The sequence below is a fragment of the Mesoplodon densirostris genome, chromosome 2 (assembly GCF_025265405.1).
Source record: "Mesoplodon densirostris isolate mMesDen1 chromosome 2, mMesDen1 primary haplotype, whole genome shotgun sequence".
Classification (NCBI taxonomy): Eukaryota; Metazoa; Chordata; class Mammalia; order Artiodactyla; family Ziphiidae; genus Mesoplodon; species Mesoplodon densirostris.
In genome coordinates, this window is record NC_082662.1 from 59722090 (window position 1) to 59866268 (window position 144179).

Sequence of the window (144179 nt, forward strand, 5' to 3'; positions counted from 1 at the left end):
TAGTGCCTGTTTTCTCCCAATATACTCTCCATCTCAGTGTTTTTTCAAAATTTGATTTTTGCTAATATGACAGGTAAAAAATAGCCTCATGCAAGTGAAAACCACAAAGAGATACCACTTCACACACAGTGGGATGACTATAATAAAAAGACAGATATCAAGTTTTGGTGAAGAACCTGTATACACTGATGATGGTAGGAATTTTAAATGATGCAGCCACCTTGGAAAACAGATTGAACATTTCTCAAAAACTTAAACATAGAGTTGCTATATTAGACCAAGAAATTTCACTCTTAGGAATATACCCAAGGGAAATGAAAACATATGTCCACACATAAATTTGTACATGAAAGCTTATAGCAGCATCATTCCACCAAAAGATAGAAACAACCAAAATGTCCATCAATTGATGAATGGATAAACAAAATGAAGTATATCAATAAAATGGAATAATATTATTTAACCAGAAAAAGGAATAAAGTTAGTGATACATGCTACAACACAGATGAACCTTGAAAACATGCTAAGTGAAAGAGGCCAGTTGCCAAAGACCGTATATTATATCATTTCATTAATATGAAATGTCCAGAATAGGTAAATCTACAGACACAGAAAATAGATTAGTGGTTGTCTCAGGTCAGGAGGGTTGGAAGGGTTGGAGGTGATAGCTAAAGTTTACAGTGTTTCTTTAGGAGGTGATGAAAACAGCCTGAAATTGATTATAGTGATGGTTACACAACTCTATGAATATACTAAAACCATTGACTTCTACACTTTACATGGATGAGTTATATGGTATAATAACTATATCTCAATATATCTCAAACTGTTACCAAAAATATCTCAAATTGTTACAAAAAAGTGGTTTCAGTATAGTTTTAACTTGCGTTCCTATTATTAAGAGTGAAGTTGAGCATCTCTCCATATATTTATTAACACTTCAGGTTTTTCCTTTTGTGACTTGTCTATTTATATCCATTACTCATTTTCTATTCATTTTTTTCTTATCAATTTATAAGATTTTTTGTACATTTTAGCTACAATGAGATGCTTTACAAATTGGCAAAAACTACAAAGTTGGTGTGGTAGGCAGAAAAATGCGCCCCCCTCTCTGTAAAAGATCCTGACATTTTAATCCTCAGAACCTGTGAATATATTAGGTTACAGGGCAAAAGAGAATTAAGGTTGAAGGTAGAATTAAAGTTGTTAATCAGTGGACTTTGAAAGAGGGAGATTATCCAAGCGAGCATAATGTAATCACAGGGGTCCTTAAATGTAAAAGAGGAAGGCAGGAAAGGGAGAGTTAGGGTGATATGATGTGAAAAACACTTGACTGACCATTGTTATCTTTGAAGATAAAGGGAGCCATGAATCAAGGAATGTGAGTAGATTCTAGAAGCTGAGAAAGGCAAGAAAATGGATTCTCCCTTAGGGTCTCTAGAAAAGAGTGCAATGTTGCCAACAAACTGATTTTAGCTCAATATGACCCGCTTTGGACTTCTGACCTTAAGAATGTAAAAATTTGTGTTATTTTAAGCCACCAAGCTTGTAGTAATTTATTGCAGAAGCATTAGGAAACTAATACAATTGGATAGTACAAGATTCTGAAAAAGATGAGGAAAAATGGATATCCTCACATGCCACTCATATGACTGCCAACTGGTGCAGCCAATTTTAAAGAGCAATCTTGTAGTACTTAGTTCAATTGAGTGTGTGCATCACTTATGATTCAGCACTTCTATTTCTGGGTGCACACCTTAGAGAAACATCCACATACATGCACAAGAGACACACACGAGGATGTTCAAGGTATTGTTTGTGGCAGCAAGGAGTTCGAGGCAACTGAGAAGCCCATCAATATGAGTATGAATGTGGAAATGTGGATTATGCTTTTGAAGGAATGTTATGCAACAGGCTGAAACAATGAACCAAAGCTACTTGTAACAACATGAATCGATCATAAAAACACAATGTTGAGAGGGAAACAAAAGTGAAAACAGTATTAAATTTATAAAGCAATACCATTCATTTAAATTTTTTAAAACATAACAATATTAGATATTTATCATAAATTCATAAGTATGTGAATAAACACACAGAATGCAAATTGGAAAGATACATTATATAAATGAGAGTGTCAGTGGGTTGGGAAGAAATAAGACTGGAGATAGACAATTAGAAAGGAAAAATAAAAGTAAACAAAACAAAAAGTTTAAAGGGGGTATGAACTAGACTCACCAAAAAAAAGAGATAACTCAAATAAATAAAATCAGAAATGAAAGAGGAGACATTACAACTGATACCACAGAAATACAAAGGGTCATAAGAGACTACCATGAATAATTATATGCAAAAAATTGGACAGTCTAAAAGAAATGGATAATTTCCTAGAAACATACAAAGTACCAAGACTGAATCATGAAGAAATAGAAAACCTGAACAGACTTATTACTAGTAAGGAGATTGAATCAGTAATCAAAATCTTCCCAACCAATAAAAGTCCAGGACCCGATGGCTTCACTGGTGAATTCTAACAAACACTTAAAGAAGAACTAATATCATGCCTTCTCAAAATCTTCCTAAGAAATAGAAGAGAAGGGAACCCTTCCAAACTCATTTTACAAGGCCAGCATTACCTCACTATCAAAACCAGAAAAGGCCACTACAAGAAAAGAAAATTACAGGCCTATATTCCTGAGGAACATAGATGTACAAATACTCAACAAAATATTAGCAAACCAAATCCAACAATACCTTAAAAGAATTATATACCATAATCAACTGGGATTTATTCCAGGGGTGCAAAGATGGTTCAACATCCGCAAATCAATCAAAGTGTTACACCATATTGACAAAAAGAAGGATGAAAATCATATGATCATATCAATAGACACAGAAAACTTATCTGACAAAATTCAACATCCATTTATGATAAAAACTCTCAACAAAGTGGAAACAGAGGGAATAGACCTCAACATAATAAAGGCTATACATGACAAGTCAACAGCTAACATAATACTCAGTGGAGAAAAGCTGAAAGTATTACCCCTAAGATCAGGAACTAGACAGGGATGCCTACTCTTGCCATTTTTATTCAGCCTAGTACTGGAAGTCCTAGCTAGAGCAATTAAGCAAGAAACAGAAATAAAATGCATCCAACTGGAAAGGAAGAAGTAAAACTATCATTATTTGTAGATGACATGATACTATTAGAGAAAACCCTAAGGGCTCAACCAAAAAAAAAAAAAAAAAAGCAAAGAAACTTAGAAGTAATAAACAAATTTAGTAAAGTTTCAGAATACAAAATCAATATACAAAAATCAGTGAGGTATCTATACACTAATAATAAACTATTAGAAAGAGAAAATAAGAAAGCAATCCCATTTACAGTTGCATCAAAAAGAATAAAATACTTGGGAATAAATTTAACCAAGGAGGTGAAAGACCTGTATACTGAAAACTATAAGACATTGATGAAAGAAGCTGAAGAAGTCACAAATTGAAATATAGTCCATGCTCATAGATTGGAAGAATTGATATTGTTAAAATGTCTATACTACCCAAAGAATCTACAGAGTCAATGCAATTGCTATCAAAATTCCAATGGCATTCTTTCACAAAAATAGAACATACAATACTAAAATTTGTATGGAACCACAAAAGACCCTTAATACCCAAACAATCTTGAGAAAGAATAAAAAGCTAGAGCCATCATGCATCCTGATTTCAAAGTATATTACAAAGCTATCATAATCAAAGAGTATGATATTGGCATAAAAACAGACACAGATCAACGGAACAGAATAGATAGCCCAGAAATAAGCCCACATATATGCAGGTTTATGACAAAGAAGCCGAGAATATACAAGGGGGAAAAAGCAGTCTCTCTGATAAATAGTGCAGGAAAAACTGAACAGACACAAGCAAAGAATGAAACTAGACCACTCTCTTACACCTTACACAAAAATTAACTTAAAACAGATTAAAGCTTGAACATCAGACCTGAAACCATAAAACTCCTAAAAGAAAATATAGGCAGTAAACTTTTGACATTGGTCTTGGCAATGATTTTTTGGCTTTGACACCAAAAGCAAAGGCAACAAAAGCAAAAGTAAACAGGTGGGACTATGTCAAACTAAAAAAGCTTCCGCACAGCAAAGGAAACTGCCAACAAAATGAAAAGGCAACCTACTGAATGGGAGAAAAAATGTGCAAGTCATATATCGGAAAGGGGTTAATATCCAAAATATATAAAGAACTCATACAACTCAATAGCAAAAAAGCAAACAACTCAATTAAAAAAATGGACAGAAGTTCTGAATAGGCATTTTTCCAGAGATAATATAGAGATGGCCAACAAGCACATGAAAAGGTGCTCCATATCACTAATTAACAGGGAAATGCAAATCAAAACCACAATGAGATATCACCTCACATCTGTTACAATACTATCATAACAAGTGTTGGAGAGGATGCGGAGAAAAGGGAACCCTTGTGCACTGTTGGCGAAAATGTAAATTGGTGCAGTAACTATGGAAAACAGTATGGAGCCTCCTCAAAAAAATTAAAACTAGAGCTACCATATGATCCAGCAATTCTACTTCAGGGAAGAAAACAAAGACAATGATTTGAAAAGGTATCCACACCCCCAAATTCATTTCAGCGCTATTTATAATAGCCAAGATATGGAAACACACTAAATGTCCATTGATGGACAAATGGATCAGTTGTGAGATATATATGTATATATATGATGGAATACTATTCAGCCATAAAAATGAAGGAATTACTGCCATTTGCAGCAACATGGATGGACCTTGAGGGCATTATGCTAAGTAAAATAAGTCAGATAGGGAAAAACAATGCTGTATGATCTCACTTATACATGGAATCTAAAAAGCAAGCAAACAAACACCAAACTGATGAATACAGAGAACAGATGGGTGTTTGTTGAAGGCAGAGGATGGAGAGTGGGTGAAATTGGTGAAGGTGGTCAAAAGGTACAAACTTCCAGTTATAAAATAAAATAAATAAGTCCTGGGGATGTATACAGCATGGTGACTATAGTTAATAATACTGTATTACATATTCAAAAGTTGCTAAGAAAATCTTAATAGTTCTCATCACAAGGAATAAAATCGTAACTCTGTGGAATGATGGACATTAATTAGACACTGTGATGATTATTTCACAATATACACATATATCAAATAATTATGTTGTACACCTGAAACAAATATAATGTTATATGTCAATTATATCTCAATAAAATTGTAAACATGCACTTTTTCTGATGCTTAAATTCTACCTCCAAAATTTATCCCATGAAATAGCCACAAATGTTCAGAAATGAGTATATAAACTATGTAAAGTATGTTTCTTGCAATATCATGTGTGACAATGGAAAATTACAAATAAAAATGTCCATTAAAATGAAACTAGTTCATGAATTGTGGCCTATTTGTGTTATAGATGTGATGAAGTTGTTTAAGAAAAAAGTGAGATAGGCTTACACACTTTGAAATGGAAAGAGCTCCAAGATGAACAATGATAGAAAAGACCAATATGTATACCATGGTCCCAAATGTACCCACACAAAGAAAGGCATATGTTTGTGAATACAATGAATAGAAAGTGGGTGTAGAGGTTAGAAACTGTTAACACTAGACCCAGCTAAAAGTTGTGTTTGCTTGGGACTTTGCATAAATTCAAACAACAGAAAGTGTCACTATCAAAGTATGGTGTGGATGGACTGATACATATTATAAGAGGACCAAAATCTCCCTAAACTAAATTTGATAGTTGTTGAGTTTGTGATGAGGGTGGGGAACAAAGTGCATTGTTTATTTTGCTCTCCACTCTTATTTTCTTTACTGTTGCCTAATTTTAAAAAAATGTACTGATGTATTAACTGCAAAAAAAGAAAGAAAGAAAGAAGAAAGGCAGGGGTGGGGTAGGATTTTAAAAGACAACTGCATGCTGTGTACTCCATGTACTCACAGTTATACTCAACACGATTCTATACATCTAGGGCAAGGTTAGCAAATTTATTTTCTGTATAGGACCAGGTAACAAATATTTTAGCCTCTATAGATCCTGTAACATTTACAGTATCTAGGATTCAGTAAAAAATTACTACATGGGCAAAGAAGCACAATTAATGTGACTCATAAGCAGGCAATAGAAATAAAATCAGAAATAACAAAGACGAAAGAAATAACAGACAAGGACTTTACTACAACTATTATAAATACACTCAAGGATTAAAAGGAAAAACTGATAACAAGTGAAAAGGAAACTACTAAAAAATAAGCAAATGGAACTTCTAAACATGATAAACATTTTAAAATCTTATGTAAAACTAACTGGATAGGGGGTTTCCCTAGTGGTGCAGAGGTTAAGAATCGACCTGCCAATGCAGGGGACATGGGTTCGAGACCTGACCCAGGGAGATCCCAGATGCCACAAAGCAACTAGGCCTGTGTGCCACAACTACTAAGCCTGCGCTCTACAGCCTGCGAGCCACAACTACTGAGCCCGCATGCCGCAACTATTGAAGCCTGCGTGCCTAGAGCCCATGCTCTGCAACAAGAGAAGCCACGACGATGAGAAGCCCGTGCACCGCAACAAAGAGTAGCCCCTGCTTGCCGCAACTAGAGAAAGCCTGCACGCAGCAATGAAGATCCAATGCAGCCAAAAATAAATAAATAAAACTGGATAGATTTGACACTGCAGCAGAAAGAGCAATAAACTTGAAGACACAGCAATAGAAACTATCCAAGCTGAAGCAAAAAGAGAAAAAAAAAACTGAAAAAGAAAAGATTTACAAGAACAATGTCTGAATATTTTTCCAGTTTTGGCAAAAACAAAAAAACCCCACAGATCTACCAAGTTCAACAAACACTAAGCAGAATAAACACCAAGGAAATCACACCAAAGCACATCATAATATAATATGAGTATCAGTGATAAGGAGAAAAATCTTGAAGACATCAAGGGGGAAAAACGGACATTACATATAGGAGAACAAGATAAGAAATCCACTGACTCTCATCAGAAACAATGCAACCCCAAAGACCATGGAATAATATCTTTAATATGCTATGGAGAAAAAAACCTGTCACTTTATATACAACACGAAAAATACTCCAAAATGAAGGTGAAATAGACAGTTTTAGACAAATAAAAGCTGAGAAAATTTGTCATTAGCACACCTGCACTATAGGAAATGTTAAAGGAATTTCTTTAGACAGAAGTGAAATGATACCCAGTGGAAACTTTGATCTCTACAAAGCAATAAAGGGTGCTGGCAATGAAAAATATGTGGGAAATACAGAAATTTTTGTTTTCTTTTTAAAAATTTCTTTAAAAGATAGTTAAAGCAAAAGTAGTAATAATGTATTGTGTGGCTTGTAATATGTATGAAGGTAAAATGTGCAATGGAATAGCACAGAAGATAAGAAGATAGAAGCCTACTGTTGTAAAGTTCATGCATTATACATTATTTGAAGGTAGGCTGAGATAAATTAATAATACTTATTTGTAAAAACTATCAGACATACAAAAAGATGATCGTAGTCAAGGATATATAGTTTAAAACAATGAGATACCATTTCTCACCTGTTATATTGATAAAAATTACAGAAGATGGATAGCATTCATTGTTAGTGATGATGTGGTATGCTAGTAAGAGTGTGAATTACTACAGTTTGGATAATAATCCGGCATTATACATTAAAGTGAAAAAGCTCAAACCTTTTGATTCAACAAGCTACATGTGAGATTCTACTACACACTATACATTTGTATATGTTTATGTTTAAGAATATTTTTCTTTTGGTGAGTATGTTATATTTTATAGGACAAAAACTGAAGACCTATAAGTAAGAGAAGGGTCAACTAAATCTTAGTGTATACATAGTATAGAATACTTGTAGCTATTGAAAAAATGAATTAGATCTATTTTGTATGTTGTGGAATGAAGTTTATGCCAAGTGGTAAAGAAAAACAAAAGATAGATAGATAGAATGACTCAATTTTCGTTTAAAGCAGAAAAAATAAAACCCTATCATGCTTTTATACCTCTATAAAGGCATGAAGAAAAATGTGGAAAGATTCTCACAAAACTATTACTTTAGGGGCTTCCCTGGTGGCGCAGTGGTTGAGAGTCCGCCTGCCGATGCAGGGGACATGGGTTCGTGCCCTGGTCCGGGAAGATCCCACATGCCACAGAGTGGCTAGGCCCGTGAGCCGTGGCCGCTGAGCCTGCGCATCCAGAGCCTGTGCTCCGGAACGGGAGAGGCCACAACAGTGAGAGGCCCACGTACCGCAAAACAAACAAACAAAAACTATTACTTTGGAGGGAGGGACTAGAAAGAAAGACCAAATTATTAATCTACCCTATTATTACTCTGTTGTGTTTGACTTGTAGCAAAGGATACTTAATTGAGATTCTTTCTCAGTTTTAACAGAGGTCCTGTAGACTAAAATCAAAAACACTAATACATCACCCAGCAGATAGCAGTGCTTCAGACCAATGACTTCTGGTGTCTCACATTTTTCTCCCTTCCGAAGGGGAGCATTCATTGTTCTTGTTCCACCACTTTACATCATGGGTGAGGGAGTGGGGTGCAGGTAATGTGTTTCTGGGGGTTATAGGCAGTGGACCAGAGGAGTCATAGCCCACTAGGCAGCCACTGCTGCTCACTACCCAGAAAGCTTGGCTCTAAGCTGGATACACTGACGGGACAGGATTAGAGGTTATCTCACTACAGCAATCAGAGAGTATTTTTTTTTAACATCTTTATTGGAGTATAATTGCTTTACAATGGTGTGTTAGTTTCTGCTGTATAACAAAGTGAATCAGCTGTACATATACATACATCCCCATTTCTCCTCCCTCTTGCGTCTCCCTGCCACCCTCCCTACCCCACTCCTCTAGGTGGTCACAAAGCTCCAAGCTGATCTCCCTGTGCTATGCAGCTGCTTCCCACTAGCTATCTATTTTACATTTGGTAGTCTATATATGTCCATGCCACTCTCTCACTTCGTCCCAGCTTACCCTTCCCCCTCCTCGTGTCCTCAAGTCCATTCCAGAGAATATTTTTTTATGTATGGAAAGCATGGAGCAAAGAGATATTTGGAGCCTAAAAGACCGATACATAGAAAAGAATGTTAATGCTCACCAAGCATCTATGTTCCAGAGTGCCCTTCATTAGATTTTCATTGAGCAAATCTATAACTAACTAATTAAATAAATAAATAAGAATCTACTGTGTGATTTTATGTAGGAATGTTTGTGAGAAATTTGTCTTTTATGTGAACCACTCTCTTCTTTAGAAGAACCTAAGAACTTTCTCTTGGGCCACCGCAAGTTCTGCTTCTGATGCCCAGGTTACAAGCCATTATATGATGGGATCTGTGAATCCTGTATGTCATATGTCTCTTAGATTTAGCTGTTGAGAAGAGCCAAGCCAGACTGCGAATCAAACTTATGTTGTGCAGGGCCTGTGGCTGTCAGTGTTTTAAATTTGCCTCCTGTCTCATTTTACTCTTTAAGCTTTACTTTCATTTAATAAGGCTTCTGGCAACCTAAAAACTCTTGTAAATGCATTGTTCCTATCTAAGACATGTCATTTTCCATGTGGTTTGTTCATCTATAAACAACATCTGCGCTTGCTGAATGTCAGTTGTGGAAAAGTTACAACTCTGCATTTTAAGAATCTTTGGGGATCACAAATAATCTAAGAGTCTTGCACTACAATATTTTATATTTTCAACATATGATACTACAAGTATATTTAGGAGTTACATTGGTGTCCTATCAGTGTAACACTTTGGACAGATGAGTAAAATTGATAATTAAGCAAAACCTTTCAGAAATGGAATTTTGCAAAGTGAAGCAGTAAGAATGAATAATTAATCTTAGATTCTAATCTTATTAAAGTAAAAGGTTAAAATGTATGTCAAAACTTCTTACCAAGCTTAACTGGTGCCAGCATTTGTCTGATGCACTAAATCACTATGTTGGAAACCATCTCTTAATATTTATTCTGACAAATGACACTCAGTTGTTCGTAGCACAGTATGATTAAGTATTTTCAGGACTTCTGGTATCAACAATGAACCAAAATAGACATTTAAAGGAATGGAAAAATACCAGAAATGGAAACTGAACTAGTATTTCCTAGAAAAGTCTTTGTCACTGTCACTGTGGTTATTCACTTAACTGAGCTTTTGATTTGCAAGTGCTATAGCTACACAGATGACCATCTCATATCCATAGACTTAAAAATAATCATCCTAACCATCATAGGTTGATAGTTTGGTTTGTGTGTTAGGCTCTTGCTTCACCAGCCTTTCTCAACTGTCTAGGGCTTGTTCTCAGAAAATACAGAAGCAAGATTTTTTTTCTCTAACTAGAGAGGTAACCACTGACAACCACCATGTATTTACTAGGGAAACTCCCCAGATATTCAAAGAAGAGGAGGAAGGAAAGGAAGAGAAAGGAAAAAAGAAAACAGAAAGACCTCTACAGATGGTTAAATTCCATATGGAAGGGTCATTGACATGCTAAGCAAAACTATATATAATTTTCCAACTACTCTTTTTTAACTCTGTTGAAAGTTTGAAGATTCAATACCACTTATAACTTTGGTTGACCAGAGAGAATGAGATCTCTCCAGAGCAAGTCAATTCAACTCAACAAGTATTTGTTGAGCCCCTGTTCTGTGCCACTCACTGTGCCAGGTGCTGGAGCTAAGGGGGCAAACAAGACAGGACTCCTTGCAATCCTGGAGCTTACAATAACAGGAAGGATGCAGGGAGGATGGGAGAACCCCTGTTATCAATAACTATTAGCACAAGCTTTCCCTCAATATTTAACCCTAAACTGAATGATCTACAGATGAACTTAGAAGAAGATAATTTCTCTAATAATGCTTATGGAAGATTAGTCATCTTCTGATTTATTTGCATGCAGGGAAAAGAAGAGAATAATGAAGGCTGTCATTGTTGCCTGCATCTTATAGCTTTCTCATAATTTGTTTTGCTTGCTTAACTGATTCAAGTCCTTTCTCCAATACCTCTCATCTGTTCCCCTACAGAAAATGGCTCAGGTGTACTGGAATACCATCTTGTGTCTGATTTAGCAATTTTATAACATGCTGCAGCTAGAAGTTAACAGACTAGTGGTTTTTAAACATTTTAGATTGTGCATGCCTTAAGAAAAAAGGGACTTAAGAATACATCCCCAATATGTTGTCAGCTTTTTTAAAAATTTACTTAGAATTTTTATATATACATAAATATATATTATAAATATAAATTTCCAACAAATATATTGTAAAATGTACACAAAAATAGAAATTAATTTCAAAATGAGAGTAAAATTCATTTTTTGAATAATTTATTAACAAAATAAGAAGCCTTTCTTCTCACTAAAAATTATAGAAAAATAAACTAATCTATGAATTATATAAGCTTATTATTAACATTTGGTTACATAATTTTATTACTCCTGATATTGATTAGCCGTCCTTTCAAACTGAGCAGAAGCTGCTGCATTTTCATATTTTTTAATATATGGGTTGAAAATTCACTCAATTACTCAACTGAAAGACTGAAAAAGATAGTAAATTGTTTCCAAGTTTTTTAAGCATTTTTTTGTAGGTGACAAAGTTACATATTTTAGGGGAAAAAAAAGCCCACAATAGTGGTAACATTTTGAAATATTTGTTTTCAAATGTTCTCTTTATAGCACTTTCTCACTCAGTGTTGAAATGTTATCTTTACTTGAAGGGACAAACAAGCCTTGTTTTTTATTTTTTTCCAAAAAAATCTATTAGGTAACATACTACTAAGAGACACATCATTACAGAAAAAGATCAGTGAGTTTAAAATATTTGCCTTCTTTGGTAAAAAAAAAAAAATAACTCGCTTTTAACTAAATTCTTTTAACTTTGTTGCAAATAATTTTCACAGTCACTCACCAGCTCACTAGGCATGATGTTAAGATTCTATACTTTAAGGATTTGTTTTTATCAAATTATTCACGTAGATAAATTGCTGAAGTATGTAAACTACAACATGTCACAGTCTCATAAAAGCAATCCACTGTACTTTGTCATGTCTAAGACGTACATTTTTCATATTTAACATCTTCAAAACTGGGAGATGTCTCTACATAATGATCAAGGGATCAACCCAAGAAGAAGATATAACAATTATAAGTGTTTATGCACCCAGCATAGGAGCACCTCAATACATAAGGCAAATGCTAACAACCATGAAAGGAGAAACCGACAGTAACACAATAATAGTAAGGGACTTTAACACCCCACTTACACCAATGGACAGACCATCCAAACAGAAAATAGATAAGTAAACAAAAGCTTTAAATGACACAATAGACCAGATAGATTTAATTGATATTTATAGAACATTCCACCCAAAAGTGGAAGAATACCCTTTCTTCTCAAGTGTACACAGAACATTCTCCAGGATAGATCACATCTTGCATCACAAATCAAGCCTCAGAAAATTTAAGAAAACTGAAATCATATCAAGCATCTTTTCTGACCATAACGCTATGAGATTGGAAATCAATTACAGGAAAAAAAACTGTAAAAGACACAAATACATGGAGGCTAAATAGTGTGCTACTAAATAACCAAGAGATCACTGAAGAAATCAAAAAAGAAAAAAATATATACACAGAAACAAATGACAACAAAAACACAATGACCCAAAACCTATGGGACGCAGCAAAAGCAGTTCTAAAGAGGGAAGTATAGCAATTCAATCTCACCTCAAGAAACAAGAAAAATCTCAAATAAACAATCTAACCCTACACTTAAAACAACTAGAGAAAGAAAAAGAAAGAAAACCCAAAGTCAGTAGAAGGAAAGAAATCATAAGGATCAGAGCTGCAATAAATGAAATAGAAATGAAGAAAACAATAGCAAAGATCAATAAAACTAAAAGCTGGTTCTTTGAGAAGATAAGCAAAATTGATAAACCCTTAGCCAGACTCATCAAGAAAAAAAAAGGGAGAGGACGCAAATCAATAAAATTAAAAATGAAAAAGGAGAAATCACAACTGACACCGCAGAAATACACAGGATTATAAGAGACTACTACAAACAACTATATGCCAATAAAATAGACAACCACAAAGAAATGGGCAAATTCTTGGGAAGGTACAATTTTCTAAGACTGAGCCAGGAAGAATTAGAAAATATAAACAGACCTATTAAAGTAATGAAATTGAAACTGTAATTAAAAATCTGCCAACAAACAACAGTCCAGGACCAGATGGTTTCACAGGCGAATTCTATCAAACATTTAGAGAAGAGCTAACATGGATCCACCTCAAACTCTTCCAAAAAAATTGTAGAGGGAGAAACACTTCCAAATTCATTCTATGAAGCCACCATCATCCTGATACCAAAATCAGAAAAAGATATCACAAAAAAAGAAAATTATAGAATATCACTGATAAACATAGATGCAAAAATCCTGAACAAAATACTAGCGAACAGAATCCAACAGCATATTAAAAGGATCATACACCATGATCAAGTGGGATTTATCCCAGGGATGCCAGGATTCTTCAATATATGCAAATCAATCAATGTGATACATCACATTAACAAATTAAGGAATAAAAACCATATGATCATCTCAATAGATGCAGAAAAAGCTTTTGACAAAATTCAACACCGATTTATGATAAAACCCCTCCAGAAAATGGAGTGGCATAGAGGGGACCTACCTCAACATAATAAAGGCCATATATGACAAACCAACAGCAAGCATCATACTCAATGGTGAAAAACTGAAAGCATTTCCACTAAGATCAGGAACAAGACAAGGATATCCACTCTCGCCACTCTTATTCAACATAGTTTTGGAAGTCCTAGCCATGGCAATCAGAGAAGAAAAAGAAATAGAAGGAATACAAATTGGAAAACAAGAAGTAAACCTGTCACTGTTTGCAGATGACATGATACTATACATAGAGAATCCTAAAGATGCCACCAGAAAACTACTAGAACTAATCAATGAATTTGGTAAGGTTGCAGGATACAAAATTAATGCATAGAAATCTCTGGCATTCCTATACACCAACAACAAAAAATCAGAAAGAGAAATTAAGGAAACAATCCCATTTACCATCGCAACAAAAAGAATGAAATACCTAGGAATAAACCTGCCTAAGGAGGAGAAAGGCTTGTACTCAGAAAACTATCAAACACTCATGAAAGAAATCAAAGATGTCATAAACAGATGGAGAAATACACCAGGTTCTTGGATTGGAAGAATCAATATTGTGAAAATGACTCTACTACCCAAAGCAATCTACAGATTCAATGCAATCCCTCTCAAACTACCAATGGCATTCTTCACTGAATTAGAACAAAAAATTGTGCAATTCGTTTGGAAACACAAAAGACCCGAAAGCCAAAGCAATCTTGAGAAAGAAAAATGGAGCTGGAAGAATCAGTCTCCCTGACTTCAAACTATACCACAAAGCTACAGTAATCAAGACAGTATGGTACTGGCACAAAAACAGAAATATAGATCAATGGTACAGGATAGAATGCCCAGAGATAAACCCATGCACATATGGTCACCTAATTTATGACAAAGGAGGCAAGAATATACAACAGAGAAAAGACACTTCTTCAATAAGTGGTGCTGGAAAAACTGGACAGCTACATGTAAAAGAATGAAATTAGAACACTACCTAACACCATACACAAAAATAAACTCAAAATGGATTAAAGACCTAAATTTAAGACTAGACACTGTAAAACTCTTAGAGGAAAACACAGGAAAAACATCTTTGACATAAACCACAGCAAGATCTGTTTTGACCCACCTCCTAGAGTAACAGAAATAAAAACAAAAATAAACAAATGGGACTTAAAAGCTGTTGCATGGCAAAAACCATAAACAAGATGAAAAGAGAACGCTCACAATGGGAGAAACTATTTGCAAATGAAACAACGGACAAAGGATTAATCTCCAAAATATACAAACAGCTCATGGAGCTCAATATCAAAAAACAAACAATCCAATTAAAAAATGGGCAGAAAACCTAAATAGACACTTTACCAAGGAAGACATACAGATGGCCAAGAGGCACATGAAAAGATGCTCAACATGACTAATTATTAGGGAAATGCAAATCAAAACTACAATGAGGCATCACTTCACGCCAGTCAGAATGGCCATTATAAAAAAATCTAGAATCAATAAATGTTGGAAAGGGTGTTGTGAAAAGGGAACCCTCCTGCACTGTTGGTGCGAATGTAAATTGATACAACCACTATGGAAAACAGTATGGAGGTTCCTTAAAAAACAAAAAGTAGAACTACCATATGACCCAGTAATCCCACTACTGGGTATATACCCTGAGAAAACCACAATCCAAAAAGAGGCATGTACCACAATGTTCACTGCAGCACTATTTACAGTAGCCAGGATATGGAAGCAACCTAAGTGTCCATCGACAGATGAATGGATAAAGAAGATGTGGCACATACATACAATGGAATATTACTCAGCCATAAAAAGAAACAAAATTGAGTTATTTGTAGTGAGGTGGGTGGACCTGGAGTCTGTCATGCAGAGTGAAGTAAGTCAGAAAGAGAAAAACAAATACCATTTGCTAACGCATATATATGGAATCTAAAAAAAAAATTGTACTAATGAACCTAGTTGCAGGGGAGGAATAAAGATGTAGACACAGAGAATGGACTTGAGGACATGGGGTGGGAATGGGAAGCCTTGGCGAAATGAGAGTAGCATGGACATATATACACTACCAAATGTAAAATAGTTAGCTAGTGGGAAGCGGCAGCATAGCACAGGGAGATCAGCTCGGTGCTTTGAGATGACCTAGAGGGGTGGGATAGGGAGGATGGGAGAGAGGCTCAAGAGGGAGGGGATATGGGGACATACATATAGATATGGCTGATTCACTTTGGTGTACAATAGAAACTAACACAGTATTGTGAAGCAATTATACTCCAATAACGATCTATTAAAAAAAAAATTGGGAGGTGTCTTATGCTTACTGCCCAAACAGTATGGTGATGGAGTTGGCTCTGCACATACTCAGCAAGCCTGGACTGGTTTCAGTGGGAGGGAAGAACATCCCAGAGGTAACAGTGGGACATTCTTTTAAGAAATGTGGCTTTATTAATACTCATATCACTGAAGATGATATTGAGTGAAACAAAAAAGTGATCAGGAATGTTGCAGACTGAACGCGAATGTATCTAAAGAATATTTTAACCAAATTTATTTTGCTTCTATTTTCCTTTTTCTTTTTGAATAAACAAGACTGATAGTAAACACATATGTCTAATAAATCTAAAAGGGATATTTTTAAAACATAAAAATTTTAGGGGCTTCCCTGGTGGTGCAGTGGTTAAGAATCTGCCTGCCAGCGCAGGGAACACGGGTTCGAGCCCTGGTCCGGGAAGATTCCACATGCCGTGGAGTAGCTGGGCCCATGCGCCACAACTACTGAGCCTGCGCTCTAGAGCCTGTGGGCCACAACTACTGAAGCTCACGTGCCACAACCACTGAAGCCCGCGTGCCTAGAGCCGGTGCTCCTCAACAAGAGAAGCCACCGCAATGTTAAGCCCACGCACCGCAACGAAGAGTAGCCCCCGCTCACGGCAACCAGAGAAAAGCCTTCACGCAGCTACGAATACCCAACGCAGCCAAAATAAATAAATAAAATAAAATAATAAAATAAATAAATAAATTTTAGAAAAATAAATAAAAAATTCAATTAAAAATATTCTAAGTGACAAGAAAGCATTATGTCATAAGTTTATAAGACAGTTCTTTTTATTTCTCACTAGTGTATGAAAAATAGTACGGGGCTTCCCTGGTGGTGCAGTGGTTGAGAGTCCGCCTGCCGATGCAGGGGATGCGGGTTCGTGCCCCGGTCCGGGAAGATCCCACATGCTGCGGAGTGGCTGGGCCCGTGAGCCATAGCCACTGGGCCTGTGCGTCCGGAGCCTGTGCTCTGCAACGGGAGACGCCACAACAGTGAGAGGCCCGCGTACCGCAAAAAAAAAAAAAAAAAAAAAAAAAAATAGTACGTCTTAGAGTTGAATTCCTAGCGTCAATGAAATATTGTCATAAGTAAAAGCACCGCTGTCATCCCCTCTGCATTTTGGACAGTTTTCCCTCTTCCCTCAGAATCCCACTTATAACACATGGAACATGGGACCATTTAGAGTCAGGGTCATGCCACCTATTAAATGTGAATTCTTTCTTACTTTTTAGTTACAAACACAAATGAAAGTTCTAGTATTTTCTTCTCACACCCAGTCTTACACACAGCCCGCTTTGGTGACCGCAGCACTAGGGTGTGGTAAGTGCTGGGCAAGCACAGAGGAAGAACATCTCTGAGGAAATTTCTCTACAGAGTGTCAACGAAGTGCCGCTTCCCCATGGCTGTGATAGGCGAGAACATGATTCGGCCGTGCTTTTCATACCCTGGTGCTTAATTCACCTCACCACCCTGGCTGAGGAGCGAGGCTTTCCTACCCGCCTTGTATAGAAGGGGAACCCGACGGGTGCCGCGGTAATTACCTTGCTCCGGGCGGCACGGGCACAGCCCGCCAGCGGCGGAACCGGACCCTGGCCGGCCCGCTTCGACAGCTGACAGTGCAGCTGCTTTCCCTCCGCCGACGGCCACGGCCACGACTACCTCCTCGGCCCGGGCGCCGCCCGACGCACGTCCGCGCGCGCCCCGGCGCCGCCGGAGCGCCCACCCTGGGGCCACCGGCGGGGCGGGCACGAGCACCGGGACGCCCGGAGCGCACACTGGCTGCGCGGCACGTGCGTCCCGCAGCGCCCGGGCCATTAGCTCCGCGCCGCCCCGCAGCGGGCCCGCGGGCTGGAGACGCGCGGTGAGTGGCCAGGGGATAGGTGGGGCGCGGACGCTTGGGACCCCCGGCTTTCGTGCCTCGCTTCTCCCGGGGAGGGGGGTTTGGGGGCGGCCTCTGCTCATCTGGGCCCTCACTGTGGCCGGGACGTTCGCTTGAGGCTGCCGGGTCGCGGTTGGCCAGATGGAGCGGAGGAGCGCTCAGATTGAGCTTCCAAGGCGCTCGCAGAACGGTGGGAACGTGAGGAGGGGAGGGCTGGCGTCTGGAAACGGCAGCGGGCACCCATCAGGGGCCAGCCTGGGTCCAGGCCCACGGGCGTGACTCGCGGCTCGGAAGTGGATCTTTTGTGAATAAGATATGCAGGAGTCTTACTTAGTCTTGCATGGGGGTGAATTGTCCCTTTCTCCGCAGCACTTTCCTGGGGCCTCTGTAAACGCAGAGTCCCCACCTATCTAGTCACTGGCAGAATGTTCTGGGGCGAGCCGCCTGGCCAGTCTCTTTTCTCATCTGTGGAATGTCTCTTTAGAGAGGCTCTTTTCACCTGGTTGAGGGGCAGTAAATACAAACATTGGAGGAGATTAAGTATCCCTGCGATTAGATCCAGGTTTTACGAATAGCAATCCAAATGCATACAAAAAGTTTTTTCCTGGTATCTCTAAAGAACAAGGCAAAACTCCGAATGTCTGTTACAATCCCCTACGAGTATATCCTGTGTGGATAAAAGTCTTCGTTGAGCACCTACTATGGACTTGGCCCTTGGGTATCACTGTTATCTGCTATAATTCTTTAAAAACCCAGTGAACTGGTTATAAGTATTCCCGTTTTACAGATGTGGAAACTTTCACACTTTCACAGAGATAGTGAGTTACAGGTTTTTGGCTCCAGACTCTGTGCTCCTTGCCTTTGCACCTCTGACTCAAAACATTATATCCACCTCCACTTGGGCAAACAAACATTAGATTCTGGTTCCCATTAACAAGGAATGGTACAGTGCCCTGTTTCTCTGTCCAGCATATAACTGAAAGGACCTTAGTGGCTGAGAACTGATACTCTTTCCCTCCATTTTAATGTGAAATTCTCAATTCATTACTGTCACTTTCTTGGGCACAAAAGGCTCTAAAAGAGTTTGCAGCGTTCTTTTATCATGTTTCATGTTTCTTGACTGTCATGATGTTTACATAAATTCCCTAATTTTGGCAAGCTTTGAATCTTTCTTACATTAGAATGAGTTCAGTGTGGAAAAAATTCTAAAGCAGATGTGAGATTTTTATGGGAGAAGAATCCTATAAGTACAGTAGATGTTGTACATCATTTCTTTTTTTTAAAATTTATTTTAATTAATTTATTTATTTATTGGCTGTGTTGGGTCTTCATTTCTGTGCGAGGGCTTTCTCCAGTTGCGGCGAGTGGGGCCCACTCTTCATCGCAGTGCGCGGGCCTCTCACTGTCACGGCCTCTCATGTTGTGGAGCACAGGCTCCAGATGCGCAGGCTCAGTAGTTGTGGCTCACGGGCTTAGTTGCTCCGCGGCATGTGGGATCTTCCCAGACCAGGGCTCGAACCCGTGTCCCCTGCATTGGCAGGCAGATTCTTAACCACTGCGCCACCAGGGAAGCCCCTGTACATCATTTCTTAATTGTGGACTTTTTTTTAAAATTGTACCTGCTTTGTTCTTTGGCCAATTATTTGTCATCTTTGCAATTACACTCACAGCACTGCTCTCAACTTCTGCATGTACATTTGTGCAGGCTAATCTGGAAAGAAAGCCAAATCCCAAAGAAGCTTTGTCCAATTTCCTTTGTTCTTGGAACATTGTGGTGCTCTTTGCTAATGGTAACAATGTGTTTTTAAAGTATAAATATGTATTGAACATCTGTTATATTCAAGACATTGTGCTGGTCATTGCAATATAAAGAAACGTAAGTCTCAGTTCCTGTCCTCAAAAAAGTTAAAACTGTTTAGGAAGATAATAATTATGAGAACACTTAGTATGTCATAAATTATAAGCGGCATGAAGTCACCTTTTATGAAGGAGGTATGGGATCTAGTTTTAATCAAATTAATTCTTCAATGATGAGCCAGATGAATGGGCCAAGAGAGAGGTCAAAAAGCAAGGCTGTCTAGCTTAATTCTAACAATGTCCTTGATAAGTAAATGATATTATCTTTTTTCTTTTAATAATAATAATGGATGATAGTATTTATTGAGCTCTTTCTATATACCAGGCACTTTGCTAAGAGCTTCTCATTTAACTCCCACAATAATCCTGTGAGTTTGGTGCTATTTTTATTTTTATTTTACAGTTGAGGAAACTCAAGCATGGAAGGTAGTTCTAATTTATCTAATTCTGAATTTGCTTCTGGTTTTTCTGTATTATCGTGATCAACTTGCAGATCTCTCCACCTGCAGAATAGAGATACCAATAGTTACTTTATTTAGTAGAAGATCAAATGTTAACAACTCAGTCAACATGCTCTGCATTGTGATAAATTGCTAAGTAAATGCCTATAAAAGATTATTAAGATTAGAATCTTAATTTACATCCCTTTTGCAGTAATATGCAGAAGAAAAGGAAAATATTAAGTAAAACATCAGGCAGAGGTGCTGAGACATGGGATTATTAGTGTCGAGATTTCAGTTGAATTTTTAGTTTATAGAAGAAACCTTGAGGAATATTGTAACATGGTGATCACTAGTCTTTGTCTGCCCCCCTAGACCCAGGGTGCCTCCAATTATATTAAGATAGCTGTGAAATTCTGAGAAAACTCTTAAAACAAAGTAATTGTAATGTGCTTTAATATTTTTAATGCCTTATAGCACTAAGAAAAGGCTCAGGGGTTGAAGCTACAAAACTTGCCAGGATTTTACAACACTCAAGACTCAAGGATAAACCTGCCACTCCCATGCCATTGTCCACGAATAGAGACTTCAAGGTTAAATGTGTCAAAGGAGAGACCTTTCCAATAAACTAAGGAAGAAAAGTTAGTGAAAGAGATCTAATTTTCTCAATAAATGTGAATTGCCTTTTTTTTTTTTTTTTTTTTTTTTTTTTTTGCAGTATGCAGGCCTCTCACTGTTGTGGCCTCTCCCGTTGCAGAGCACAGGCTCCGGATGCGCAGGCTCAGCGGCCATGGCTCACAGGCCCAGCCGCTCCGCGGCATGTGGGATCTTCCCAGACTGGGGCACGAACCTGTGTCCCCTGCATCAGCAGGCGGACTCTCAACCACTGTGCCACCAGGGAAGCCCTGGATTGCCATTTTTCAGAGTTACTTGTGATGATGACACAGGTAGAAGTGGAGAAACCAGGATGACACCTGGCCCCAGGATGATCCTCTGGCCCTAAATACCAGGCTCTTTCCAGTATATCATCCTTTTCAGTAAAAGATGGCTTATTTTATTTATAGCTATTGAAGGATACAGAGAGTGAAAATAGAGGAGATTGGATTGTTGAAACTTAATTGAACAAGTGCCATGAAAATTGTAGCCTTGCGAAGGTAATCGAAGAAAGAAAAAACATAGCAAATAACACCAACTGATCTGAAAGTACCTTGTTTCTTCAAGACTCCATCCACATCTTATTTCTTCTTTCTTTATTTCCTGTTTATTGCTCTATTGTAGGAATGCTTGTTCAATTTATAAGACAGTTCACAGTACACATGATTCTGGGGTTGGGGCCTGATAAGATTCCCTAATGCATTTTAAATGTAATTTGTTTACACACAACATTTCAGGAGCCCGTATATTATGTCCAGGGTGATATATCTGAATTGGAAATAGAGACGAATAGGTCTGACAGAACATTCCAGAAAAACAGGAAAGAAGGGGAAAAAGCATAAGGGGATCTTTGTTAAGAAAAATGATAAAGAAGTCATAAAGTGGGAAAGGAGAAAACACCCTAAAATTAAAAAAGAGAGAGAGAGGGACCCAAACTTCAGAAGTCTCCTGAATTCAAGCAAGAGAAGAAAGTTCCTGTAAATGGGTAAAATTAGGACTACAAATGCTAACCAGTGAGATGAGACAAGGTTCAAGAGAGCCTCAGCAGCTGCATAAGAAAGGAAAACAGGTGCGTCCAATTCAGCTTATGTAATGGGGGTTGGAACTGTTGGCTAGAAAGAAGAAAAAGCAGAAGGGGTTGATATGATTACTTTCCTTCCCCTTTAAGCCGTCTGACATGACATTATGAAGGGGGTGATTTAATGATCTGAGGCTGGCAGGCCAGGGTTTGTCCGTGTTATGGCTTGTTAGATTTTTCAACAAATGGTAGACTCAGAAGTAAAAAGGAGATGATGCTTTGGTCAGGAAACTCTTCTTTTTCATGACATAGCCCATGGAAAGGTATAGGGAAGAGAAGGTTGGCTCCAGTGGCTGAGTTGCAAGTTAGCTACTTGGTGGACTTGATTTTCCTCTCCAATCCTCAGAGTGGAATAGATCATTAGAGATGGTTACATATTGTATGTACACTGGGTTTTATTGTTTGACCTTCTTTTGAGGGAGGTGGGTGATTCAACCTTCTGAAAACTAAAGCATTAGTCATTGTAAGTGCTTTACTAGATGGGTATCATAAAGATTGTATGTAATGTACATCAAACATAATAAAAGATCAACAAACTGTAGCATTAGTATTAAGGGCGGTGTTAATATTAGCGTTATTTCTAGTTTTATGCTGCTACTGTTGCAACTGATCAGAAGCAATCCTACCTGCTAGAAGTAATCTTGGATTAGAAATTGGGACACCTCCATTCTGATCTGGATTCTGCTATTAATGTGACCTTTGGACCTTTGGCAAGTCCCTTGTTTTCTCTAGGGCTCAGTTTGCCTATAAAATGAGGAATGTAGAATACATGACCTCCAAAGTGTTGTGTCTATACTGATCTGCCACCAGTAAGATATGTCTGTCAGTAGCTTTGCTGGCAGAAGAGAATGATTTTGTACCCTGCCTCATTGAGTCAACTGGGTAATTAACAGCATGTATTTATAAGGCAGACAGCCTTAATGCACATTCAGAACAATCACTTGGTTGTTCTCTGGTGGCCCAGACTCAAATGTCAGCTTTTGGGAGGGGAAAGGAGCAATAGGGCATGGTAATTATTGGCTAACCTTTGAGGTTCCTTCCTCCTCTGAGTTATTAAATTCTTTGATAGCCAGGGTTAAGACTGCCTAACATATGACATTTTACCTAGTCTAACAAAACATACAATTCCAATATGTTGAAAGTCGTAAACGATTTAGAAAAGAGATACAAAAGCTGGACCCAGAAGGGAAAATGGGAGCTAGCCTCAGTGGAGTGCCTACCCTGTGCTAGGTATTCTCATGGGTCCATGACACTGGCATATTCATCCTCCCAGTAACTTTGTCTAGGTAGGTATTCCTGTACTCATTGCATGAATGAGGAAACGGCACCCTGACAGTTAACAGCACACAGTAGAACTGAGATTCACTAGCCTTTTTCTTTTCCACAATACCATGCTGCCCCTTGAGCTTACTATGGTGCTACAGAAGAAAAGTGATGTGGAAGTAGGAAGAGTTCTAGCCTACATGAAATTACCACCTGTGGTAAGGGTTTTTCCTAGCCTAGTCAAATATGATTTTAGCTGCTTATTTTGTGCTTCTTGGAGCAGTGGGGAAAGAGAGGCTCACTGAGGGGGGATTGTCTCTGCCCTCCTGCCAGTTGCTTTATTTCTGGCTGGTCCCCGCCCCCCTCATTGAGATGTTGTTTTCACTGTCTGGAAATTGTCACCACTTGAGTGATGAGTCAGTGACATAGCACACTCTTTGATTTTCTGATTCAAGACAGAGTTGTCGTTTTAATATTGACCCTCCAGGCAGGCTGTATGAAGGATGTTTACAGTTGATAGGAGGTTTCATTTTATTGGAAGATACCTCATTTACTTGAAGGTCTTTGGGGTTCTGAGTTTCTTATAAATGAAGCAGCTATTTTACCTGGTCATTCAGAGAAACTGAGCATGTTTGTGTTTGAATCAATGTACTATATATACTCAAATTTATCCTCTACTTTGTCTATTTCATATATAGGTGTGTGTATATATATCTATCATATATACATATTTCACATATATACATTTTTTAATTCTTATAATAACCAAGTAATGTTTTACTATTGAATATTTTACTATTTGGAGAATGTTATTGCTTCATAAGTTGCAAGGCACATTGAAAGGTACCCTGTAGATACCCTTTGCAGTTAAGAAGCAGAAACCTATTTAATCCCTATATATCTGTTCATTCAGTTATCTTCTAATTCAATCCATAATTTCCTTTATGCCAGAATATTCCAAGGCTTAATGAAAACTAACGAATTTTAAACTAAACTAAGATAGCTACAATTAAAAAAAGACTTAATAATGATGTCGAACACCATGTAGCAGAATGAGATTTAATGTACTTTTAATGTAGTGTAGTTATATTAAACTAAACCAGAAGTAAAAAACAGAAAAACCATTTAAGTTTCATTCAGATCAGCACATGCCTTTTATGTGCCACAGATTGTGGCCTCTGCCTATGAGGTACTTGCAGGCTAATGGAGGAGACAAGCAGATACCGAAAGAAATTAGTCCTATTTAATACAGCAGGTGCTAAGATAGGAGGATGCCAGGATGCTATGAAGATACTAGTAGGAGGCTTCAATCTACCTGAAGACATCAAATAGGCTAATATCTGGCTACTTCTTTCCACCTCTACTGCTATCACTGTGGTCCACATCACCATCATTTCCTACCTGGGCCTCCCCAGTTGCTTCCTAACTGGTCTGCTTGCTTCTACTCCAGCCTCCGTACACAGAACCAAGACTAGTTTTTCTGTTTGTTTGCTTTTGTATTTGTGTGTGTGTTTAATGTAATTCATATCTTGTGATACCCTAGTTAAAACCCAGTTAAATAAATAAATAAAACCTCTAATGACATACCAATGGTTTCCCATAGATTGGAGAGTAAAATCCAGGCTCCCTTCCATGGCAAACAAGCCCCATGGTAGATCTGGCTCCTACCTTCTTCTCAAATTTCATTTCATACCATTCTCCCCAGAGTCACTTTCCCCAGCTACCCTGACCTTATTTCTATGCCTCAACCACAGCAAGCTTTTTCCTTTGCCTCCAGGCTTTGCACTCAACATTTATTCTGTCAGGAAAAGTCTTTTTGAGTCTTCGTCTGGCCTGTGCCAATCTCAGCTCAAGTTTCACCTCCTAGAAACACCTTTATTGACTGGCTTCTCTCCTCCCCGGGTTCTCTCTCCCCTTAGCCTCTCTTATTCTTTCATCATTATCTGAAGGTATCTGTTTGTTATTTATTTGTCTTTTGTCTACCTTCTCCAGAATGTTGGTTCCATGAGACCTAAAACCTTGTCTGTCTTTTTCTCCACTCTCTCCCAAGTCCTTGGCACATAGCAATGGCTAAATACATACTTGTTGAATAAATGACTGAATAGAAGGTGCCTGAGCTGAGTTGGGATGGATGAGTAAGACTTAGCCAATCTGGGGCTTCCCTGGTGGCACAGTAGTTAAGAATCCACCTGCCAGTTCAGGGGACACGGGTTCAAGCCCTGGTCCGGGAAGATCCCACATGCCACGGAGCAACTAAGCCTGTGCGCCACAACTACTGAGCCTGCGCTCTAGAGACCGCGTACCTAGAGCCCATGCTCTGCAACAAGAGAAGCCACCGCAGTGAGAAGCCCGCGCACCAGAGCAGAGTAGTCCCTGCTCGCCTCAACTAGAGAAAAGCCTGGGTGCAGCACAAAGACCCAACACAGCCAAAAATAAATTAAATAAATTAAAAAAAAAAAACATTCACTTAAAAAAAAAAAAAAGACTTAGCCTGTCTAAGAACAGTGGAAAGGTAAGAGAATAGCATGAACAAAGACACAGAAGCATGTACTGACATGGGATGTGCAGCTCCGTGTTACTAGACAATAGTGTCAACAGTGGTGAATGTGGCTGGTAATGAAGACAGGAATTAGCTCACAGAAGCCATTGTGTGCCATGACCTGGGCCTTCATGATTTAGAGAGAGCGAAACTGTTGGATTTCTATTTAGATCAGTGTTTCTCAAACATTTTAAACCAAGACCCAGAGAATACATTTTACAGTATCTGTGAGCTGAGGATCATCTCCAGATTTCAGAGGCACCACTTCTCTTGGCCCATAACCCCCTCCCTCCATCTTCAAAGGCAGCAGCACAGTCCTCGCTCTACAGCTGTCTGACCGACCCTTCTGCCTCCCTCACCCACTTTTAGGGACTCGCATAATTAGATCGGGCCCATGTGGGTGTCCAGGATAATCGCCTCCCCTCAAGGTCCCTAACTTTAGTCACATCTCCAAAGTCCCTTTGTCGTGCAACATAATATATTCACAGGTTCTGGGGATTAGGGCATGGACATCTTTGGTGGGCCATCATGCTGCCTACCACAGGGACGTTTATAGGGAATTTTCTATAGCCCCTCCATCCCTCCTTCCCTTCTCTCGTTCAATAAAGACTTATTGAGTACTCTTTCCCAATGCCAAGTGCTCGCATACGGCAGTGAGCAAGACAGTCAATGTTCCTGCTCTCATGGTGGCTTAAATTCTAGCACAAAGATAGATGACAACTAAGACAATCAAATAAGTAAACAAGATAGTTACAGATTGTATCGTGAAGTAAATAACGTGATGAGTAGAAAGGAGATGGCCAAGACCACTTTGGCTGAGTGGTCAGGGAGGGGCTCTCTGAGGAAGTGACACATGATCTGAGGTCTGAAAGATGTAAGCTAGTCAGCCACTAAGAGCCGGGGGAAGAGGATTCTAGCAGAGGAAATGAAAAGCGCAGAGTCCCCGGAGCAGCAAGGGGCATGTCTTGTTCAAGGAACAGTCTGAAGACCAGTGTGAATGAAGCAGAGCTGGCAAGGCAAAAACGTAGAGCAAATGATGGTGGCAAGATAGGAGACATGAAGCCATGCAGTGGCTGAGAGATTCATGTATGGTAAGGACTTGGGATTTTTTTTCTAACAGCAATGGGGACCTGTTGATGGGTTTTAAACAGAGGTGATATGAAGCAGGTAACATAATCCGATTTATGTTTTGTTTTTGGATTTTTTTGCGGTACGCGGGCCTCTCACTGTTGTGGCCTCTCCCGTTGCAGAGCACAGGCTCCGGACGCGCAGGCTCAGTGGCCATGGCTCACGGGCCCAGCCGCTCCACAGCATGTGGGATCTTCCCAGACCAGGGCACGAACCCGTGTCCCCTGCATCAGCAGGTGGACTCTCAACCACTGCGCCACCAGGGAAGCCCTGATTTATGTTTTTAAAAGGTAGTCAGCTATGTGAAAATGACTTAGAAAGGGGCAAAGATGGATGGAGAGGCGCATTAAGGAGCTACTGCAGTCATCTAGGGGAGAGAGGACAGTGGTTTGGACTGGGGTGAGGATGGTAGAAATGGAGAGAAGGGGACTGATCTATGATGTATTCAGGAGATAAAATTGACAGGACTTAGTGATGGTTTGGCTGTGGGGCATGAGAGAGAGGGTGGAATCGAGGATGATGTCTAGGTTTTTGAGCAATTCAGGGGATAAAAATGTTATTCACGGAGGTAGAAAAGGCTGGAGGAAGAACCAGTTTGGAGAAGGGAGACCAAAAATTCAACTTGAACATGTTACTATTGAGCATCCTCTTAGATGTCCAAGAAGTGATGCCAAGGAGACATACGTAGGAGACTAGAGCTCAGAGCAATGTCTGAGTTGAAGATAAGCATCGGAGAGTCTTTAGCATACAGATGGTATCTAGAGCCAGGTGACCAGAGAAGATCCCTCGGGAGAGAGTAGAAATAGAGACAAAAATGTCTTGAGTACGCTGAGTTCCTCCAAGACTTAACAGTCAGGAGGAGGAGGAAGAGCCACCAGCAAAGACTATTGAAAAGATGCTGATATTATCTGGGGGCTTCCCTGAGTGATGATTGGGTTAGTGCAGAGGAGTCAAAAGAGCAAGTGGGGCTTCCCTGGTGGCGCAGTGGTTGAGCGTCTGCCTGCCGATGCAGGGGACACGGGTTCCTGCCCCGGTCCGGGAAGATCCCACATGCCACGGAGCGGCTGGGCCCGTGAGCCATGGCCGCTGAGCCTGCGCGTCCGGAGCCTGTGCTCCGCAACGGGAGAGGCCACAACAGTGAGAGGCCCTCGTACCGCAAAAAAAAAAAAAAAAAAAGAGCAAGTGGACACTTTCTAGAAGCCCACTAGGGCAGGACTGTTGTATCTCTAGCACTTAACACGGTACCTGGCAGATGAAAGGTAGCCATCACTGTTGAATGAATAAGTGATTTTTTCTGAGGCTCTCCAGCATGTTCTGGCCCATTTCTAGGTATGGGAATACGAGGTGAACATTTGCATTGGCTGGTTGCCAGTGGCCCAACATCACACAGCTTTTCAGCCTGCTTCATGAATTTCTGGCCCACCTTTAATAGAATTTAGGGATTTGCTAAAGCCATTCCTTAAGTTTAAACTTGGAAACAAACAGAAATCACCAGCTTGTATTTTTCAAATCATTCAAGATAAAAATACTCAGTAAAATAAATAAATAATGAATAAACAAGCAAACAAACCAAATTGAACTTCTATAGGAAACCCAAACAGCCCCCTAAGAACCCTTGGAATTCTTTTCTTACTGCCAAAGAGATCAATCTTTTACTAAATTCTTGGTGGGGGGGGGGGGCGGGGTGTGTGTGGTTATGAGCCACTTTTTAATCTCCTGTTACTTCCAGAAGCACATAACTAGATCAGAAATTCTCACTACTGGCGCCTCCCTGGCGGCCCAGTGGCTAAGACTTCGCCTTCCAAAGCAGGGGGTGTGGGTTCCATCTCTGGTCAGGGAGCTAAGATCTCACATGCCTTGCGGCCAAGAAACCAAAACATAAAACAGAAGCAATATTGTAACAAATTCAGTAAAAGACTTTAAATTTTAAAAATTAAAAAGAAAGAAAGAAATTCTCACTACTCGTGGAATTTCATACGACTGCGTTTGACTATGATGATGCAGCCCTGTTTGGAAGAAAAAAGTTTTGTGTGAGACTGAAGCTCAGAAGGTTAAATAACTTGCCCAATAGTCTCAAAGTATTTAAACCAGTTCTAAAGGACTCCAGAGGCCAGATCTCTTCCCCCACCCTTTGCTGACCCCAAGAAGCTTAAATGACACGGGGGTTAGAGGTGGCTAAGATTTTCAGTTTACTAGTTTTAAAGGTAAACTTCATTAAAAAAAAAAATCTTAACAATGTGAAGAAAATTAAAAGGGCATTTTAAGCCCTCTGAATAGTATTGGTTCTGGTATTTTCTGAATGTATTTAACATGAATGAATTTGTCTTCTTTTACAAGGAAAAATACAGAGGTGTATTCCAGAGTTGACTGTTCATGGCACATACAGTTAACGGGTGCTCATTGGCACTTATTTTTATCATCATGTGGCTGTTAGTTAAAGCAAAAATAGGTAAGATATTTCTGCAATCTAATCTGTGGAGGGATGTTTGGTTTAAATTCTCAGTTATAGATGAAATATGCCTTTGTGGTAAATGTTCTGGTAGTTGGTCTTTTGTAGTCAATCTTCTGTCAAGTTTAAGTGGATAAGTCTGGTTCTATGTCTGTTACTAATATGTATTTTATTTCATTAATACTAATGATTAAGAGTCCAATGATATCTTTTCCTCTTAACAAAATGACTAGGTATCAAGCTAGGCATCATGAATGAATGTTTTACATTATAGTGCATTTTAACAGAGGGTATTCATGGATGGATTCAGCTCTGCTAAAAAAATAATGGCTGGCATTTTCTTCGCTGTTCTTATTGGCATCTTATTTTTTACTTTCTGGCCCATTAGGATCAAAGAAACAGAAAACAAAAATATAAGTAAGATAAGAGAGAGAAAGAGACTTAGTTCTGAAAATAAAAATGGAAACTTTTCAGAATTCAGTATTTCCTTTATTTGATTTGAATAACTTTTTTACCAATTTGTTTATGGTAGTTGATCCAAGCAATCTGATAATTACCAAAAAAGGCTTTCAGTGGAGGCTTTATATCACATCTAAAAATTCAAGGTGAGTCTATAATTCTGAGGTTTTTTTCTTTTTTTCATCAGCAGTACTGAGTACTACCCAAAACTGCTAATTTCTGATTAGTTGTCGTATTTACATATACAAAACCTCCTGGAGAGTAAGAGTGACCTCTCTTTAAGAGTTTATTGTGGGACCTGGCATATAGAAAATAATATGGAGAACTCTTTTTTTTTTTTTTCTTTTTGCGGTATGCGGGCCTCTCACTGTTGTGGCCTCTCCCGTTGCGGAGCACAGGCTCCGGATGCGCAGGCCCAGAGGCCATGGCTCACGGGCCCAGCCGCTCCGCGGCATATGGGATCCTCCCAGACCGGGGCACGAACCCGTATCCCCTGCATCGGCAGGCGGACTCTCAACCACTGCGCCACCAGGGAGGCCCTGGAGAACTCTTTTTAAAAGAAGAACACATTCATGTGATTTTTTTTTTTTTTTTTTTTTTTTTTTTTTTTTTTTTTTTTTTTGCGGTATGCGGGCCTCTCACTGTTGTGGCCTCCCCCGTTGCGGAGCACAGGCTCCGGACGCGCAGGATCCAGACGCGCAGGCTCAGCGGCCATGGCTCACGGGCCCAGCCGCTCCGCGGCATATGGGATCCTCCCAGACCGGGGCACGAACCCGTATCCCCTGCATCGGCAGGCGGACTCTCAACCACTTGCGCCACCAGGGAGGCCCTCATGTGATTTTGTATTAGCTGTATTGGACAATGGTTCATGCTACCTAGGGTCTTACATCTTGAAGGAATATCATGGTAAGACCTAATTTCCATCCTTGATGCAAACTACACATACAGAGCCCCTAAATATTTTCTCTTTGTTATAAAATAATAGATTACACATACTTTATACCTCTAATATAGCAAGAGAGGGAATTATTCCCAAATCTGCCCTTTAACATTTGTAATAGCCTTTTAAACATTTCTAATAGCTTGTTAATCATTTTGGTATGAGTATTGAAGTAAGTGTTATAAATCATAAATGGGGATGGAAACAAATGTGACTTATTCTGGGAAGTAATTTTTAGTAGTCTGGTGAATAATTTGCATATAAGAGAGATTGGTTTTTCCTAGAACTGTGGTCCTGAATGTTCTTCCAACACTATTTTCTCACCACTTTCCTATTTATAGTTCTGGTTATAGTATTACTGTTTTGAGAAGGATTTTTTTTTGTTTTTTGTTTTTTGTTTTTGCAGTACGCGGGCCTCTCACTGTTGTGGCCTCTCCCGTTGCGGAGCACAGGCTCCGGACGCGCAGGCTCAGCGGCCATGGTTCATGGGCCCAGCCGCTCCGCAGCAAGTGGGATCCTCCTGGACCGGGGCATGAACCTGTGTCCCCTGCATCGGCAGGCGGACTCAACCACATGCGCCACCAGGGAAGCCCAAGGATGTATATTTTAATTCAAATACAGTTAGACTTTAATACGGTTGCCTTCTCTCCTCATTGTGCTTCACCAATACAGCCAGAGCAATGAAACTTAGGTATATTTCCATCATTTGACAGGGTTAGTTTTATCCAGCTTTGGGGAATTACACAAACCCTCCATCTTGCAGTGGGTTTCTTATATGCCATCTTATGTCTTTTGTGTGATGTGTGTCTTATTGCAGATGTGTGCAAGAGAGGGGATGTGACTGTGCAGCCTTCCCATGTAATTTCACTTGGGTCAGCTGTCAACATTTCGTGCTCTTTGAAGACCAAACAAGGCTGCTTGCAATTCTCCAGTTTTAACAAGTTAATCCTCTACAAGTTTGACAGAAGAATCTATTTTCAGCATGGTCACTCCCTCAGCTCGCAAGTCACAGGTCTTCCCCTGGGTACAACCCTGTTTGTCTGCAAACTGGCCTGTAGCAGTAATGACGAGATTCGAATATGTGGGGCAGAGATCTCCGTTGGTGGTGAGCATTCCATCCTGAGTTCCTAAAAATTGGTGATCTTCTGGTATTTGTCATGATTAAGCAGAAATCCTAGTAGAAGACAGTGTTCTTTCTTCTCCCACCACAAGGATATATTTAATCTTTTTTTAATATAAATTTATTTATTTATGGCTGCATTGGGTCTTTGTTGCTACGTGCAGGTTTTGTCTAGTTGTGGCGAGCGGGGGCTACTCTTTGTTGTGATGTGCGGGCTTCTCATTGCGGTGGCTACTCTTGTTGTGGAGCACAGGCTCTAGGCACGTGGGCTCCAGTAATTGTGGCACATGGGCTCAGTAGTTGTGGCACACGGGTTTAGTTGCTCCGCGGCATGTGGGATCTTCCCGGACCAGGGCTCGAAACTGTGTCCCCTGCATTGGCAGGCAGATTCTTAACCACTATGCCACCAGGGAAGTCCCAGATATGTTTAATCTTGATAGTAACATGAGCACCTCAATGTAAGAAGTCCAGAAATCAATAGAACTGGAACCACATTTAGTAAGTCTCCTCTTCCTTCTCCTCTTCTCTCTTTTCCACCCCTCTCCTCCCCTCTCTCTTTCTCTCCTCTTTTTGGCCTTTGGCCTTAATTTTGGTAAATTAAGACCATTTACCTATTGCCCTTGGGCTCCAATGGCAGGAAAATGGCTCTCCACAGCTGAGTCTTCATGCCTCCTTACTTATGAGAATTGTTCAAAGCCACTGCCCCCTAAAAAGAAGAGAGATGTCTCTTTTGACTTATGCAGCCCAGGTGGATACCCAAGGCTGAGCACTTTTCCTCTCTCTGACTTAATGCACAAAAAATCGTTCTTCCATCCACCTCACTCCTGACCGCTGGTTATCAGACTTAGCAGAGGTTAAGAGAGAACTATCATCATACTTAGTATCTTTTCCTGGGTTTTCTAGAAAACTGCCTGAGACAAAACTGACGTGCTAAGACTTCATGGGGGGAGAGGAGTTGTACAGTTCTAGAGAAGCAGGAGTGAGGGAGTGAACTAGGAAAGCAGCAGAGCAAACACGAGGGGGTTAAGTTACTGAGCTGGCCTCGGCATCAACAGAAGATACAGCTGGTTTCCTGGTCACTAGCGACATCCCCAGAAAGAACCTATAGAAATAGAGTGACACGTGAAAGAATTAGCAGTCTGCCATCGGTCCAAGTTCACCCACAGAGCACCAACTCCCCCGCCCCCGGCCACTGCTGGCTTGCACTGTGGGTCCCTCCACGCAGCCGTGGGGAGTAAGAACTAAGATGTCAGAGTTGGCGTCTGCAGCCTGAGCCACAGTGCACAGGGTGAGCCAACAGCACACCTTCCTGCAGCCTGCAGCCTTAAAGGCCCAGCCCAACAAGCCAGTGAGCATACATAGGCCCTGAGCGATCCCACGGCACTCTGTGCCTCTGTGGATCCAGGGAAGCTCCGAAGGGGTGGGTGGGAGGCATAAGAAGAGTGGGAGGAACTGCTGCAGTAGGCTGACTGACCAAGATGCAAGGACAGGGTCCCTCTCATGAAAAGAGTGATATAGAGCTCAATGAGACTCTTCAGGATAGAAAGAGTCTCTTTCCCTCTTCTAGGGAAGAGGCTTCCATCCTCTTCTCTGTGACCTATAAGGAGGTGGTCGGTACCAGGAGGTCTTCCTGGAGGTCAACCACAAGCATTGAGCAGGACACCAAGCAAACATCGAAGCAAATCAGCTGTGGGTACGGAGGCATAAACTAGGTCCTGTGCTCCTCTTCCAGATCAGGGGCTCCTGTTCACACCACTTATGGGTCATGTACTCTCAGCTCTGATAGCTTGTGGTATAGGAAAAGGTGCCCTGGCTTTGAATCTCAACACTGCCACTAGCAGTGGACTCTTAGACATTTTCAATTCTCTGATCCTCAGTTTCTCCATCTGTGTGATGAAGATACTAACACCTACCTCATAAGATGGTTGTAGTGATTAGATGACACCTTGTATGCAAAGTGCTTAATCTAGTACCGGTCACATAGGAGGCACTTAAGTGATAAGCGCTAGGGTTGCAGTTCCATCGGTTTTACTCTTTTCTTCGTGTGTGCAGCATGCTGAGCGCTGAGCATGTTTCACTTGAAAGGAAGTATAAGCATTGGTTATAGACAAAATGAAATTTTTTTCTTAAAAACACCATTAGTCCTCACCTCCCTTGTCCTCAGAACACCTGAATATTTCATCCAGGTAATTCACCATCTTACAGACCAACATACCATATTGGTATCAGACATTCTCAGCCCTGTGATGTCAGTTCCAGGTGTCCACAGTGCTGCAGGTGTTTTCTTCTTTTTTAGGGGGCTAACAATGGCCTTGAAAGTCAGTATCTTTGCAGATGTCCTTAAGCCATTCCATTCCATTTCCTATCTTTGCTCAGGTGCATGAGAGTGATGCAACCCCTTTTCATCTGTTTACTTTTCCATCCAGAGGTTGTGGATGCATCTGTGACAGTTTGCAGCATCAGGAGATCTAGGGAGATGGTGAGGAGTATCTGCCCCAGTGCAGCTCAGTTGGGCAATGCTGCTGGAATGTTGCTTGTGCAACGTGCTCAGGTGGTAACCACACTATCAAATGGCTGCTCTTTGAACAAGTTTAGCACCTTTGAGGTGAAGAACTGACTGGAAGCAACACCTTTTTCTGAGTATAGCTAGTCATTCCAAGAAAAGATACAATGAATGTTGGTTACACCCAGTGTAGTAAGCTTAAACCTATCTAGTGAGGGAGTGAGCAGCCCATTTTCTTTTTTGTGATAAGCAGTAGCCCATAGTGCCATTGCATACTCTGAGTGGGCCTGTCATAAAGTTGACTGGTTCTTCAGAACTGGGAATGGGTAAATGGCCTTTAAGCCTTCTCTTTCTGGCCCCTTCCTGGGCTTGTGCTGCTCTGCTGCCCGGAGCTCATCCAAATTGTGCGGTAACTAAACAACCAGTGCTCTACCTAACCTCAGAGGATTGGGCCACAAACTATTTGGACAATCAAGGAAATAAAGGAAAGACAATAGATCCTTGCTTAGTTGTTTTCAATATATGTTTAGCTGTTGATATTTCTGAAAGCTGTTTTTCTAAGACCTTTTATTTCACATAGTAAGTAGGGCTTTTAAAAATAATAAGCATAATATGCATAACAATTCATTACATGGTAAACCATTTTAATTTTCAGAGACTTTGATTTCTGACCTTTCCTTAGCATCGGCTATTATATATTTGTATTGAAGAGAATCACATCTGGTTTCTCCTGGAACAGACAGTCTCTGCCCAAACCAAGTCCTGGGCTGAAGTAGACACCTTGATTTCATGGTCCAGGGAACTCACACTGAGAAAGTTGACTTGATTTGTGGGTAAGAGCTGTGGTCTTTAAAGTGAGATGCTCTGCAAACCTTTAGGAGTAAAGGTGAGGGTGAGTAACTTTTTCATTAAGCAAAAGTGCCAGGTACTTTATCTCATTTGGTCATCAAAAGACTGTATGAAGCGTTAGGGTAATGATGCTGGTTTGAACACATGCATTTACTTTCATTCCTTGTGAAATAAAGCCAAGATGCAGTAAAAAAAAAAAAGTTTTCTAGAGGCACAAACCCTAAAGGACAAAAGAAATGGGAGGGGAGACACAGCAACAAAGTTTTGGAAGCTGGAAAACAGGTGGGCCAGTGATAACTGGCTTAGCCTACAGCTGGCAGTGAGAAACTTCAAGATGCAACCTGATTTAATGCAGAAGCTCCCACCCCAGACAGACAGAAATTGGTGATACCATGTACTGCTGGGAGTGAGGGTAGCAGTGGGAATAAAAATGGGAGACTTTAATTGAAAAATCTATTTAAAAAACAGATTCTCAGATTCCCTTCCCAATTTCATGTACCCAGTTACTTGCTGCTTTTCTACACTGGCATAGCCCTGGAGACCTGGTATCAGAGGGCCACTGAGCTAGTTTCAGCCCATTCAGTTGAGATTGGTAGTACGTGCTGAAAAACAGAAGGATGAAAAGGACGTTGGCATATAGCTCCCTTCAGACCTGTACCCTCCTCCTGGCAGATTAGAAAATCCTTTTCTGGAAATCAGACCAGGCTAAGAGGAAATGTCTAAAATTATTTGCAATAGAGGTTCCTAAGAAACCCTAGTCAGATCACCCTGGAGTGACACCCAGAGTCAACAAATGTCCCTCAACTGACATACCCGCAGAGCTCCAATCTATAATGTAGCGTTCCTCCTCCTATATATGAGTAAAAATACAAGAATCCGGGAATTCCCTGGTGGCCCAGTGGTTAGGACTCAGCGCTTTCACTGCCAAGGGCCTGGGTTCAGTCCCTGGTTGGGGAACTAAGATCCCACAAGCCACACAGGGTGGCCAAAAAAAAAAAAAAAAAAAAAAGTAAAACAAAACAAAACAAAAACAAGAATCTGAGGAAAATGCCTAACATGGAGAACAGAAACCAAAACAAACGTGGAACAAAGCATCGAAGCAAAGTGGAAGAAACAGATGTATTCAGGGAGAAGAAATGTTAAGAAACAAAATCTAACCTTGATACACTTAGGAATTAACAGCAAATATTGCATGTAGAACAAAAATAGGATGCTATAAAAAGGAAATATTCAGAGAATAAAAAACATCCCCCCCAAAAAAATAAGTGCAAATGAAAAACTCAATAGGAGGGAAGAAATGTAAACTGAGGAGGTTTTTTTCCTCATATTAGAGCAAAAGGACCAAGAGTTTTAAAATATAGGAGATAAAATACAAAATTAGAGAAGAAAGTCCAACCTATGAAACTAGGGATTTTTAGAAAGAAAAAACAGATAAGAATTATCAGAGAAATAATTCTAAAATGTTTCCCAAAATAAAAACTACAAGTTCCCAGAAGTTATGAACTCTTTGAGAATCCATAAGAATGAAAGAAAAGAGACCCCATTAAGCACAGACTATACTCAGCCAAAGTATCAGTCAAGTGTGAGGGTAGAATAATGACATTTTTAGCCATGTTCAAAGTATTTCCTCTCCTGCAACCTTTCCCAGGGAACTACTGGAGGATATACTCCACCAACACAAGTAATTAAATCAAGAAAGAAGAAAGCATTGGATCTAAGAAACAGGAGATCCAACACAGGGAAAAAAAGAGAAGGAATTTCCAGGACACTGAGAGCTGGCAGTTCCACAAAGATAGCTGTGTACAGGCATAGAGGCAAACCCATCTTACTGGAAAGTTCACAAGGCTCCAGGAAACTGGTCTCCAAGCAGATGAAACTAGTAGAATTCTCAGTGCTTCTGAGTATGTTGAACAGTGATTCAGATAATTGACTTGAAAGTTTGGAATTATATTAATAATAAGGAAACTAAACAAATGGAAAAACAAGAAAATGACTACCTCCAAGATAAACAAGAAGTTGTACATAAAATGAAAAGTTAACATAGGGGCTTCCCTGGTGGCGCAGTGGTTGAGAGTCCACCTGCCGATGCAGGGGACACGGGTTCGTGACCCGGTCTGGGAAGATCCCACATGCCGTGGAGCGGCTGGGCCCGTGAGCCATGGCTGCTGAGCCTGCGCGTCCGGAGCCTGTGCTCCGCAACGGGAGAGGCCACAACAGTGAGAGGCCCGCGTACCGCAAAAAAAAAAAAAAAAAAAAAAGAAAAGTTAACATAGCATTAGTCATAAATGGTTGTATATACAGATGTATAAAGTATACATATAAATGTATACATGTATATATGTATATATATATATATACACATATGAGTCTATTATCCGAGGAAAAGAAAGAGTTTATTATTCCATTAAACAAAACTCTATGAGCTACATATTGTTATACTCACTTTATAGATGAAGAAACTGAAGCTCTGAGAAGCTCATCTGGGCAAGATCACACAGTGGGTAGTTACTGTCCCCAGATCTATGGTGTGTGCTAAGGACAAAAAAAGCTTTTATTCCATCAATTACAGCTTTTTTTTTTTTCTGAGCAGACAGTGTCTAGGGCTTTGGTGGTACCCTTGTTTTATCTCACCCAAAGGAAGCCTCTGTCTACATCTGGGTCTCAGTATTAGGGTAGAATGAGATGACCCAGTAACAGAGTATTTTCTCTTATCTCCATTAAATCTGAGAAACTCCTAGCTTTGAGTTCTGTCTTTGACTATAAAATGGCTTCATTTAAAAATACACACCTTATGATAGAAGGGACCATGCCTGCCTTGTTCACCTTTGCATTTCCACAGCTAACACTGCCTAGCCCATGGAAGGTTCTTAATGTCTGTGTACATAAAGAATTAATTTATACAAGTTCATTAAGTGCTCCAAATGATGCTGCAGAAATTAGATTTATGTGGTACAGCCCAGGAAGACATGACTAAGGGCCAGTGGATAAAAGTGCCTTGGCAACAAATCTCAGGTCAGGCTTCCCTGGTGGCGCAGTGGTTGAGAGTCTGCCTGCCGATGCAGGGGACGCGGGTTCGTGCCCCGGTCTGGGAGGATCCCACATGCCGCGGAGCGGCTGGGCCCGTGAGCCATGGCTGCTGAGCGGGCGCGTCCGGAGCCTGTGCTCCGCAGCGGGAGAGGCCACAACAGTGAGAGGCCCGCATACCACACACACACACAAAAAAAATCTCAGGTCAATGGAGAAAGAAAGCCCCTCAGTTTTAAACGTTTCTAATATTTGAATGGGCTTCATTCTAAAAAAGTAAACTCATCATCACCTGGGGTAATGGAGCTAGCACTGGATGTTCACCTGTCAGGGTGAACAGTAAAATATGGTGGTGAAAGGCTTGGATTCAAGTCATTCACTCCTGGGCTGGAGACCTGATTCTGCCACTTCATCGTTTTGTAATCTTGGGCAAGATACTTCATCTCTAAGTCTTAGTTTCTTCTTTGATAAAATGAGGATAATAATAGTAGGTACTTGATGTAGCTGCTATGATTTCCAATTGAGAAAAATCACACATAAAACACTGAGCATAGGACTTGGCATATAATAATTGTTTGATCCATGTTCACTATTATTGCCATTGTTATTAGAAGAAATTCATGCCTAGGAGGCAAATTTGAACTTCATGGGATCTGAAATAGCTCCCAACTCCTCTGGGTATAGGAGACATAGGGGAAGTATTGTTATCTTGTTGACAAATAATAACAATGTAACTGAAGTATCACCTGTGTGCTATTTAAAATAGGTGGTTTTGTTATTTATTTTTAAAGTTGTTCCAGAACAGCCTCAAAACTTATCTTGTATACAGAAGGGAGAACGTGGGACCGTCGGCTGCACCTGGGATAGAGGACAAGACACCCACCTGTATACTGCCTATACTTTACAGTGAGTGAGACTTTATTTTTGCAGCTTTTTTGGTAGGTCTTCGCTTAGATGACGTTTGGAAGTATTGAACAGTTCTAGTTTCACCAGAGAGAAGAAGCAATAAACACCTCTAGATAATTAGATACTTTAAAAAAAATTCTAGTGTTCATCAAGTAAAACTGGTTTATTCATCTAAAGTGTGACTAACTCAGAATTCTCTTCAGGGCATCCAAGGCCCACGTTGTAGACGTTCTTCCCTGCTCTATAGGATTAAACTGGCTGCATTATATCCCTTCCCTTTTCTGCAGTTGTGGACTCTTAGGGTCATGGTATAGACTCTTAGAGTCTATAAATAGACTCTTTTTTTGTGGTAGCTTTCCATTAGCCTTGGAGGAGTTTCTTTTTAAAGCACCTTTACCTGACCTGAGAGTTCACAAAAAGAAAGAGTCTGGGAGATTCTTTTCCTTGGAGTTGATTCTGTAATCCTCTCCAAAGATCCTGCTCATAGCACTATGCCTAAGTGAGTAGTAGATAAGGAAAAGGCAGTGGGGCTCAGGGTTCTGGTCTGTACTAGCATCTGGCATTTCTGTGCAGTAAATGCCAATGTGGCCATGGATCCTTTGGATGATTGGATCTGTCCTAAGGAGCTAAGATGTCAGCCAGGGTTTTGGGAATTCAGAGAGTGTGGAGATGATTACTCATCCATACGAATGTCAAAAAGTCTCAGTCCTACCAAAAAAAGAGAGGGGTGAAGTATGTTCCTATTTATGACCACAGAATACAAATATTCCCATTGTGTATCCCCTAGTAGTAAAACTGACCTTAAAAATCTGAGGAATTTTAAATATATGAACATTTTGTTCCTTTGTGCTAAGAAGGCAACAGCACATAAAGTATCTTGCTAAACACAATCGTCTTTCATTTACAGGTTAAATGGACCAAAAAATTTAACTTGGCAGAAACAATGTAATGATCCCTATTGTGATCATTTGGACCTTGGAATTAACCTACCCCCTGAATCACCTGAATCTAGTTACACAGCCAAGGTTACTGCTATCAATAGTCTTGGGAGTGCTTCTTCATTTCCATCCTCATTCACATCGTTGGACATAGGTATATATTATTTCACTTTTTGTAGGTGTCGATCTTTAGCACGTGAATATTATTTTTAAAATCACTTGAATGTTCTATGTGTGATTGTTTCAAAAGGGACAGTGGTTCATCGAAAGTGGCCAGTAGGCATAGGCAAAGGATAGATGTTTCTTTGATGCAAGCAAAAGGATGTATGTCTCTAGAGCTATAGAGAGATGTTCAAAATGGGATATTGAACATTATTCTCTCTGTTGGAGAAATAAGAGCCCCCTGGCCTCAAATCCCATGAAGGCACTGGCTGCCAGTGATATCATCTGACTGAGGCAAGGGTCATGTGAGGTTATTCAGGTGTCTTTTCACCCCCATGGCTACTCCATTGTTCTGAGATAGGCTGCATATGGGCCTGCAGGGCTAGAGCAGCCAGGTGCCACCTATAAAGAAAGTGTATCATTGTACCAATCCATCTTCCTCAGAGAATACCTACCTCCACCCCTTTCATCAGCTTGGGAGCTGGAGTGAGCCAGTCCCAGCACATTTCTGAGCAAATGTAATTGGCTGGCCCAGTTGAATCAGAGGCCAATCCCAGGCATTCCCAAGGTCTGAACATCCCATGTAGGACTGGGCTTCAGGCCTGAAGGCCTATGTGTCTCTCTTCTCTCTTCCCAAAGCACCTCTTTGCACACATACTGCTAACTGTGAGTCTGAACTTCGGTATCCACTCTACATTTTCCTATCAAAGTTCTGCCCGTTCTACCTTCCATCTCTTTACATTGATCATCTCTAGCCACCTTCTTTCCCTCTTATTCTTCTCTTCTATTCCTCTGTTGCTCTCTTTCCTATGGCTTTTCCTACCAATATTTCTTCTCCTTCTGAGGTGATCACCACTAACCACACCTCTACCTTCTCAGCCACTGGAACTCCTGGGTTTTGGCACATTGGTTTTCTTTAAATCATTGAATTAAATGGAATCAAAATTATTACTGATGTTCATCATAGTTTATCTAGTAAAAATGAGGGTAGATTAAAGGGAATTACTTTAATGATTTAGAAATGAATCCAACTTTTTCTTCTTTCTAAAAGCCAGGGGCTACTCTCTTGTCTATTTCACCAAGTTTAGTGGCCATGCATCTTAGAAATGAGATTTGTTCAACTCTTTATAAGCCCATGTCAATACATAAGACAATTTCCAATTATGGAGCCTGAATCACACTTTTTTTTTGTCCTGGTTACCAGTGAGACCTCTTCCTCCGTGGGACATCAGAATCAAATTTGTAAACGCTTCCGTGAGCAGGTGTACCCTTCAGTGGAGAGATGAGGGGCTGGTGCTGCTTAATCGACTCAGATATCGGCCCATTAACAGCAGGTCCTGGAATATGGTAATGGTCTCTAGAGTGAAGGGGAAACCAGGGAGGGGTTCTTAGTAGCAATGCCCAGATCTCTCTTTTCATACCAGCAAAATATGGAGTTTAAGAATATTTAGCCCAAAAGTACACATACTCATTTGAGACATGCCAGTCACTTACACTTCTGTTTATTAAGAAATATCTTAAAATTTGATCACTGATTCCGAAATTTTTTAAGCCACAGGCTTCTGTAAATCCACATTAATTTTCTACAATTTATTTCTAGTGAGTCATTTTCCTTGTTATTTTACCCCCTACCCCATTATTACTTCCATTATTACTTTTTAGTACTTTTTTTTAACATACTGGAAAGAGAAATATTAGGGAATGTTCAAAGAGGGGCTTATCTGAATTGAATATTCCAAAGAAAAAGCTTCACACTTTGGTGTAATAGTAAACATTATTATTATTATTTTTTTTTTTTGCCATGCCACATGGCTTGTGGGATCTTAGTTCCCCCACCAGGGATTGAGCCCAGGCCCTCAGCAGTGAAAACACAGAGCCCTAACCACTGAACCACCAGGAATTTCCCTAAACATTAAATTTTTTACAATAAAAAATGTAAGATTATAATTCCTTCCAGTATTTTTGTAAAATATAATGGCTTATAATAATAACAAAGGATCAGTTCCACATGCAGAGAGGTATAATAATTAAATTTTTCACCTATAATTTTTCCTATATAATTTTCTTATATAATTAAATTTTTCTGTTTGGAACCAGTTTTATGTCTATGTTAAAACATTCATCACATCCTAGTTGTAACCAAATAAAGAATAATCTCTAGTGTAGAAACAAGCTTCTTCAAGGCCCTTTTGAAAACTGGTAGTTTTCAATCTTGTTTTTCAGTTGGTTTCAGGATCCGCCTTGGAATCCATATAGATGATTCTTAGACCCAGGAGTTTTTTGTTTTATTAATGAGAAGGTATTGTTTCAGATTAACATCACGTGTATTCAGTAACCCAGTCACTGATATTTCTTCTTATTGAATGACAGATTTGAAAAGTAAAAAGCGTTATCTGGTCTGATTTTCCTACCTTTATTTAAATTAATTTAATATTAACAGGCACTTTTTAAAATCTTGTTGGATTCAAGGTTAATGCCACAAATGCCAAAGGAAGACATGATTTGCTGGATCTGAAACCCTTTACAGAATATGAATTTCAGATTTCCTCTAAGTTACATCTTTATAAAGGTAGTTGGAGTGACTGGAGTGAATCATTGAGAGCACAAACACCAGAAGAAGGTATGTGTCTAAAAAAAAAATGGAGGGGAGGGAGGTGGATAGAGCAGAGGAAAGACAGGAGAGAGAGAGGAAGATGTAATGATTTCCTTGGAATAGAATCTCTAAAGTACTGATACTGAATCAAAAAGTATGAGTGCATTAATTAACAAGCTCATTTTGACACTGACTTAAGTATTGAAGCTGTCCAGGGAGATATGTTTATATTGCTAAAAATTTTTTAACATTAGGTAAGTCCTACTCCTGTTTGCCACACGTTATCATGCTGGTTACAAGTTTATGCCTCAGTAATGTTTGATTATATCTCTTATTTCTATTTCACTTACTTTCTCAGTTACTTTCTCTTATTCCACAAAGCTGCAACCAGTAATTAATTTCATTCCTTTATCATTAAACCTTGATACATTTTACCCTTTGGATTCTGTGAAAATTAATATGGCTTTATAAGCCATACTAAAAGCTTGAAAAAAAGTAGACTCTGGAGACAACATTTTAAAATAAAGTTTAACATCTGGCAATCTTCTCTCCTCCAAATGTTACAGCACTGCACTTCTTCAAACCTTTGATACTCACGGCTCACATGAGTACCACTAGACTGCCCATAGCTATAAAGAGGAGATCAAATATATTTTTAAGTCTGATGGACTTTTCTTTTTGGTAATTATTGGGAAGACAATTTTATTGAAGTATAATCGAAAAAGCAAAAATGCTTATATGAACTTTATGACAATACTAAATCTTTGGAGACATAAGAAATAACCATCTGAATATTAGTTTTCAAAAGCACTCAGTTAGTGATACAGTATACAGCTTCATAATTTATGAAAATTTGTTTCAGAGGAAAAATAATTGACATATAATCCGTTGCTTTATTATCTGGAGATTTTGAAGCATTAATGTCAGAAAAGCTAAATCCTTATTTGTGAAACTTAAAGATAAGTGTGCATGTAAACTAACCTAATGATTAAGTTACATTCATTTTCTGTGAGCTACTAGTTATTTTTGGTAGCTGATGACACTTATCAGTGATACTCCAGTGACTTTCAAGGATGTAAACTATTAATAAAATAAATAATATATAAATTGTAGAATAATTGTATACTCCTCCTTTCTTCTAACAATAATTGCATTTCACTATTTAAAAAAATATTTTTAAATGAATTCATACAGCAAATTATAATTTATTCCTCTCATTTTATGATAAAAATCTCTTAAATTAATGTTGAACCACTTTTTCTCATTTAAATGTGTGTCATTTTTATAATCCGGAGCTTACTCTTATTATCCTTTTATTACAATGTCAAAGTAATGCATTTAAAAAATACCTCATGGATTTTTAGACTTTATTTATACATAGTACAGATAAAATTCTTGGAAATGGGCCATATTTTATGTCTAAGTCCAAGGTAGTAAATAGGCTGAAAATTTTTAAGTTATATCACATTAAGCTAAAGTATAAACTAGGGAAACTCTGTGCTTGTAAATTCTTGTCATTTTTACTCACACTTGATAATGACCCATTTAGAGATGTGTGAAAAGGTTTTTCTTTCTTTCTTTTTTTTTTTTGAAGTGTTTATCTGTTGCATTAAAAACCCATCAAGGCAGGATGGTAGCTTTCTCATATCCTATAAAATAAACCACCATCATAACAATGAGTGCAGCAACTTGTTACGGTTATGAACTTGTTATGGTTATGAATTGAACCAAGGAAGCTGGCTTATTCAGAGTAATTGCAAACATTCATAAAGAGAGAAACCCATTCTCTGAGATACACCACGCTACCAAGCTCTGCTGGTTTCCTTTCAGTGTCTGAATCTCCCTTTTTTGTGTTTGATCTCTCTGCGGTTGTTGTAGGATCTCTTTTCTCTTACTCTAAGCTTCACGGTTTCACCTCTTACCGCTGTTCCTGTCATCAGTTTCTGTATGAAACACCAACTGATGTAAACCTAAAAGGTGTGAATTTTTTTTAACACTTCTTCCTTTTAACCCCTGAGATGTGTACGCATATATAACTTGGCATTTAAAAAAAAATACTAGTAAGTTTTTTTTCTTTTTTTTTTTTTAGTTACTGTCTAAAACTGAATGATCTTATGATAGAGCTTTTTCTTTGCAGCCTTGGCTACTCAAAACAGAGCAATATGTTATCTCCTGGTGGATTGGGCACAGTTATTTATAGCACTCCAGCAGAGAATGAGGGTATTATTCACTCCATATGGCCCTTTCCCATGTCATTAAATTCAACTCTTTTCATGGTCCTCCATGAAAAACATTTTTAAAATGACCACTAAGTAAGGAGTGGTAGGAAAGAGATAATTTTCTTATGTTTAGGAGGACAGTCCAGCAATCAGTAACCATCAGTGGGCCTGATACTGGGAAACAAGCAATCATATTTTACTTCTAGTGGGAAAACAGTCTGAATTTGGGCTGCATTGTGTCCAAACTTGCCTGAGAATATGCCCAGATGTTGGGGGAAAGGCACTCCCTCATCATTTTGAATGCCCAGGAGGAGACTCCAAAATAAAGATGAATGAGCCATTCCTTAGAGCTGCATTATCTATCAATTAGGTGTTTCTGTCTGTTCATTCACCATTTTCCAGTCTTATTTATATGTTTGGTCTTGCTAAATGTGACTGTGGACAATTAATAAAGGAAGTGTTAAATGCGCATACTAGTGCCAGAGCAGCAAAGGAGGAGTCCTCCCCCACTGTGGTGATGGCATAGGTGATTGGTGAGAGATCCCAAAGAGGGAGAAAATTCAAGGCTACCAGCTGCAGCCACCCATGTTCACGTTAAGAAGCTAGACAATTCATTCATTTGTGATTTTGAACTATTGCTAGGATAGGTTAGGTGTGAACAATTAAATACTAGAGGTTATTTTACCATCTTAATTAGCAAGCAAGATGATAAGTCTAGCTTAGGAGTCAGCAAACATTTGCTATAAAGGTCCATATAGTAAATATTTTCAGCTTTGCAGACCATATGACTTTTGTCACAACTACTAAAATCTACTGTTATCACAGGCAAGCAGCCATTGACAGTATACAAATACATAGACAAAGCTGTGTCCAAAATTTTATTTCTGCACACTGAAAATTGAATTTTATAAAATTTTCATGTCACTAAAAATGATTCTTCTTTTGACTTATTTTCAACCATTTAAAAATGTGAAAACCATTATTATTAGTTCACTGGCTATACCAAAACAGGGAATAAGGAATCAGCCAGATTTAGTCCATGGACCATAGTTTGCTGACTCCTAAACTAGCTAAACTTGAAACTATTACACTTGCATCTTTTTGCCTAAGGCTTCAGGAAATGAGAATGAATAGTTCTTTACCTTCTTAAAGGGATTTACCTACAAACATTTTCATTAGAGGGAAAATGTTATGTTTTAGATCCAGTGAGTGTCCCTACCCTTTTTTCTTCTTCTTGTGGTCTCTTCTAAGCCCAACACGTATCCTGGAAGAAGTAAATGCCTGAGCTTAACTATTTGACAAGGTAGTGATCACCCAAATGGGAAGAAATGTTTTCCATGAAGCCCTCCAAAAGAAACCACTGGGGGCAAAAAATACTTCTCTGGATGACCTGTGAGGAATGTGTGTATATCAGGAACTATGCCAGGTGCTCAGACATAATGATAACCAGTCAGATCCTCACACTCAAGAGCTTATAGTCTATCTTGGAACATCAGGGAAAGATTCCTGGAAGAGATGACACCAAGAAAAACCTGCAAAGTCCAAAGGGAATCTTGTGACCTTCCTCCATCTGGAACATGTGGTCTCCAAGGTTATTGCAGTAGAAGAAAAGAGCTATTTCCTCCTGGAAGTACTTGATTCTCTTGAATTCTGTGAAATCCCTTGTTCCTGGTTTTTACTCTACCATGTTGGTTAGTTCTTCTTTGTCTCTTTTGCTGGCCTTCTTTCTCTTTTTACTCTCAATCTGTAGGGCTTTATATTGGACCCCCTTCTTTTCCCAGCTGACCTCATTCAGTCTCATGGCTCTAAAATGAGATAGGTAGGTAAAGAGAGAGAGAGAAAGACAGAATATAGTTTCTGTCCTGGACTCTTTCCGGAACTTCAGGTGTGTGTTCCAATCACCTATTCCATATCTTCACTTAGATGTCAACAGACATTCTAAACCTCACATAGCCTAAACAGACACTTTTATTTTTTTCTCCAAAGCAAAATGTTTCCAAAATGCCTCTGTTTCAATCTTTCCTGTCATGGTAATTGACACTACCATCTTCCTAGCTACTCAAGTCAAAAATGCAGAAATCATCCTTAACTTCTCCCTTTCTCCTATCCCCTCATACCAGCAGTCGACTCTTCTAAAACATATTCAAAATGCATTCATTCTTTCCATTGCTACTCTGACTATCCTAGTTTAAGCTACTTTCTCATTACAAAGCATAACAATAAAATGAACGCTTAGAAACCCACCATTCAGCTTAAATGCTATAAAATTACCAATATATTCTTACCGTGTCATGCTTCACTATATGTAACCACTATTCTGGACTGTGTGTTTATATCATCCTCATACTTTTTCTCATAGCTTTCAGAACTGTATGTATTTCTAAACAGTGATTCATTTTGCTTATTTTTGAGCTTAATCAAAATTATATGTGTATGTAATCTTTTGCAACTCACTTATTTTCCCTTGGCACTCTAACGTGAGGCCTCCATTGACTTTAGTATGGATGAAACATTTCTGCTTCTATTAAGAAACAAGCTCTTCACTTGTGATCTGGATGTTGAAAGGTTATGTTTCTTTAAAAAAAAAAAAGATGGTGGAGTATTCAGCTATGTCAAATGCTGCCAATAAATCCAATGAAATGAAAATAGAGAGGTGATCATTAGATTTGGCAAAATAGCATTCATTGCCGACCAGGAGCAGCATCAGTAGTGTGATGGGGACAGAATAAATTGGCATTTCTTGAGAGTGAATGTTAGGTGAGGGAATAAAGACAGTGACCATTCACAACTATTCAAGAAGTTCTGTGAAGGAGAGCGGAGAAGTTGGGCAGTAGCTGGAGCAGGATGTGGTATTAAGAAATTCCCTATTTGTTTTTGCTTTTAGGATCAGAGATAATACAGTACATTTGCAAGGTGATGATAAGGGCCCAGCAGAGAGGGAGAAATTAATGATACAGGAAGTAGGATAATGGTGGGAGAGAGTTCCTTGATGAAGCAAGAGGATGGGATCCAGAACTCAAGATGTTGGTCTTTGATGGAAGTGGGGATGCTTCATCCACAGTAAAATCAGTAGGGGTGCTGTGTTAGGGAATTGATGGGGAAGTTCGAAAGTTTCCAGGGTGGAAAGATTAGGGAATCCCTGTCTGATTGCTTCCTTTTGCTCAGTGAAGAAGTTGAGAGAATCAAATCATTGGAAGTGAGCAGGTGGAGGGAGGGACAGTACCAGCCATTGGGAAGGAACACCAAGGTGGATGATGAACCAGCAAAACTAGTGACAGAAAGGAGTGGAAAGAGAGAGTGAACCAAGTGTTGAAAGTTATCAAAGAGGAGGAAGGGTGGGGGCATCTGTGTCGGGCTTCCCATGGAGACATAGCAGGTGGTAACGTATAAAGGCAAGAGTATACCACTAAAAAATTGTTTAAGCAAATGGGTGTTTGTAAATCTGTTTGAGTTATTTGAAACTAGATTTTAGAGAAACGTATCACAGCCCAAAGAGTGGACATGGAGGAACCAAGATGGCAAATGACTTATCTCTATCTTGTCCTGCTTGGAGCATGGTTTGGACCAAAATATTCTCATGGGTTCAATTTAGCCCACTACTTGAAATCTCCCAAGATATTCCTTTTTCATATTTACTTTGTGTTAAATTCTCCATTTTCACTCTTAGAGATCTTTCTACTCCACTCCACTGCCTGCTAAAACCTCTGTGGAGGGATTGCTTTCCACTTGCAATTCAATTGCTCTTGTTCACACCCTTGCACTTGCCTTGGCTTCAGAGAAGGATGCTAACCTCAGAAGCAGCACATGTCTTGGCCCTGATTTATTTACCACATGTACTGTTTCATAGAATCCTAGAATCTTGGGATTTAGAGTTGAAAGAACCCTCGAGGTCAGTTAGGTCAGTTAAGCTGATCTTCTGCTTAATTTAGGATGTCCTCTTTTTTCATATTGGTGATTCCCTCCTCTTTAACCCAATGGTTTTTTCCTTTACCTTGAAGGTACATCCATCTCAGGAGAACTGACTTCCATTTCTCAATATTCATATTTTTAATCATTTGTACCCATCTTTTTTTGTCATTTGGACATATGGGCCTTTGACTTTCCTTTTCTCGTCTACCCATAATAGTTTTATCTGTCTTTTGTTAGATAACACTGAGGTTAGGACTTTAAGTGATTTTATGACAGTTGAATGTCAAAGATTGTCTCTAGTATTAGCCCTTAAGTTGCTCTAAGCAGCAATGGTTTGATATTCCTGGTCATGAAATTTTACACTTGACGCTCATACAGAGTTGGCTGGTGATTTCTCTCCCATAGAGGCTTACGCTGCAAGTGGGCACCATTAAAATTTCAGCTTCACTTGCAATTTATCCTTTGAACAAAATATGACTCTAGAATTTGATTCTTAGCTCTGTAATAATCTGGTAGGTTGTAGAGGCAATGAGTGACAATGAGAGGCAATGAGGCAATGAGTGTTCCCTTTAAATTTCTTACCAATATGTAATTTACTGAAGACATTTAACACCATGGAACACGTCCACTGGCTTTGACACGGAGCACACCCAAGTTTCCAAATCCTGATTATGTAGTCAATGTCTGGATTATCTAGTTTGTGGATTGTTCAGATCTTTTCTCAACACGGTGGACTGTAATGGACGAGCGGGGTCTTTGGAGACAGTGAGACCTGGGCTTGGCTCTTAGCTTTGCCATTACCAGCTCCACGGTTTTTGTAAATCACTTAGCATTTGTCAACCTCCTTGTCCTCAGCTGCAAAACAGGTATAATCACATGTACCCTCTGCCTTGTGTGAGGATTAAGTGAGATCATGTATATAAAGTGTCCAAAGATTACCTGGCACACGGTAGGTGGTTAATAAATGTCAGGCCCCCTTTCCTTCTGTTGCCTGTGCTTTTTTCCTTTTATGCATCTGGACTAGCAGAAAAAATGTTCTGAGCTTGACTCCTGGGTCCCTGTAATCCTGAACGATTGAGAGCACTTTCAGAATGTCTTCTGTACACATATCTTACTTCTAATTCCTGGCTGTGAGGGTAAATACTAGCACTGGTGGGAAGAGAATGGGAAGAAAAGAAGTGAATGTTTAGAAATAAAAAAAGAGAGACAAAGGCGAGAGAGGCAGGAAGAGGAAGTGACAAAGGAAGAGAATAGAAAGGTGTACCTGATGGAGGATGTAAGTTTTATAGAGAAATCATAACCCTTCACAGAGCCAGGCAACCACATGATGCAGAGCAAAGAGCACAGGCTACGTGACAAAACAGAGCTGTGTTCAAAGCCTGGCTTCTCCGATGACTACTTCTGGAACCTTGATCAAGTTCCTTAACTTCTCAGTACTTCAGTTCTCAAAGGAAGAAAACACAGCAGCAAAATTTACTGAGTATTTACCATGTGTCAGCACTCTTCCGTTCATTTACATTCTCACAACAGCCCCATCTGATGTGTAGAATTAATGTCCTCATTTGACAGATGAGGAACTTGGCTTGAGGACATGGTAAACATTTGCTCAAGATCACAGAGCTGGGATTTGCCCATAGATGGTCTGGCTCTGGAGCTCACACTTTAACCACTGCACTGAAGCTAGTGCATCACAGGGCTGAGGAGGACGGGAGATGTAATTGAATGGGCCCACAAAGGGCCTGCCCATAGTATGTGCTGGGACATGTGCTCCCTCCCTGTCCTTCTTTCTTTTCTCCCCTCTCTGGCTGTTTGTCTTCTGCTTTCCAGATGGGACTTAGTTTCTGGAAATTTCCATCTGGTTAAATGGAACTTGCTGCTCCAAAAGGAACCCCAAGATAGCCTCACCCTAATATACTCTGAATGTCACTGTTACACAAGTAAGGTTGGTGCAATTGAAGCCTGTTTTCAGGGATTGCTTCTGCTGATTCCACCCCTGGCTGTAAATCAAAACAAATCTGACAGTGGGAGAAATAAAACTACTTCACCCATTCATACATGCACACACACACACACACACACACACACATACACACACACTCTTAGACACAGGAGTTGATTATTCAGTTTCTTTCCAAGTATGTTCGATTGACTTTCTCAAATTAAATAAGGTAATATTTGACCATCGTCTTATGGATTGGTGGTTATTTCTTCTATGAGTTCAGCCTGTGTTTCAGCATCAAGTAGATAATATTGCCTGGTTTGTTTATTTGCTTATTCATCATTTAACAAAGAGTAACTGGGAGTCTGTTACATTCTAAGCACTGTGCTAAGTATGAGGAGTATTAATATGAATGAGATAGGCTTCCTTACAAATAGATTATTGTCTAGTGATCATAAAACCAAATAATTATACTCCAGCATAAGTTCAGGAACGGAGATGAACACAAAGTTCATCATTTGTATCTTGTATTTTTACAGGATCAAAAAAATGTTTCCCTTATGATTTATGTTTATTTTTCTGTTGAGAATTCTTTCTGCATTCCAATAAAAAAGAATTAACCACACGTACTTTCTTTGAGTTGTTTTACTAATACACATTTTAAGAGTAAGTTAAGAAGCTAATTTCCTCGTCATTTTTTAAAATTTGTCTTCAAGTTAACCTTGTTTTTTCTGACTTCTGTAGTCAAAGATATATACATGTTCATTGTGTAACAACAGAAAAAGGAAGATACTGGGACACAAAGAAAATTGAAATTATCCTATAATCCTACTCCCCCTGAATTATTTAATGAATAACCAATTGACTTCCAAAGTACTCATATTGTATAGATATATATGTATATATGAAACTGTTTTTTTCCCCTTCCAAACAGAGCCTACTGGAACATTAGATGTCTGGTACATGAGACAGCACATTGACTGCAATAGACAACAGATTTCTCTTTTCTGGAAGGTAAGTTTGCAGTGTCCACTTAAAATTCAGGAGAATTATAGATTTGGGGTTTTTGTTTTGTTTTTATTGAGATATAATTGACATATGAAGAGAATTACATATTTGAATGATAAGTTTCAAGGCCAGAAAAAGACTTTCTGTTTCCATAGTGGCTTTGGTATGAGCCTTCAGAGTCTGTATTGGAGCTCATTTTCTCAGCCACATCCTCATGATACTTGATTCTGTGTCATTTATTTTTCCCAAACAAGGGTGAAAACTCTGACTTCCTGCCTCCACACAATTACATCTTTCCCTCACCCACTTCCAGTCGGATCAATGTTCCCTCCCATCCCCGAGCATGTCCACCCTTTGACCCCACTCACTACACCTTCTCTTCTGATTCATACAATATGACCAACAGTGACCATGCAACCTCACTTATTAATTTTGGGGGAAATTAAAGCTGTGGATGTTTAAGAATATGGTTTCTTGCAAATCAAAACTACAATGAGGTATCACCTCACACCAGTCAGAATGGCCATCATCAAAAAATCTACAAACAATAAATGCTGGAGAGGGTGTGGAAAAAAGGGAACAATCTTGCACTGTTGGTGGGAATGTAAATTAATACAGCCACTATGGAGAACAGTATGGAGGTTCCTTAAAAAACTAAAAATAGAACTACCGTATGACCCAGCAATCCCACTACTGTGCATATACCCTGAGAAAACCATAATTCAAAAAGAGTCATGTACCATAATGTTCATTGCAACTCTATTTACAATAGCCAGGACATGGAAGCAACCTAAGTGTCCATTGACAGATGAATGGATAAAGAAGATGTGGTACACATATATAATGGAATATTACTCAGCCATAAAAAGAAATGAAATTGAGTTATTTGTAGTGAGGTGGATGGACCTAGAGTCTGTCATACAGAGTGAAGTAAGTCAGAAAGAGAAAAACAAATACCGTATGCTAACACATATATATGGAATCTAAAAAAAAAGTTCTGAAGAACCTAGTGGCAGGACAGGAATAAAGACGCAGATGTAGAGAATGGACTTGAGGACACGAGGAGAGGGAAGGGTAAGCTGGGATGAAGTGAGAAAGTGGCATGGACATATATACACTACCAAATGTAAAACAGATAGCTAGTGGGAAGCAGCCGCATAGCACAGGGAGATCAGCTCGGTGCTTTGTGACCACCTAGAGAGGTGGGATAGGGAGGGTGGGGGGGAGATGCAAGAGGGAGGAGATATGAGGATATATGTATATGTATGGCTGATTCACTTTGTTATGAAGCAGAAACTAACACACCATTGTAAAGAATTATACTCCAGTAACGATGTTAAAAAAAAATCAAATGGAAAGCAATATGTTTTCTATGGTCATTGAAAAGGGAAAGGATGGAAAAAAAGCTGCTCTACTTCAGGAATACTAATAATAGTAGAAAATAATAGGAATAGTCAAAGAAAGCAGCCCTTACGAATAGTAGTAAAACAGTAGTAAACTGAACAACCTTCCAGAAAACAATGAGGCCTAATGTTATTACAAAATGTAAAAGTTTTACAGAGTACTGAAAGCTGGCATTATCATTTCACTTAATCCTTACAAAAACTCTAAGAGGTACATACTAGTATCCCCACTAACACATGAAAAAACTGAGAGTCAAAGAAAGGAGGTTCTTCTCAAAGTCACCCACCTACTAAGTGCAGAGCTGGGACTGAAACCCATCCAGAGCCCTTTCTGCTACAGCATGACTCATCTTTGTCCAAAAAATACTATTTGAATTGAGCTACTGATTGGCATGTTCATAAGAAGAGGTTTTATTTCCCAAAACTTACATCCCTTTTACGACAGTTCTTCTAGTTAAGGGTAAATAAACAGTTTTGGAATTATGAAGCTGATGAGCAGGAAACCAGAAGTCAGAGTAATAAAGACTTCTGATGGGGTTAGCTTGATAGATTTTGATAATTGCAATCTTCTTCAGTTTTAAGAAATGAGCTCTTTCTCCCTCTTTCCCTTTCTTTCTCTCTCACACACACACACAAAATGTCTGGCATAAGAGGAGTCTACTATAAATAGCTTGGTGAGTCATAATCAAGTTCTTCACTTTGAAACTAAAACTGCAGCTTAAAATTTATCTTAAAATAAAGCATTGTTCAAATAAAGCAAGATTATTCCTAAAGCAAGGCATTTAGAGCAGCCATAATTTGTAAATAGTATAGAAGAACCCAGCTCAATTCCTGGCTATTGGTTTTCGTTTTCAGAAGTAAGCAACTGGTTAAAATGAATATTCTTCCTCCCATAAAGATCCCTCGTCCCAAAATGTACTTTACAGTTACCTGAAAAGATACTCTATTCTGGTCCCATTTCACTCCTCTCTACTCTAGGGTTTCTCTCGGTAGAATGAGGGTAATGATCCTGGTACCTGCAGAGCTGACAAGGCCATTGGAGGGCCCAGTAAATGAGAAGACACAAACGCAGAAAAATCACGGGGGCCACCAAGGAAAAATTAAATGATACTGCATCATGATTTTTATCCTAACAGGGTAAGCAACATGCCTGGTGCTGTATCTGTGTGTACTGTCACAAAGAGAATTTAGAACAGGCATGAGCAGAGTGCCCTGAAACCAACGTCAGAGCAAAGTCAAAATAACTGTTTGTTAGCCAACAGGTAATGCTTAGCAAGCTTGCATATGCAAATTCCTCTCTGCTGCGCACCTTGATCCTGTCCCTATTCCTCACGAAGTTTAGATTCTAAAATGAAGTCTTGAAATTCAAAGAGGCTTTAAAGCTCTTCTAGCCCACCCTTTCTCTCATAAACATTGCTCCCAGCCCAGCCAGGACAGACAGATATCTGGGACCTTCTGGGACAGGGAGAATCGCTTTGGAGGAAGCCCATGCCTTGATGGCATCTCTTATTGATAAGTTAGAAAATCTTTCCTTTAGTGGATCCAGAAATGTGAGCCCAAGAAGGATGCTTTGGACTGGAATCGATTTTGAATAAGAAACCAAAAATGTAAATACTAGAAGCTTCTATAACCTTGTGCCAGATGGTAGTTGTGACGGGACCTTCAAAACCTTCAGTGATTGCCCAGCCTGAGAAAGGAAAGTTGGACTCAGTCTTCAGTTTTATAGGGTCATTACAGGATTTAGTCCTTCTCTGTCGAATCCTGGGCATCTTCAGTTGCCTCTCCACCCACCTGGGAGAGGCAATTAAACCCCGACTGGAGTTGCTGAGATGAGCAGTCCTGCTCTGGACCCCAGAACCACGAATCCCAGACCTCTAGAGCCAAAGGGCATTTAAGCAGCATGCAGTTCCAACACTGGTTTTACAAACACAGAAACTGAGGTCTAGGGAGGGGAAGTGATTTCCCATGAGAGGATTCCATGATGTGGTGCTTGTGCTGGAAGCCTTTCCTGGGCGGAAATACTGCCCTCTGGAACCACCCCTCTCCCACTCATCCGCCTAGGGATTCCTCTTGCCCCGCTTAGGCAGGCTTGGGAGTCTCACGCACAGGGCTGTGCTGTGACACAAGGAACTCATCTAAACCTCAGGCTAGAAAGAAACACTGTAGCCGTATCAAGTGCTTTGTGGTGGGGCCTCAGTCAGACCACACTGGGGAAAGGAAGCAGACGTATGTAGTGGCTGATTTTTCTTTTTTCACTTTGATCAATACTGGGAAATGAGATAAGGGGGACACCCCGCCACTGCAAAGGGGAATTTGGGGCTTTGGCACCAAAGGAAGCCCCAGGTAAAACCCCATCAGCCTGTGAACACAGAGAACACGTTTCTCTTGCAGATAGGGAAAAGTGAGATGATCTTTCGTTTTTGTAGGATGTTTACACTAGGGGAGAACAGCTTGGTGCTGAATGGGTACAGCCCCGGTGTGTGTGGGGGAAGTTGAGGATGTGTGAATGTGCGTGTCTGGAGTGGTGTGTGTGCATGTGTGTTGTATATGTGAGTGAGTGCACATGTGTGTGAATGCGTGTGAGTTTTATATGTGTGGGAGGGATGTGAGTGTGTGGGTGTGTATATGTGAGTACGTGTGTGAGTGCGCGGGCATGTATGTTGTGCGTGTATGTGTCTTAGTATAATAAAATACCATAGACTAGGGGCTTATAAATAGCAGAGATCAATTTCTCACAGTTCTGGAGGCTGGAAGTCTGAGAATCAGCTGCCGGCATGGTTGGGTGAGGGCCCTCTTCTGTGTCACAGACTTCTGTTGTATCCTCATGTGGTGGAAGGGGCTAGATGGCATTCTGGGGTCTCTTAGAGAGTGTTAATCCCACCCATAGGGGCTCCACCCTCAGGACCTAATCAACTTGCAGAGGCCCCACCTCCTGACACCATCACATTAGGTGTTAACTTCCAACATGTGAATCACCCTCTGTAGTGAGTGAGTGTGAAGGTGTGAGTGTGTGGGATACATGTGGGTATGAGTGTGGGTGTATATGTATGAGTGTGTGAGTGTGAATGTGTATGAATGTATCTATATGCGTGTGTAGTTATGAAGGTGGGTGTGCGAATATGTTGAGGGTAAAGGAGATCTTTGATGTTCTGGTTCCCAAGTAGTTACTCGTTTTCCCACACCTTGGTTTCTCAAAAAAACTCCATTTCCTCAAAAATATCCTGTACTATTTTTTGCCATAGTTTCTTTTTAACATTTTTTTATTTTAAAATTTTTGGCCATACCACGTAGCTTGCAGGATCTTAGTTCCCCAACCAGGGATCAAACCCATGCCCGTGGCAGTGCAAGCCAGAGTCCTAACCACTGGACCGCCAGGGAGGTCCCCATAGTTGCTTTTAAGAGAAAAAAATACTTTCTATGTTGAAGCCAAAAAGTAGAACCTAATCTATGAATCAAGCAAAAACACCTGGGTGTTGTTAAAACAGTAAATGCAATAACAGGTAGAAACTGTTGCTGTGTTACCAACAGCCCCAGTGTTGGGTTAGAGCCCTTTAAGGGGGGGTGGGGGGAGTGTCACCGATTCTTTCCCTCAGATTCCCTCTATCATCTCCTTCTGCACAAACTTTCATACCGTTTCCTTTGCTTTGACAAAGCATTTCAATCCATGATTCCAGCACACTTTTCCTTCAGTTAAAACAGCTTCTATCCTTTAAGAAGAAAGTCATCTCGAATATATATGGGGATGATGTATGTAAAGATATGATGATGGGTTAAAGCCACATTAACCTTTCCAATTTCCTCTGTAAATTTCTTCAGTGTCCTCTCACTGTCTCGATCATAGCAAGTCACAAACTTTCTGAAATGGTGGTTTGGGCCATGGGTCTGGAAGAGAAATACCTGTGTGCAGATGGAGCTGAATTCACTCCTTCATTCACTCACTCATTCATTTATTCATTCAAGCAAACAAATACATGAAAACCCCTCTTTAGGCCTAGAGCCCATGCTGCATGTGGGGATATGGAAGTGAACAAGCCAGGTCCAGGCTCCATGTTCTTGAGCTCACAGTCCAGCAGGAGGACAGAAATAGCAAGGAGATGGTGAGGGCCCTCAGGTGTTAAGGAGGGGTTCAAGGTTCGGCTGGGGGGATGATGGCCAGGCAGGGGAAGGGGTGAGGAGTCAGGGAGGACCTTTCAGAATGTAATACTGCAGATTTCAGCATCTTCCATTCTCTATGCAGCTGACTAACTTTGTGAACCATAGAACAAAGTGGAGCTCAGGCAATGTGCGAGTCACTGCAGTTAAGACATGGAGCATCAGGGCTTCCCTGGTGGCGCAGTGGTTGAGAGTCCGCCTGCCGATGCAGGGGACACGGGTTCGTGCCCTGATCCGGGAGGATCCCACGTGCCGCGGAGCGGCTGGGCCCGTGAGCCATGGCTGCTGAGCCTGCGCTCCGCAACAGGAGAGGCCACAACAGTGAGAGGCCCGCGTACCACAAAAAAAAAAAAAAAAAAAAAAAAGGAGATGGAGCATCAGAAGGACAAAGGGCATAGGAGAGTCTACACATCAAAAGATAGGCCTGGCAGTCAGAATCCCATGTGAGTTTCTGCTTTTTAGTTTCTTTATTGGTTGGAAGGATTTCGAGGTGTGGGTAAAGTGAATCCACAGTCGAGTTGCTGAGGGTTATATAGGGTGAAGTTTTTGTTTGTTTGCTTGTTTGTTTAAACTGAATTTTAAGGATAAAATGTTTTGGAATATTTTAAATCTTTAGAAAATATCATGTATAAACTTCCCCTTAAATTGTTAGTATTGATTCTGTCCAGGTGTTATTAAAGTTTTCTGACCCTAAAAAAAAAAAAAAAAAGAAGTTAATACTGGAGCTCCCCAGAAGAACAAGTTAGTCAGGACAAGGGTGAGAGAACATTTGACAGGAGACCCCCTGGGGACACGACTTTGGCTTGAAGGATCACATTAGTGAAGTGCTATCCCATAGAAATATAAAGCAGGCCATGGATGCAAGCCACATGCGTAACTTAAAACTTTCTTGTAGCCACATTTTAGAAAATAAAAAGAAACAGGTGGACTATTTTTTCTTTACACCTTTATTGGAGTATAATTGCTTTACAATGGTGTGTTAGTTTCTGCTTTATAACAAAGTGAATCAGTTATACATATACATATGTTCCCATATCTCTTACCTTTTGCGTCTCCCTCCCTCCCACCCTCCCTATCCCACCCCTCTAGGTGGTCACAAAGCACGGAGCTGATCTCCCTGTGCTATGCGCCTGCTTCCTACTAGCTATCTATTTTATGTTTGGTAGTGTATATACGTCCATGTCTCTCTCTCACTTTGTCACAGCTTACCATTCCCCCTCCCCATATCCTCAAGTCCATGCTCTAGTAGGTCTGTGTCTTTATTCCTGTCTTACCCCTAGGTTCTTCATGACATTTTTTTTCTTAAATTCCATATATATGTGTTAGCATATGGTATTTGTCTTTCTCTTTCTGACTTACTTCACTCTGTATGACAGACTCTACGTCTATCCACCTCATTACAAATAGCTCTATTTCGTTTCTTTTTATGGCTGAGTAACATTCCATTGTATATATGTGCCACATCTTCTTTATCCATTCATCCAATGATGGACACTTAGGTTGTTTCCATCTCCTGGCTATTGTAAATAGAGCTGCAATGAACATTTTGGTACATGACTCTTTTTGAATTATGGTTTTCTCAGGGTATATGCACAGTAGTGGGATTGCTGGGTCATATGGTAGTTCTATTTGTAGTTTTTTAAGGAACCTCCATACTGTTCTCCATAGTGGCTGTACCAATTCACATTCCCACCAGCAGTGCAAGAGTGTTCCCTTTTCTCCACACCCTCTCCAGCATTTATTGTTTGTAGATTTTTTGATGATGGCCATTCTGACTGGTGTGAGATGATACCTCATTGTAGTTTTGATTTGCATTTCTCTAATGATTAATGATGTTGAGGATTCTTTCATGTGTTTGTTGGCAATCTGTTTATCTTCTTTGGAGAAATGTCTATTTAGGTCTTCTGCCCATTTTTGGATTGGGTTGTTCGTTTTTTTGGTTATTGAGCTGCATAAGCTGCTTGTATATTTTGGGGATTAATCCTTTGTCAGTTGCTTCATTTGCAAATATTTTCTTCCGTTCTGAGGGTTGTCTTTTGGTCTTGTTTATAGGTGGACAATTTTAATAATACATTTTACTTACAGATATATTTGGAATGTTATCATTTCAACATATAATTGATTTAAAAAATATTAATGAGCTATTTTACATTCTTTTTTTCCTACTATGTCTTTGACAACTGGTGTGTCTACTAAGTGCCAGTATGGCACAGTGGCCAGGGGCTCACCCTCCAGATAGCAGCCCATCTTGGGTCAGGAGAGCCCCATTTTGAAGGCTGCAGAGCTCCCTCCTGCAGTGGACGACAACCAGTCTCCTGAGCCTTAACAAGCAAGACAGAAGAGAGCTAGGGAATCTTTTGGTTCCAAAGGTGGGGAAAAGACTGGGTGTTTTATATTCACTTGTTAAATGAAGTAATTCATTTGGATAAACAGCTACCTTCAAACCATAGAAGTCAAGAAGAAAGAGAAAAGAGCCAGCCCCGTACACCAGTTTACAGCACAGCCTTAGACTGTTGAGACCAGGAGCGGCTTATGCAGTACATTCACTTGGTCTCTTTCTCCCTGTCTTTGTCTTTGGTGAAAGAAGAATATTCCAACCTGTATCACATTGCACTGAAGGGATGAATTCTTTGGCCTTCTCATATGAAAGGGATTCGGTAAAAGTAGAAAGTATTATTTGTAACCTGGTTTATATTGATGGAGGACAAAGGTCTATTGTAAATCCCCAGGGAAGATTGGCTGCCAGGAGCCTGAGGCCCTTATATAATTATAGGAGGTATCCAACCTCAGAATCAATGTTTAAATACAAAAGCAGCAGATGGGAAGATTAGTTTTGCTGCAGTATTCAACTCTCTCTCCTTCCCTTTCCCAACCCTGTCTCATCACAGGCTGGCACAGCATTTCTGGGGATATTTTCAGACAGAACAGGTTGCTTTCCCTTGCTTACTAGTCACACGTACTGTACCAGATGCAATGCAGGGAATTTGGGTTGGATAGCAGAATGTGGTCAGTGACGAAGATAAGAGTAAGTAGCAGAGAATTAACAGAAGATAGAAAACAGAGATGGAAGGGGAGTTAAAGCTTTGCTCTTAAAAAGTTTCCATTATTTTGCTGTTTTCTAGCTGTAAAACAAGATAGACATCATTATGCCCGGGTAACGACCAGGAGGTATGACTATCAATTAAATCAGTCCAGAGTAGCAGAACACCTGGGGAATGCCTACTAAGTGCCAGCATGACAGCAGTTAAGACTTCATCCTCCAGATAGAGCAGCTGTGCTAGCTGGGTTCAAGTTCCAGCTTTACCACTTACTTTGTGTTCTTGAGCAAGGTGCTTAAACTCTCTGTGCCTTACTTGCCTCATGAGTACAGTGCAGATAATAAAAGTGTATATAACATGATGTTGGTATGAAAATGAGAATTGTGAGAAGTGTTTGCCAGGTCATTCTTAGGAGGCAAACACTGGTCATGACACTGAGGATGCAAAGATGAACTGACAGGCTAGTGGGGAGATAGATCCACAGATGGAAATTTCCAGTACAGTGATTTTTAAAACTTCCAGGTGAGGATTGTCTTCACTTTGGACCGTGGTTGCTGAAGGCAGTCATAAGTTCTGAAGTCAAGGTACCCAGACTTAAACCCACAAATTGCATATACTTTGTAATCAACTGTATGACATTGGTGAAACTTCCATAGAAAACTGTGGTATAAGCCAGGTCAAGATTAATAGAAGAGCCATATAAGTATGATGGGAAAAGTGCCAATTCTGATGATTTTTATATAGAGTTAAGTGAGAGAAGAGTACCCACCAAGTGTCTTCATATCTGTCATGCACCAAACACTCTTTTGAAACAGTTTACTTCCCTTAGCTCATTGAATCCTCCAATAAGCCTATGCTGCCTATAGAATTATCCTCATTTTACAGATGAGGAAATTGAGGCTCTGAGAGGTGAAATAACTTGCCCAAGGTCATGTGGCTGCTAGGTGGTGGAGCAGAAAAGCAAAAGATCTTCCCGAATAACAAGAACCAAGTCAGCAGTGTTCCAAAACCAAAAAAAAAAAAAAAAAAAAAAAAAAATCTTCACAGATAAAGCTGTGACTAATAAGTGTTCAAACTGCCCAGCTTTCCAAGGAGTATTGATTACAGACTCTCTTCTCTGATACAGGCTAAGCTCTAACAGTTTTTTAAAAGTTATTATTTGCATCAGGGGAAGTTCAGAAGTAAAATATTACTTTATTATAAGTACAGTAGTTTTTTTGAAGTCTTAAGAGGAAATGATTTATCAATTCACAGAAACACCTTTCCTATAATATACTTCAAAACACAAACGGGGCACGCATTCACAAATGCATCAGACTTTGTCCTTTCTTGGATTACATTCACCAAGTTATTTTTGATGCTGAAAGCCTTTTCAGGCAGCAGAATTCTTATAATGGTTTATGAGGGAGCTGTTCACTCTTTGCTTCTCAGACAAAGCGAAGTCAGAAAGGCCACGTTCATTAAGTTTAGATCATTTTCCACAGGACAGAGCAGAAAGAAGACCGAAGGGAGAGAGGCAGTGGACAGCTTTTCCTTTTTAGTGTATTCTTACCAGTAGGAGAGGGTGACAACAACAGTAGGACCACTGGCTTGAAACCCACTCTCAGCACTGCCCAAGAAGGGACAAGAAGTACCCTGTCTTTGAGATGCTCCCAGGGACCCCAGACTCCGTCTGGATATCACCCTCCTCTCTCATATCCACCAAGGGGAGCACTAAAATCTCACATTACTTTTCTGTAGGGACTTTTTTTTTTAATTTATATTTTTAAACATCTTTATTGGAGTATAATTGCTTTACAATGGTGTGTTAGTGTCTGCTTTATAACAAAGTGAATCAGCTATACATATGTTCCCATATCTCTTCCCTCTTGCATCTCCCTCCCTCCCACCCTCCCTATCCTACCCCTCTAGGTGGTCACAAAGCACGGAGCTGATCTCCCTGTGCTATGCGGCTGCTTCCCACTAGCTATCTATTTTACGTTTGGTAGTGTATATATGTCCATGCCACTCTCTCACTTAGTCCCAGCTTACTGTTCCCCTCTCCGTGTCCTCAAGTCCATTCTCTAAGTCAGCGTCTTTTTTTTTTTTAAATTTTTTTGCTGTGTTGGGTCTTCGTTTCTGTGCGAGAGCTTTCTCTAGTTGTGGCAAGCGGGGGCCACTCTTCATCGCGGTGCATGGGCCTCTCACTATCACGGCCTCTCTTGTTGCGGAGTGCAGGCTCAGTAGTTGTGGCTAACGGGCCTAGTTGCTCCACGGCATGTGGACCTCCCAGACCAGGGCTCGAACCCGTGTCCCCTGCATTAGCAGGCAGATTCTCAACCACTGCGCCACCAGGGAAGCCCTAAGTCTGCGTCTTTATTCCTGTCCTGCCCCTAGGTTCTTCAGAACCTTTTTTTTTTTTTTTTAAATTTGTAGGGACTTCTTGAGTCAGTTTAACCTCCCTAAGCTTTAGCACCCTCATCAGAATGGGGAGTTATAAGGAATAAATATGACAATAGATGTAGAGCTTCTGACTCATGGTATGGCCCAATAAATGATAGATTCCCCCTTCTCACCCACCCGAATAAACAAACACTAGAGTAAAAATAAATTTATCCAGGAAGACCCAGCTGGCTCCTCAGGCCAAGTTTTTTTCTCAGTTCAGAGCTTCTCTCCTTCTGACTCAGGGCTCGTTGGCTCTGGAAAAAAAGAATTCTGGATCTCCACCCTCCCCAAATTGCTGACCTCATGCCCACTGTTGATGTTCCAGTTGCCTTGCAACTCTGGGCCAGAAGGGTGAATGGGGATCCAACTATGCAACATGGCACTTGTACTCACCAGTTCATTGTCTCAGGCTTGCCGATAGAGGGAGCAGTGAGTCAGAGTGGAGGGGTCATGAATCCAGAAGTCAGGAGCCCTGGATTCCACTCTCAGCCCCTCTATCTGTCCCTTGAGTGGCCTTAAGCAAGTCATCTCTTGTCCCCAGGGCTTAGTTTCCCCATTGATAAAATGAAACACTGAATTAATTGTTAATCTGTAGAATCCCTTCTGTTCTGTTGTTCTGGGATGATAGTTCATTCCGTCAGGGCCAGGTGTCATCGAGGGGTAAGCATTATATACATGATTTGCAAACTTGATGTTACTGGTTTTTTTTAACCAACCTAATCACACTCTTTTTAGTTTCTTCAGGAGACTGAGTGCCCCTCCAGCTAAATACCTGTTTTCCCACTGGCTCATTGAACTCATTGAATCTTTTATTCTATGGACCCTGCTGGACAAGTTAGACCCATTTTCCAGTTTGGTTAAGGAGACCAGTTATCTGAGAGATGTTAACCTTTATCGCCAAACTGGAGCTTGACATTTTATACAAGCATAACTCAAGAGGTACCATATTTATTTGTCTAACTCGGCCCCATCCTCACCTTCTCACTGATATTTGCAACTCAACAATAATGCAAGGTGGGTCCAAGCCCTTCCCTGCCCTCTGGGAACATTTACTCATCTTTCCAACCCACACCTCTGTTTACTAGATCACTGGGATCAGCTGGATTTCCACAGTGATCTCTAGGTAGGTTCATTGGATCCAAGAGGACTTGACGTTTCCTCCCTTCTGTCAGCACTTTACCATTGGATTGCATGAGATTGCTGAGGTGTCTGTGAAGGACAATGAGCGTGTGGTAATACAGGCTGTTTCCCTATTGCCCCTTGGGTTCCTGGCAAGAATGGGGAGCTTTGTGAGCCCAGTTAACTCTTGGGGAGTGCCTTTGGGTGGGGTGCCTGGGATGGGCACCAGTCCTCCCTCTGGAGCTGCACAAGGGACAGGGAGGGAAGAATGGAGTGAGAGAGAGCTGAGGGAATGGTCTTCCCTAGCTAGCTTTTGCTTTAATTTATCTTGTTTTTTCTCCTATGACAAAGAGCATGTTTATTAATAACAGTTCAGAACATCACAATGTCAAAAGCACTCACTTGTTTTAATCCACACAATGGGCCTATGAGATCAGCTGTGATGGACATTTGCAGTGCTAACTTTCTTGGTTCTTGCCAGGACACAGGATGTCTTCTAGGGAATGGCTGAACGTGCACCCAAAGATGCCCCCAACAACATGGCATTCACCCAGTGTGTTGACCATGGTTTATGATCCAGGCTTGGGTCTTGTGGATCCAGAAGGGTACCTAGGACATGATTTGCATTATTCAAGCTCCTAGAGCCTGAAATATAAAAAGATGGATGTTCATGCATTAATTTATAGTGAGAATTGCAGCTGTTGGGCCAACCAGAAGGCTTGAGTCAGCAGATAGGAACATCTTCTCCCAGCATGCTAATTATTTCAGAAGCCAAATTATAATCAGAAGGCCAATTTTTTCACTTTAGGTGAAAGACACAAATTTTAAGTGAACCAGATGTTCATGTTAGCCCAGCCTCTCCTGACAGATAAATGACGATAAATGACATAGGAAACCAAATTATTAAAAGATTGCTTAGGGAGCTGGGAACCAGAGAAAGGGGCATTTGCCAATCCTAAGGTGTGTCTTTCAGTGGCTTGAGGCCACCCCACACCCCATGGAAGGAAGAGCCTTGTCAAGAAAACTGTGATGCTTAAGTGTGGTGAGCAATGCCTTTCTCTCCCTGCACTAGGCATGGACAGGCACTGCCAACACAGACATTGGCAACTCCCCATTTCCAATGCTTCTGTTTCCCATGGTCCTTGTCCAAACAGGGTTACAGTACAAATTATTAGTTTTCTGCTTACTTTCTGGGATTGTTCCCAAGCCATCTCAATTGGAATTCTTGCAGTTCCAAAACTTGTTAGTCACACATTTATAAACAGTGTCTTAGTTTCCTAGCACAGATGGCTAATCCAACTCACTAAGTATGGATTTTACTAGTTTAGCTCTTAAAAAGCTTGTTTTTGATTTCAGGAGCAGCATTGCACTTTCTATATAAAAATATATACGTGTGTGTGTTTCACAAATTTGGAAATGGAGACTCAGAGGGTCTGAATGCCTTGCCCAGGGTCACACAGCTGGTGATTGGTAGAGCTGGAACTCAAACCCAGATCTTCTGAGTTCAGATCCCTCACTTGTTCCATTGAATGTAATTGAGTTTTCTCCTATTAGGAAGTGTCACTTTGAAGCAAGAAAGGAAAATCAATATGTTTTTAAGAATTAGCTTTAAGAAATGTTAACTGATTTTTTTTTCTTAAGTGGCGGGGCTGGGTGGAGACATGAAAGTGTGCAGTGGAGGAGATGAGAAGATGTAAATAAAAAGGTCACTCCAATGTAGCCACCTGCTGCTGGCAGTCATGAGGTCCTAGCATAGAGCATCCAGTGACCTTGTCTGAGAGTACATAGTAAGTAGATGTGTTTTGTTGCAGAATCTGAGTCTATCAGAGGCAAAAGGAAAAATCCTCCACTATCGAGTGACCTTGCAGGAGGTAGCTGGAGGGAAAGCCACACTACAGAACATCACAGAACACACCTCCTGGACCTGGGTCATTCCCAGAACTGGGAACTGGGCTGTGTCCGTGTCTGCAGCTAACTCGAAAGGCAGTTCCTTGCCCACTCATATTAACATAACGGACCTGTGTGGGGAAGGTAAGTACCAAATTTTCTTTAATATTACTTGTAGGAAATTGTTTTACTAATCTCTTATCTCCCTCAGGTCCAGCTCAGGGCCTGGTATAAGTAACACAGGAGTTTAGAATTTGGAGTCAACAGCCTTCAGAGGCCATCTGAAATTTCCATTTAGCCAGTGAGTGTCCTTTGACAAGCGAATTAACACCTCTGAGCTTCAATTTCCCCCTCTCTAAACTAGGGGTTTTATTACCTGAATTACAGGTCATTGTGAGATTAAATACAGAGACTAATACATAGCAGGTGCTTAATAAATACTAGTTAAGGAAATATTCATTACATTAAATTGAACGCTAATATCTGGCTAATTTTTCCAGAAGCAAGAATAATATGTGTTGTCAAGTTCTAGAAAAAGTATACCTATAGTCAAAATATGTTTTAAAACCAATTGTATTAAAATGAAATTCTGGCTGTTATGGAACTATGGTACAATTCTGCTATAATACAGCTCTTTATTACACAAATTTAGATATGTATCCAATTATCTACACTGAAAACCTCCCAACTAGCTATACACATTTTATAGTTGCATCCCCTGAAAACTAACTTAGGATGTAAGCCCGTAATTCATCAAAAAAAAAGATATTAAATCTATTTCTCAAGATCTGTATAATAAAAGTATTTCAAGTCAAGATCGTTGGCCTAACTTTTTCAAAAAATGCCTGATAGAATAAAACTCTATAATTAGATCCTTCCTTAAAGTTCAGTGTAACAGTTTATCCACATGGGGGTCTAGCAATTATCATTTTGAAGAAGCGTCCACCAAAAATGATTATCTTATAGACACTGTCGAACCTTGGTTATATGTCATTTCAGCCATACATCTGTAAATGTAGAGGTAATATAGTAGATAAAAATACAAATAAATATTGATATAACCTTGGGTTGGCATATGAGTTAGAAATCACTCTTAGGAGTAAGAGTTGCTCTTACCAAAGGCCTGACTACAGTGACTTATTTATTCTCTTGTATAAAAGAAATTTGGAGGTGGACAGCCCAGGGCTAGTGTGACAGCTTCATAACATTGTGAGGACTCCCGGCTCCTTCCTTCTGTACCCACTGCCAAGTTGACTTCCATCCACAAGATGGAAGTGGTCCAGGATGGCTGCTGGAGCTCTAGCTGTTTCCTTCTAGGCAACAGAAAAGAAGAAGGGAGAAGCCTCAACTCTCACTCTTGAGGAGTTTTGCCCCAGGTCACACAACAACCCTTGCAGTCATTGACCCTAACTGGTCACCTGATCACACCCAACTGCAAAGGAGGCTCAGAAATACACTGTTCCCTTGCTAAAGAAGATGAGGAGAGGGTATTTGGTAGGTAACTGGTAATCTCTGCCTCATCTGGGGAAGGCATGAAGCCTGAAGGAAAAGATGGATTAACTATGGGGGGAAAAAAAACGTAAACTTTAGGCATAGTAAAGTAAAAAATTTAAAAACACCATAAATAAGGCTTTAAGATGCAAAGAGCAATTTAAGAAAAATGTATGCTCCATTTTTGGCAAAAAGAGGATTGGGACTTCCCTAGTGGCACAGTGGTTGAGAGTCCGCCTGCCGATGTAGGGGACACGGGTTCGTGCCCCGGTCCGGGAAGATCCCACATGCCATGGAGTGGCTAGGCCCGTGAGCCATGGCCGCTGAGCCTGTGCATCCGGAGCCTGTGCTCCGCAACGGGAGAGGCCACAACAGTGAGAGGCCCGCGTACCGCAAAAAAAAAAAAAAAAAAAAAGAGTATTGATTATCTATATATATATAAGTTTTCAAATAATAAGAGATCATGGAATATGAACAGGCTACTCAAAACATAAATATAAAATAAAAGTAATAATAAAGATGAAAATGTTTAGCCTAGTTAGCAATCAATGAGATGCAAATTTTGAAAAAACATGAGAAATCAAACCAGACGGAGAAAGAGTAAGTAGAATTAGCATCACCTATATTGGTGAGAGTGTGGGGAAAAGATACCCTTGTATACTGCTGGCAGGTGTGTAAATTGGTACAACTTTCTTAAGAGAAAGTTGGCAATTGGTAACACTAACAAACTTTAAATATGAACATATCTTTTGATCAAGAAATTTTGCCATTAGAAATGTGTCCTCGGGACTTCCCTGGTGGCACAGTGGTTAAGAATCCACCCGCCAATGCAGGGGACACAGGTTTGAGCCCTGGTCCAGCAAGATCCCACATGCTGTGGAGCAACCAAGCCTGTGCACCACAACTACTGAGCCTGCGTTCTAGAGCCCTTGAGCCACAACTACTGAGCCTGCATGCCACAACTACTGAAGCCCACGTGCCTAGAGCCTGTGCTCTGCAACAAGAGAAGCCACCGCAATGAGAAGACCGCGCACATCAATGAAGAGTAGCCCCCGCTCAATGCAACTAGAGAAAGCCCGTGCACAGCAACAAAAACCCAATGCAACAACAACAATAAAAAAGAAATGTATCCTAGCAAATAATAAGGCATGAGCTTAAAAAAATGTAAGCACAAAAATGTTTGTTGAAATGTTTTTGAAATAATTAAATACCTCAATAATGAAACACCTCAAAGCCTAAATATTTAATAGTAGAGGATGGATTGGTTAAATATATCATGACCCTCACCCACCTTAATCCCACTCCAGCATTAAAGTGATATTGTAGCTATGTTTTTATTAGCATGGAAAGATGCACATAATAAGTGAAAAAGTAAGCTTTCAAAAGTATACATAGTATGATGTCATTTAAAAATATATATTTACACAAATGCACATTTTAGCATAGTAAAAAAAAATAGAAGAATGTACATGGAAATATTAACAGAAATCATATCTACAATATGGTATTACAGGTGATTTTTATATTTAAAATTTTTTTCTTCAATGAATAAGTACTATGTATATAAGTTTTAAAGGGAATTCTGTTGGGGGGGAAATTGAGATCTTACCACTGTTTAGTATCCTGCTCTTGTTAAGATGTAGTATGTCAAAATACGTTACTTCTTTAAACCTCACTGCAGATGGGTCTTGAGGATATAAGCCTCTTGAATTTTCTGGGCCCATTCCAGCTTCTTTATTTAGATTTGGAAACAGCTTCTCAAAATGACACATTCATTATTTTAGAGTTGGCCTCTACATTATTGATTCAACAAAAATTTATTGAGATTACTATATAAGGTAACTGGAATTCAGCAAGAGGTAAAAACTACAGTCAAGGTCCTACAGTTATATTTCGTCCAGTGGGAGGGGTAGACATTTAAACAAATAAACTGCAGTACAGGATAAGTGTAATATTAGAGGTGTGCACAGGGCACTCTAGGAGCAGAGAAAAGCTGAAGCATGGGCTTGGAGAGGAGGCTACATGTGAACAGAAATGGAGAGACAAGATGGTGTTAGCCAGGCAAAGTAGTGCAGGTGTGCGAGCATGAGGGTTTGCTTTAAAGTGAGATCTGAGCCGGCATATAAGTTGAAAAGGAGAAGTGGGGTGGGAAAGAGTTGAAGGGAAAGGGGAAAGGGGATCATTAATGGAATGAAGTTCCTGGGGAGCTGAAAGATGATGGGATCCAACAGCAAAAAAATATGTAAGAGACACACTTCTTCCTCTCATAATGGAAGGTGTTAAATAAGGATGAGGCTCAATAAGGAGGAACATGGAGGGGTGGTAAGGTAGGATATTGAAACAGTTCTCTAGAACCGAGCTGTGGCTAAGAGGGTCCTACTCCCAGAAATCTCAAGAGCCTATTGTCTCTCCTAATGCCACACCTAAACCTTCGAATAAGAGTAGTTGTGCACCCCAGCGAGACCTGGAGGACAGATTTGCAAACCACATGGTCCCATCCTGGAGCCCTCTTGTCTTATGCAAATTCTGCATGATCTGTAAGAATAGCATACCATGATTTTTGTCTCCCTCTCTTTAAATATATGTTCACACTACTCACATAAATGGCTTTCCTTCTAGGAAGAGAAAAATAATGCCCCAAGAGACAGAATTATGTTGATTTTGAGAAAGTAGGGACAACTTTGTTGTAAAAGGTATATGCCACAGCATTGCATATCAAGAAGCACCAGAATGATTTTGTTGGTTTATGATGAAAATTGAATGTGTGCTAAACCTACCAGTCAACAAGTAAAACATATTTAATATTTCATACCAGTCCTGTGCTCAAGAATTCTTGAAACTATAGCAAGAAACAGAAAGCACAGCCATAAATAGAGGCCCACACAGATGTCAGAGGCTGAGGCCTCAGGAGGTGACATAACTTGGCCAAGATCATATACACAATTAGTGGCAGAGCTGGACTGAAAAACCAAGCCACCTGTCTCTTAGATGGGCACTTTTTTCCAAATACCTTATGACTTCATAACTCTATTTAGAAGTTCTCAGTGAAAATGTAGATGGGAAGTCGAATGATAGAGGCTAAAGGAATAATTTTGAAGGGTGTCAGAGAGGTGAGTTGTTAGCAGAGTTCTAAAGGAGAGAGCATGCCCTGGCAAACATGATGGGGAGGAAATTCAGGCTGGTTCCTGGCAAGTGTGGTGACTCAGAGGCTGGGCAATGCCAGGTTGATTTACTTAGCTAACTGCAAAGAGAGCAGTGGTTAGAAAGGCTCTTTGGCTATTTTAGCTCATCATCTGGCAAACGCTAGGTACTCAATACATATTACTGAATGAATACATTTTATTCTCCAAAACAAAAGCAAACTTGTGACATAGCCAGAAAATAAGATACCAAGGCAAATGAAGATAAAGAACCAGGGCTGGGGAATTCCAGTTCCTGGCAAGGTAGCCAACACACAGGTTCCAGGCTCTCACCACCAAACCTGCCCTGAAGTTACCACAGGAGAAACAGAACAGGATGTCTGAGTGCCTGTGGATGGGTAATAGTGATGAAGGGGGAGGGCTCAGGTAGCACTTGCTGGATGCACTCCTTTTTCTTCCCCTTATTGCCCTGAGATGTCCATCGCCTGGGCATTTTTACTATGGGCAGGAAAGTCTGGAGGGCAGGGCAGAGTAACTTCAAGGAAGCCCTGGAACCTGACAAAGAGTGCCTGAGATTTTCTTCTGCCACCCACCCCATGGCCTGGCAATTATAAAAAGAGAATAACAGCCCCACTCCCCCATGAAGAGCAGTGCCATCCACAGAGACATGGGTAGGTTCTGGAGCTGCCAGGTACACCTACAGGGAACAAGAGACAGGCAGAGCTTAGAGTGAATCACTACAGGCTCCCTGGCTTTCCTCTCTGAAAAGCTCCTCCACCCCACCTAAACTTACCTGGAGGAGCATGAGCTCTGGCTAAACTTTCACTCCTCCCCCCACAGAAAAATAAAGGCCAAGGTTGCTGATCAATCCAAGAAAATAAAACATGATCCCAAAGGAGAAAATTAGTAGAAATCTGAGGGGCACAAATTCTGAGAAAGAAAGGCAGCAAATGGGACTACCTGTATGGTAGGAAGTATAACCAGCACAACAGAAAGAGCAAGAGTTTAGAATAAGCATAATAAGTATCCTTAGAAAGATAAGAGAGGATGTTAGGAACATAAATCAGAAATAGGTGGTTGTGGAAAAGGCCCAAATAAAGAGATTCAATATGGAAAGTTCAGTTGTTGAAATAATGAACTCACCCAATGGGTTGGATTGCAGAAAGGACTCATCTGAAGATTGAAAGAGTACGTGGAAGATTGGATGAGAAACTCTTTGAAAAGTCATCAAAAGGGGAAAAGAATTTGAAAAATGAGAAGACTTAAAACACTGAAAGAATAAAAAGAGAAGTAATGACAACCACCTAAAAGGAGTCCCAATAAGAGAAAAAAAGTAAATGAAAGGGAAAAAGTATTCTAAAATATTTATCAGGAATCTTATAGAATGTACTACTCTGATGCAAGATGTCAATAGTGGGGGAGGCTATGTGTGTATGGGGGCAGGGGTGTGTGGAAAATCTCTGTGCCTCCCACTCAATTTTGCCATGAACTTAAAACAGCTTTAAAAAATAAAGTCTATTAAAAAAGAAAGAAAGAAGAAAAGAAAAGAATATGAGTGCAGAATGATCAAGCAGGTGTTGCTCCCAAAAATACAAAGATGGATCAGTATCAGAAAAATGCATCATTGTAATTCATTACTTTAACACTGAAAGAGAAAAAAAAGGATATTTTCTTAACAGATGTAGAAAAGTATTCAGTAAAACAAAGTTTTTAGTAAATAAATAGTTTTGTTTTGTTTTGTTTTGTTTTGTTTTTTGCGGTATGCGGGCCTCTCACTGTTGTGGCCTCTCCCATTGCAGAGCACAGGCTCCGGACGTTCAGGCTCAGCAGCCATGGCTCACGGGCCTAGCCGCTCCACGGCATGTGGGATCTTCCCGGACCGGGGCATGAACCCGTGTCCCCTGCATACGCAGGCAGACTCTCAACCACTGCACCACCAGGGAAGCCAAAATAAATAGTATTTTATAAAAATAAAATGTAGGGCTTCCGGGTAAGATGGCGGAAGAGTAAGACGCGGAGATCACCTTCCTCCCTACAGATACACCAGAAATACAGCTACACGTGGAACAACTCCTACAGAACACCTACTGAACGCTGGCAGAAGACCCCAGACCTCCCAAAAGGCAAGAAACTCCTCACATACCTGGGTAGGGCAAAGCGGAGAGATTCCCGCACAGAGGAGCGGTGCCGAGCGGCACTCACCAGCCCGAGAGGCTTGTCTGCTCCCCCGCCGGGGCGGGCAGCGCTGGAGCTGAGGCTCGGGCTTCGGTCAGAGCGCAGCGAGAGGACTGGGGCTGGCGGCGAGAACTCAGCCTGAAGGGGGCTAATGTGCCACAGCTAGCCGGGAGGGAGTCCGGGAAAACTCTGGAGCTGCCGAAGAGGCAGGAGACTTTTTCTTCCCTCTTGGTTTCCTGGTGCGCGAAGAGAGGGGATTAAGAGCGCCGCGTAAAGGAGCTCCAGAGACGGGCGCGAGTCGCGGCTGAAAGCGCGGAGCCCAGAGACGGGCGTGGGACGCTGGGGCTGCTGCTGCCGCCGCCAAGAAGCCTGTGTGCGAGCGCAGGTCACTCCACACCGCCCTTCCGGCAGCCTGTGCAGCCTGCCACTGCCGGGGTCCCGGGATCCAGGGGCGGCTTCCCTGAGAGAACGCACGGCGCGCCTCGGGCTGGTGCAACGTCACGCCGACCTCTGCCGCTGCAGGCTCGCCCCGCACTCCGTGCCCCTCCCTCCCGCCGGGCCTGAGTGAGCCAGAGCCCCCGAAGAGGCTGCTCCTTTAACCCTGTCCTGTCTGAGCGAAGAACAGACGCCCTCCGGCGACCTACACGCAGAGGCGGGGCCAAATCCAAAGCTGAGACCCAGGAGCTGTGAGAACAAAGAAGAGAAAGGGAAACCTCTCCCAGCAGCCTCAGAAGCAGCGGATTAAAGCTCCACAATCAACTTGATGTACCCTGCATCTGTGGAATACATGAAGAGACAACAAATCATCCCAAATTGAGGAGCCAGGAGTCAGTGCTGTGCCTCTGAGGTGGGAGAGCCAACTTCAGGACACTGGTCCACAAGAGACCTCCCAGCTCCACATAATATCAAACGGCGAAAATCTTCCAGAGATCTCCATCTCAACACCAGCACCCAGCTTCTCTCAACGACTAGCAAGCTACAGTGCTGGACACCCTATGCCAAACAACTAGCAAGACGGAACACAAGGCCACCCATTAGCAGAGAGGTGGCCTAAAATCATAAAAAGTCCGCAGACACCCCAAAACACACCACCAGACGTGGACCTGCCCACCAGAAAGACAAGATCCAGCCTTATCCACCAGAACACAGGCAGTAGTCCCCTCCACCAAGAAGCCTACACAACCCACTAAACCAACATTAGCCACTGGGGACAGACACCAAAAACAACGGGAACTACGAACCTGCAGCCTGCAAAAAGGAGACCCCAAACACAGTAACATAAGCAAAATGAGAAGACAGAAAAACACACAGCAGGAGAAGGAGCAAGATAAAAACCCACCAGACCTAACAAATGAAGAGGTAATAGGCAGTCTACCTGAAAAAGAATTCAGAATAATGATGGTAAAGATGATCCAAAATCTTGGAAATAGAATAGACAAAATGCAAGAAACAGTTAACAAGGACCTAGAAGAACTAAAGATGAATCAAGCATCGATTAAAAACACAATAAATGAAATAAAAAATACTCTAGTTGGGATCAATAGCAGAATAACTGAGGCAGAAGAACGGATAAGTGAAGTGGAAGATAAAATAGTGGAAATAACTGCTGCAGAGCAAAATAAAGAAAAAAGAATGAAAAGAACAGAGGACAGTCTCAGAGACCTCTGGGACAACATTAAACGCACCAACATTCGAATTATAGGGGTTCCAGAAGAAGAAGAGAAAAAGAAAGGGACTGAGAAAATATTTGAAGAGATTATAGTTGAAAACTTCCCTAATATGGGAAAGGAAATAGTTAATCAAGTCCAGGAGGCACAGAGAGTCCCATACAGAATAAATCCAAGGAGAAATACACCAAGACACATATTAATCAAACTGTCAAAAATTAAACACAAAGAAATCATATTAAAAGCAGCAAGGCAAAAACAACAAATAACACACAAGGGAATCCCCATCAGGATAACAGCTGATCTCTCAGCAGAAACTCTACAAGCCAGAAGGGAGTGGCAGGACATAATTAAAGTGATGAAGGAGAAAAACCTGCAACCAAGATTACTCTACGCAGCAAGGATCTCATTCAGATTTGATGGAGAAATTAAAACGTTTACAGACAAGCAAAAGCTGAGAGAGTTCAGCACCACCAAACCAGCTTTACAACAAATGCTAAAGGAACTTCTCTAGGCAAGAAACACAACAGAAGGAAAAGAACTACAATAACGAACCCAAAACAATTAAGAAAATGGGAATAGGAACATACATATCAATAATTACCTTAAATGTAAATGGACTAAATGCTCCCACCAAAAGACACAGACTGGCTGAATGGATACAAAAACAAGACCCATATATATGCTGTCTACAAGAGACCCACTTCAGACCTAGAGACACATACAGACTGAAAGTAAGGGGATGGAAAAAGATATTCCATGCAAATGGAAACCAAAAGAAAGCTGGAGTAGCAATTCTCATATCAGACAAAATAGACTTTAAAATAAAGACTACTAGAAGAGACAAAGAAGGACACTACATAATGATCAAGGGATCAATCCAAGAAGAAGATATAACAATTGTAAATATTTATGCACCAAACATAGGAGCACCCCAATACATAAGGGAAATATTAACAGCCATAAAAGGAGAAATTGACAGTAACACAATCATAGTAGGGGACTTTAACACCCCACTTTCACCAATGGACAGGTCATCCAAAATGAAAATAAATAAGGAAACACAAGCTTTAAATGATACATTAAACAAGATGGACTTAATTGATATTTATAGGACATTCCATCCAAAAACAACAGAATACACATTTTTCTCAAGTGCTCATGGAACATTCTCCAGGATAGATCATATCTTGGGTCACAAATCAAGCCTTGGTAAATTTAAGAAAATTGAAATTGTATCAAGTATCTTTTCCGACCACAATGCTATGAGACTAGATATCAATTACAGGAAAAGAGCTGTAAAACATACAAACACATGGAGGCTAAACAATACACTACTTAATAACGAAGTGATCACTGAAGAAATCAAAGAGGAAATTAAAAAATACCTAGAAACAAATGACAATGGAGACACGACGACCCAAAACCTATGGGATGCAGCAAAAGCAGTTCTAAGAGGGAAGTTTATGGCAATACAATCCCACCTTAAGAAACAGGAAACATCTCGAATAAACAACCTAACCTTGCACCTAAAGCAATTAGAGAAAGAAGAACAAAAACATCCCAAAGTTAGCAGAAGGAAAGAAATCATAAAAATCAGATCAGAAATAAATGAAAAAGAAATGAAGGAAACGATAGCAAAGATCAATAAAACTAAAAGCTGGTTCTTTGAGAAGATAAACAAAATTGATAAACCATTAGCCAGACTCATCAAGAAAAAAGGGGAGAAGACTCAAATCAATAGAATTAGAAATGAAAAAGGAGAAGTAACAACTGACACTGCAGAAATACAAAAGATCATGAGAGATTACTATAAGCAACTCTATGCCAATAAAATGGACAACCTGGAAGAAATGGACAAATTCTTAGAAATGCACAACCTGCCAAGACTGAATCAGGAAGAAATAGAAAATATGAACAGACCAATCACAAGCACTGAAATTGAAACTGTGATAAAAAATCTTCCAACAAACAAAAGCCCAGGACCAGATGGCTTCACAGGCAAATTCTATCAAGCATTTAGAGAAGAGCTAACACCTATCCTTCTGAAACTCTTCCAAAATATAGCAGAGGGAGGAACACTCCCAAACTCATTCTATGAGGCCACCATTACCTTGATACCAAAACCAGACAAGGATGTCACAAAGAAAGAAATCTACAGGCCAATATCACTGATGAACATAGATGCAAAAATCCTCAACAAAATACTAGCAAACAGAATCCAACAGCACATTAAAAGGATCATACACCATGATCAAGTGGGGTTTATTCCAGGAATGCAAGAATTCTTCAATATACGCAAATCAATCAACGTGATACACCATATTAACAAACTGAAGGAGAAAAACCATATGATCATCTCAATAGATGCAGAGAAAGCTTTTGACAAAATTCAACACCCATTTATGATAAAAACCCTGCAGAAAGTAGGCATAGAGGGAACTTTCCTCAACATAATAAAGGCCATATATGACAAACCCACAGCCAGCATCGTCCTCAATGGTGAAAAACTGAAACCATTTCCACTAAGATCAGGAACAAGACAAGGTTGCCCACTCTCACCACTCTTATTCAACATAGTTTTGGAAGTTTTAGCCACAGCAATCAGAGAAGAAAAGGAAATAAAAGGAATCCAAATGGGAAAAGAAGAAGTAAAGCTGTCACTGTTTGCAGATGACATGATACTATACATAGAGAATCCTAAAGATGCTACCAGAAAACTACTAGAGCTAATCAATGAATTTGGTAAAGTTGCAGGATACAAAATTAATGCACAGAAATCTCTGGCATTCCTGTACACTAATGATGAAAAATCTGAAAATGAAATCAAGAAAACACTCCCATTTACCACTGCAACAAAAAGAATAAAATATCTAGGAATAAACCTACCTAAGGAGACAAAAGACCTGTATGCAGAAAATTATAAGACACTGATGAAAGAAATTAAAGATGATACAAATACATGGAGAGCTATACCATGCTCCTGGATTGGAAGAATCAATATTGTGAAAATGACTCTACTACCCAAAGCAATCTACCCTATCATACTACCACTGGCATTTTTCACAGAACTAGAACAAAAAATTTCACAATTTGTATGGAAACACAAAAGACCCCGAATAGCCAAAGCAATCTTGAGAACGAAAAATGGAGCTGGAGGAATCAGGCTCCCTGACTTCAGACTATACTACAAAGCTACAGTAATCAAGACAGTATGGTACTGGCACAAAAACAGAAATATAGATCAATGGAACAGGATAGAAAGCCCAGAGATAAACCCACGGACATATGGTCACCTTATCTTTGATAAAGGAGGCAGGAATGTACAGTGGAGAAAGGACAGTCTCTTCAATAAGTGGTGCTGGGAAAACTGGACAGGGACATGTAAAAGTATGAGATTAGATCACTCCCTAACACCATACACAAAAATAAGCTCAAAATGGATTAAAGACCTAAATGTAAGGCCAGACACTATCAAACTCCTAGAGGAAAACATAGGCAGAACACTCTATGACATAAATCACAGCAAGATCTTTTTTGACCCACCTCCTAGAGAAATGGAAATAAAGACAAAAATAAACACATGGGACCTAATGAAACTTAAAACTTTTGCACAGCAAAGGAAACCATAAACAAGACCAAAAGACAACCCTCAGAATGGGAGAAAATATTTGCAAATGAAGCAACTGACAAAGGATTAATCTCCAAAATTTATAAGCAGCTCATGCAGCTCAATAGCAAAAAAACAAACAACCCAATCCAAAAATGGGCAGAAGACCTAAATAGACATTTCTCCAAAGAAGATATACAGACTGCCAACAAACACATGAAAGGATGCTCAACATCTTTACTCATTAGAGAAATGCAAATCAAAACTACAATGAGATATCATCTCACACCAGTCAGAATGGCCATCATCAAAAAATCTAGAAACAGTAAATGCTGGAGAGGGTGTGGAAAAAAGGGAACACTCTTGCACTGCTGGTGGGAATGTGAATTGGTACAGCCACTATGGAGAACGGTATGGAGGTTCCTTAAAAAACTACAAATAGAACTACCATATGACCCAGCAATCCCACTACTGGGCATATACCCTGAGAAAAACATAATTCAAAAAGAGACATGTACCAAAATGTTCATAGCAGCCCTATTTACAATAGCCCGGAGATGGAAACAACCTAAGTGTCCATCATCGGATGAATGGGTAAAGAAGATGTGGCACATATATACAATGGAATATTACTCAGCCATAAAAAGAAATGAAATTGAGCTATTTGTAATGAGGTGGATGGACCTAGAGTCTGTCATACAGAGTGAAGTAAGTCAGAAAGAGAAAGACAAATACTGTATGCTGACACATATATATGGAATTTAAGAAAAAAAAAAGGTCATGAAGAACATAGGGGTAAGACAGGAATAAAGACACAGACCTACTAGAGCATGGACTTGAGGATATGGGGAGGGGGAAGGGTAAGCTGTGACAAAGTGAAAGAGCGGCATGGACATATATACACTACCAAATGTAAGGTAGATAGCTAGTGGGAAGCAGCCGCATAGCACAGGGAGATCAGCTCGGTTCTTTGTGACCGCCTGGAGGGGTGGGATAGGGAGGGTGGGAGGGAGACGCAAAAGGGAGGGGATATGGGAACATATGTATATGTATAACTGATTAAATTTGTAAAATAAAAAAAAATGTGCCCAAAAAAAAAAAAAGTAAAAAATAAAAATAAAATAAAATAAAAAATAAATAAAATGTATTTGAAAGCTATGAATAAAAGAAAACTTTTTAGCTTTGCTAAGACTTTCTACCAAAAACATGCAGCAAGCATCATCGTAATAAAGATATGTAGGACCATTCTCTTTAAAATTACAAGATAAAAGCAAAAAAAAAAGGCATAAGATTTAATTCAAAGATTGAAAAGAGAAGATATTTTAAGTGTACAGCTAGTAAGATTATTACATGGAAATTTTAACAAGGGCAATAGACAAATTATTAGAACTAATTAGAGAGTTTAGCAGGTCTGCCAGAATAAGAATAACACACACAAATTAATACTGGAAAAAGCAGTAGAAAATAAGATGCCATTTAAATTGCAAACTAATAGTATAAAGTATCTAGGAATTAACCTAAAAAAGAATGCATTAAAACTTTAAGGAGGAATTTTTGAAACTCCATTAAAAGATATAAAAGTAGACCTAAATAATTTCAAATAGCATATTTATAAATGGGACAATTTAACATTGTCTAAATTGAGCTATAAATTTAATATAATTCCAATAAAAGTACTAGCTGAAATTTTTGAGGACTCTGATAAACTGATTCTAAAAGCTATATGGAAGAATAAAGTTTCTCGAATACCCAAGACCACTTTGAAAAAAGAAGAGCAAAATGAGGAGGGACTTTGACCACCAAATAGTCAGGTGTCACAGAGCCTCGTAATGTAACCAGTGTGTTCTGGTGACGAAGCTGACCTAGACACAAACCCATGAATGTGTGGAACTTGGTGTGGGACAGGGATGAAACCACATTTGGAAAAATTGACTCACTGTGTGGAAAAAATAATAAAGTTTATTCCCTTAAAAAAAAATACGCTTTAGCTAGATTTGGATCAAAAACCTAAATGTGAAAGGTAAAACCAAAAGCCAATGGGTGGAAATGTAGTTTACTATCTTTGTGACCCCAGAATGGAAGGATTTCATAAACAAGACTCAAAATACACAAACTGTGGATAAATTTACCCACATCAAAGTATGTTTGTGCAACAAACACATCATAAAGTTTTCAGAGATTGAAAGACTGGAATGAGATATATTTGGTGTTGAAAACTAACAAGTGATTAATATCTAAAATATAAAAGCTATTTCTGCAAGTCAGGAAGAAGATGGGAAACACAACAGAAAAAATGAGTGAAGTATGAGAAGGGGAAAATCACACAGCTAGTAATATGGGAAGAGAAGCTCAGCCTCATAAGAAATCAGAAAATGAAAATAAAACTACAATTAAATACCACCTTACATGTACCAGATTGGCAAAATGAGAAAGTCAGAAAATACCAAGTGCTGGTGGGGAAATGAGAACTTCTTATGCTTTTCTTGTTGGAGTGTCAACTGACTGACTATTTTAGAGATCAACCTGGCTGTATTTAGTGAAATAGGTGAATTTAGTCTATAATCAAGAAATTCAGTGCATTTAGAGAGAGAGAGAGAGTCACTCTTTTTTTTTTAATTGGAGTATAAAACAAATGCAGAGGAAATAGGCAAACTACCTGAAAAAGAATTCAGAGTAATGATAGTAAAGATGATCCAAAGTCTTGAAAATATAATAGAGAAAATACAAGAAACATTTAACAAGGACCTAGAAGAACTAAAGAACAAACAAACAGTAATAAACAACACAATAACTGAAATTAAAAATACTCTAGAAGGAATCAATAGCAGAATAACTGAGACAGAAGAACGGATAAGTGAGCTGGAAGATAGAATGGTGGAAATAACTGCCACAGAGCAGAATAAAGAAAAAAGAATGAAAAGAATGGAGGACAGTCACAGAGACCTCTGGGAAAATACTAAGCACACCAATATTCAAATTATAGTCATCCCAGAAGACAAAGAAAAAAAGAAAAGGTCTGAGGAAATACTTGAAGAGATTATAGTTGAAAACTTCCCCAACATGGGAAAGGAAGTAGTCCATCAAGTCCAGGAAGCACAGAGAGTCCCATACAGGATAAACCCGGGGAGAAACATGCCAAGACACATAATCAAACTAACAAAAATTAAACACAAAGAAAAAATATTAAAAGCAGCAAGGGAAAAGCAACAAATAACATACAAGGGAATCCCCATAAGGTTAACAGCTGATCTTTCAACAGAAGTTCTACAGGCCAGAAGAGAGTGGCAAAATATGTTTAAAGTGATGAAAGGGAAAAACCTACAACCAAGATTACTGTACCCAGCAAGGATGTCATTCAGATTCGACAGAGAAATCAAAAGCTTTACAGACAAGCAAAAGTTAAGAGAATTCAGCACCACCAAACCAACTTTACAACAAATGCTAAAGGAACTTCTCTAGGCAGGAAACACAAGAAAAGGAAAAGACTTGCAAAAACAAACCCAGAACAAGAAAATGGTAATAGTAACATACATATCAATAGTTACCTTAAGTGTAAATGGATTAAAGGCCACAAACAAAAGATAAAGACTGTCTGAATGGATACAAAAACAAGACCCGTATATGTGCTGTCTACAAGAGACCCACTTCAGACCTAGGGACACATACAGACTGAAAGTGAGGGGATGGAAAAAGATATTCCATGCAAATGGAAATCAAAAGAAAGCTGGAGTAGCAATTCTCATACCAGACAAAATAAACTTTAAAATAAAGACTATTACAAGAGACAAGGAAGGACAATATATAATGATCAACGGATCAATCCAAGACAAAGATATAATAATTGTAAATACCTATGCAACCAACATAGGAGCACCTCAATATATAAGGCAAATGCTAACAGCCATAAAAGGGGAAATCAACAGTAACACAATCATAGTAGGGGACTTTAACACCCCACTTACACCAATGGACAGATGATCCAAGTAGAAATAAATAAGGAAACACAAGCTTTAAATGATGCATTATACCAGATGGACTTAATTGATATTTACAGGACATTCCACTCAAAAACAACAGAATACACTTTCTTCTCAAGTGCACACAGAGCATTCTGCAGGATAGATCACATCTTGTGTCACAAATCAAACCTTGGTAAATTTAAGAAAATTGAATTTGTATCAAGCATCGTTTCCAACCCCAATGCTATGAGACTAGATATCAATTACAGGAATAAAAACTTTAAAAATGCACACACATGGAGGCTAAACAATACGCTACTAAACAACCAAGAGATCACTGAAGAAATCAAAGAGGAAATCAAAAAATACTGAGAAACAAGTGTCAGCGAAAACACGACGACACAAAACCTATGGAATGCAGCAGAAGTAGTACTAAGAGGGAACTTTATAGCAATACAATTCTACCTCAAGAAACAAGAAAAATCTCAAATAAACAACCTAACCTTATACCTAAAGCAATTAGAGAAAGAAGAACAACAACAAAATACCCCCAAAATTAGTAGAAGGAAAGAAATCATAAAGATCAGATCAGAAATAAATGAAAAACAAATGAAGGAAACAATAGCAAAGGTCAATAAAACTAAAAGCTGGTTCTTTGAGAAGATGAACAAAATTGATAAGCCATTAGCCAGACTCATCAAGAGAAAAAGGGAGAAGACTCAAATCGACAGAATTAGAAATGAAAAAGGAGAAGTAACAACTGACACTGCAGAAGTACAAAGGATCATGAGAGATTACTACAAACAAGTAAATGCCAATAAAATGGACAACCTGGAAGAAATGGACAAATTCTTAGAAAAGCACAACCTTCTGAGACTGAACCAGGAAGAAATAGAAAATATAAACAGACCAATCACAAGCACTGAAATTGAAACTGTGATTTAAAATCTTCCAACGAACAAAAGCCCAGGCTTCACAGGCGAATTCTATCAAACATTTAGAGAAGAGCTAACACCTATCCTTCTGAAACTCTTCCAAAATATAGCAGAGGGAGGAACACTCCCAAACTCATTCTACGAGGCCACCATCACCTTGATACCAAAACCAGACAAAGATGTCACAAATAAAGAAAACTACAGGCCAATATCTCTGATGAATAGAGATGCAAAAATCCTCAACAAAATACTAGCAAACAGAATCCAAGAGCACATTAAAAGGATCATACACCATGATCAAGTGGGGTTTATTCCAGGAATGCAAGAATTCTTCAGTATCACAACAATCAATGTGATACACCATATTAACACACTGAAGGATAGAAACCATATGATAATCTCAATAGATGCAGAAAAAGCTTTTCACAAAATTCAACAGCCATTTATGATAAAAACTCTCCATAAAGTGGGCATAGAGGGAACTTACCTCAACATAATAAAGGCCATATATGACAAACCCACAGCCAACATCGTCCTCAATGGTGAAAAACTGAAACCACTTCCACTAAGATCAGGAACAAGACAAGCTTGCCCACTCTCACCACTATTATTCAAGATAGTTTTGGAAGTCCTAGCCACAGCAATCAGAAAAGAAAAAGAAAAGGAATCCAAATCAGAAAAGAAGAAGTAAAACTGTCACTGTTTGCAGATGACATGATACTATACATAGAGAACCCTAAAGATGCTACCAGAAAACTTCTAGAGCTAATCAATGAATTTGGTAAAGTAGCAGGATACAAAGTTAATGCACAGAAATCTCTTGCATTCTTATACACTAATGATGAAAAATCTGAAAGAGAAGTTAAGGAAACACTCCCATTGACTATTGCCACAAAATGAATAAAATACCTAGGAATAAACCTACCTAAGGAGACAAAAGACCTGTTTGCAGAAAACTATAAGACACTGATGAAAGAAATTAAAGATGATAGAAACAGATGGGGAGATATACCATGTTCTTGGATTGGAAAAATCAACATTGTGAAAATGACTCTACAACCCAAAGCAATCTACAGATTCAATGAAATCCCTATAAAACTACCACTGGCATTTTTCACAGAACTAGAACAAAAACATTTCACAATTTGTATGAAAACACAAAAGACCCTGAATAGACAAAGCAATCTTGAGGAAGAAAAACGGAGCTGGAGGAAGCAGGCTCCTGGACTTCAGACTCTACTACAATGCTACAGTAATCAAGACAGTATGGTACTGGCACAAAAACAGAAATATAGATCAATGGAACAGGATAGAGAGCCCAGAGATAAACCCACGCACTTATGGTCACCTTATTTTTGACAAAGGAGGCAAGAATATACAATGGAGAAAAGACAGCCTCTTCAATAAGTGGAGCTGGGAAAACTGGACAGCTACATGTAAAAGAATGAAATTAGAACACTCTCTAACACCATACACAAAAATAAACTCAAAATGGATTAAAGACCTAAATGTAAGGCCAGACACTATAAAACTCTTCGAGGAAAACATAGGCAGAACACTCTTTGACATAAATCACAGCAAGATTTTTTTGACCCACCTCCTAGAGTAATGGAAATAAAATGAAAAATAAACAAGTGGGACCTAATGAAACTTAAAAGCTTTTGCACAGCAAAGGAAACCATAAACAAGACGAAAAGACAACCCTCAGAATGGGAGAAAATATTTGCAAACGAAGCAACTGACAAAGGATTAATCTCCAAAATATACAAGCAGCTCATGCAGCTCAATATCAAAGCAACAAACAACCCAATCTAAAAATGGACAGAAGACCTAAATAGATGTTTCTCCAAAGAAGACATACAGATTGCCAACCAACACGTGAAAAGATGCTCAACATCACTAATCATTAGAGAAATGCAAATCAAAACCACAATGAGGTATCACCTCATACCAGTCAGAATGGCCATCATCAAAAAATCTACAAACAATAAATGCTGGAGAGGGTGTAGAGAAAAGGGAACCCTCCTGCACTGTTGGTGAGAATATAAATTGATACAGCCACTATGGAGAACAGTATGGATGTTCCTTAAAAAACTAAAAATAGAACTATTATATCACCCAGCAATCCCACTACTGGGCATATACCCTGAGAAAACCATAATTCAAAAAGAGTCATGTACCACAATGTTCATTGCAGCACTATTTACAGTAACAAGGACTTGGAAGCAACCTAAGTGTCCATCAACAGATGAATGGATAAAGAACATGTGGCACATATGTACAATGGAATATTACTCAGCCATAAAAGGAAACGAAATTGAGTTATTTGTAGTGAGGTGGATGGACCTAGAGTCTGTCATACAGAGTGAAGTCAGAAAGAGAAAAACAAATGCCGTACGCTAACGCACATATATGGAATCTAAAAAAATGGTACTGATGAACCTAGTGGCAGGGCAGGAATAAAGACGCAGACATAGAGAACGGACTTGAGGACACGGTGGGGAAGGGGAAGGTGGGACGAAGTGAGAGAGTAGCACTGACATATATACACTACCAAATGTAAAATGGATAGCTAGTGGGAAGCTGCTGCATAGCACAGGGAGATCAGCTCAATGCTTTGTGACAACCTAGAGGGGTGGGATAGGGAGTATGGGAGGGAGGCTTAAGAGGGAGGGGATATGGGGATATATGTATACTTATAGCTGATTCACTTTGTTGTACAACAGAAACTAATGCAACATTGTAAAGCAATTATACTCCAATAAAGGTATTTAAAAATTTTTTTAATAAATTGGAGTGTAGTTGCTTTACAATATTGTGTTAGTTTCTGCTGTACAGCAAAGTGAATCAGTTATACATATACATATATGCACTCTTTTTTAGATTTCCTTCCCGTTTACGTCACCACAGAGCACTGAGTAGAGGTCCCTGTGCTATACAGCAGATTCTCATTAGTTATCTGTTTTATATATAGTAGTGTATATATGTCAATCCCAATCTCCCTGTTCATCCCACCCACCCCTTCCCTCCTTGATAACCATAAGTTTGTTTTCTAATCTGTGACTCAGTTTTTGCCTTGCAGATAAATTCATCTGAACCATTTTTCTAGATTCCATATATAAATGATAAATGACGTTTGTCTTTCTCTTTCTGACTTACTTCACTCTATATGACAATCTCTAGGTCCATCCATGTTGCTGCAAATGGCATTATTTCAGTCCTCTTTATGGCTGAGTAATATTCCATTGTATGAATATATATGTACCACATCTTCTTTATCCATTCCTCTGTCGATGGACATTTAGGTTGCTTCCATGTCCTAGCTATTGTAAACAGTGCTGCAATGAATTTCGGGGTGCATGCATCCTTTCAAATCATGGTTTTTCTCTGGATATAGGCCCAGGAGTGGAATTGCTGGGTCATATGATAGCTCTATTTTTAGTTTTTTAACGAACCTTCATACTGTTCTCCATAGTGGCTTTATCAATTTACATTCCCACCAATAGTGTAGGAGGGTGAGAGAGACACTTTTGCACAGGCACACACGAGGACATGCTAGAGAATGTTCATTGCATCCTTGTTTGTGTTGGCAAAAAATTGGAAGGAAGCTACTGCTTGTCACTTGGAGACTGGACAAAGACAGGGTTGAGGCAGCCGTCTGAAGGAATGAACTGGACTTTCACATAGCAGCAGGATGGATGTATCCTGGAAACATAATGTTGAGTGAAATAAAAAGTTAGGAAATGCATTAGATTTACTCCAAACATGTTTCATGAAAATCCAACACACCAGCATAAAGCAATACTAATTCTCAAGGACACATATATATGTAAATAAACATATGGGTGGTGGATTAGAAGGATGCATATTATATTCACTAGAGCAGGTACCCTTGGGGACACAGAAATGGGAAGTGAAATGGAAGGTGAAAGGGAAAATAATTTCATAAATAACACTACATAGGGTCCTGGCACTGACCTGAGAAGCTGGATGAACAAAATCTGTGAACCTGAAGTTCTTTAAAAGAAATCGTTTCTTGCTACAACTTTGCTGGGTTGAGTTGTTTTTTATGTCTTTATCCACTGTGATTTTATTTTTATCCCTCCCCCTCTTTCCCCATAAAGGGTTGCTGGCTCCTCAACAGGTCTCAGCAAACTCAGAGGGCATGGACAACCTCGTGGTGACATGGACACCTCCGGGGAAAGCTGCCACTGCTGTGCAGGAGTATGTGGTGGAATGGAGGGAACTCCATCCAGGGGCCAGTGCGCAGCCCCCTCTAGGCTGGTTGTGGAGTCCCCCCTACAACCTGTCTGCTCTGATTTCAGGTACTTAATTATTCACCTTCCTTCTAGAGGGTTTGTAAGTTCACGTTTTTTGATGAAATTGCAGGTGGGAACCCAGAGTCATGCCTGCAGTTACAGGCAGCTGCATGAGAAGAAGGATAGTGATGACCTAGAGCCCATCAGGATGCACCACTGCAGCCATAGAAGACTCACTAATTAACTAAAAACTCTAGAATTTATGGAAAACTCATGTGCCTGATACAGTGCCGTATAAGATGACTGAATAATGAACCCAACAAGCATGGCTGAGAGCTAAGTAGTAGCCAGTCAGTGTGATGGACACCTTGCATTTGGGAGTTCAAATTTTGAGAACAGTCATGTGCAGCAAGACTTATTATACCCATTGTACAGATGAGGAAACCAGAAGATCTTTCATTTCCAATTCTGCTACTTACTAGTTGTGTGATAACAAATCCAGAATTATCTATATGATAATTGGTGTCTCTAGTCCTCAAATTCTGAATCTGTCAGTGGTTAAAATCAAGTGATAGAAAGTGTCTGAAAATATATTCAAATAACTGGACAGAAGTTAATCAATGTCTTTTTTTTTTTACAATCTCATTTTACCCTTGGAGCACATCCTAAATTTCTGTATCATGCAATAGAAATTTAAACTAAAAAGAAATCTCACAAATAGTCAACCATTCAATCCTGAGCATAAACAACATTGGACAATTGGAAAACAAGGTAGCCAAAGGCTCATTTAATCATTTTTATAAATGATTGCTGTGGTGCACATCTTCCTCCCATGAGAGTCTGACACTTGCCCTTTAGCTTTCATCATAGCAATCCCTAAATGGAGCTTGCCATTCCTGACCAGTGAAAAGAATCCTTAACCTCTTCTCTCAGAGGAGAGATCTAGTCCTAGTCACACTGCAGGCAGTTGACATTTGCCAAAGAAACATTAAAGGGCAAGGTCTCAGCTTTATTTTTCTCAAAGTTCTTAATTCACAAACTCTGAAGTCTTACTCTGTCTGTTAGCCACAGCCAGCTTCTTCTTTTTTTTTAAAATTTTTTTAATTTTTATTTTTGGCTGTGTTGGGTCTTTGTTGCTGCACGCAGTCTTTCTCTAGTTGCGGCGAGTGGGGGCTACTCTTCGTTGCGGTGCGTGGGCTCCTCATTGTGGTGGCTTCTTTTGTTGCGGAGCACGGGCTCTAGGCGTGTGGGCTTCAGTAGTTGCAGCAGTGGGGCTCAGTAGTTGTGACTCGTGAGCTCTAGAGTGCAGGCTCAGTAGTTGTGGCGCACAGGCTTAGTTGCTCTGTGGCATGTGGGATCTTCCCGGACCAGGGCTCGAACCCATGTCCCCTGCATTGACAGGAGGATTCTTAACCACTGCGCCACCAGGGAAGCCCCACAGGCAGCTTCTAAGATTGTTTTGTGTTTAAAGTACTCAGAGGCCTCCCTTACTTACCAATGAATATATTACCAAAAACCTATTAGTGAAATTCTTCTTATTTTAATTTTCCCAAAGAGAAATGGTATTATTTGCATATCAAAGTTAGGTTAGTTAGGGCTTCCCTGGTGGCACAGTGGTTGAGAGTCCGCCTGCCAATGCAGGGGACACGGGTTTGTGCCCCGGTCTGGGAAGATCCCACATGCCACGGAGCGGCTGGGCCCGTGAGCCATGGCCGCTGAGCCTGCATGTCCGGAGCCTGTGCTCCGCAACGGGAGAGGCCACAACAGTGAGAGGCCCGTGTACCGCAGGAAAAAAAAAAAAAGTTAGGTTAGTTAGATGGTCAGTTGCTTGAAAATCTTCTTCCAGGATGAATTTCAATGAACAAGGCATGTGACATGTGTGCATGTGTGTGTGTGTGCTGAACCATTCAGAACATTCAGAAGCCGAAACTACAGTATTGTGCTCCTATTTTTCTCCTAATTGTTGTTCTATAATAATTCAAAATCATCATAAGATAATTAACACTAATCAGCAGTATCACCCCAAATTAAAATGTTGATAAATGTATCTTCTGTATGGCAACGGATGTGTTAATTTAATGTGTTAAAAATGTCAATGTGATTTTTAAAGTATAAGTTCAGCATAGAGTTTAAAAGTTTTGCCTCCAGACTATCTGGGTTTGAGTCCTGGCTCTGTCACTTACTAAACTGTATGATCCAGGGCAAATTGCTGAACCTCTCTGTGCCTTGGTTTCCTAATCTGTAAAATGGGGGTAGTATCACCTACCTCCCTGGCTTATTGTGAAGACTAACTGAAAGAGAAAACGTTTTGAACAGTACCTAGCAAATTTTAAGTGCTTAATAATTTAGCTATCATCATCATTATTATTATATGTGATGGAGCTATGATTTTAATAGGTTTTCAAGGTCTAAATCCCATATTTTCATTACACCATGACAGCTATTACACCTGACCAGAGGATACACACACCCTGCCTAAGGAGACAAGACTTCCACAAATGAAATAAACAGAGAGCACTGCATGATAATACACGAGCCAGTCCTTAACTGTGTGCCTCTTTTAGAGTCTAGCTACTCAGACTTCTAGTGGGTTGTATTCAGTTTTAATCACTGTACTTAAAAAGAGTGCTGCCTGGATAATCCAGTGAACATCAGAGGAAAGTGAGTAAGCCATTAGGGGTCTGGAACTTTTAATGTGGAAACCACTTAGCCCATAGAAGAGAATTCTGGATTGGGGCAGTGGGGGGTGGTTGATGGCTGTTACTGGCTTCGACATGTATGTAAGAAAGAGTATGTGTCCTTTGCTGTTTTGGAGAGCATAACGAAGGCCCTCTGCATAAAAATTATAAGAAGACAGATGTCAGCTCAATTTTGAGAAAGAACTTTCCTTATACTTGATGGTCTCTAATAGGACAGTTGATTGCCCCTCAAGGCAGTGTGTTCTCTGTCCCTAGAGTTGTTGCAGTAGAACCATTTTTCCTTTAGGGCTGTTATGCCCATCAAATCAGATGAAACAGTGGATAGAAAAGTCATTTACTGAACTCTAAACTGCTATATAATTGTAAACGCTTATTATAAACTGTATTAGGATTTAGCCCTTTGGGATACTTTGAACTATATAGTCCCTACAGTTCTTTCCTTTTAGAAATTCTATATTCTACACACAATGCATAAAATAGATGACAAGAGAGAATGTTTTCCATACTTAGGAAGTTAAAATGTTTCCTAAGTATGACATATTCATTTGAATAAAATGAATAATACTGGGTAAGATAACTATTAATTCAAGTTGTTCTCCCACTTGAAAACACTTGATCAACTATGAGTCTGTGTTGATGTTATGTTCTGGAAATAAACAGTTAAAACTTAACTCATACTTATCACGAATTCAAAGTAACCCTCTCTAATAAGTAAGATGACTCATTGTCATTTGATCCTTACCAGTCTTTTCCCAGCATCTGGCTGGGGCCAAGTTGGGTGTTTTGGAGCAGACTACAATGAAGTCCACCTCCTGGATTATAAATTGGTGTGACCTAGGCTAGAAACTGTCAGTCCTGTCTTGTCTTGCTGAAAACAGTTCTGACCTTATAGAGATACTCCTTTTACAAATATGTAGACATCACAGTGTCTAGAAAACCTTCCCTGATGCCTAGCTATTTGGGACCCTCTTCCGTATGGTCCCATCATACTTCCTCTGTGATTACTCCTCATTGCTGATCATTTAATATTTGCCTTCTCCCAGACTTAATAGGTGAATTTAGCTTTCTGCAGAAAAACCACCTAAGAGGTGGTTTATAAATATGAAGACAGAGCCTTTGCCCAAGGGTGCCAGGTATATGTGTATGCATGGGGGTTTCAAGATATAAGCCTGGAAGTTGGGGCCAGACTGTAGAAAGAAATGAAAATGTTAACAGTATGGGCTTCAGGCCTCCCTGGTGGCACAGTGGTCGAGAGTCCGCCTGCTGATGCAGGGGACACGGGTTTGTGCCCCGGTCCGGGAAGATCCCACATGCCGCAGACTGGCTGGGCCCGTGAGCCATGGCTGCTGAGCCTGTGCGTCCGGAGCCTGTGCTCCGCAACGGGAGAGGCCACAACAGTGAGAGGCCCATGTACCGCAAAAACAAAAACAAACAAACAAAAAGAGTATGGGCTTCATCCACCAGCAGCAAAGGCTAAGGAATTTTTGAGGTAGGGAGCAGACAATGATTAGGGGGTGTTCATGTAAGAATTAGTCAGTAAAACAGGAGTTCTTAAGGTCAGAACTGGGGAACAAGCTTGCTAGGGCTCTGCTCTTCATAGAAAGGAAAATGTCAGCTAAGTTATGGAGCCACATTTTCCTCCCTCCTCCACTAAGGGTAGGCTATTCATAAGAAGGAACCCACAGCTTCTGATGCAGCAGTTCCCCAAGGCCTCTGCCCTGAACTCACACTTTGCATGGCAAAACGCAATGAAACCATTTGCCTAATGAGCTCATCTGGAACTCCCATATGGCACGGTGGTTGGTGGGTCCCTTCCAGAACTAGCGACAGAGCAGCCAGGCACCAGCCGCTCCCAAATGAAATGATTCCATATTCCGTGTTGCCCTCTGAGCTTCTGGGTCTGGAGGCTACCCACAAAGTATCTTTGGATTACAGGACTAAGCTGATTGCAGCCTCGCTCCATTTCACTCGGTTCATGAATACAAGTTGGAACTCACCCATGGCGTGAGTTCTGATTTCTTCATGGTCCCTTCTGACGGCACTGGTTGCACGTCTGAGCTTCATATACTACCTACTTGCTGGAATATTTAAGGGACAATGGATTTTTATATAACACACACACTAGTAAATTATTTTGTGATGTAAAATTCTTCTTCCCAAAAAAGAAAATGTTAAACCCCAATCAACTGTCAGTGTAGGGGACCAGACCTACCTATGGCAGGGCATTGAACAATCTGGGAGAGTGTCCTTACCCTGACCACATGAGACTACAGTTAGGTACCTAACAGAAATAATCTTTTTCCTTTAAACTTTCATTGGGAGTTTAAAGATATGTCATGGGCAGTATCTATGAGAGGGGCCTTTTCTTTACAAGAAGTAGAAATTTGAGATTCATGGAAATAGGGAGTTTGGGTAGGGAAGAGTGACTTGCCAATAAACTTCATGACTGACAGAAAACTGCCAAGTGTGGCACTTTAAAACCTAGGAGGGAGGGCTTCCGTGGTGGCGCAGTGGTTGAGAGTCCGCCTGCCGATGCAGGGGATACGGGTTCATGCCGTGGTCCGGGAAGATCCCACGTGCCGCGGAGCAGCTGGGCCCATGAGCCATGGCCGCTGAGCCTGCGCTTCCAGAGCCTGTGCTCCGCAACAGGAGAGGCCACAACAGTGAGAGGCCTGCGTACCGAAAAAAAAAAAAGCTAGGAAGGAGTATTAACATTCCCAGGTATCTTCCTAATCTTCCAAGCTGTGAAGCAACTGAGATCTGAGTGGAACATGGTGCGAGGAGAGGGGGAAGGGGGGGGGAACAAGGGGGTAGATTGCACTGAGCGCCCCTGATTAGTCACGCCTGAATGTGTCATCCCATGCTGCCCTGTCAGAGCCTGATAAGCATCTAGGGAATTAGAAGAGCCGTTCAGGTGCTATGCCTGCAAAACACCACCCTTACTTTTCTGTAAACGGCAAATAATTTATTTGTAAAAGTCAAAGTTTTTCCTTGAAGGTAAGTTTTGTTTCAAAAGCTGTCTGTGTGGTTTTCTTTAAATCCTTGTTTCACCCAGAGTAGCGTCTGTCTTTATGTCTTGCAGAAAACATAAAACCCTACATCTGTTATGAAATCCGCGTGCATGCACTTTCAGGGGACCAGGGAGGATGCAGCTCCATCCGGGGTAACTCTAAGCACAAAGGTGAGTCTTGGGACCTTTTGTCCAATTTTGCTGTAGTTTAATGGTTTGGATTTGGAGGGTGACAAAAGCCTCCTGTGTTCTACTTCACAGCACCACTGAGTGGCCCCCACATTAATGCCATCTCAGAGGAAAAAGGGAGCATTTTAATTTCATGGAATGAAATTCCAGCCCGGGAGCAAATGGGCTGCATCCTCCATTACAGGATATATTGGAAGGAACGGGACTCCGATTCCCAGCCTCAGCTTTGTGGTATGTGTGAGAAACAAAGGCAGCAGGGTCTTTCTTGTTTAGATGTTGGGAAAACACAAGCGTGTGCAAGTGCTAGCACCATACCTGGCACTTAGTAGGTGCTCCATAAATATATGTGAAATTAATTGAATGAAGAAAAATAGACATCTAAACACACACACACACACACACAAAGTTACTGAATATGTGTTACGTGCCAAGCAAATTGAAGAAATGAAGTTAGTGGACGAGGCTCTCAAGGAGCTTACTCATATGGGGAGATAGCATTTCAAAAAGCAATAAGGGTGCTTTGATACTATTATATAGACCCTTGAGGCTTGCAGGAAATGCATTTGGAGAATCTTTGAATCACCACACTTGCAAATACCATCATAGCATATTATTTTCTCCTTAAGTGGATAAAATACAATTTAAGTAACTCCTTATGACCCGTAATTATGCTGTTAAGACTAAAGCAATTAAATTCTGGCTGGAGCATTATCTCAAATGATTTCATCACTCGTTCACCGAGCAGTTCCAAGTCACTTGCCAGATTTAATGTTCTAATCTTTGATTTACTCAGTTTTGTTTTGTTTTTCCTGGCTTGAGCTTCCCTTTAGTATTTCATAGGCAGCTGGCTTTCTTTCAGGAGCATTTATCATAAAGAAGCAACCATTTTATTCCTTCATGAGAACTATTAGGTCCAAGAAGAATGTAACAAAGCCAGCCTGAGATGTAGGTGTCCGAGGGCTGCCTGCAGAGTGATTTTTACCTGGGAAACTTGAGGAATTGGTCCTCTCTCTTGACCTTAGATCTGCAGTACTGCTTTTCTAAAAGTTATGACTTTTAAAGCTAATTAATTTCTTATTATATAAATAATATTTGTATATAGTAAAAGCATTCAAATAGTTCAAAAAGATATGAAGTGGAAATTATCCCTTCCTCCATACTTAGGCTGTTAGCAGTTCTTTGTGTGTTTATCCAGAAAAAAACTTAATGCATACACTAGCATACATTTGGGATAACCATCTATATTCTGATCTGCACCTTACTTTTTCCTCTCAATAATACATACTGAGATCTTTCCATATCAATCTATGTGGACTTGTCTCATTCTTTTTTTAACAGCTTTATAGTATTCCACTGTAAGATCTTACAATAATCAGCTTAATAATCCACCATTGTTAAATACAGTGGATCACTGAACAGAACTGCTCCCCACTGTCGGGGTAAGGCAGTTCTGAAATGCACCCCCAAAGGTGATGAATCAATTGATCTCATCATGAGCCATTTGGAATACTTCATATGAAATTTGCTCCCCCCCAACTTTTTCATTTTGATAGAATTTAAACCAAGATGCTTATTTACAACAAGATCAACATGGTTAGATGGTTCTTAAATCTGCTCTTGTAGATGTTGTAGAAATTACCTACATTTTTTGCACCAAATCTGATGAATCTAAAGTCTGTGTAAGGGTATTTTAAAATACGTTTAAAGGGGAGAAGGTGCAGATTCAAAGCCCCGTTTTGTACCAGTTTAGATGGTTTCCCTTTTAGCACTTATAGGTGGACAAAGACCTGTTCCCTATCTTCAGAGAGCTCACAGTGCACCCAGGGAGACAGAAAAGTACACAAAATTGATGTGTAAGTGCTGTAATCAAGGACTGACACCTACTATTGCATTGGGCAACCAGAAATCATTGGCAAATCCACAAGTGCCATTTCTAGAGAGTGGTAGAGGGCAGTAGGTTGAGGAGGAGGGAAAAAGAAAGCAGAGAGGCTCCACATCAGCAAAAGGAGGATGGAGTTCCGAGACATCTTCTGTCACGGCCCCTAACAGCACAAGCAGGGTGCAGTAGGAACACTTTGCCTGCCTGGGCAGGCGAATGGGGTAGCCCTGGAGCGGGGCATCTGCGTTCCCCAGGTGATTTGGGTACACAGCCACTCCTCTGGAAGTTTGTTGATACTGCCATGTGCACTGCTCTACGGGCACACACATTCTACTTATCACTTGGCTGTTTTTGCCAACATGAGGGCAGAAGCCATGGCAGTTAGCTCACCATTGTCTCCCCCTTACCTATAATACAGCCAAACACCCAGTAGGTGCTTAATAAAAATAGTATTTTTTGAATAACAAATGGGTGAATACTGCCCTGGGCTTTGTCAAACCAATGCAAATGTTTAGATAAAAGCTGATTTCCAGGAGCCATGCAGCTGTTTTGCCTGGTACCACTTGACCTTCTTACTGGTGACCTTTCAGATGATTGGCAACCATCACATCTCCCTAAACTGGTGCCTTTGACATTTAACCACCTTAAACCTAAAGTTTCAGATCCAAGAATTGAATGGCCTCCTTTATCTCTGCCAGAGATCACAGCCCAGACAAGGCAGCAGAACCAGTATTTCCTGCATGACTTCTTTCTTCCTTTACTCAACTCAACCTATTTGCCAACCAAACTGCTGACACCATCACCCTCCTCTTGGCTTCCCCCATAGTTTCTATTTTTATTCTTCACATATACACATGTGCATGTATCTGTGTTTGCGTGTAAACTTTTTTGGCCCAGCAAATCATTCAAACTCCTTCCCTTGTGTTCCAACGGCTCATTCACTCCTGGAGTTAAGGATGCCCTAACACAGTTGGATGACTGACTCCCTGATGCTCGCCTATGCTTTGCTGCAGCAAGATGAGCAGAAAGTCTCTCCCAAATTATTTTTTTAGTCCCCTGCCTTGGGAATAAGAGACATTTTAGTGTAATCATATAGCTGAAGTCTGTGCAAGCAATTTCATCAGGTTAAAGTAGGCTTGGGAATTTTCCACATGGTACTTTTTCTCAAAAGGATGTAAAATATAGAAATTGCTCTGATAGTCACAGCTGTTAAATGATCTGCTCAGGCCTCAGCTCCTTTGGGTGGAGTGGATGCAATAATACAGGGTTCCATCTTGCTGGTCACACATAGTAAGTAGGGGTGAGTGAGTGTAAGGGGTCTGTTTTCCCTACTAGATGGTGAAGTCTTTGAGGCAGATTCTGTGCCTTGGTGCCTTGTCCAGGGCAGACACTCAATAAATATGTGTGACTGTTGAAATAAATTCAAACAGGGTCAAAATCTGACTTGCCCTGGGGTTTGTGAGACAGTAAATAATGTTGAGGCACAAAGTGCTGAGTTCTTCTAGTTTCCACTTTGATCACCAGCACACACACAAGTCTGCTGAGCAAACCAGTAGGCTACACCTGTCAAAGTTCTTGCCTCGATTTTACAGCCCCCCTCAGTTTTTGAGAGGTCACTCCAAAACTCACACCCAGCAGATCCCTGGAGGAGGAGACTGCCTATTTACTAAAGGCTACTGATATTCATGACTCTTGGAGGAAAAAAACAGCATAAACACATTGCTCAAAAACCAAAATCTTACTTGCTGAGAACCTGCAGGGGTGTTAAAGCATAAAGAACTGACAGTCTAGCCTTAAACTACCAAAATAAATCTAAGTACCATTGCTCTTATTTTTTAGATTTTATGTCAAATTGAAGCAGATCAATGATTAAACCCACTAAGACCAGTACCCAGAACTTACCAAAGAATAAAAGGAAGTCAGAATTAATAAATGTTATTAAATGTCTATTTCATTAATTGCTAAACTTAGCTTGCTTAAAAATTCCATTGATAATAATTTGTACATTTAATTTCCTCCCCAGGAGTTCTCAAATATACCTGATAAATGTTGGAAACATTATAGTCATAGGAAATAAAAGAAGTTACTACAGCTAAATAGTTTCAAAAGCAAAATAATAAAAATTCTTTGAAAAGATTTTACCACAGAAAAAAATGTAATTCTTCTGATATGCTGTGAAGTGGTGCCTTCATAAATGACAGTGCCTAGGGCCTTTTAAAGTATTAAGTATTAATGAATTAGGACTACTTCAAAGCAGAAATGTGCTTTTCTCTTTCAAATTAAATGAAGCATTAACAAGTAAAAATGAGTAAGAGCCCACATTCAGATATTTCCTTTAATTTGTGCCTTACCCTTTATATTTATCTTCCTTTCAGAAATTCCCTATAGGGTCTCCCCAAATTCTCATCCCATAGACAGCCTGCGGCCCAGAGTGACATACATTCTATGGATGACAGCTCTGACAGCTGCTGGTGAAAGCCCCCAAGGAAATGAAAGAGAATTTTGTCTTCAAGGTAAGAACCACCCTTAGAGAGGGCAAGTCCACTGTGAATTCCTATATAGGAGTATACTCCCACTACTTGATATGGAGATTATCAGATTTTCTGTAATTCACTAATTACTTTCTTGCTGCTATACCTTTGCACTTGCTATTTCCTCTAACCAGAGTGCCCTACCATTACATTGTCTGCTTGGAGACAGTGTCTACTCATTTTTCTAAACTCAGCAAAAATGTTGCCCCCTCCAGAAAGCCTTCCCAAATGCACATCCATATTTCCTTCATAATGCGCTATACTTGACCCCTATTCAAAACTCTGAATCCAATAGGCAGGGACTAGTATCTGTTTAATCTCTATCATCAAGGTCTAGAATGGCACCCAGCACATAGTACTTGTTAAATAAATACCTGTTCAATGAATGATGAGAATAATCCCCAAAATAATACAGCTACTGCATATCAGATAGTTATGTGCCAGGCACTGTGTTAAGCTCTTTGAATACTGTATTAGTTTGCTGGGGCTCTTGTAACAAAGTACCACAAACTGAGTGGCTTAAACAACAGAAATTCATTTCCTCACAGTTCTGGAAGCTGGAAGTCTGAGATCAAGGTGTCAACAGAGTTGGCTTCCTCCAAGGGCTGTGAGAGAATCTGTTCCACACCTCTCACCTCGCGACTGGGGGCAATCTTTGGCATTCCTTGGTTTCTAGATCTCTACCTTCATCTCACTTAGAGTTTTCCTTGTGTGTTTCTCTTTGTTCAAAATTCCCCTTTTTACAAGGATACCAGTCATATCAGACTAGGGGCCACCCTACTCCAGCCTGACCTGTCTTAACTAATTACCTCTGCAATGACCCTATTTACAAATAAGGTCACTTTCTGAGGTACTGGAAGTTAGAACTTCAATATATGAATTTTGGGGGTGGGAGGACACAATTCAACACATGTAACACATACGTTTACTCGTTTAATCCTGACCACAACCATGTAATGTGCCTGCTTTACACGCCTGTACCTGGCCATACTACCAGGCACTCAATATGAAATGAATAAAAGAATGAGAGATTATGATGCCTTTTTACAGGTGTGAGGTACAAAAAGATTACCCAAGATCTTAGAGGTGGCAAGTGGCAGAACTACAAATCAGACACAGATTTGAGTTTCTTAAGTTAAATTTGAGTATGTGAAGAAGTGACCCAGTTAACATGGGTTTCTCTCCACTGGCTAAATTATGCTGTTCTCTCTGGCAGCGCCCGTTTGCATCTGCTCTAAGCATAAAACAAGCTGTTCTTGCTTTGTGACATGGAGTATCAAGTTAATCATTCAGGACTTTGTTGTTCTATGCCAGATACTCCTCCACTGGGAAAAGTGACAAGCCCTCTTCTCAAGCACTCCCATGAAAGTTAACTTGTGAGCAATTAATTGGACTAAGGACTCAGCATCCTTCTACTCCTGGTACTCCAGACTTGTCCCATCTGCCCAGAAAGAAAGGCAGATGCTAACGAAATGTCAGATTGTGCCGACTGTGTGGGGTGGTAACAAGGTTTCCTGCATTAACTCCCCTGTTCAGCTCTGGGAAAAGCCCCTCTCACAGGGACTAGCAGGTCTCTGGCCGCTAGTGGCCCCTGGTCACCCTCCCTCCTACCCTGTTCTTCACTCTATCAGAAGAACAATCTTTCTACAAGATCCCTGTTGCTGACATTCTACCTCCTGTTGCAACCCATCAGTGGTTCCCCACTGGCTGTCAAGCTAGAATTTAAACTGCTTTGTTACCAAGCCCTGCACGACCTGGTCCTGTTCATCCATCTAGCTTTGTTGTCTGCCGCACACTCATCATTCATACTGGAAAGCAAGACCAGGCTATTTGTGGTTGCTGAAGCACTCGCTCTTTCCTCCGTCCATGCTTGCTGTCTGTCTAGTCTGCACTTCCCTAACTTGTCCACTTAGCCAACTCCTAGCCATCCGACTCCAAACTTTTGACATCCTGCCTTTTGGGAAACCTTCCTGAGCTGTTCGTGAAGCCATTTCCCATGCTGTTCTCTGCGACACTGCTTTGTACATACTGTTTTTACATGTACCCCGTGGCATCATGGTTTACTGTTTACATGTTTACACATCTGTCTCCTGGACTATCTTCAGAGCCCATGTCCCATTCATCTGTGTATTACAGCACCTAACCTGGCCTGTTCCATGGTTTACACTCAATAAATGTTGGATGAATTAATGAAAAATTCCAACACATAGTGAAATATTTACATGTCTATAGGAAGGAATCAGAACAATTTCAAAGACCCTAGGTAGACAGAGGGCTTATCCAATGGTTGGGAAAATTAATAGCTACCATTTCTTGAGGCCTCCTCTGTTCAGATACATGGCTGTGCCCTTTAAATACACCATCTCTAATGTTCACAACAACCTGCAAGGTAGATGTCATCGTTCACCTTTTATAGATCAAGAATCTGAGGTCCACACATCAGTCAGCGGCAGAGATAGGACTAGAATCCAGGGCTCCCAGTTCACAACCAGTGCTTTGTATACCACACTCCCTTTCTTTCTGCATCTATTAGAGGAAGAAGCCCTTGTAGGGCTGGAGCTCCTTCCTTGGAACCATAGTATTGGCCCCTTTGGGCCCTGTCTTCCTTCCTTGATGGGCGAAAGAGAGTTGGCCTTGTTCCTGAGTCTAGCTATCCAGGAGCTGTGGGTAAAGCCCAGCGGGTTCACACAACAGTCAGTATTTAGAAATGTTCATTGACGATAACTCAGTCACAGGGTTTGATAACTTTTCGTTTCAGGTAAAGCCAATTGGAGCACATTTGTGGCACCAAGCATTTGCATGGGTGTCATCGTGGTGGGCGTTCTCTCAGTGCGTTGCTTCCGGCAAAAGTAAGTTCATTACGCCTGCCAACTTTGGTAAATTTTTTTTTTCATATAATAGCTGTTGCTGCTATGGGTCAAAAAAATGGTTACTCTCCTACATCACTGGTAGCACACTAAATATATTCACCTTTTTGGGGTGACAGTATATGTTTAGTTTTTTAAAATATTAAACATTTCACCTAGCAATTCCCATCTAAGTACATCATAGGTATACACAGATATTTAGTGGCAACTATGTTCACTGAAGTATCGTTCATAGAAGGAAAACAATTTGAAGCAACCTAAATGCCTAACGATGTGGGATTGGTTAAATAAATCACAGTATATTTCATGCTGTACAGCATATTATGCATTCATTAAAGATGTAGAAGAAAATTAAATGGTATGAATATTTGCTATATTACATTTTAAAAAGCAGGTTGCAAAACATGTACATTCATTTTTTAAAAATAGTGCATACACACGTGCCCACAGACACACAAGATATATTAGTTAGCATTAAATTTGGTTGTGTGTAACATAAAAATAATATGACAAATGAGCTAAGTTTCTCACCCAGGTAAAGTAAGTAAACTCAGGTAACGGCTGGTGTAGGAGGTCCCCAGTCATCAGAGACCTAGGCTCCTTCTTTTTCTGCTTCACTGTCCCGACATTGGCTTTCATCATCAAGTTCACCTCATGGTCCAATGGCTGCAGGAACTATGGCCATCATGCCTGCATTCTACAACTACAGGGAGAAGGGAGGTCCCCACACCCACCTTTTCAAGACACATGAAGAAGTCACACATGGCACTTTAGGTTACCTCTCATTGGCCAGAACTTGGTGAGGCAAGGGAGGCTTAAAACTGTGGCCTTTTAGCTGGGCTCATTGTTGTCCCAGTAAATCAGTGTCCCCTTTCTAAGAAAGAGGGGAAAATGGGTATTGGACGGCAGTTAATACTCTCTGCTCCAAGGACATACACTAAAATATTAATGGTGGTTATGACAGGGGATAGAATCATAGCGCTTTTAGTTCTATTTAACTGTATTTCCTAAAATTTCTTTAAACATGTATTATTTGGTAAAGAGAATTTTTTTAAATGAGTTAGTTATTCAATAGTTTTCTTCAGATGTTGTGTAATGTAGGAGAAGAGGTCAAAATAAAACTAGCTCAAAGTCATTCTACTAGTCATTGAAACTGTCTGAAAGGTTTTCCATTTATTGAAGCTCTCTCATATGTGATAGATACTTCAAAGCAGAGCTCTCTTTAGGTAGACTTTGAAAAAGTTGAACTCAAAGAGTCAACTAGGATCACATGCATCCTCTCTTCAGGGAAATAGTATCAGTTAGGGTGGAGGCTTCTGCTGTTAAAGAAAAAAAAAGAGCCCCCAAATATAGTGGCTTTAACAAAATAGCTCATTTTTCTCCCATGTAATAGTTCTAAGGTATGTCATCCAGACTGGTTGGCAGCTCTGCTCCACACTGTCATTTAGGGATCCAATTGTCTTCCACTTTATTGGCCCACCATCCCTTGGGTACTTTCCTCATCTGCATGATCTATACTAGGTCACAGGTACCTCTGCTCACATTTCTTTGGAAAAAACCTAGTCACATGGCCTCATCTCTTGTTTCAAAGGTTTGAACACGTCCCAGAAGCTTACTTTTCTTATTAAACAAAGTGTGTTAAAGCCAAGTCTTTAAAAATGCTTCATATTGGTCTTGAATTTTTTTAAAAAATAGTCAAAACAGTTAAGTCATATGCATATGAGAAACATTTTTAGGATTTTTTCTTCCACATAAACTCATTTTAAAATATTTTCAAAAACCCAGAGGTGTGGTAAGAAGAAATAAAAAGACCCTCTGATCACCGAATACAACTACTTTAATAGTTTGGATATTTCCATATTGGTATTTTTTCCTTGGCTTTTTTTTTTTTTTACTTGGTTATGTCCAAGCTGCTTATACCACCTGTATCCCATTTTACTGTTTTCATTACAAGCTCTTTATAAACATTCTACTTTACTAAATATAAATAGTAATCTCCCCAAGGGTATTGACCGTGTCCTCTTGTTTGCTGTTTTATCCCCAGCATGTGCCACTGTGCTGGTCATACATTAAGGATTCAATCAACATTTGTTGAGTACTTGGCTGCTTAGTGATAGCTAAACATTACACCGAGCAAAAGTTCCATAGTTTATTTAGCAAACCCTACATGGTTGCACCATGAGTCTTTATCATCTATCCAAACTTCACAGAAAACTAGTCCAGACTTGGATGATACATCATCTTTCTCCTGCAGTGTTTACATTTTACTCATTTGCATACCCCTACACTGAAGTCACTGCACTAAGAACCTGTGCTTCCATGCCACTGTGTGCCCACTTAACCAATGTCACTGTTTTCTTTACCTGCAGGGTATTTGTTCTCCTTTTGGCCCTCAGACCTCAGTGGTGTAGCAAAGAAATTCCAGACCCAGCGAATAGCACTTGGGCCAAGAAATATCCCATTGTGGAGGTAAGGTATAAAGCCTTAGTGGTCAGTTGATGGGGTTCTGGTGATCAGTACATCTAAATCTTTCATTGTAGTTACAGGGAAACCTCGGTGTTTAGATCCTATGGATAAGCTGCTTATCACGAGTGCTAGGTTACCATCTGAGTCATCACTCCCATGCACAGGAATTTTCTGAAGCTTGTGACCAAGACTAAAAGACCCCTAACTAACTTTTCATTCCTCTCTATGCCTTCTGTTCCTCTCCTCACCTCAGCTCACTTCAAAAGAAATTTAAAAAGCAAATATATTTGCCAAGCACTAGTCTGAGCATTGGCTCATCCAAATTCAAGAGCACTGAAGCTTTACTGTGATGTTCCCCGTCCTGTGTGAGCACAGAACAGACAAATAGAGCCCAGACTATTTTGGCCTTGGCAGGAAGCCAGTAAGTCATTCCATTGTGTAAGGAAAAGGTTTTAAGGCAGGAGAGGTTGCTCAGCTGGCAGATGAGAGTGCTGGGAGTAAAGGACACGCAGGGAGCGGCTGCCACACAGTCCTAGGAGGGAAGAGCAGCTCACAGCAGGCAGCAGGGTCTGTCTCTGATGGAGGGTCTTGAAGTTGAAGGCATCTGAACGTGGAGCAAGACTGTGCACTGAAGGGGAGCAAAGGGGAGGAGAGGGGTGCCCACATTCTTCCCATCACCCGGCGCCTCGGCAGCCCCGCACTCTCATGTCATATAGCCCTCCTCCTCCAAGATTCTTCTCAGGCTGAAGAATCTTGAAGCTCAAGGCAAGGCTTCATCCAGAAGCCAGTGGTACCAGCCGCCTCTCAGAGAAAGAGCTGGTCCCAGCCATGTCTGCCTCCGTAGGAAGTTAAGTCACCGCAGTTTAATGCCTTTGAAATAAGGCCACCTCTGCCACTTACTATGTCAATGACCCTTGAGCGCTTGCCCGATGACATGAGCCTTAGTTTCATCCTCCGTAAAATAGGAATTGACAATATCTCTCATATATATTGTTGTGAAGACTAAGTAAGATGCCATGTAAAGCACGTGGGTCATGCAAGGCAAAGATCATTCATTTTCTTCCCAGGAAGATTTATACTTGAAGTCTCCTCTCTCTATTGAGGAGTTTTGTCGCTGTTAAGTTACAGTAGCAAGAACAGTATAATAATAACAGTATATGTATGTGCGTGTGTATGTCATATATATGATAGACGTTTGATATATATTTGATTATACATGACATATAATTATGATATACAACAGTATTACGTAATAATATATTTATGTTTATATATACACATAACATACCTTACTTTCTATATGCCAGGCACTTTAAAAATTGTTTTCATGCATTAACACCTAATCTGTACAACAGCTTTATGAGATTGTAATATTATTATCCCCATTTTTCAGGTGAGGAAAGTGAGGGACAGAGGACTCAGTAACTTGCCCAATGTTAGTCAGCTAGTAGGTAGACCCTGGGTCCACATACAAGCAGGATGTGCTGTCCTCCATTATACTATACGTTCTAAAAGACCTTAAGCACAGGGTGAGGGGGGTGTTTCCAGCAGTCAAAACCTCTGAGCTGAACAGACTAACTCAAGAGGTGTTCACACACTGGGCCCTCACTTGGTGGCAATATTGTGATGACCTATGGGAAGGCACTCAATAAGGATGCCACCGCTGGTATTAGAGGGGATTCAGGTACCAGGAATTGAATCCACTGAGCTCTAAGATCTCTCTCTTCCAATGCTGAGATTCCACAGTCCCATGTCCTAAAAGCCTGAAATAGCACAGTGAGAAGCAGCTCTGGGTCAGTCGTGGACACCTGGCTCCCAAGCTGGTAGCTGTGGCATCATGGCCTCTATTTGCCACTGCCTGGGCATGAGGGGATACAGAGGCATGCAGAGCCACTGAAGAGCTCATAAAAGCCTAGAAGAGATGCTGAGAAAGACAAAGAGTTAGAGAAAGTAACACATGGAAAAAATAACAGAAATTGCCATACACATGCCTAAAGTTGTACAGTATGAGTATGTTAATTGCAGCTTTATAAATAGAAGCCATAACGCGTAACCTGCCACCAGGGGGCTAGGTTAAACATTTGGGTATACCTGTACAACAGGATGTTATGCAACTACTAAAAAAAAATGAGATCTATATGTGTCTAACATCTCTAATATATTTAAAAGTGAAAGAAAGCAAAGTTTGTACTAATTGTCTAAAGTGGGTTCTCATTTGTATAAAAAGATGATTTTATACACACACACACAGTCTCCAACATGTGCACAGGATATTTCTGGAAGCCTAAATATGAAACTGATAATGGTGGTTGCCTTTGGGGAGGCAGCTGTAGGCAATGAAGCCCACTTAATTTTTATTACAAATTCCCTTTGAACTTAAAAAAATTTTTTTACAAAACTATGTGCATATATTTCTTTTGCAAAAATAACCAGTAAATTAGAAAATTTAAAAAAATTAAACATGTCATCTATGATGGCCTTGTGGCAGCCTCAGAACCCCATCTCATTTGACCTTTGAAGGGGTAGACTGTTTTTAAAGACCCAAACTTCTCTCCTGGTGACAGGCTGGGGCAGACATCAGAAACACAATAGTCTTTCACCTCCAACAAAATGTGCTTTAAGTTCTCAGACTTTACACCCCCTACCATTTCTTAAAATGTGGCTAAAAAGCCATGGGTCTTAAAGCTCTAGAGGAAAAGGCCCAATCATAAAGGGGATCACTGGGATGTTACCTATTTTGAGCTTGTAAAAGCTTAAAATAGTTTCCATGATGTACCTGAGTTATTAGTGGTCCAAGACGCCTTGCCCCAGGGCTTGTCAGCCAGGGGTGCTGCTTTGTAAAAGCTCTGAGGAACAGCCTCTATTGATACTGCCAGAGCTTTCAAGAAGGCAGAGCCTCGCACTGTGAAAACAACAAGGTGATCCTCATCCAGTGAGATCTCTTCCATAGCAGTGGTCTCAGCACTTTGGCAGCTGCCAGTCACGTTCCAAGCCAGACCAATGTGCCAGGGCCATTTTGCATAGCGATAGGAAAAGAGCAGGCTCCCGAAAGAAAAGTACACACGTACCCTTCTGGCTGCACAGGGCCCTTTGCAGAAGTCTACCCTAAGACAGCATCGTCATTCACTTTGGGGACAATTGCCATGCTCAAGGCAAGGGTGGGGACATCAGAGACCAGTCCAGACCAAACCATTCTTGCACAACTTGGCATCTGACAGATGAGGGATCCAAAGGCCAGACAGGTAGACTGAGTTTTCCCAAGCCGTAGAGTCTCAGAGTTGGGACTAGTCCTCAGGGTTTGCCCTGTCCTAATGCTATTTTTTGTTATCCTCCTTCTCCCTTAAGGCATGGTCCCTACTTGCAGATAGCTTACAGACATGTTAAAAAAAAAAAAAAAAAAAGTGACAGCATAAAGCTTCTTGTGCTAAGAACCTAACAGGTGGCTTCTTTGCTGCTGTAGGAATCCAGTGGAGGGAACAGTCACTAGGGGCTTCACGAAAGCAGGCTTTGGAGATCTGCTTCAGAAAGATCAAGCAGTCAGCATAAAATATAGTTTCAAGGACATAAAGAGAGCCCAATAAAGCCTGTAAAAAGAAATGTTAATAAAGTGCTTGAACTTGACTCAGGAATCAGTAATAAGTCTGGAAAGGAAAGATATGACACTGAAGAGCTGGTAACCAATTAGATGTTGAGAAACACAAAGCAAGAAAAGTAACAACTGAAATTAGCTGTAGGGAAGAAAGGATGAACATCATTTCCAAAAAAGTTATTCCAGAGGGGTCTTTCTTAAGAGCATAACTGACAAGGTTATTACCCTGCCAAAAAACCTTCAGTAGTTGTATCAAAGCCCAAACTCTTTAGCATCCCATAAAAGTCCCTTCAACATGTGACCTCCTTCTATTTCTGAAGCCTCAGTGTGCCTGTCCTAGGAAAGAACTAGCAGGTTCCAGAATAGACCAATTCTCCTTGCCCACCACCTCCTTACCTGGAAAATACTATACATCTCTCAGGATTCAGCTCTAGTGTGACCCTTTTAAAGTCTTCTGTGCCTCATCCCCAGACAGATGCAAGCTCAGCCCTTCCTTTGCACCCCCCGTACCCTCTCTGCTAGAGGAAAAGCAGCTGGTGCAGTTTGACTCACCAGAAACAAGTCTAGTTGAAGGTTGAGCAGGGTAGTGAATCGCTCACTGGCTGGGGTTGAGAGGAGTCCACGGCTCCTGCCTGTCTGCCTCCCCAGCAATGTTAACTGCTTCTCTTACCTCACAAAGTAAAGGCCCACAGTGTTTCGCCTCGAGCTGACTAGGCAGTGCAGGCTGCCAGGCCTTTTGGAACCCTGCAGAAGTCGGTCGTCACGGCTACTTACTCAACATAGCCACATGAGCTTCTTCCTCCCCTTTCTCAGGAGAATACGCAGCTGACCTTGGATAGGCTCCTGACAGACTGGTCCACTGCCGAGGAACCTGAGCCCCTGGTCATCAACAAAGTCCTTCACCAAGTGACCCCAACCTTCAGACGTTCCCATCACCCCAACTGGCCAGAAAAGGGACAAGGAGTCCAAGGTCACTATACCTCTGAAGACACAGGATACAGTGCCTCGAGCCCCCCACCTCCGAGAGCTCTCACAGCAGAGACAGGACAAGGGGTGGATCTGTACAAGGTGCTGGGGAGCAAGGGCCCCGACTCAACGCCGGGAAACCCAGCCAGCCCCTCGACAGTCCTCCCAGTGGACTACCTTCCTGCCCATGAGGGCTACTTACCCTCCAACATAGATTATCTCCCTTCACATGAGCCTCCCATAACTGACCCTCAGGAAGAACTGCCTCAGCACATCTCTCTTTCCATTTTCCCCTCGAGTTCCCTTCACCCACTCACCTTCTCCTGTGGTAAGAAGTTGACTCTGGATCAGTTAAAGATGGGGTGTGGCTCCCTCATGCTCTGAGTGGCAAAGCTTGAAGTTTGGAAAGTCGATGTGCCTCCAAGTGGCACAGCGTGCCCCATCTCCCCAGCCACCTGCTCCAGTGGTCGTTATGTCTGGCTGCTACCATCAGGTCTGGTTGCAGCTAGAGGGCAGGCAAGCCAACTCAGGGTGAATCTCATCTCAAGATACCTCATCTTGCCTTCTCCAGAGCCTTAAGATCACATCCTCTGCTGTGTGGACCTAGAGACTCCAATCTGGGTTCCTGCAACTTTCTTGGCTATGTTGGCCAGAAAGGAGAAAGGCAAGAGTGGAAACCAAAACTCTTACTAGCAATGGCGGACCGTCCAGAGGACCATTCATTCAACTATTTACTGTTGACCCTGAATAATATGTGTTTGAGCTGCATGGGTCCACCTATATGCAGATTTTTTTTAAATAATAAATTCTACAGTACTACATGATCCATTGCCAGATGAGCCCATGGATGCAGAACCACAGATGAGGAAGGCCAGCTAAAAGTTATATGCAGATTCTCAACTGCATGGGGGAGTCGGCACCCCAACCCCCACATTGTTTAAGGGTCAACTTATAAAGCAGCTAGTACAAACCAGGTCTTATGTCTAAATCAGTACCGTCCAATAGGCCTGAGATAGAAATGTTCTATGTATAGCTGCCCTGTTTGATCCAACAGATACTAACCACATTGGCCACTGATTACTTAGGGATGTATCTCTAGTATGACTGAGGAATTGACTTTTTACTGTAATTAAAATAGTCACATGACACTTGGCCACTGTATTGGAGAGCACAACTCTAAATAATGGACATATTAGTGACAATTACTGGGTACCTTCAAAACAGATCGACCTAGTTTTACATATGCAGGCATAAAAGACCCCAGTGAACACCAATATAAAAGGGCTCCCAAGATGGTCATGGTTGTCCTTATTTGTAGAAGCCTAAGAATGTACCTTTTCCTTAGTTTTGCTTATTTGTTTTCTTTTGCCTTCACCCTTTTTCAGTGAAAGCAGCTTGACGGTGGAAAGCTACTGCTAAACCCACTGTAGAACCCTGGGCAAGCAGCCTCCCCTCTCTGAAATCCAACGTCTTGTAAAAGAGTGGGCCAAAGCTTCTCTGACCCCTTGTGTTTCCTCTTCTTTCTGCTGCAGCTGATACTGCCTTTAGGACCAGGGCTACCTCAGGGTCTAAGACCAAACTGCCTAGATTGCACTCATAAGTTGTCCCTTCTGAAGGCATCCTGCTTTCCTTCCTCAGGAAAACTCTTGGGCTGGTCCTCAGACAGTTCAAGTTGAGCACGGAAGATAATTCTCTTTTCCCCAGCATGAACTTGGAAAACTTTAAAGATGTGCCCTCTGGCTTATCATCCTCCCTTCACCCATCACTGCCTCTATCCCTTAACTATAGGCATTTCTGCTAAGCTGATAGAGAAGAATCTTTGTCTAAATGCTAATAGTACTCTTTGCAAACGAATGGGATGAAAGGTCCAGGAACCTTTTTCTTAAATCCCTGTCAAGCCTGGGTCCTACACCCTACCACCATCCCACCCAAACACTGGAGCTGAGGCGGCTTTGGTTTACCAGATGTCCCTCAGAGCTCTAGAAATTGAAATGAGCATTTGCTCTGTTTGTTCATGTTTAACACTTCATCCATACCTCCTGCTATTCCAGACTAACACGTTTAGTTCTTCCAGGCTTTATTTGAAAAGCTTAAGCTTCTTCCTTACATCTCCATTCTACTCTATTTAGCTGCTGTGTAGCACCCCCATACCATGGTTCCCTGCATCTCAGCAGCTTCAGTACTGGCTTGTCTGCACCCAGTATGTGGAGGTTTGCAATGGGCCATGACAAATCTGCCACCTCAGAAGCAGGCCAACCGATCACCTCTTGACAAAAAGAGCTAACTTTTCTTGCAATACCTGCTTTTCCTATATTTACTTTCCTTTTGATTACCTGATAGCCATCTTAGTCACTCTTCCCCTACCCCGGGGGTCCCCAACCCCCAGGCCATGGACCGCTACCGGCCCATGGCCTCTTAGGAACCGGGTCGCACAGCAGGAGGTGAGCAGTGGGCGAGCGAGCAAAGCTTCATCTGTATTTACAGCCGCTCCCCATCGCTGGCATTACCGCCAGAGCTCCGCCTCCTGTTAGATCAGTGGCGGCATTAGATTCTCATTGGAGCGCAAATCCTACTGTGAACTGAGCGTGCGAGGGATCTAGGTTGCGCGCTCCTTATGAGAATCTAATGCCTGATGATCTGAGGTGGAGCTGAGGCAGTGATGCTAGCTCTGGGGAGCGTCTGCAAATACAGATTATCATTAGCAGAGAGGTTTGACTGCACAGAGACCATAATAAATCAACTGCTTGCAGACTCATATCAAAACCCCATCAGTGAGCGGCAAGTGAAAACAAGCTCAGGGCTCCCACTGATTCTGCATTATGGTGAGTTGTATAATTATTTCATTATATATCACAATGTAATAATCATGGAAATAAAGTACACAATAAATGTAATGCGCTTGAATCATCCTGAAACCATCCCCCCTCCCCCCACCCTACCCCCGTCCATGGAAAAACTGTCTTCCACGAAACCAGTCCCTGGTGCCAAAAAGGTTGGGGACCGCTGCCCTACCCTTTTGGCCTCAACACACAGGTCCCAGTCTCCCTTTTACCCTCCACACCTTTTCCCCTCCCTTAAAGCTCCAGGTGGTACTGCAGTCACTTGCTTTCCTAAAAGGTGAAAAAAAATTCTTTTTAAAGGGAGAGTTCCTTGACCCCTAAAGGCTCCAAGGATGCAGAGGCCTCCTCAGTGCTCCCCTAGCATGATGCACTTACTTCCTCTAGTGGACTGTAAATAGCTGGAAAGCAGGAACCATGGCAATCTCCAGCACCATGCCTGGTCCATAGCAGGCTATCAATAAAAAGTAAAAGATGTCTTCTGCCACCACTTCCACCTTGTTCCTTCTATTCAGAAGCCAGTCCAGCTGTGTCTGCTTCCTCTTTATTGAGACAATGCATTTGCTTGTAATCTCTTCATTCCCAACCCCCATTCTATCCTACCGTTTATTGACAGCACTACTGTAATACATGTAGCAGTTTCTTGTATTAAAAACATATTTGAACATGCCTTTGGCTGCTCACTCTGCCAGATAAAATGTCCTCTTTCTGTGAATGACAGGATAACCTCATTCTGCCCTTGCCCCAAAGAGTTTTTATAATCTCCCTTCCTGCCCACACAGTCAAAGTCCCAAATCAGATTGCCTAGTTTACCAGGACTAGGTAGAGCTCACTAATATTCATATAGCCAGGTTTCATTCCTCTGGAAAATTAGCAACTCTTTAAATCCACTCTCCTTATATCCAGAAGCCAACCCAGAAATCTCTGCTCTATTGAAACACATCAAATTCCTTAATTCTCTGGGACCTAAATACTACAAATAGAGTCCAAGTTCATTCTCAATGAATTCATGGGAATCTCTACCAATTCCTGTGTACAGATCATTACCCTGAATTAACAGGGCCCTCTTTTCCAGAAGCCAGAAATTCTATTTCCTGGGCCTCTGTTTTCCTCATAGGCAATAGGAAAGCCAAACTGGTGTCATCTAGTTCTTTCCCTTTAGTGCCTTTTCCCCTCCACCCTGTCCCAATTTCTCAGCTTCCATTAATAGCCTACAGCTGCAACTCTCCAATTCCCAGAGGCCAGTGAAAGAAATGCCAAACTAGGCACATTCTATTCTAGTCAATCCCCCGTTTGATTCTTGGTTTTCTCCATCAAGCTCTTTTTCTTTCACCTGACGTAGTTGTCATCTGTCCCAGTATCACTGCTCAGGCCCTCCAAAGGAGCCCTGTTTTTCTCTTCCTAGCCTGCAGGACACAAAGACATTCACATTATCCACCCTTATGAAAGGCTAATAGGCGAACCCTCAAATTAATCACTCTCTAGAATAAAGGAAATCAGAAAGGCCTCTTCTTCACCCTAAAAGAAAAAAAAAAAAAGATAAGCAATTTAATCAATTGGCCAACTGATGATGGAAAGAAACAAGTCATATTTTTACATCACAGCCTACATGGGAATAAATTTCCAATTAAAACTTTGCAAAACACACACACCAAGATAGATAAAAGTATTTGCAAGATATGCCAAGATAATTTACTTAATAAGGCACTCTTACAGATCAATATGAAAAAAGCCAACACTTCAAAAAAAAATGGAATGAGCAACTCATAAAATACATATAAAATGTATTAAGCATGAAATAAGCATGAAAAAACCCCAGCTGTAATCAAAGAAATAAAAATTGAGTACCATTTTTCCCTTACCAAATTAGCAACAGTAATGAAAAAAATTAGCCACTATTAATTAGAGAACTGCGGTTGGCTACAGGAATGTTAGTTGGCTCTTTTCTGGAGGCACCTGGGCAATATTCAATAAAATTTGACTAGCAATGTAGACTAAAGAACAGTACAAATATCATAAAGTCTATAAAAGATGTATCACAGCATTGATTATAATGGGGAGAGGAACATAAATGCCCTTCAGTAGGGTCCTGGTTAAATCACGCATACAATGAAACACTGAATTTCATGGAGTCTAAGACGCCACCAATTTTAGGGGACACCTCATTACTTTGCTATGAATGGGGAAAAAATGCAAATTAAACTGTAATATGCCATTGATTGCTATGGTGCACACTTCCCCGCCCCCTCCACATAATTTTAACATGCCTGAAATTGGGATGCCTCTTAGAATTGATGCAAAGCATACTATGCAGCCTTTAAAAAAACATAACGTTTGACATGGAAGTGGTTAAAACGGCTGAATACAATCATCTTTTATAAAGCAATACAAAAAAAATCTAAATATACACCAAAATGCTAACAGTGACTACATCCAGCCACAGGTTTTTAAATTACACTTTTGCATTCCTTTCATCACAAGGGCTCATTACTCTTAGAAGTGGAGACTCAATGAAATATAAAATATTACCAATTTCTTTCCAAAGACCTGAGACAGTGGGTCCTAAAGTCAGACACTAACCGCTTTCTTTATGGCCCATGTCTTTCATCCTCCACCTCCTCTGTCTGGCACTTCCACCCTTAATACTCCTGTCAGAGGGTAGAAAAGACAAAGCAGCTTCCACACTAGGTGGGGGTGTGAGGGGTGGGGATGTTAGAGTAATAACTGAAGCAATGGATCTTTGAAATACAAAGTTTATATAAAAAGCCAAATTTTGCCTTATTCCCATTCTAACAGCAATTGTTAATAATGATCAATGACCTCTAACACAGTACTTAATACATGCAGTTTTTAAGGGGTGTAAGGCGGTTCTCACCATGACTGGTTTAAGGTAGGTGTTATCTCCACTTTAGAGATGAGGAAACTGTGATACAAGTAACTTAACCAAAGTCACACAATTAGTCCCTGATACCAGTCTGGTTTTAGAGCATAATTTTCAACTACTTTCTTTTCTGTGCGACTGCACAACAAATTTATATCAATTGGGGTTCCGACTGTAGTTGATTGTGATTCCATAAAAATCTTTGAAGCTATTGTTACTAGGTAACCAAAAACTGGCATCTCTGTACTTCTAAAGTTCTAGAGCCTTCTTGGTTGAGAAATCTACCCAAAAAGCATGACACCAGGACAAATCTGGCACTCCTGAATTTGCTAACTTATCTACCCAGCTAATCTAAATCCTACAAGGCACACTGTGTAGGCCACAGAAGGGAAATAACACTCCAGAGAAAGTCCATTATTTTAAGGAAATTGGTAAGTATTTAAAACTATGAATAAAAACATTATGCCTTTCAAACAGAAAATTAACCAGAGCAGTGTGTTCTCTCTTTAATTAAAGTAACTATAACCCCATCCAACTTACCTGATTTTTTCCAAACATGGCTATTTCTTAAGTAAAAAGTAGGGCTGCGTTTGACTCAATTGTGTTGCTTGTATGAACTGTTGAAACATAAACGCCTTTCCTTCATTCTATGGTAATTAGCTCCACATTTTGTTAATCGTCCTTTCTTTTATTTACAAGTGGCAAAACCATTCTTAATTTGGCTCCGAGATTTCAATCGTATCTCCAAGAAACATACAAACCGATTATGTGCTACCTTGGGGTTCCTTTACATCAATTCTGGCCACTTTTCAATTTCCACAACTGAAAGGAATTATTCCACAAGAGACCTGGGCCTTGCCTAGGCAAGAGAATGTCAGGTGAGGCCCATAATACCTTTCCTTTTCCAGTTTCAGATACTTTGCTACCCATAGGTAATTGGACCCAATGAAATACTATAAAAGCTGTTATGAGATTCTCAGAGACTACGTTGTTTTCAAAGGCCCTGGGTTTTCACCAGAAAGGTAGAACACCCACAAGCCGAAAACATTTTCACAAGTTCAGAAAACTGCAAAAACATTCTTCTGAAATTGGATAAAAATTATTAGGAACAAAACACACTTGTTCCTTTAGGAAACAAAATCTAATTCACTTACTAAAACGTCAACTATGTATCTCCCTGCACATTAGCTGAGAATGTAGCCTGTGTTAACTTAGAGGGTTTTTTCCTGTGCTATCCAAAGCAAAGAGCCTGGAGACCCTCATCCCTAGCCAAAAAAAATCTCTCAAGGTGAAAACAGGATGTCACAAGAGTTCACTTAGAAGCAGAAATCTTACTTTACCCCATCACAAAGGGGGTTAAAAGACCATTTGCCTTTTCACAATACTGTAGAAAATACTGGTTTTCTAAGTTTTCTCTCCTTTCACTTCAACAACTGCATATGACTGGATTCCTTTGCATACCCATGAACACTCCCTTTAGACTCCCTCTGGTCTATGGCAGGATAGCTTTCAGAGCAGTTGTATAGATGGTTTTTAAAAGAAAAAAAAACCCCACTTTTGACATGCTTAAAATAGATAAAATAACTAGAAAGGATAATTAAGTCAGTAATTTCTCCAGCTACAGATACTCTTCAAACTTTTTCCTCTAAAAATCTGCAGTTATTTTTAAAGTTTAGTAACCCTTAAGTAGAAAGAAATTGATGATCCTGAAAAAAAGGTGGGGGGAACATCCATGCTTTGCTGTAATTGAGGTGCTGGTTATTGAAGTTCTTCAAGCAAATATTTTCACCTGGTATTATACAGCCTCCAAAGCACTTCTCTATTTCTGTCAACGTGACATCCAGCTCTACCATTTGACTCAAAATGCGGGGCTGAGTGGGGGTGGGCCAATCCAACTGTTCAATGTTAAACACTTTCATCTACTGGATTTTGTCGATACAGTGACAAAGTGCCACTCAATCTTCAAGGGATACTGTTATGAACAAAACACAGTGGTCTGAAGCACACGCAATATACGTGGCTGGGTATGCCGATTTTCTTCGTATGATTAGTGACCAATGAACACCTGCATGAAAAGTAGTTTTATCCAATCCAGTCTTCCATGGCATATTTAAGCTACTACAACTGTAGCACCTACGTGAAGCCTTGATAAACAAGTATACAAGATCAAACTGAAACCAAATTATCTGTAGTTTTAGGAAAAAGGTCTTCCTCTTTTACTGGGAAAAAAAATGTGGAAGCTTCACTGGAAATTCAGAATTTCCAGAGAAAAGACAAACCACTGTATCTCTAAACAGAAAGGTTTTCTGTGTTTAGTTCATTTCGCCAGTCATGTAAGCCTACACATTTTCAGCTATGAAATAGTGTTGGGGGGTGGGGAGGAATCTACCATCTTCGTTGATGTGTTTAGTCAACCCCTGGCAGCCTGAGCACTTTGACAACATGTCTAAACATGTGCTCATCTAACTTTTGTCAGTATGGTTGCCAAACAAAGGAACATTTCACTATAGATTATTACACCCAAGGTGTGAAACAACGAATTCAACATGTAAAAGTTCCCATAATTTCTGACATTATTCATCAGCTAATAAAAAACTTGAGATCCAATCTGACAAAATTCTGGGCAATGTCAAGAACCAAGTTCAACTGCATCACTTTACACAAAATCTCCATTCTAGGTAGATGAAAACCTGTGCCATTTCTTCAAATTGAAGCTCTTTCTAGGTCCTAAAATCTGTAAGAGAAATCAACTACAACTGCAATTAAGGTGACAGTGTAAACTATATACAGTGTATATTATACTATGTATTGTATATAGTCTAAATACTGTCCAAACTACTTCCCAAATAACTTCTCAGTTCTCCAAATAACAAAATCCTAAATATTCACTAGCCCTTTGCTTTTCACATTTCCATACCAGTAACACTAAAGCAGCTATTTAAGGAATAAAGCCACAGCAAGATCAGTTCAGAGCAATTCTCATCACTTGAGGTACTGTCTGTAAATAGTTTTTAAAAATCCATAATGAACCAGAATTGTCAGATTAGTTACCAGCAAGTATCTTTTATGTTTTCCAAGCACAAGACAGAATACACATTCAAGTGCAACAGAACTGTCATACCCTCCCCAATGGGCAACAAAAGGGACAAATGTTACTGATTTAACACTACCTATGTAATTAACATCTCCAATAAAAATATAATTTGGTAAATTATTTTCTAACTTGAACAGGCCGTTTCTCACCTTTTCTTTCCTTCCATTTCAAAGCAAACAACGGACTTCCAGTTATTTTGTAAGACAGAAACGAACAACTGACTCCGTTATTTAAGACAGAAGTAGTGGCACAAAAGCTGGATTCTGCCCAGATAACCTCCTGATTAAGCTGAGAAATGCAGTCCTCAGAAGCCATTAATTCCCGCCCCAGTCAACCTATGGAGTTAGAGACATTGGTTTTCTTACCCATACAAAATATTCATAATTCTCATCTTATGGAAAAGTCAAATTAGCACAACAGAAGGATCTTAGCACTAAGTGGTAAATGCCACTAAATGTGAAAAACTATAATCAGGTACTAAATATACTATTTTAGCAAATTTATACTTTCCTAACAGCTTTCAGAATTTGCAAGCTAAACAATTTTTTAACTAACAAGATCTTCTTTACTAAGAAGCTATCAAGTATCTTGCCCTTATTCTGATTAGAGGTAAGGGGTAAAAAAAAATTTTTTTTAATACTTCTAATTTCACAACTTCCCAGGAGGTAGGGTGATTTAATCCGTACCTGGAAGCAAACCTTTTTTTTTTTTTTTTTTTTTTAAAAGAACTTACATGTTGACCTGAGAGTGATGGCTTAGATCAGGGGTCAGCAAACATTTTCTGTAAAGGACCAGATGTTTTAAGCTTTGTGGGCTACACACATCTTTATAGAATAAATTTTAATCCTTTTAAAATGTAGAAGCCATTCTTAGCTCAGGAACCATACAAAAACAGGCCACAGGCTGAAATCTGTTGACCCCTGGCTTAGACACAGCACTTATTTAAATGATACTCATTTCCAATGTTAGTAATGATTTTAATAATTTATATCCTAATCACTTTCTGAAATTAAGCTTATCCTTTAGGTTACAACCTTTCCCTATATTACTGATCTAATGAATTTCTCTCAGCTTGACTTATTTCAATCACTTCTCCGTATTTGTCTAACTTAGATCAAGTAAGATTCTGAAGCTGAGAGAACATGTCATAGGTAAACCCAGGTCGAGCAAAAAATCATTGAGCCCAAATTTCTGAAAGCTGCTACTTAACATACAGCTCAATGATAAAACCTGATAGTTTCACAATGTTTATAGATTATCTCACTAATTACTAGATCTGAAATTTTGACTAGGGATTTTACTGCCTTGTTACTACTGTAAAGCATTCTAGTCATCACGTTCTGGGCTTTCTCCAGTGAACCTGGAGATGTGGCTTGTAAGTGTTCCAACTCCCTAAACATTTATTTACACGTTAATCTCAGCAGAATTACAAATGTCTGCGTTAGAATCTATTTTCTAAGCATTTATTTATTTTCTTTACAAAGGAGAACTACAGGCATCTGAGAGCCTGAGAATTTGCTTTACCAATTACTTCAACGTTGGGATACAGATGTCCATTAGTATACCTGATATGATCTTAAAGTCAAAATCATTCCAGTTCTAGTAGCTCCACATTTCTAAGTTTTTTTTTAGCCCTTTACTATTTGTTGGTTCTTTCCATATAATGCTAGTGCTCTTAAAAATATATTTTAAAAATCCAATATACCGTATTCAGACTTTCTATGCAACTCCCTAACGGCATAACAAAATTTTTCTATTTCAGGACAACCATCTATAGCAATTCGAAAAATAACACAATCAAAATGAATACTTAATATTCTCCCTCCACACCCACACCCACAAGCCCCAAATGTATTTACAACTCGAGATATGTCCTGCCTCCACTTTTTAAATAAAACTGAGTAAACTTAGACGTATAGTGCCTAGCGACACATTTTAAAATCTTTCACAACTCCGCACAGGTCTCAAAACATTTAATTATAAAAAAAAGAGACCTTATCCCAATCATCAATGAAAACTGGAAACACGTTAATAAAAAATATAAGCTCTGGCATTATTTCCATTTAAAAGCATCAAGATAAAAGTTCATTAGAACATTCTATCAGCCACCAAAAAACAAACGACCCCCCGACATTCAGTATGGTTAACCTTCACTCAAATTCACACTCAAAAACATGGTTTGCTAAAAAGAAATGCCAATTGTCTTGTCAGTCCTTGAAATTCATTTTACAAGAACTTTTTTATAATAATTAAAATAGGTATCCCTCCCAAATGTTGACAGCCTAGTTTAATAAACACCCCACATAAACAAAACCTAAGTTTAAGGAGAAAAAAAGAAATATGAGCATTACCCTTGGGGGTGCACACATAGGTCAGAAAACACATGACGATAAATGGGCTCCTATTTGTTTTTATGACTTTTAAGAAGTGAGCATGAAAATAAAATCTTTATTTTCAGTCATTACCCACCAATAAGAGAAAGTTAGGTTCACAGTTTTAGCTCTTGACACAAAGTGAACTAGGAGGCAAATTTACATCCATCAGATACAACTAATGGACCAACTTTTAAAATCCAGGCTATCTTGAAAGCTTGCAACATACCAGATATTGCTGTGTTTTCTCTAGTGACAGAATGCCAGCAATGGCTGACAATGAGTAGAACTTGTGATGGGTTTTTAATAGCAATGTTTTTTTATATGTTGCTAGAAATCAGGAGGTTTATAACACATTCATGTCCAGAAATGAGCTAAGATACTTCTAAGTCTAAACACACTTATGAGTGTGTTTAGGAGTGTGTATGTTGCAATCTCAAGAGGGGTAATAGTCCATAAGGACTAAATTAATACTTGCCTCTGGGTAGCAGGTATGTTTGTAAATATAAAATTATGTTAAACATTAGCACCAGTGCAGAACATGCTCAGCATCATAAGATCCAAAACACCAGCACAAGTTTATCCATCATTAAAAAAAACCAATTACCTCCTTCCTAAGATGTCAAACTAGTAGGTAACTAGGTTAGTAAATCTAATCCCAATGAACAACTCTTGTACTGTACAATTTCTCATTTAGAAGTATAGGGGAGAACTAATCAGCTAAACAGACATTTTATGATTTAAAGTCTTAAATCATAAAGTATTTTAAAAACTGGACATTACCATACATAGATAGAAAATTACTAATAGTAGTGATAAAAAGACCTTCAAAACTGTAAATAAAACCCCTTTCCTGTTTATCAATAAATGTTGCAGAAGACTTAAAAAAAAAGATCCTAGAAAGCCTGTTTATTGATTATTCTCTCCATGTACGTTTTAGTCAGTGGTGATGCTCTCGATCAAGAAATCCATTATTAACCTAATTTTCTAACGGAGGAAGAGGTAAAAGATACTTATCACTTTCTGTGGAATCTATCAACTTAAGACCAAAATGAATAGCAATATAGGAAATTCAGAAACAGTAAAATTTTTGGCTTGTATTTCATGGATGGTGCTGCTGTTCCAACCTTATAAAGTAAAGCTGTCTGCTTTCCAAATTCTAAAAATTAACATACCCCCCCCCCTTACCATACTAACCAGTGCCCTTTGGTTTCTTTAGAACAAGGGTTGAAGGGTTGATTATGGATGTACAATTTTGATTTGGGACCTTTCACACATACAAATCATACTGAGCGGCCACTTACTTTACAGAGCAGTTTAAATATTACGCATTAGCCAAATTAACTTGTTCCACCCACCCTACTGGAGGAGGAAAAACCCAACACCCATAAAACTACTTCACTTGACAGTATGTATCTATCAACAATAAGTAGCTTAAACAACTTTCACCAGTAAGGTGTCTAGATTGGTTTTTAAAACAGGAAAGTGACATATTTTAAAAGTAAATGTAATTGAAATTGTGAATCAATTATAAATTGAACCTAATGAACCATGCAGGAGCAAGGGTTAATAAACCAATGTGCTTTGAATTTGTTCAAGTACTGATATTTCTGTATATAAAGATTTAGCATATATAACAGCTATCATGAGAAGTGAAAAAAGACCTTATCCCCAGAAATGAAAATATTAAAACTAAGTTAAAATACATAAAGTAGTTAGTATTCCACACAGCATAAAATTTGACAATCAAAGTTTACGTGTCCCAGTTGACCATGTGTGAAAATGCAAAGCAGGTATTAAAACTGCTATTATGTCCAATATTTAAAACCAGTTTGTAATAGGGGGAACATCTAAATCCTTAATTAAAAAACACAAATGAAGTGAAAGCTTTAAACTGGTACACACTGTTCACACCTATATTTCAAGTTTGGAAATGCATATTTGCAAGCAGCAATACAAAAGTATTCATGAAGAATGCATAATCTCTGAAAATTATGAAAACATCCCCGCTACCAATACATTTCCTAAATACAAAACTGACTACCATATTGTTACTTCTGTGTAGCAGGAGAAGTTCATTTTCAAAACAGATAAAATTCAGTCTTTAGGTGTGAATGGTATGAATGACAGTCTTTTTTTTTTTTTTTTTTTTTTAAATTTCTTAGTCGTTTGGGATCCTTAAGCATGCAAGCCTCAAAGAGGAGGGTCCACAAGGAACCAGGGTTGTCTTATGGCATCCAGTTAAGCCAGAGCTGGGAATGCCTCTGGGTCATCCACATCAGGAGCAGAAGCACTTGACTGAAAAAGAAACAGAAGCAAAATTAAAGATTTTCAAATCTTATTAATATATTTCCAGTGTCTACATTTAGACACAGAATTCTAAAAAAAACTTAGTTTTATTACAATGAGTAAAATATGTCAAAGCTTTTACTTTTGAAAGGCAAAATTATGGATCAGAATAGGACTACAGTGGGGGAGAGATAGGGATTGACATTTATACACTACTATATATAAAATAGTTAACTAATAAGGACCTACTGTATAGCACAGGAAACTCTACTCAATACTCTGTAATGACCTATATGGGAAAAGAATCTACAAATGAGTGGATATATGTATAACTGATTCACTTTGCTGTACACCAGAAACTAACACAACACTGTAAACCAACTATACTCCAATTAAAAGAAAAAAAAAGAATAGGACTACAAATATTTGCAATGAGCCTTGTCCTGAATTTCTATCAAGATCTCAGAAAATTCCCTAGTAACAGCATGGGTTATTTTTCTAATAAATCACACAAGTAGATTCACACAAGGTATGTATGTGGATTCTTACTCTGTTGTTCAGTATCCTTTTATTTTCCCCACTTGCTAAATAAGATTGGCATCAATGTGAAAGCAGGCTAAGAAACCAATTACAGTTATTTAAGCAGCACATTCATGGCTATTTACAGTCAAAATACAAATTTTTACAAAACAAGAGTATTAAAAAGATCCATATACACAATGCCTTTAAAAAGAACCCATGTCACAGAGAAAGAAATAAAAACAAAATATCACTACATTGTTATGGGTGACCATAAAATCTAGGATATTAAGTTACCACTATAATCAAACATTGGCAGACTCAATCAAGCAGATGGGTCCCCCAATTTGCATATCAGGTGTTGAGAATTCAGGAGGACATTATGGTTGTTTCCTAGGTAGACCATAAGAGACGATAAACTAACCCAAGTTATCTCTAATACTTTAGTAATATCTAGTCATTAAAACCATGGACTTTGGCATCCGACAGGTCATTTCAAATCTACCAATTACTAGGGCTTCTATCAAAATATTTCAGAAGAATTTGTTTTTTGTCACACTTAGTGCAAGGCAATGGAGATTACAGAAAATAGGACACAAATGAATCCCAACTTACAGAACAGCTCTCATGAACAAAAAACAATCAGTCAATGCCACAAAATTATACAAAGGACACAAAGGTTTTATTAAGCTGAGCCCTAAAAAGCAGTGAAGATTTGTCAAGGCAAAGCAAGTATTTGGCATTTCAGGCAGACCTTACCAAAGGCCAAGAATTACCTTGGTTCCCTTCACCTGAATTTCATCTTCTGTAAAATGGTGGGGTTTTTGTTTTTGTTTTTTTAGCACAGTACCATAACTGGCACCAGGTAAGTACTCGATGAAGGGTGGTAAACTTAACTACTGGCAGCACTATTCAGTCATGTAAGTGCTTTAAACAAAAAATATCACCTAAAATGCAGTTTCTTAAAGGCATGCATGTCAACCTTTTTCTTCTTCGACTTATGTCCCCAAAAGGACCTAGGGCAGTGATTTATGGAAAGAGGTCCTCGAATTACTTAAAAGGGTAAAAGAAGCCTTAAAATTACCTTGTCAGTCCTGATGCCACGGTTTGGACGTCCACCACGCCCACGGCCACCTCGTCCTCCCCTGCCACCACGTCCTGGGCGGCCAAGGTCTCCAAAATTGATCTCCAGCTGAGACGTTATATCATTTGCTGGCTTCCGGAAATGATGATCCATAACCGAGTCTTCAGCATGAGCCTAAAAATTTAAGTGAAGGCCACTTAAATTAATAGGGTGATTAATAGGAAAGTCATGCTGCACACTTCTAAATAATGAGTTTTCTCCTAAAAAGACCAAAAATCTAACCTGCGCTTTGTGTGAAAAAATATAGAAACACCTCTACAGATAATAAGTAAGCTCTGGGATCAGCTACAGTAATCTAGGAGGAATAATTCCTTTCACTTTTCTCTATTTCATATTCCCTTAACTTTAAATTATAGATGATATTAGCAAGTCTTGATTAGAGATATAATCACAACTATTCAAGTGGCTGGGCCCCATCTCAAACCTATTGAATCATCATCTTTAGCAGTGAAGTATGAATAAGTACATTTAAAATATGCCCTTCAGATTAGCATTCCAATGTGAACCTCTGAGGAAGACTTGGATAGATGGTATATATCTCTATTAGAGATATTACTGAATATGTAAGTTTTAAAGAGAACTTTTGCTCTATACTCTTCCAACTATGACTTGGGAAAGAAATTATATATAAACTTCTCAAAATGCATTTCTGTTCATATTTAACTATGTGTTCTTCCATATAAATTGGAGAACTACAAATTCAAGTGAAACACGTTACATAAGAAAGGAACCTTGAAAAGCTGTGCACAAATAAAACCATGCCTTCAATTTACCACAGGAACCTTCTTAAAAATAAAGTCATCATATTTGTGAAACCCAGATCCTAAGCTACATAATGGACTCTGCAAAAAAAGGCCAGAGAATCTTACACTGCTTAATGTCTGATCTCTTTTGTATGCTTGGGGTGAATGGGTTTTAATCTTCTAGTTAGAAACTTCTCATACTAATTTAAAGTATGTTTTAATTTTTCTAAATACACATATAATCCTCTTTTCTGAAGGGATATTTCACTCTTTCTAAATAGCTTGTAATATTACAACTGTTAATAATTACCTATTAAGTACAAATAAATTTTGTATTTGTACACAGATTTTCCTTCCTTTAATCGTCGAATACCCAAATTAAATGTCATCCCTTTATGTCTTCCTTTAGGTTAATTTAAAGGCAATAGAAGATTCTTTTTAAAATATTAATTATAAAGGAGCATAAAACACAAATGCAAACCCACAAAATCACTAGCAAATTAAAGTCGATGATATATACTAAGTCTCTGATTTTAAACGTTAGCTATTGCAATGATATCAATTTATCAATTAAAAGCATTTATAGGGCTTCCCTGGTGGCGCAGTGGTTGAGAGTCCGCCTGCCGATGCAGGGGACACGGGTTCGTGCCCTGGTCCGGGAAGATCCCACATGCCGCGGAGCGGCTGGGCCCGTGAGCCATGGCCGCTGAGCCTGCACGTCCAGAGCCTGTGCTCTGCAACGGGAGAGGCCACAACAGTGAGAGGCCCGGGTACAGCAAAAAAAAAAAAAAAAAAAAAAAAAAAAAAAAAAAAAGCATTTATAGATTTCCAGAGCACAGAAGCAAAACAACTTAAGTTGATATACTACTGAAAACATCTTGAAGGTTTTACTATAATAATAAAGAGGAAGTCTGGATGTTCAGGTTACATCCCCAACCTTCAAGTTAACTAGTAGGATAAATTTACAAAGTTTTTTTTTCTAGAGCACTGTATGACAATGAGGAAATAAGAGCTCTGGTCTCAGCTGTCAATAATTCAGTTCTCCATTTCTCAAAGTTTCTTTCTTTCCCTAACTACTTCATATTTGTTGTGAAGATGAAGATAAGTAAAAGAGAAAGAGTACTTAAAAGCATTGTATACAACAAACTTGAAGACCTATCATACCGATCTTCCTCAAATTACAATGGTGTTGCATCCTGATAAAGCCTGAATACTTTAAGTCCAAAATACATTTAATACACCTAACTTACCAAACATCACAGCTTGGCCTAGCCTACCTTAAGTGTGCTCAGGACATTTACATTAGCCTATAGTTGAGCAAAATCATCTAACACAAAACCACAAAGCCTATTTTATAATAAATTGTTAAATATCTCACATAATTTATTAAATGCAGTATTGAAAGTGAAAAACAGAATGGTTTTAAGTGTATCAGTTGTTTACCCTCATGATCAGGAGGCTGACTGGGAACTGCAGCTCGCTGCCACTGCCCAGCATCACAAAAGAGTAGCGAGTACTGCATATTCAGCCTGGGAGATCAAAATTCAAAATTTGAACTATGGTTTCTACTGTATGTGTATTGTTTTCACACCATTTTAAAATCAAAAAACCAAAAAGTTCTAAGTTGGGGTCAATCTGTATTCAAATGATGAGGCCATATATGCCAGTAAGGCTGGATTTCATGTACATACATCACAAAGGCAGCATAACTATAAGGGTCCAAACATACAAAAGTGGCTTGATAATGAAAATGTCCTGATTTCAAGGTTATTCATCACCAATTTCACATTTTATAATTTTCTAAACTTTCTAATTATATACATCACCTTGTGTAATAGTTCTTTCTTAAAAGCTCAATGTAAAATAATACTTAAAGCTGGGACACCTAACCTGATGTCTAAAAAATGCATGAAGAGGCTTCAGGGTATTAATGATAATAATGATACAATATATCAGAACATTTTATATCTATGTGTCCTATTCTGGAGAAAAGTTCCATCGGGACCCCAAAAAGGTCATGAATAATTGTCTCCAAGGTGCCAAGGTAAATCTCTTTGACATTAACCTAAACAATTTATTAGTTCAAATGAACTATCTCCCCAAAGTGAACTTTCATGGTTCTTTAAATAAAGAATTCTCTTTGTTTTGCACAGATAAACAAAACAACTTTGTCTGCAAGAACTACAAAAAAAAAACCCAAAAGCATTCTAATGAAGGAAGATGTTTTTTCTTCCCTACAGGAATTGACACTTAATATCCTCATTTATACTACCTTCATGAAGTCAATGTTTAAAAAATCATCTCCAAACCTCTATTTTATTTAAAAATATTTCCAAGTTTGTTTCAGAGCTATTTTTTTGTTTAGAAAATTAAAATGTGGATTTTATTGAATCTTTTTATTACAGGTTGCCTTCATAACATTTCCATTTAACTTTGTGACTAAAATCTCATACTTACACAAACCCTAAAAGGATACAGCAGTGGGATTTTCCTCTAAGAATGTGCCCCAAGGCTTAAATAGAAGCTACCAAATCAAAAGTCACACACGTTTTTCTCAAATATTTTCATTAGTTTCCTAAGGAAAGGAAACTCATAAATTGATTTTCTGGTCTTTACATCACTCCTCAGTAAAGAATAATAATACCATTTTACTAAAGATTCCTGGATATTATATATGGCATACACAATTTCCCAAATAAAAATGCCAACTGCCTAACTTAATACAAGTCTTAATGACTCCCAGTTAGGTGAGATTTTTTAAAACATTACACAAATTTGAAAGAATAATTTCTTAGACTATATGATAATGCAGTTTATTTTCCTCTTGGGGCAATTTATCTGCCTCAAATAATCCTATGTAAAACTTTTCTTTTTTATAAACAGATTACCCACGTGAAATTTTAACACAAAAATTGTAAATGCAATTCAAGACATCTGAACATTTTCCAACACCACAAAACTTCATTTTACCTCTTCACTCTTTGACTTATGAAGAACAAATCCCTTCTTCCACTGCCCATCTGCACCTTCATTTGGTTTTCGGATATTAAATTCTACTTTTGCCCGGTCCTTATTTTGAATAGCCTTCCACTCATCCAAAGTCATTTCTTTTGGGCCTTCTTCCTTTACTTCTTCAACTTCATTCTCCCTGTGTGAAAATGTTTTAAGTCTTACATGTGGTAAGGGGGCTTATAAAATCATGTAACTTACAATTATAAGTAAGGAAGTTAACCTTGGCTGGTTGGTAATCTTCTAGATTACCCAAGGACAGGAGAATCACAGTTTTCTTTGTAACCCAGTGGCTAACATCTGACTTGGCAGAGACCAGGAATCCAATGTTTGTTGAATTAGTGAAAGCGTGGATAACTAAGGAACATACAATTCATCTTCATAAACTCTTAAATGATCATCTATCAGTAACACAATCTTGAATTGGCTATATCAAACCTAGAACACATTTTTTAAAACCATACTACTGTTTTTAAAACTTACACTATGTGATTAAAATTGTTGACCTAACTTCTCCTAAAACACATTTTTTAATTTCCATAATTTTCCACAATACATAATTTATAACATATATGAAGGTAATCATCTAGGATATCCATGAGCAACAAGTTTCATATTCTAGAATATAAAAGAACTGTTCCCCTATCCTTTATTTAACACTTAAGGCAAATCTTTAATTTCTACAAATCGTAACTTTATATACTCCAACTTTCAAACCAATCCGTGTATGAAAAGGAGACTACAGTTTCACTAATAATAGAAGTTTCTACAAAATACTGGTTTCAATGCTTAACACCAAATTAGTTATTTCTAAATATAATTCTCAGGCTATAACTATTACATATTATCCCTTTCCCTTTTTACAGAAACAAAGCATGGGCCTAGGAATCCACTATTTAATCTCAATTTCCAATTGTCACGAAACAAGTTGTTTGCTACTTTGGGAGCACTGCTTTCCAAAGATAGCAGGTGATTCAGTTAGCCTTGCTCAAATATCTCCTGTCTGTGCTACTCTTTACTGTTTGACAAATCCCATCTTAAAACTTCCCAGACCAAGCTTACACTGAATTGATGGGATCTAGACTGTAAAGTCCAACCCTGTCAGTTTACAGATCAGAAACTAAAGACTGAAAAAAGGTCCTGTGTAAGTTGTACCACAGCCAAGAAAAGAACTCGGCATACCTTTATCACATCATGAAACCATGACACCTACCGTCAAGGATTGTTGTAAGGATCAAATGAGACAAAACAGAAGCTCTAGAACTATACATAAGGAAGCTAATCAAATTCAGCCAAAGCTGTTTCTTAAATTTACACTTGCACATGCAAGACATAATACTATGTTCAGATTCTCCCCTATTCTGTAGTAAGACTAGAGGCTGTTCTAATGTCATCATGGTCTTTAGACCCAATACCCCCAATTTTAGTCCTGGGAACTGAGCTAAGGATTTGTTTCCAATACCCTATCAATAACATCCTTTCCTTCTGGTAAACAGTTATAATCTTGTCAGACTACTCTTAAAGTGAGTTAAACATGAACTCTTCATTAAGGGAACATTTATGTTGAGCTTTGTAAAGTACTTAATGTTACGTAAGATTCATCTATCTCACCTATCACAATTTCATTGTTTACCACACAAAATTAAGACTCCATAGTTTTGTATAAATGAATTTATATTACCAAGTTCTACACATCACTTAACACCATGTATTTTTATCTACTCTCTCCAATAGTAAATTGATTATTATTCCTTATTCAAACAAATCCACAATATTCAAACAAATCCACAAAATATGATTTTCCAATCATTAATAGTGGTTCACTGTAAGAACAATTCTTTCTGGAGAAAAAGAAAAGTTTAGAAAAGCATCGCATCCCTAAATGATTTGATTATGCCCTGATTAAGAATTACTGACCTAGATAATCTGTAATGCAAGACTTTAAACCACATATTGAAAGAAATGCCTGGCATATAACCTCTGCTTGTATTGATGGAAACCAGAGGAAGGCATTAAATTATTTCTACTAGCATAACTTGAGTCTTTAAAACTCTCCCACATCCTTGAACAATTTCAAAACTGTCTTTTAGTGAACTGACAACATATTCTGGTGCTTGCTCTCCTCACACATTTTAAAACAAGCCAATAAATAATGCTATGTTCCAAATTCTATGTTGATGGAAAAAAAAAAAACTTAAAGGAGATGGAGGAACTAATTTTAAAATGGTCATGTTTTCTTGTTTTAAACTGTATTAGAATAAAATCTGTATAGTTACATAGAGTCCAAAGTACTTTGAACTATGAGTTCCAAGTATTTCTCAGGTTAAAACGGCTATTTTTGTGCTTAGGGTTAACAGGATATACTAAAATACGTATCTTCCGTATCTTTTTAAGATGACAATGGTAACTTCAAATAGAAATAACCGCTTCTATTTGTCAAACCATTAGAGCCCAACATATACATTTGTAAACCACTCCTCTAAACACTATTTGAGGGAATGGAGTACAATAAAGTCTCTCCTTTTAAAAAGCAAATAAATAACAGCATTAAGCCTACAGGTTGTTTTCTTGTTAAACCCCAAACATTTCAATGCTCGAGCATTATTACCGCTACCATACACACAAATCACTTACTTATTTTCAGTGTCCGCAACTGGATGTTCTTCACCTTCAGGTGTTTCCTCAGTCACATTTGATTGCTCCAAGTCACTGCAATTATAAGATATTGGTTTCTGAATGTATTTGGGAGACTCTCTAAGGAAAGAAAGAAAAAAAAGGCATCTAGGTCCATTTACATGTAGCTGAAAGTCTTCACATAAATATTTTAAAATTCTCACGTTCCCAATGTCTTTTCCTACTAAATTTACTCCCCAGCAGACCACTAAGAGAAAATAATTTAAAAATGTATACTGATCCAAGTTATAGCTCAAGTACTTTACTCAAAAAGTAGTATGACAGCAGTTAGTTCTAAAATAAAGCCTTACTGGCTTTTCAAATTTCTGTCATCACCAAAGGGGTCAATAGCTAGAATAAGAACTATTAAATAAGAAACATACAATAACATAATATCCAAATAACCTCAAAATAGGATTTCAATAAAAGCTATATATCCATATGAAAAGAAAAATACCACATATTTTTGAAACGTAGAAAAACTGGTCATTTGACACATTATAATCCAAACATATCCAAAAAAGCATTCATTATCTTGTAAGGAAGTAGCTCTGAGATATAGAGCATCCATCCTTGTCCCAGGGACAAGTAAAAATTTAATGGGCAAACCTCTAGTAAGGTATAAAATCAATTTTATTAGAAGTATTTATTTTAAAAAACCAGAATACCAACGTTAATTCATCTTTGACAGTTCCCCAGTTGTGAGATCCGCTACCTCCACGCTTGTCCTCATGCTTCAGGCCACTGTAATGTGAAAAAGAACTAACAAAACTGAGTTAACATAATACTCTTTAGTTCTAGAAATTCAAATTTTGTTTTATTAAAGAAGTAGCTTCAAATATAAAAGTATAATAAAAACCAATGTAAGACTTACGATCTATCGCTTCCACTATGCCTATCAAATTCACGTTTGCCACGAGAATCAAAGCCATCTCCCCGGCCCATTCCTCGTCCACGACCTCCTCGACCTCTTCCAAGACCACCACGGCCTCGGATAGGCCGGTCAATAATCGGTCTGTAACAAATAAAAAAATATATACTTTAAGGTTTCTGGTAAAAGGAAGAAGGGAAATTCAAAGGCTCAAAGATGCAGGAACATATTTACTGGCTCATATCCCAAAGGAAATCAAAACTAGGAAACTCCCCAACGTAAGAAAATTACTCTGACATTCTCTAAAACTTTACTACTAATGCATATACTTCTTCATTGTTACTCATTTCACATTATAATCTAGTAAAACTGCTATTCACCAATATACATAAAAATTAAAATAAACACATGTAACCTTCATAACTGAAGTGTTTCATTACAAGAAATCTAAGTTTGAATACTAAAAACCGTTACCAAAATGTCCTAAGAATAACACACACACTTAGACATTTCGCTAGAAAAACTGATAAAATTAACTAGCCACACTGCTTCCTCGCAATTATGCTCAATTTATCTGTGTTAAGATGTGACTCTATAAACTGACAAAACATGAAGAGATTAAGAAACCATCTTGCCTATCAACTGAAAATTCTCCTCCTTCACCCTTTTCTTCAAGTGGCTTTTCAAATCGTCTTTCACGAGGTGGTCGCCTTTCTGGTCTCCTATCAATTATCTTCCCTTCACCCTGAAGTTGTTGATCAGGTCTTCTTCCAACGCGTCTTATTCCTAAAATGATTTAAAAAACCCCACGAAAGCAAATTATTTTTTGCAACACAAAAAATTAGGCCTAGGCTGTTAAAAGAAAAAAAAATTTACTCTTTAAGTCCACTAACTAGCACTTTCCACTGAAAAAAAGGCTAACACTGGGCATCTCTAAAGTGTAACAAAGTACTTCAGAAAAATTCCTATTTAAATAAACTTGTTTCAAACTTCCATTCAGTTTGCCAAATCATTTTTTCCCCTAAAGCATTCTCTATAACTGACCTGGAAGTCATTTGGGTAGCCATTATTTCTCTCAATTTTCAAGATGCCAGTCTCTTAATTTAAAATTCTAAATTTAAAGAAATTTTAAGCAAATGATACATTTTGGTTTTAAAGATACCAAAGATAACACCATTAGCCATTCATAAATAATAACCAAGCAAACCAACACAATCACCAGGTAAAGACCCTCAAAAAAACCACAGTGAAGACATTATTTTATTTTACATAATCTGGAGGGGGAAAAAAAGAACAGAGTAAAAAGACTGATGATTCTATGAAATTACAAAACTGAAAGGAAAACAAATGGCATTTAAGATTATAACTCTGATGGATAACAAGGTCTTACTGTAGAACACGGGGAACTATTGATATATGCAATATCCTGTGATAAACCATAATGGAAAAGAATACATTAGAAAAAAGAATGTATATATGTATAATCGACGAATCATTTCACTGTACAGCAGAAATTGATACAACATTGTGAATCAACTATACTTCAATAAAAAATTTAAAATTTTTTTCTCTATAGTTGAAAATAGCTATTTAACAGGAAAAAAGTACCATCTTCCTCTCCTGTTGCAGTCTACATACATATATATGTATACATATACATACATACCACACCTAACTTTTAAAACATACTGTTATGCAACCAACAGGAAATAGTCCACTTATTTTATTATTATGGAGATTTTTTTGGTTTGCCCTTTCAAGTATCTTCCTTTCCAAAGAATCTTTAAAAATCACATACACAAAAGGACCCTTTTTAAGCAAGACACAGAAATAGAAACTTGTGACACTAAGTGATGACTGAAGCATTTACTGATTTCCCCCTTCATTCATTACTTTTTTCTTGTTAGTGTCAGAGACCAAAAAGGCAACCAACATACATTACTGGTAGCCTTAAAGATAATAAATAGATTGATGGTTAAATTCATGACTAATATTTTAGGTATGTTCTAATTCCCAAACCACAATTTCTGACAAAGTCAAAAAGCACCTGAGGAATCGGTTTCACAAGAAATTAAGTTGGTTCACTCTGGTTCTTTCTAAGAAAGTGTAACACCTCCAGGATGCCCCCAATTGTTCAGCTGCTTGTAGCCAAAGTCAAACGGTAACTGTCAAACTCTTCAGTGAAATTTTAAGGTCCATTCCATATACTCTCAGAATAGACCAGAAATCTTAGATCTTACACCAAGGCATTTTAAATAAATTTCATCAGAGGTAGTGTATTAGGGTGGAGCTATGGAACCAGTCCTTATAATATCCAAGCCACACACCCAACTGAACAATGGCTCGCTTCCCCACCCCAATATCCAGTATCGGGCTTACAGAATCTACAACACTTACAAATAAATCCACCCAATGACTGACATTTAAAAATGCAAGCGTCTCTTGATTTTCACTAGATTCCAGGCTTCTAACATTAAAAAAACAAACGAGTAGATGGTGTCAATTCTCAAGTTCCCCAAACCGGCAAAAGACAAACTACAAAATTCAAAGAATATAAACATCAAACACACATCTAAGGCACGTCTAGGATTGTGTCAGGACCTCTATTCAAAGGCAAGGAACACATGATCAGGTTAACAATCCATCCCACTACAAGAGGCAGGGACTTTGTTTACAGGTCTATCCTTCCCCAATGCCCAGAATTGACTGCTAAGTAGTAAGGCCTCAAAACGATTTTTTTTCATTCAATATTTTTATAAGCTTGTGTTTTATGCAATTTAACGTTAAGTGTGCTCTGAAATGCTGACCTAAGGAAAATGTTGATAGCTAATAATGGAAGTTTTCCCAAGGAAAGACTACTGAATGTTGAACTCGGTCCTGGTCATAAATTTATGAAATAAATTTTTAACTTTGTAATTTAAAATACTAGGTTCCCGGTAAAAGCTTATTTCAAAAATGGGCTTTATGATCAAACATATGACGGGTTTAAACCATGCTTTATGTTTCGAACATTCAAAAGGGGTGAACACACTTCAGACCCCATTTTTTCATGTACCTTCTTTGGATTAGTGTGATGAAGGAGGTAAACTTGCGCAGTTTAAATAAATACACAAGCCAGTATTCCTTAACATAGAAATTAGATTTATTACATTGTGCTACAGATTGCTATAAAACTTAGCTGAATGAGTATTTAGCCTAAACGATGTATATATATATACATGCTTTCTAATACTCCAACTTGTGCTTCCCTCCCCAACCTGTAATTTTAATACAACTGTTTTATTTACCACCTAGGTTCTTCACCCCAAGCCTCACAAGGCTCTCTCTGTATTTTCTAAAAATTCTAAACCAAAACCTAACACAATTGTTTTGATTTTTTAAATTTAAATTAGTTGTTATCAAATTCGACTAAAGCTAATGAGAACTCCTTTCAGAAGCACGTGGCAAAATTTCAATTTTCAACACATAAAGGAAACCTTTAAGCTTCAAAGCTTAAGTCCTACACCTACTTACTACGTATCGTGTACACTTTTTCTAATCCTCCACTGTTTTGCTTTTTCATCCATCACAAAACACAAACCAGTAACGAGTGAGAGTGCAAAAACCAAGTTCAAGACAATCCTGCGAAGTTTACAGTGACCTGGAAGCAACTACTGCCCGCCAATGAAATCCTGACCATGCTTCACGCACATGGGGAGAAAAAGCTGCACTCCAAAGGGCTCTGCAGCGGCTAACGCTGTGACAGCCTCGGCACTCTTTGCACCACGAGGCCCAGGCCAGGCCACGCCACATGAAACACTGCGTGCGGGGGGTCCGGCCGGGGAAAAAGATCGTGACCCGAGGACGAGCTTCAGGATTTCCTGCCATCACCAATCTTCATTCAGAATTCCCGCTTCTGCTCAATCCAGGGTGGCCAAATTTCTCTCCCTCCCAACAGCCTGACGCACTCCAGCAAGTTATTAAGTTTGCAATAGTTGTGCGGGCGAGAGGGTAACGATAAAGCACAGGGGGCACCTAAAAGAGCACCTTGCTCCACAACATCCGATAGGCTCGAACGTAGGGGGGGCGTAGGTGGAAACTCCGACCCCCACCTTTTCTCGGAGGTACCCCACGCCACACTGGGACAAGACGGCAGGGCAGGAACCTAAAAGACACAACCGCACCTCAGAGCAGCGGGCTGAAAGAAAGCTCTGAGCAGGAAGAAGCCGCGGAGGCACCGCCATCCGTTAACAACAAACGCTCCGAGAAGGAGCTCCCTTTCCCGAACCTCGGCCCATGCGCTCACCCGCCAAGGAATCCGGCGGGAAGACAACAGCCTCCCAGGATCCCGACCACGCTCCTCCGCTCAGAACCTGAGGCGGGAAGAGGTGGCTCCAGGATCCTTGCAGGTGGCGGTTTGAACTTGGGGCTACCACGCTCCCGGCACCTTCGCAGGACCTGGCTTTTGTCAAGCGGGGGAAACGCGAAGAAATCGGCGGCCAAGTCTCCCGCGGACCCTCGGAGCCCCAGAAGCCAGTGGTAGCCGCCAGTCCCCTCGCTCCTTCCCTCCATCCCGGGTCTCCCCCACCTTCCACCACAGCTTTACCTTCTTTCTTAAGCGCCACGGGCGGCTGCGTCTCCTCCTTCTTGTCAACCACGCCGACGTTGGGGGGCAGCGGGTTCTTGCGGTCTTTCTGGGACTCTTTACGCAGCTGTTTGCCCGCCGCGTTGGAGTTTGTCTGGGCTGCGGCCTGAGCTGCGCTCTTGGCCCCAGGGCCCCCAACGCCGCCCCCGCCGGCTTCTTTTTTCTTGTTCTCTGCTGCCTTCAACACCTCGAAGGGGTCCGATTCGTCGTCAAATAACTGGTCGAATCGGTTAGTGACCACGCAGCCGAAGCCCTCCTGTAAGTGCCCAGGCATGATGGTGGCTCGGCGGCGCGTTCCTCAACGGATTGCAGCGGGCCGCGCCGAGCCAAGAGCGCCTGCTTCAGCTCTTCCCACAAGATGGCCGGGCCGAGAGAGAGGGGCCGCCTTCTCTTCCGGCGCCAGGCACACATCCGGGAGCGGCCAGCGCCGCGCGGCACCATGGGGTGTGTAGGCCGCAGTCGCCTCTCTCGAGGCGGCTCCCAGCGTTAGGACTACAATTCCCAGAACACACGGCGCGACAACTCTTCGCGCGCGCCTCAGAGGCGGGACCTCACCGAGGGAATGGAGCAGCAAGCAGAGGGAGGAGAAGAGCGGTGGTGGGCGGAGTCCTGCCACCTGCTCTCGCCACCCTTAAACTCTCCGGGTCTCGAGCTGCGCTGAAAACAGGAAAACGTGACGGCGTGTTTTGCTCGGGAAAGTTCTGAGCCTTCGCTTTTACGTCCCGCCTCTGGCCCAGGGCTAACTTTCCCCACCTGTCCGGGAGGTCAAGATGACTACCAGTCTTACAAGTGGAGACTCACAAACTTCCAGGGCTGGCGGGTTGCTGAGGTGCCGCACTTGCCTCACGAACGCAGGACCCGCTCTGTGTCAAGTCCCTAGCTGATCAGTTGCTGGAGTCGCCCTCCTGCAGCCCCAATAATGAATTGAGGCTCTTCTGTTTAATATGAGGCGGAATACGCTTCCTCTCGCGGGAACTGAACTCGAGCAGCAGAATCAACCCCAAAGACAAGTTGAACTATCATATGTGAGTGTTGCGCTCTTTTCTTGTGTAAGGAATGCCGTGTTGCCACTAGTGCTTTAATTGAAGTAAACTCCTGACACTGCAACACTAGCCAGACGTTGGGCAAGCCTCGAAAAGGCACTGTTAGTAGAAACACTTTCTAGAGTCAATCCAATTGTCCTTTAGTGTCCGGCAAGCCAAGGATTGGGTGTCAGTAAAAAGTGCTCAAGAAATAACATTTTAGAGCATCTGAATGTGTGGTGTGGTGAGAGGTGCAGTGAGGGGAGGAAAATAATATCAGCGAATTAACTGTCATTACTAAAAGCATTGATATTAGTTGAGAATATTAAAGTCCATTAATGTAATAGAATGTCAATGCGTATTCAGGCATATTTGGTAACGCTGTAAGTGTAAATGTATTACCATAATTTTAAAACCTTTTTCCATTAACACAAAATATAGAAAAATGCATCTCTATGTTCCAGGTGCTATGAATAACCTTTATGTCGACAACAACTTGTTAGGTAAGTGGTTTCCCATTTCACAGATGAAACCATTTCAGAGGTGAAATGACTTACCACGTTATCTTTGTAAGTGCTAGTGCCAGGAGTTAACCCAGTCTTCTAACTCCACTGTGAGACTCTTGACATCAGCTCTTTAATCCAGACTCTGGTTTCTGATAGAAGTCAGTCAATATAAGTTAATTTACAGTATTTAATAAGATTTAAATATTGTTGCATGTCAGGCAGGGTATGTCACATGGCCAAATGGAATCTTACCGATTTCTGAGCAGAATTTAAATCAGTTCCTTAACAGGGAAAATAAAAGAGTCGTGTTACAAGCATGTGGCAGCAAGCCTAGTGGTTTTCTTACTTCTAAATCCAGCCCCCATTCCTCAAAGTCACCTATTTCTCTGTCGCCTCAGTCCCTGCCACACACACTCCCATCTCACACAGAGACTCCACCTCCTTCCACGAGCTCTGGCTCTTGTAGCTCCTACCAAGACAAAGGACAAGGAGTGTTTGACTATACTCTTCATGCCCCTTTGAAAATAGCGCAAGTGCCATTTGGAAGATCTCCCTGCTTTAACGACCTCTCTCTCTTTACCAAGAGCTGTTAATATCTGCATCTTTGAGACATCTGCTACACCTCCTCCTCTTACCCCTTTCTGACCACTGCCACAACAATGTCAGGAGCTAAAACTTGATATTTTATTAGGTACTTGGTGCACTTTACATGTGTGATCTCATTTAAGCCTCACGTTAACTCTATGAGAAAGGTATTATTACTGCCTTTTTAAAGTGAGGAAAATGAAGCACAAAGGGACTAAGTAACTTACCCACTCCTACCACAGTCTGGGGGGTGGGGCAGGCCTGTCCTTACTTGTTTTTATCCTATGTACAGGTCTCTGATTTTCTCAGACAGATCTTTATGACCACCAAGCACTCTTACAACAAGAATACTTAAAGATATGCTACCCGTAGGGAAATTCTATGGCTATGAATTTTTGAGTTTCAGTCATGCTCCTCAGGGACTTTATCTATTAATATAACGTAAAAATATGAATAAACGTTTGGGGAAAACAGGAAAAATTTGTAAGCACTTTCAACTTCCTTCTCTCCCTTTTGTCTCTCCTGGAATTTTGGTTAATCCAGGAACGTTTTAAAGCCCTTTTTTTTTTTTTTTTTTAGATTCCATATAGATGTGTTAGCATATGGTATTTGTTTTTCTCTTTCTGACTTACTTCACTCTGTATGACAGACTCTAGGTCCATCCACCTCACTACAAATAACTCAATTTCGTTCCTTTTTATGGCTGAGTAATATTCCATTGTACATATGTGTCACATCTTTATCCATTCATCTGTCGATGGACACTTAGGTTGCTTCCATGTCCTGGCTATTGTAAATAGTGCTGCAATGAACATTGTATCACAGGATATTGAATATAGTTCCCTGTGCTATACCATAGGACCTCATTGTTTATCCATCCTATATGTAATGGTTTGCATCTGCTAACCCCAAACTCCCAATCCATCTCTCCGCCAAGATTTTTTTTTTTTTTTTTTTTTTTGCGGTACGTGGGCCTCTCACTGTTGTGGCCTCTCCCGTTGCGGAGCACAGGCTCGGGACGCGCAGGCTCAGCGGCCATGGCTCACGGGCCCAGCCGCTCCGCGGCATGTGGGATCTTCCCGGACCGGGTCACGAACCCGTGTCCCCTGCATCGGCAGGCGGACTCTCAACCACTGCGCCACCAGGGGAGCCCTTAAAGCCCATTTTTAAAGTATACAAATAAAGCTCCAAATGCTAATTCTTTTACATCTCACAATCAATTTTATTTTATATGTAATTATTTTTGCAAATGTTTCCTTTCTTCTGAGAAGTTAAAATAGTCTTTAAAAATATTTAAAAGTTCCTGCTACTCTCAGTAGAAAAAATATTGGCCAAATAAACCTCAAGAGAGAAGGAAAAGGAGACTTCTTGCAGACTGTTATTCAAATGAATGGCAGGAGTTGTAAGGTGACAAGGTATAAGATATCACTGCTTAGAAATGTAGCCTAAAATATCAGCTCTCTGTAGCGATGCTTGAATCACATATTGTTCTCTGAAAAATACTTGTGCAACTTCACAGCCTTATCTATAGCAAGCTCTCTAGAGTTTTCTAACAGTAAATGCTGAAAACTATCCAACTACCTTGATTAAATATCCAATATAGTTGCCTAATGTTAATGCAACTGAGAAATGGAATATTATACCTCCTTCCGGCCCTCACTTGTTTTTAGGATGCTAATGCTCAGTTATCAACCACATTACAACGTGTTTTTTACCCATTTCTAAATAATCTCAAGTCTCTGTTACTAACCGTTGCTATATTATAATAGTAATTACTAACAAGGACTGCAGTTTGAGCATTTGCTATGCACTTGACACTGTGCTGAATACCTTGCATGAGTCATTTCCTTTAATTCTCAGAACAACATTATGGAGTAAATAATATTACTCTACTCCCCTTTTACACATGGGGAAACTGTGGTTAAGTGCCTCTCCCAAATTCACTGTTTGGACTAGAAGAGTCCAAACAGTCTGATCCCACAGCCTGTTATGCTTGTGGGTGGCATGATAGAACAGTCTTTCATGGCTACCACCTGTAGCAAAAGAAAACTTTGGGGGACACTGGATACAGGTATCATATAAATGTAAATAAGAGAATCTGATTTTTAGTATACTCTATATAATGCATTTTTAAAACAAAAGCAATAAAGGTGGTTCTTATGAAGAAGAGGGCAAATCCGCCATGTCTGAATATGGAATGCTAAATATAATATTCAAGTCTAGGCTCTTGCTAAAGTTAGGATACCAAAGCTAAAAATAGAAATATTACACTCTCTATTTTGTCACCTCAAACTTTCTTTGAAGGTTGATACTCTTGATTTTAAGCTTCCCTTCCTTTTTTCCCTTACATTGTACTCTTAAAAAAAAACCACACACACAGCTTTATTGAAACATAATTCACACACCATAGAATTCACCCATCTAAAGAGTACTATTCAAAAATTTTTAGGATGTTCACAGAGTTGTGCAGCTATTACCACTATCTAATTTTAGAACATTTTTATCACCCCCAAAAGAAACCCATACACATTAACTGTCACTCCCCCATTCCCTCCACCCCCAGCCCTGGGCAACCACTAATCTACTTACTGTCTCATAGATTTGATTATTCTGGACATTTCATAGAAATGGATTCATGTGGTCTTTTGTGACTGGCTTCTTTTCACTTAGCATAATATTTTCTAACTTCATCCATGTTGTTGCATGTATCAGTGCTTCATTCCTTTTTGTGAATAAATAATATTCCATTGTATAGATAGACTGCATTTTATTTATACATTCACCAGTTAATAGACATCTGGGTTACTTCTGCTTTTGGGCTATTATGAATAATGCTGTTTTGAATATTTGTTTGCAGAACTTGTATGGACATATGCTTTCATTTCTTTTGGATATATATCTAAGAATGGAATTGCTAGGTCATATGGTAACTCTGTTTAACAGTTTTAGGAGCCAGACTGTTTTCCAAAGAGTGTGCACCATTTTACAATCCCACCAACAATTATGAGGGTTCCAAATTCTCCATATCCTGTGTGTTTGTCTCTTGATTATAGCCATCCTAGTGAGTGTGAAGTGGTATCTCATTGTAGTTTTGATTTGTATTTCCCTAATGGCTAATGATGTTGAGCATCTTTAACATGCTTATTGGCCATTTGTATATCTTCTTTGGAGAATGTCTATTTAGATCTTTGCTATTTTCTAACTAGTATATTTATTTTTTAATTATTGAGTTATAAGAGTTCTTCATATATTCTAGATCAAGGGCCTTATCAGTTATATGATTTACATATTTTGTCCCAGTTCTGTGGGCTGACTTTTCACTTTCTTGGTGGTATCCTTTGCAGCATAAAACCTTTTTAATTTGATGTGGTCTTTTGTGATGAAGTCCAATTTATCTATTTTTCTTTGGTCACTTGTGCTTTTGTTGTCATATCTAACAAGCCTTTGCCTAACCCAAAATCACAAAGATTTACTCCTATGTTTTCTTCTAAAAGTTTTATAGATTTTTAAAATAGTATTGGCTCTTACATTTAGGCCTATAATCCATTTAAAACTAATTTTTTTGTTCCATGTATTCCCCTTCCTTTTAATTTAAATTAATTTTGAATATGTCAAACCCAAAGGAAAATTTTAGAAGGAAAAAAAGGTGGTTATTTTTCATTTACTATTTTAAAAACATTTTATTTTGGACATTACAATAAATAGCAAGTTTTTAGGTTTAAATACATCCAATGAAGTTCCAAATACATCTGTATAAACCCCTTTGAAAACAGAATATATATTTCACACTTAATACTATTTATTCATTTTGATAATAAACATTTAATTCAACAGCTATTTATTGAACATCCACCTGTGTGTCAAGCACTGCTCTGAGTCCTAAGGATTCTGTGGTGAACAAAACAGGCAAGGCCCTGGTCTTCGTGGAGTCTACATGCTGGTGGAAAGAAGCAAAGAATAAACAAGTAAATAAATATGTCACTGACATCATTTTCAGAGAATGGTACCTACTATGAGAGCATAATGTGAGGAAGGGACAACTGTTTTGGATTGTATGGTCAGAAAGCCCTCTGAGCTAAGGCCTGAACAATGAGAAGAAACCAGCCTTACAAAGACTTTAAGAAAAAACTGAGGAAACAGCAAGCAAGAGAACGTGAAGTAGGAAGGAGCTTGTAGATTCCAAGACAAAAAGCAAAGGCAAAACCAAAAGTCTCTGAGTGTGTAGCCAGATGAGCATGAGGTTGGAGTGGTGAATTAGAAGACAGATCTTACAGCGAATACAAAGGTAATTTAGTCTGTATGTGCTTTCAAATTGCTTCCAATTTTCTCTGCCAAGAAGAATCCCTTGGGCTTCCATGGTGGTGAAGTGGTTAAGAATCCGCCTGCCAATGCAGGGGACACAGGTTTGAGCCCTGGTCCGGGAAGATCCCACATGCCGCGGAGCAACTAAGCCCACGCACACAACTACTGAGCCTGAGCTCTAGAGCCTGCGAGCCACAACTACTGAGCCCGCACACCTAGAGCCTGTGCTCTGCAACAAGAGAAGCAGCCACAATGAGAAACCTGCGCACTGCAACGAAGAATAGCCCCTGCTCGCCGCAACTAGAGAAAACATGCATGCAGCAACAAAGACCCAATGCAGCCAAAAATAAAAATAAATAAAATAAATAAATTTAAAAAAAGAAGAAGAAACTAACATGGTAATAAAGCTTACAATATAAAATATTCTGGGACTTCCCTGGTGGTCCAGTGGTAAAGAATCCGCCCTACATTACAGGGGACACGGGTTCCATCCCTGGTCAGGGAACTAAGATCCACATGCCATGGGGCAACTAAGCCCACGTGCCATAACTACTGAGCTCGTGCGCCTCAACTAGAGAGGCTGCGTGCCGCAAACTGCAGAGCCCACGTGCCACAGCTACAGAGCCCACATGCCCTGGAGCCAGTGTGCCACAACTAGAGAAGAGAAAACCCACACGCCACAACTAGAGAGAAGCCCGTGCCGCAACGAAAGATCTTGCATGCCTCAGCGAAGATCCTGCGTGCCGCAACTAAGACCTGATGCAGCCAAAAATAAATAAATAAATAATAAATCTTTAAAAAATATTCTGTAATCAAAATTCTCATTTGTTACTCTGAAAGAAGCCAGGTCAACACATTCATGAAGTTTTAACCTGATTCTTTAGGCATTGAGAGGGCAAAGACATTCTTATTGGTTCAATAGGAGCTCAAACATTGCTTTTTTTTTCACTAAAAGTTCCCTCTCCATACTCTGACTGTTCTTGGCTTCTGTGAAGTAGGTTAGAGGTAACAGTACCAAACAAAGATTGTTGGCAGACGGTTTCTTCATGGTGATATCATATTATTTACCAAGAGCTACCAAAAAACTGAAATAGTACATGTGCAGGTGGTATCCCTAAAATTGAAAAATCAGAAGAGTTAATTACAAGTGCAATGCTCAGACATAATAAGCACTGAATGAATAGGAGCCGTTATCACAGTAGCTTAAACCAATCTTCAGAGACACTACTCTTTTTTTTTTTTTCTTTTTGCGGTACGCAGGCCTCTCACTGTTGTGGCTTCTCCCATTGCGGAGTACAGGCTCTGGATGTGCAGGCTCAGTGGCCATGGCTCACGGGCCCAGCCGCTCCGTGGCATGTTGGATCTTCCCGGACCGGGGCACGAACCCGTGTCCCCTGCATCAGCAGGCGGACTCTCAACCACTGCACCACCAGGGAAACCCAGAGACACTACTCTTGATTGCTGGCTGGAATCTCTTAGGTTTCTGCTGCTCCCAGAAGAAACAAATGATGAGGATATAGGAGATGGATCCTTGTGGCTGACATTCACATGTGGAGATTATGTGTAGAAATTTTGGAGCAAGTTGTGTGTGTGCAGAGATCTCAGGTTAGGCAGAGACACAGGAATGAGGGCTACAAGGCCTTGCTGCCCACTGTCACCACAGGGATTTTCTTCCTCTAGTGCCAACTTCGTAGAGATTGGGTTTGAGTTTGTTAAGGGTATTCCTTTTAAATTTAAGCTAGGGCCTCTGCTTTCCTAGAAATTGCATACAAAATTTTGCATATTCCCAGAATAGACCTTGCTTTCATCAGATCTTTTGAAGAATTTAAGAGCAAATATGTAGAAACAGAAAGCAGATTCGTAGTGGCAGCCTACACCCGTGGAGGGGCTTGGGGACGAATGGGCAGTGACTGCTAATGGGTGTGGAGTTTCTCTTAGGGGTGATTGAAATGTTCAAAAATTTGGGAGTTCCCGGGTGGTCTAGTGGTTAGGATTCAACTCTTTCACTGCCATGGCCCAGGTTCAATCCCTGGTCATACAGCTGAGATCCCACAGGACACTCCGTGTGGCCAAAAAAAAAAAAATTTCTAAAATTAGCTTGTGGTGATGGTTGTACGACTCTGAATATACTAGAAAACATTAAATTGTAAACTTTAAATGGGTGAATTGATGGTATGTGATGGTATCTCAGTAAAGATTTTTTGTTTTTTAATAAATAGCTAAGACATTCAGAAGACTAAGGACCACTGCTGTCTGGCATGAACCTCTGATTGTGTCTTCTTTTATAATCCCAGAATACAATGATCATGCATACTATGTGCCCGGCACTGTACTAGGTGTTTTACGTGCTTATGTTATTATATAACAGACTTTGAGGTAGGATTATTATCTACACTAAACATGAAACCAACAAATGATAGAGACTAGATTTGAATTCAGTTGCATCCAGCTCCAAAAATTCATGTTCTTTCCATTATGCCACCTGTACTCCTCAAACTTTTCCAACTAAGTACCCATCATAGCTAAAAGGATATTACTTTTGAGGGCAATGTAGGATATTCTGCCCTTCCATTCTGTTCTAATCAGTCATCACACTCTAACAATTCTTCGTATTATCTCCCAAATATCTCTTCTTCTCCATCCCCATGACCAGCACTGCAATGCAGGCCTTCATATCTCTCTAGGAGTATCACTGTGGCCCTGACTTCAAATCTCATCAGGTCTGGATTATCTGATCATATTACTCCGAGACTTGACAGCTTTTCATGGCTCCCTGTTACTTACAGGATAAAGTCCAAAGTCCTCAGCGAAGCCCTGAAGGCCTTTAATAATCTGGTGGTATCTTCTTTCCAGCCTCCTCTCCTTCTTCCTGCCTCCGGCCCCATGCACCTGATTCCTTAAGCCAGGTAAAACTACTCACTCTATCCCATGCACGTGCTCCATGCTCTTTATACCCCTTACAATTCACATCCTGTTTTAGTAATATGTGGCAATTTCCTTCTCATCCATCAGGTCTTACCTTCAGTTCACTTCCTGTAAGAAGCCTCCTCCGACCTTCAAATGTCATGCACCCCTACCCCCTCTTATGCTCTAATGTAACTCATTTCTACTCTATTTGCAGTACTTGTTACATTGCACTGTCATTATTTGTCTATTTACCTCTTCTAGTAGTTTGTAAATATTTGTGGTGGGGGTGTTGTGTTTAGTTGTTATGCCCCCCAATGCCTGGTGCTTAGCACATGAGTGGATCTGTTGACGGAATGTGCCCTATATTTCTCACTAGATTTCAAGTGCTTTTATTTGCAGTGCCTGGCAT

At 39.9% G+C, this 144179-nt stretch overlaps 2 protein-coding genes across 6 annotated transcripts; one reads left to right on the forward strand and one right to left on the reverse strand.

Moving 5' to 3' along the window:
• The first annotated feature begins 29292 nt into the window (after positions 1-29292).
• IL12RB2 (interleukin 12 receptor subunit beta 2) lies at positions 29293-107776 on the forward strand. 2 transcript variants are annotated; one of them, XM_060084433.1, is made up of 15 exons: positions 29293-29368; positions 31585-31872; positions 39055-39169; positions 40077-40261; positions 41474-41616; positions 42739-42889; positions 51864-51943; positions 65885-66104; positions 87062-87262; positions 92978-93076; positions 93167-93325; positions 97349-97486; positions 100263-100353; positions 102741-102840; positions 107240-107776. In XM_060084433.1, the coding sequence occupies exons 1-15, from the start codon at positions 29293-29295 to the stop codon at positions 107774-107776; spliced, it is 2583 nt and encodes an 860-aa protein (XP_059940416.1). The 2 variants fall into 2 exon arrangements, with proteins under 2 accessions (XP_059940416.1, XP_059940426.1); XM_060084443.1 differs by lacking the exons at positions 92978-93076; positions 93167-93325.
• A 12688-nt stretch (positions 107777-120464) lies between these two features.
• SERBP1 (SERPINE1 mRNA binding protein 1) lies at positions 120465-134836 on the reverse strand. 4 transcript variants are annotated; one of them, XM_060089937.1, is made up of 8 exons: positions 134410-134836; positions 130460-130610; positions 129828-129968; positions 129626-129697; positions 128915-129034; positions 126242-126419; positions 122469-122642; positions 120465-120874 (listed from the first exon to the last, which is right to left on the reverse strand). In XM_060089937.1, the coding sequence occupies exons 1-8, from the start codon at positions 134720-134722 to the stop codon at positions 120818-120820; spliced, it is 1206 nt and encodes a 401-aa protein (XP_059945920.1). In that variant the 5' UTR covers positions 134723-134836; the 3' UTR covers positions 120465-120817. The 4 variants fall into 4 exon arrangements, with proteins under 4 accessions (XP_059945920.1, XP_059945919.1, XP_059945922.1 ...); XM_060089936.1 differs by having other exon boundaries at positions 129626-129715; XM_060089939.1 differs by having other exon boundaries at positions 128915-128989; positions 134410-134835.
• Between the last annotated feature and the right edge of the window lie 9343 nt (positions 134837-144179).

Coding starts and splice junctions, on each gene's coding strand:
- IL12RB2 (XM_060084433.1), top strand. CDS start 29,293: ATGGCACATACAGTTAACGGGTGCTCATTGGCACTTATTTTTATCATC. Junction 100,354..102,740: donor GTGCGTTGCTTCCGGCAAAA/GTAAGTTCATTA, acceptor CTTTACCTGCAG/GGTATTTGTTCTCCTTTTGG. Junction 102,841..107,239: donor AGAAATATCCCATTGTGGAG/GTAAGGTATAAA, acceptor CCCCTTTCTCAG/GAGAATACGCAGCTGACCTT.
- SERBP1 (XM_060089936.1), bottom strand. CDS start 134,722: ATGCCTGGGCACTTACAGGAGGGCTTCGGCTGCGTGGTCACTAACCGA. Junction 129,035..129,625: donor ACTGTCAAAGATGAATTAAC/GTTGGTATTCTG, acceptor TTCTTTCCTTAG/AGAGTCTCCCAAATACATTC. Junction 120,875..122,468: donor GTGGCATCAGGACTGACAAG/GTAATTTTAAGG, acceptor TTTCTTTTTCAG/TCAAGTGCTTCTGCTCCTGA.